The sequence below is a fragment of the Sciurus carolinensis genome, chromosome 2 (genome assembly GCF_902686445.1).
Source record: "Sciurus carolinensis chromosome 2, mSciCar1.2, whole genome shotgun sequence".
Taxonomy (NCBI): Eukaryota; Metazoa; Chordata; class Mammalia; order Rodentia; family Sciuridae; genus Sciurus; species Sciurus carolinensis.
The window spans coordinates 116,954,031-117,090,797 of NC_062214.1; the positions used below are offsets into that span (position 1 = coordinate 116,954,031).

General features: G+C 34.3%; 1 protein-coding gene across 1 annotated transcript; it reads left to right on the forward strand.

Annotated features, from left to right (window-relative positions):
* Positions 1–5,093: 5,093 nt before the first annotated feature.
* On the forward strand, positions 5,094–110,992 carry Aqr (aquarius intron-binding spliceosomal factor). Its single transcript, XM_047539593.1, has 35 exons — positions 5,094–5,325; positions 10,068–10,124; positions 12,846–12,886; positions 17,705–17,740; positions 23,419–23,539; positions 26,171–26,311; positions 28,206–28,274; positions 29,618–29,718; positions 34,318–34,394; positions 38,525–38,589; positions 39,564–39,680; positions 41,806–41,919; positions 43,454–43,557; positions 47,880–47,982; positions 50,753–50,873; positions 53,240–53,381; positions 58,455–58,633; positions 62,045–62,212; positions 63,730–63,899; positions 67,367–67,608; positions 70,680–70,823; positions 71,621–71,690; positions 72,480–72,590; positions 74,597–74,706; positions 77,460–77,595; positions 79,234–79,443; positions 81,122–81,259; positions 83,426–83,497; positions 84,553–84,740; positions 85,377–85,548; positions 88,233–88,403; positions 94,432–94,517; positions 98,950–99,124; positions 101,006–101,119; positions 103,866–110,992. Exons 1-35 carry the CDS (start codon positions 5,251–5,253, stop codon positions 104,172–104,174), a joined length of 4,449 nt encoding a protein of 1,482 aa, XP_047395549.1. The 5' UTR covers positions 5,094–5,250; the 3' UTR covers positions 104,175–110,992.
* The last annotated feature ends 25,775 nt before the right edge of the window (positions 110,993–136,767 follow it).

A 136,767-nucleotide genomic window follows, 5' to 3' on the forward strand; every position in this document is an offset into this window, starting at 1 on the left:
ATTAGTTCATATTTTCCAATAATAAAAGTTCAAGAGTTACTTCCTTAATATGTCTGAAATTACGGATTTTGGCTTAGGCTATTTATGTAATTTTATTTGATGGAAATGTTTTACTTCTTTCCCAACCTAATAGGGAGAGTTCTGAGTGTTGTGCTTGTATGACTATATGAGACTTTATTTGCCTAAGTGATGCAACTATACTTTTTTTTGACCCATGCCTTTTTAAGCTGTTTCATATTGAAAGTTGGAAAATTGTAAAGATTTTGTCAAAGATATACTGTAGTGCTATTTGAAGTACCTGTAACAAAATACTTATTTACCTTTATTATCAGTACAAGCTTATGGAAACTTTATAGGAATGAAAATAAAGTACGTGTCTATGTTAAGAAGAATAAACAGTTGTTTAATGATGGTTTGCTGCATGCTAGAACTATAAGTGTTGTTGAATCAATTACTTTGGTTTTGGGAGGGGTTGGAGTGGCTATAAATATCTTTTAAAGAGAACTAGAATTTTAGTTTGGGTGATTCCAGGCTGTAGCATGTTTAATTACTGGAGGAGTTTGATTAGCTAGGTTAGAATTACTGTCTTGTTTTGTACTGCAATAGGGCCTATAATTTTAAGATAAAAATGTATGTATTCATGGGAGGTAAATGGTGGTTAAAATCTTGAAAAACCTTAGAATATTTTAAAAATAAAGTTTCAAGTTACACAATTTGTACCTTTTTTTTTTTTTAAACTCATTGGAACAAGGCACTGATTGCCAAAAAAATTTTGTGGATCCACTCCAATCAAACCTTCTATTCTGAACATATATGGAAATTTTATCACTTACTTCCTTATTAACTTATTCCTTGGATAGATCCTTATTAGCTACAAAAGATTCCGTTGACTCCATTGCATGTTCTATAGTATACCTTCCTATCCATTTACCCATCCTTCTCTCTGGCTGCCTTCTCCCAATTTGTACTAATGAAATACAGAATTAGTTTCTCCCATGTTACGACGATGACTACTACTTCTACTACTAGTACTTATGGTTATTGCCTCTGGTTTATCAAGTATTAATTTAGACAGAAAGTCACTCTTCAAAGAAGAAACAACAGGTTTTATTCTTTTTTTCTTTCGTTCCATAAGCATGGGAGAAAACAAGTGTTTAAAACTCACTTGCAGAAAACATAAATTTCAACATACATGTTATATAAAACAACCAGTTAAAATTATAGATATTTTTAGGACATAGCAATGTTCTTTGAAGTGTGACTATCTTACAAAAATCCTTTGTTAGAAATAACATTTGCAGAGACTGTTTTGTGATGCGGAATGGTATCTGTTTTTTAGAAGCTTCAGGGAAGGAAATAACAGTTAATCCCTATCTTGCAGTTTCTCTTGCCAGTTTGAAGAGTAGAATATCAGGGTTAAGTGCTAGAATTCTATTACCACTAAAAAAAAAAAAAAAAAAAAAAAAAAAATGAGAGCACATAATGGCAAAGAAATGACAGAGTGGTATTAACTGGAACATAAAAATATTTTGCATCTACAAAAGCTGGCTTCTATTGATCCTTTGAAGTTGGAATAAATACTACTTCCTCTGGGAGCCTTTCTGATTTACCTGGGCACTCCACTCCCTGTGTGTCCACTACTATTTGTCATAATTCTTGTATTAGCTTTTTGTTACTGTAACAAAATATGTGATACATTCAGCTTTAAAAAAGGGAAGGTTTATTTGGCACAGTTTTGTAGACAGTCCATGGTCAACTGACCTCTTATTTTGGGACCTTTGGTGGAGCAAGTTATTCACCCCAAGCTGACTTAGAAGTGAAAAGCAAGAGACTCATGTCCCATAATCCCCTAAAAGGGCACAAACCAATTACCTAAAACATCCCAGTAGGCCCCATTTCTTAATGGTTTCCACCAACTTCCAATAGCCCCAAGCTAAGGATTAAGCCTTTAACACATGGACCTTAGGGAACATTCCATATCCAAACTATAGCAACGCTGTTGTCAGTGTTTTCTCCCATTACACATCAGTTCTAAACTTCAGTGTGTATTGGCCTTATTAAAAGCATAGTACAAAATGACAGGGTGTAGCCATGGAGGGAGGGGGAAAGGCTGACCTGTGGAGTTCACCTTGGGAATCTAGTGGCAGAAGTGGAAGAGGGGACCAGGAGGGCACAGAGCTCTTTGTGGTTTGTCTCTTGGGGCAGGAAACATTTTGGACACAGAGTCCCAGCCATGGTCCCTGGGAGGTGCTGGAGGAATCAGGAGCATGAAGCCAGCTCTGGAGGAAGTGGTGCTTGACATGCCTGATGGACCAAGAGGCATATTGTCTTTAAATCTGTAACTTAGATCTTTCACTTTCAGAGGATGAGTTTGCCTTCTCTTGTGCTGAGATAAAAGCCAATCCAACATATATTCTAAACTTCACTCACAGATCTCTTTATCTTTACTCTTATCTTTCTCATCATTTGTTCCTGAATAATGTTCATCCATCTTTCTTCCTTGCACCCTTTTAGGAACTTCATTAACAGGCCCTTCTTTTTTTCCTCTTGTCTACTTTTTCCCACTCCATTGGCTCCCTTCCCTCCACTTAAAAATGTTCTACCATGTATTCCGTGCTCAGTTATGTTTTGGGCTGCAAGTGATGAAACACCTGATACAAACTGCTTTAGTAGTAAGGACCTTTATTGGTTCACATGACTTGAAGTTCACTGATGAGGTCAGCATTAGAGCTGTTGAATATGTTGAATTGATTTCTGCTTCCTTCCATATGCCCTGCCTTTCACAATGATAGGCTATTTTCCTTTGTTGTCTTGGTTTTAGGACGCTTTGTTTAAAATCAATGGCTTATACTTTATGAGAGGTAGAATGGGGTAAGGAGTGAAAGATCCCAGAAGCCTACAGAAACCTCACCCCTCTCTTCGATCAGAATTGCTACAGAAACACATTTCTGAGTAAACCACTGACAAGGAGATAGGATTACCATTCACATAAATCACTAGAAAGCTACGTATGATCTGGAGCTTATTGGTTTGATATCCTCTTAGCCACAGAATCATGAGTAAATTATGAATTCAGTAAATAGTCAAACTGGAAAATAAACTGTTAATCACTACCTTGATCTCTTCCTCAGACTGCCTCTCTATATAATGGAATGATCTTTCTTTAAAAATCTACTCTTATCTTCATGTGTTTTATGCTTCCATGTTTCTTTCAACTACTTAGGATGAATTACTATTTATTCTTTTCCCACTGTTTTCCTCATTTAGTTTTCTCTTTTCATTTTTACTGCCAGAACCAAATTTACTCACCATTCTTTAGCCTTAGATTTGCAATAGTTTCCCAGTTTGTATTCCTATACCCAGGGTACCTACTTCAACCTATCTGATATGCCACTGAAAATTCTCCCAAAAGTAATTTCTAATAATGGTTCCCATTATGTTCAGCAATAAAGACAGTTTCCTTTCCCTAGACTTGAAAGCTTTGAACACCTCAAGTCTATTGCTCACTCTAACATTCCCCCAACAGACTTTATATTGTAACTATAATGCAGTATATAAATACAATCCTTGCAGCTTCTGCTTATCAAAACATTACTTATGTGTCAATATTCATCATTAAAGCACCAAACAATTTTGTTTTACTGTCTTGTAGACACTACATTTGGAAATAAAATGTAATTATTATGTATTCAAAATCTGTTATGCAAATTTTATAACTCTATATAGGAACTTTATACAATGGGATGTAGAGGAAAAAAGGACTTACATTGATGCATTTAATCTCCAGACCAACAGACATTTTGTTTCTTCTTTCACACTGTTCACTTTTGAACAGGTCATATATATTACAAAATTCAAAATTAACAAAAGGGTATACAGTATAAAATAAGCCATTCTTACTCCTGTTCCCCACTTCTCCCAGTGTCTCCTCCTTGGAGGCAATCATGTTACCAGTGTCCTGCTTGTATTTATCCAGAAGAATTTACTAGAGATAAATATTTATATATAAGTTTCTGAGTGATAAGATATGCAAACAGGAATAAGAAAAGTGATCCAATTAAAAAATCTGAACACGTGCTTTCTTAAAGAAGATATATGAATAGTAAATAAGCCCATGAAAACATGTACAACAGTACTACTCATTAGGGAAATGCAGATTAAACCTGTAATGAGATACACCACATACCTATTAAAATGGATAAAATTTTTAAAACTGACCATATTAACTGTGAGGATGAGAAGAAACTGAAATTTCACATGCTCCTGGTGTACAACTATTTTGGAAAGCTGGAAGAGTCTTAATAAGTTAAACATACACCTACCATATGTTTAACCATTTCACTCCTACATACTTAAGAGGAAATACATGTCTCTATTAAAAGTTATACATACATACTCATAGAAGCATTAACAAATTAATCAACTGTGGTATGTCTGAAAAATGAAATATTATTCAGTAATAAAAAAGAATGACATGCAAAAACTGGATGAATTCCAAAATCATTTTGTTGAGTGAAAGAAAAAAAAAAGGCACATACTTGAATATTTAATTTATATAAAATTTTGTAAAAAGCAAACTAGTAATAGAGAATCAGTGGTTGCCTGAGGATGGATGGTGGGTAGGAGTGGTAAATGGGTGAATTGCAAAAGTTCGTGAGGAAACGTTTTAGGGAGTTGTATATGCATATTATCACGATTTTAGTGATGGCTTCATGGATGTATAAGTATGTCAAAACACATCAAATTTCACACTATAAATGCAGTTTGTTGTATGTTAATCCATATCTACATAAAATAAGAAAGAAAAATCCTCCGAATCCCAGCGCGTTTTTTACATTACAGGTTTCTTTAGGGCTGAAAGAAACCCAAATCCCGATTCCTCGACCCCTACCTCTCATTAACCACAACGAACCCTTACCCAACACCATCATCACCACTGGCCTCTCCCAGTGGTGACGCTGGGATGGTTTTTCTCTGCCAGCCTTTAGGGGGCGTATTCCGGGGAGGTTGAAACCGTTGGCTCTCTAGCTCAGATTCAACGCTGGTATTAATTTCCGGTATCATTTTGTTCCGCTTCCGGAGGGGTGCACGGACGGCTGTACGGGTTCCGTGTGGGACTGTGAGGGCTGAGGATTTCCGGGTCAGCGGGTTCTTCATCGGGAGGCCAGGGCTAGCAGCTTCTTCTAAGAAGTGCACTGGGTTTACCCCACGGCCCTTTGGTTTTTGCTGGAGTGGAAGGAGAGTGTGGCGATGGCGGCCCCTGCACAGCCGAAGAAAATCGTAGCCCCTACGGTGTCCCAGATCAACGCAGAGTTCGTGACCCAGGTGAGCCCGGGCTAATCTGGGGTTTGGGAGGGGATAAGAACGTGCGAGGCCCCTAGGTCTGGGGGTGGGATTTTCTTCTGGATTGGGAGCACCTGAAGGCATTCATTGGCCTGTCCATTCAAGTCTTTCTGCTTGGTGCTAGGAATGCCATGGTGAAAGAGGCCACCCTGCCTCAAAGGGTTCACTGTCCAGGAACGAGAGAGACAAAGCTTCTATGTAGATTTATCTGGTTTTGGTGTTTGTCGCTGGACCAGTGGATTCAGAGAGGAAGGAACACTTCAGTCTGAAATTGGCAAGAAAGTTTTGTAGCATAGGATTGGACTAACATGAAGGAGGCTTTTTCTTGGTCGTGAGCAGAATGACAATAATCTGCTAAGACACCTCCAAGTGGCTCCATCTATGAAGAGAATAATCCAGTCGTTTGAAAGCCTTCATTTAGAACCTACTTACTTGGTTCATTGTTAGCCCTACTTGGCTTTGAATAGGAAAACACAACATTCCTAATCCTTATTAGTTACTTGGGAATTAGGTAAGAGTGTAAGTGGCTCAGTGCAGAAGTTATTAAACCCACCTTCTTCCTTCTCTGCTCCCTGTCTCACTAGATTTTCCATGGCAGAAGCCTGGAAGTCATTTGAGTCCTCACTTTTATTTAAGCTCCACACATCTAAATTCTAAATATCTTTTAAACCTTTATTTTCTACACCTCTGTCACCCTAAACCAAACCACCATTGTTTTTTGCCTGAACCAGATCACCCTAGTCTGTTACCTTGCCTTTCCTCTTGTTTCCCTCCAGCTCATTCTTCGTGTTGCTATCAGAGTGATTTTACATAGGTGCAAATGTGATCATATCAGCCTTCTTAAAATCCTTGCCTTTAGAATAATTACTGTAATCTTTGAAAGCGTTGCATAATCTGATCTGTGCTTATGTGTTCACTTTACTCTTTGTGCCTTAGCCATTTTGAGCTGCAGTTATTTGAATGTGCCATCATATCTTTCACTTCCTGGCTTTTTGATATTATTTTCTTTGTTTAAAATCCTTACTTTATCCCATATTCCTTTATTTATTCTCAGCTTTCTGCACTACTTTAGAGAGGCTTTTCCTGATGTCTTAAACTACATCAGAGCCCCCATTCCCCCATATACCTATTTTTTTTTTTTTTTTTGCAGTGAAAGTAATTTATTAGTTTCCTGCTCTCACGAATTTCACATTATAGAGGGAAGAGCCAAACAATGAACAGTATAGTTTCAGACATTGGTAAGGGCTCTGAAAAAAATGAGGCGGGGTGTTGTGACAGTGCCTGGTGTGGGATGCATAAAAGGCAGTTAGAAAAGTCTTCAAAGGTAACATTTGAGTTAACACCTGAATGCAAAAGAAGAAGCCAGTTGTAGGAATAGCAAGGAAATGGTCCAGGGAATAGCAAATGCAAATACCTTAAAGTGTGATTGTAAAGGAGGTTAGAGTGACTGGAACATAATTGAGAAGGAGAATGGTACCAGAGAGGACAGAGTGATATGTGGAGACCAGATTATACCAAGTTTTGGAGACTGAGGAAGAAGTTTGTATTTTATTTTAAATGTTGTAGATTTTAATTGCAATCTGATAAATAACATTTTTAAAAGATCACTTTGGTTAAAGTGTGGAAATTGGGTGAGTTCAAGGGAGCAAAATTAGTAATAGGGATACCGATGAGTAGTCTAGATAAATAGAGTCCTTGCTATTTAAGATTGAAGTAGACCAGTTATATTCTGAAGCTAAAGGCAGTAGGACCTGATAACAGATTGTGGATCAGGGAAGATAAATTAAGAAGAGTTTGAACAACTAGGTGAATGGTTTGGACATTTACTGAGATGGGGATGCCTGGGAAAGAGGTTTAGTGGGGGAATATCCTGAGTTCTGTTTTGGCCACATTAAGTGTGAGATGCCTACTAGACATATAGTTGGAAGTATTGAAAGGGCAGTTGCACACGTGAGATGAGAGCATTTTGGCAAGATTGGTTGGTATCAGTATAACTTTGAGAGTTATTGATCTAACATGATACTTAAAACTATAGTCCTGACTGAGAAGGCCTAGAGAACATCATTTGTAAATATACAACATTTATGGTATCCTACATTAGATTATGAAGACTAAGTCTAGGGACCAGTTCTGTTTTATTCCTATGTACTCCCAGTACCTTGCATTTACCTAGGCATGCATTGCATGATGAGTATTTGTTGGATGAATGAATCAGTGATTTAATGAACAAATGGACTATGGCATTAAGATGTAGTGGAGAGAATGAAGATTCTTGGTAATAGTGGGTGATGTTGACAAAAGTTAATGACTGATATTTGCCAGATACTCACTCTTTGGGTGCTTCTGGGCTTCAAAGAATGGTGCTCCTTGTCTTCAGGAAGTTCACAGTCTTTGGATGGAGACTTTAAGAAATTTTAAAGAACTTGTCCTAGTTTGATGTGATAAATGCCAGATTAGAGATGTGAGGGAAGTGCTTTGAGAATAGAATTTAAAATAATTGCATTTTCCTAAGGAAAGAATTTCCAGAGATAATTTTTCTCATTGAGGAAGTGCATTTGAGATGGACTTTGAAATTTAGATAGGAAGGTGTACAAATTGGTTTTCAAGATAGAGAGGACATCTTGGGCCTCAGTTTTTTCTCTTTTCCTTCTAGTCCCTCTTTTGCTTCTCCCTCATCTCCCTCCTCCCATTCTCCTCTTCCTCTTTCTCTTCCCCTTCCCCCACTTCCTTCTCTTCCTCCACTTTTCCTTCCTCCTTCTCTTCTAATTTCTGAGCATCTGACACATCTAGCCAGAGAAGGCGCTTTTAATTATTTATTGAATAAGTGATATTGAGAGGTTAAAATTTAATTCAGAGATCTGAGTTTTGTAACCTCACATTTGTTATACTACTGTATTTTTTCCTTTTTGACTTGCAGTAAGGTTTATTTTGAACAATCTATACTGTCATAGCTATATCAAGTTGATAATGGTAAGTTTTTATTTTACCCTGAGACTGGAGAGTATCGGGTTTGGCAAGATGTATCTGAAAGTGGTAGTATCTGAGAGATCACAGATTAGACACTAAGGAAAAGGAAAAATTCAGAGAAAAGAGACAGGGCAAATGCTTAATAAATGTTTGCTGGATTATTAATCAAGTTTATATGTGTAGTAAACAGTTTCAGTCAGAAGATAGGATTTAAAACATATGTAAATTCCTGAACCCATTAAAACAAATTAGACTCAGTTTTTTTAAGGGTTATGATATAAAGAGAAGATGGTTGAGGTTATATGGTGCCCATTAGGAAATGACATCTGAAAAACTGGGGATCAGGGCATCACAGAAGTGTTGGGTTGGAGTATGTTTGATACTTTGGGTAAGTGGCATTTAAGTGGGCAGTTGCCGTTATGTTTTTAGAGACTTTTCCTCAGAACCAGTGTCTCAACTGTGTGAGGGGCTCTGTAAGTATATTGACCATTAGGTGCTGAGCTATAGAATTGAACATGTAGGTTCCATTCGTTAAATGTTCCAGTTAAATGTGGAAGAAAATCATGCAGTCAGTGATCACAGTACACAAAAATGAGACTATAATGAAGTTATTTACAAAATGAAGAGAAGGAAGAAGGAGTTATCAGGTAGAGTTCAGGAAAGCCTCAAAGAGGTGGTAACATGTAAGGTTTTACTTCATATGTTCATCCATCTTTTCATCCAGCATTTATCCATCAAACATTATTTGGGTGCCTCCAATGTGCCACACACTGCAAAGTCATCTTTTTATAAATAGGTTGAGTCTTTTTTATTATTATTATTTTTTTTGTGTGGTGCTGGGGATTGAACCCAGGGCCTTGTGCTTGCAAGGCAAGCACTCTGCCAACTGAGCTATATCCCCAGCCTGGTTGAGTCTTTATGCTTGCTAGAGTTTTCTGTTTTTTAAGAAATTGTAATTTAGTTTTTTAAAAAACAATAAGAATATGTTGCTTCTTCAGTTATACTACTCAAGTAAGTATCTGAAGAGATTATATATATTAATTTAAATTTCCAAGTGAAGCTCACTGCTGAAATATGACATACCAACTCCTGTATTCTCTGTAACAACTAGATTATAAATTAGTTTTTTTTTCTTTTAAGATTTTCTTGAGCTGGGGTTGTAGCTCAGTGGTACAGTGCTTGCCTAGCATGTGTGAGGCACTGGGTTTGATCCTCAGTACCACATAAAAGTTAAAAATAAAGGTATTATGTCCATATACAATAAAAAATATTTTAAGAAAAGATTTTCTTTATGTCTGCGTGGATGTGTAGTGATCATTTAAAGGTTTATTATTGGGCTGGGGAGATAGATCAGTCGGTAGCGTGCTTGCATTGCAAGCACAAGTCCCTGAGTTCTATCCCCAGCACCGCAAAAAAAATAAATAAATAAAAATAAAGGTTTATTATTAAACTCTGGTTTTTAACCTGGCAATACAGTTTTCTTAGTTCCAAATGAAGAGAGGTATAGGTTTGTTTTGATTTTTTTTTAAATCACACAATGGCAAGTTGCAGTGCACAGCATTCCTGGCATTTCATGGATTGGAGTGGAGGATGCAACTAGCCTGTATATCTGTATAGTCCCTTTAGAGTTTAGAGTTGTCTGCCCCTGAATACTAGTACTACTTTTAGAAACAGTTTTTCCTTAAATTATTTTTGTCTTTCAGCTCCACAGTGGTATGAATCTGTGACTTACTGTTTATAATGTTTTCTTTTTACAGTTAGCATGTAAATACTGGGCTCCTCACATCAAGAAAAAATCACCTTTTGACATAAAGGTAAGAATTTTTGGTTTGCAGTATACTTTTTTGAGTAGATATGCTTTTTGTCTCTTTTTTAAAAATGGTTAAGTCAATAAAAACATTCCATAATTTTTTAAAAGGTAACTATACAGTTTTTTATTATCAAACTAATAATTACTCATATTAGAAAATTTGGAAAATAAAAATGTTACGCGGGAGGAGGCTAGAGAAGAATAGAGGTAAATAGAGGTACTTTGGACTAGACAGAAAGGCGTGAAGGGAATGGAAGGGGTGTGGAGGTAGGAATAATGATAGTAGAATGAATTGGACACTTACCTTGTGCATATATGATTACAAGACCTGTGTAACTCTACATCATGTACAACCAGAAGAATGAAAGTTATACTCCGTTTATGTATGATATGTCAAAATGCATTCTACTGTCATGTATATCTAATTAGAACAAATAAAAAAATTTTTTTAAATGTTACACATAAGAAAATAAAAGTCAGTACCCATCGATATAGTCCTTATTATTTTGTTTTTCTTAAAGCTTTTTAAAAAATTATTTGTACATTATTTGTTTAAACATTTTCCTGTTTATAGATTCTTAGGCAATTTTAAATTATTATAAATGAACATGTAATGAATATTTTTGTAAATATACAGGAGTTTTTGTATAAGTTTTTTGGTAATTCATTTAGGATACAGTCTATTGTTTTTTCTTTTTATTGTTAGGTTGATAAACAGATAAAGGTCTGTAATAATGGTAGAAGGAGTGGGAGTTGTTTAGTGAGAAAGATTAGATGATTAAACTGGGGAATGATGTTGCTATATTGCTAAATTATATTGTTATTTTGTGCGCATGTACAAATGTGTAACAACAGATCACACCATTATGTACAACTATAATGCACCAATAAAAAATGTGGAAAAAATAGAAAAGGTGATTAAGAGCCCATAATATTCAGTAAGGGAATGGACTTAACAGTTTAATTGAAGCAATTTAGAATAAATGAAAGGAAAAATTCTAATTGTGGGGTTAATTCTTGTTAAAATAGATTATTTAAAGTGTTCTTTCTATGAAGTAATTGTTGATATATTGCATATCATTAAACAAGTACTGAAGACTCAAACTTTAAGTTCTGCTTTTATAAATTGAAGTATGATCCTTTAGGAACCCTTGGTAATACTGCACCTCTTAACTTAAAAATGTATTATATTATTTGAACTTAAATATTTCATTGATAAATATATTTTTGTTATTCTGATAATCCTTTTCATCAGAAGAATATCCATAAACATGGCATATGGTAATTACTTTTGGCAGGGTACTGGGGATTGAACTCAACTACTGAGCCACTCCCCAGCCCTATTTTGTATTTTATTTAGAGACAGGGTCTCACTGAGTAACAGTGCCTCGCTTTTGCTGACACTGGCTTTGAACTCTCCATCTTCCTGCCTCAGCCTCCTGAGCCACTAGGATTACAGGCATGGGCCTCTGGGTCTAGCATGTTAATTACTTTTAATTATCAGCAGGGTTGCTTTATCTTCCTTTGTGTTGTCTGTGTATTTTTTCATTTGTATTTGTTGGGGCCAGGAGTCTTGGAGTAATTTTTCATAAATAACAAAAATATCTTGATGGGACTACTAGATTGAGTTTAACCTAATTAGATTAAGCTTTTTAGTGATTGAACTCATATCCAGATTATTTTAGTTTATACTAGATACTTCCAGATAAAGCTGTGTACTCTTATTCAGAAGAACTTCATTACAAGTTGATATTTAAAGTGATCTGTGCCCTTTGTTTTATTATTATGTTTGAAGTTTGATAAAGGCAATAATGGAGAATACATCTAGATTAAACAAGGCTTGCTCGATTCATAACCTCCATCTCTCTATCACCTTCACACATTTATTTGACAAATACACTCTGTACTGTTAAGACATTGTAATGTGTGTGTTTACTGCTAGCACAACTATTACTTATGGTCCTCCTGATATCTATTATCATGTTCATCATGTGTCAGAATTTGTATTAATTGTTTACATGTTCTGTCTTATTTACAACATGTTCTGTCTTATTTACAACAACCCTGTGGAATAGTTTGTATTTTTGTATTCATTTTATAGATAAGGAAACTGACATTAGAGAGGTCAGACACTTGTTGTAGGGTCATAGCCATCATCAGTGAAGGTGGATGGTTTAAAGCAGGCTTACTATACCACAGTGTGAATTCTGTCCTTCATAACTCAAATTAATGGAAATTCTGGGGCTTTATCATATTCATTTGGAAAGTAGGATATAATGATTAATGTGTTTCTTTTATGTCTTCATACTTTAAACTTACTGTCTGGCTTTTGAAAACTGTATTAGAATTCTTTGATGGAATCTGATAGCATTTATATACTTCTAATTAGTTTTTTAAAATATGATCATGTGAGTCTTAATTTTCTCTGGAAATATTATAAGCATATCAATTTAATGACTATTTTGGGACTGTTTTATGTAGATATATTTTATTATTTACCTTTTCAACTACTTTGCTTTCTGTTATTTTATATTTTGAGAACTATAATGATTATTAAAAACACTCGTAAGTGTAAAAATACTCAAAAGTGTTTAATAGCAGTAATATATGATAACTTTCCTAAACCACCTTATTTTGTATAATTTCAGTAATTGAAAACTATCAATTTAGGGTCTGAAAAAAAGTTGTTTGAGATATTAAAACATTTTTATATTTTTGGTAATAGGTTATTGAAGAAATATATGAGAAGGAGATTGTCAAGTCAAGGTAGGAAGTAGTTTAATTTTGTACATTGGGATTATGACTGGACCAAATTGGATCTTGTGTGAGCTTCTGTGATCAGAACTTTGAATTTTTTTTTTCCTTCATTGCAGTGGTCATTGGGAGATGGTGGGCAGAAAAACTGAAGGGAATGAAGTCATAAATGATTTCTTTGCTTTTTTTTTTTTTGGGTGCTGGGGATTGAACCCAGGGCCTTATGCTTGCAAGGCAAGCACTCTACTAACTGAGCTATTTCCCCAGCCCGATTTCTTTGCCTTTTAATTTTTGAGTCAAAATTGCATGGATTAAATCCCATAGTTTATTTGGTTTTTGAAGAAATGTGAAAGAGTAAACATAGAGATTCTACTTCACTAATGCTAATTTCATATCATGTCTGAAAAATTTTCTAAAAAACATTCTTAAAATTATAAAATTAAGGGCTGGGGTTGTGGCAGTGTGGAGTGCTTACCTGGCACATGTGGGGCACTGGGTTTGATCCTTAGCACCACATAAAAATAAATAAATAAAATAAAAGCATTGTGTCCATCTACAACTAAAAGGTTTTTTTAAAAAATCATAAAATTAAAACAAATTCAAAATAATAATACGTGTATGTAACATACAAAAGTGTAGTTTTAAAAATTAAAGACTCATTTAAAATTATTTTGAGACAAAATAAAAAAGGACATAACTTTTAGTAAATCTTTCATGCTCCTTAGCCCATAATTTATGTGAGTGTATGTGTGTGTGTGTGTGTGTGTGTATGTATATATATATATATATATATATATATATATATATATATATATATATATATAAAACCTGTGTATATATCTGTTTTGGTTCTCTGCCTCACCCAACACTAAAGGGTTTATACATGTCATTGTCCATCATTCATTTTTCTTTTAAATTTAGTAACATATCTTACCATATATTCACCTGTATGGATATAGGCCCAGTATTTTAACAGGATGATTGTCTAAATGTTATAATATGAAATAGAAACATTAATGTTATGAATGTTACAGATTTTTCATGTGTTTGAATCTTAAGAGTCAAATTTTGCTAAATATTTTGAAGGCAAACTTAGGGCAATGTCAAAATAGGAAGCTAGTTGTTTTGTTTTAATTTTCAATTTGTGAGCCTATAGAAGTAGGAGGGTACAAAGGCCATGTTAAAGATTTTGTTCTTTATTTGAAAAGCAATAGGAAACCAGTGAAGAGCTTTAAATTATAATAGTGATATTTGAAAAAGAGAATTTGGTTTTGGAGTGAGCAAGGGGCAGGAAATTACTTGAATATTGTAGTAGTCATGTTTAAGATGATGATGGCTTGGACTCGCATGGAAAGAAAGTTGAGAAATCATCAGAGAAAGATAGAATTGAAGAAACTTGATAGATGCAGTGGGTGAAGAAAATGGAGAAATCAAGGATGACTCCTAAGTTTTTTGCGTAAGTCATTGGATGATTAGTGGTGCCATTACTGACTTTTGCCATTGTTACTGGGATGGGATTGGGTGTAGAACATTAGTTCAATTTTGGTTATCTTGAACTCTATTTTCTAGCCATGCAGATGGGAATTAGAATAGATAGTTGGGAATCTAGGTGTAGCGCTCAGTTTAGACTGATTTGAGCCTACTTTGTTTCAGCCATCATTATCAGCTATGATTTAAAATGTAGCTAGGGCATAGTGACTGGGACTGCCCTACTTTAGATAAAATGATCAGACAAATCCTCATTAAAGACCTGAAATTTGAGCAGATATTTGATAAAGGACTTGATCTGAGAATGGGTGTGGATAAAATTGCCTGAGGAGATTTTTAGTTGGTAGGTAGATTCTTGGAGTGATATTTTATATGTGTGTGTGTGTGTGTGTGTGTGTGTGTGTGTGCACACTTTTTTTCCATTTTAATAATATACCTTTCACTGCCCTGGATAGTAATTTTTTTCCCATTTAAATTCTTGCTATTAGTATTTCTTCCTGAAAGAATTTTTGTAATAACATAACTAAAAACTGCCAGTGATTTTTTTTTTTTTTTTTAAGCCACATCAGCTACATTATTTTTAACTGTTACTGGTGGAACTTGCAGAGATTTACAGTGGCACTTTAATAGCCATTTTCACATCTTGTATACATTTTTGAATACTAAGAGCAAACACATAAATCAGAGTATGTGTTTAAAATGTAAATGACCAGTGTTTTAGATTAGTGTTTGAGGAAATTATTTTGCTGAGCTATGTGGCACCTTCCATATTGGGGAAATGACTTGACGTAATATTTATTAACCTGTTAGTAGGCTATCATAACAGGCCGGGTGTATAGCCCTAAGGTTATCTTGATATATAATTAAACTTCTCATGATATACATTTTTTTGCACTCAATCCCATTTTCCCCAGAATGCATTTGAAAAATAAATCAATTAGATCTTAATATTTTTATGATGTAATAAAAGAAAAAAATCACTTCTAAAATCTCAAAATTAGATAATTCTTAAAAAGTCTTTTTGCCCAGTCATGTAATTAATGTGTGTATGTTACATAATTGACTCATTTTTTGCTGTTCTTGGCCTTGTCAGATTTGGCAAACTTATGTATCCGAGTCTGTAAACTATTCAAAATTCTAATTGTTGTTAAGTGCCAACTTTGTATTAGCTTCTTTCTAAGCACCTTGCATGTAGTAGCTTATCATCTTCACAACAACCCTGTAACACTGTTATCATCCTCATGTTGGGGATGAGGAAATAAGTACAAGGAGTTTTAATAATTTGCCCAACTGCTGGCAAAGGACTATACTAACTGCAGATTCTCTGACTTTTATGCAGTACTCTGTTCTTAAGTAGGACAGAGTCCATTGCTTTCTAGAAATCTCTTGCATACTGTGGTATGATTATTAATCCTATTGTGAATTCATCTAATTGGTTTTTATGCTTTAAAAAATTACCTGTAGAGCAATTTATTCTTTTTTTGGGCGGGGGGATGGTATTTACTGGGGATTGAACTCAGAGGCACTCAACCACTGAGCCACAACCCCATCTCTATTTTGTGTTTTTTAGAGACAGGGTCTCAGTGAGTTGCTTAGCGCCTCGCTTTTGCTGAGGTTGGCTTTGAACTCTGGATCCTCCTGCCTCAGCCTCCCCAGGTGCTGGGATGACATTGTGTGCCACCGTGCCTGGCTGCAAGTTACTTTTGCTAATGCTTACATTAATTTTTTTTTTTTAAGTTGTAGATGGTCACAGTACATTTATTTTATTTATTTTTATGTGGTGCTGAGGATCGAACCCAGTGCCTCACACGTGCCAGTTGAATACTCTACCACTGAGCCACAACCCCAGCCCCTATAATAATATTTATTTGAAACGTATAAACCCTTTTATTATGAAATTTAGCAACAGGAAAACAATGTAACAAATGTTGTCAGTGATTCAGAAGCCCCCTGCTTGTTCCTTTACTTTAACATTGTAATGAAAAAAAGAAAAATATAGTTTGGCTTCTTTTTGAACTTTAAGTAGAATCACAGTATATACACTTTTGTGACTGGCATCTTTTGTTCACAGTTATTTATTTTTTAATCATCTATTTAACAAATTTAGAAGTAGATAGTTCAGAAGTTCATAATGTCAGGACCCTTGTCACTGTGTTCAGAAAATTCTTTTGGCTTTCCCTTTGTGATTACCAGGAGGCTGCAGCCATCCAAACCCTATGTTTTACATGACCGTATCCCAGGACAGGAAGCAGGAGCAGTTATGGCAGCAAAGGAATTTTCCTTTGCATGTCCTCTCTTTTTCTTATTAGATTTAATCATTGAGTTACTGATACTGTTAATGCTGTATATAAATTGTCCGGCTTTGGAAGAATTTAATGAAATGTTTGTTAAGTTTGTGGCACAGTGTTGGGTACATTGTATGCTTGCTCTCAGTGAATATTGGTAACTTATACAACTAAAACTTTTCATACTTCTCTTTGAAGTTCTTCTGAAATGATGTCTAGTGCTTTGCATGTACATTTTAGTTAGGCTGGAGATTTAGTGTGTGTCACTCAAGGTGTTGCATCCACTCTGCAGCCTAGGTAGCTCTAGAAGCCAGTACCTTAATAGTGTTCTATCTTTGTACTTTTGCATATAGTAAAAATCTTCATTTCATTCTCAGCAAAGTTCTGTGACACTATTTGCTCAGTGAAACTATTTAAGAGCTCAGAAATCAGTGGAATAGGATTTTGACATGATAATGGTCTCCTGGGATATTAAATTTATAATTCATATACATGTAATTTTCAAGTTGGAAACTATTATCTAGTGGCAGTGTTCTGTTCTGGCTACTTACTTCTACTGTTATAAGATGATAAAACTAAATTAGTGTCATTCGAACCTGCCTTTGGAGAGATACCCCATGACTTGTAGTATCATCTATTCATATAAAACAAAAGTATTTCTATTATAAAAAGGAAGCAAAATGATCTGGTAATTCCTACAAAATATTTGCTTATATTTTAGGTTCACTGTCAAGACTAAGAACTCTGTGAGACATCTGACTTTGAAATTTGTAACATAAATATGCCCATGAAATAAAAGCATGATGGTTAATGCTTAAGAAGTTGTTCAGACCTGGGGGTGTAGCTCAGTTATAGAGCACTTAACCAAATGTTTGAGGCCCCTGTACAGGTTGTACTGGTTAGCCTTTGACAGTTGTGATTTGATGTTACTTAATTTTAAAACAAAAGATTCCAAAATGCATTTACATTGAGAACTCTTCAGTATTTTGTTTTCTATTTGAATATTTGATATACCTGTTTATTAAATATTAAATATTATTTGTGTTTATGTTTTTAGATTTGCCATCCGAAAGATAATGCTATTGGAATTTAGGTGAGTTAAAAGGAATTATTTGATAAGTTAAAGGTGACAATGCGATTTAAGTTTTAGCTACTTTTAAAATATATTTCTGTGAGCAGTTAAGAAAATATTTCTATCCTCTGACAATGTAACTCAGTGGTATAGCACATACTTAGCATGCACAAGGACCTGGGTTCAGTCCCCAGCACCAAAATAATAAACAAGAACAATAAATAAAGTAAGTAATTCTAAGCTGGGTGCTGTGGCACACGCCTGTAATCTCAGCAGCTCGGGAGGCTGAGACAGGAGGATCATGAATTCAAAGTCAGCCTCAGCAAAAACAAGGCACTAAGCAACTCAGTGAGACCATGTCTCTAAATAAAAATACAAAATAGGACTGTGGATGTGGCTCAGTCGTCTAGTGACCCTGAGTTCAATCCCAGATACCATCCTCTCCCAAAAAAAAAAAAAGAAAGAAAGAAAGACAGAAAATAATTCTAAATTTGTGAGGATTCATATTTTTGTGATTGCTTTATTTTGCGCATATATATATATGTATGTATATATATTCTATTTTCCAAAGATGCCCCATTATCAGAATAACTTGTATTTTGCATTGTTTCTCACTACTTAAGGTAACAAATGCTGAGCATTTTCTGTCTTGCTAGGTTTGTAGTGATCATTTTGAATAAATTTGGTATATTCTATAGCCATTTTTTCTTCCTGCCAACCTAATGTGTTGTTACCATTGAAACATTATTTCAGCCTATTCACTGATAACAAATATTTCAGACAAGAGAGAATGTACAACTTTAAATTGTGAAGATAGATTAGATCATGTTATAATTAGGTTGGGCCAGTATGCTGAAAACAAAAGCCAGGATTGTTGTTGATAATAGTAATATTTACCATTTATTGAATTCTTGCCTGTGCTAGGCTTAGTGTTAAACATTTTTATTTATAGATGACTCAGTAGCAATCCTATAAAGGATATATTATCCTTTCCATTTACTGGAAGAAGCTGGAATCAGAGAACTGAAGTAATTTGTTCAAGATATTACAATTAAGTAATTGGGAGCTGATATGTCAATGTTTGATATCAAGACTCATGGTTTTTCCACTTCTCACTGCCTGTTGAGATCTGCTTTGAATCAGAGGTCAAAGCCTCTGTATTTATAATATTTATTCTCTGTGTGCAGTAATTCAGTCCTCATAAAAATGACATAAAGTGGGTGGTCTTACCATTCTCACAGAAGGAAATTGAAGTTTGTAGTTGGGAATTAAAGTAAGTAACTGTAAGAACTTATATTATAATATGATCTCATTACATCTTCACAAAAATCCCATTTTGATCATCCTGTTTTGTAGAGGAGAAAATTGAAGCTAGAAATTAGACCTACCTAGTCCTTAGATAAACATGCCCTTTCCACCGTGTCACATCAGCTTTCAAGAATGCTGTGTTAACCAGCTTTTTATTACTGTAACAAAATAGCTGAGATAATAAAAAAGGTTTCTTTTGATTCATTGTTTCAGAGGGTTCAGACTATGATTGCTTGACCCTGTGTCTTTAGACCTGTGGTGTCATAATAAATTATGGCAGGAACACATGGTGGAACAGATCTGTTCACCTTAGGCAGCTGAAAAGCAAAGGGAGAGGAAGGGGCTAGGGCCCCAATATCCCCTTCAAGGGCATGGCTCCAATGACCTAACTTTCTCCCACTAAACCTTGCCTCCTAGGGGTTTAACGATCTCCCCATAGCACCACAGGCTGAGTTCCAAGCCTTCAAAACATGGTCCCTTGGAAGATATTCAAGATCCAGACTATAGCAAATCAAGAGGATAATGTTATACAATTAAAATTAATCAGACATCTAGAGTAAAGACATCAGGAGGATGTACAGGATTTTTAGAAAAATTCTTTTTAGGGGCTGGGGAGATAGCTCAGTCAGTAGAATGCTTGCCTTGTAAGCAGAAGGCCCTGGGTTCGATCCCCAACACCCAAAAAAAAAAAAAAAAAAAAAGAAAAGAAAAGAAAAATTCTTTTTACATATACATGACACTCACATATACATGACAGTAGAGTGTATTTTGACATATTATACATCCATGGAGTATAACTTATTCTGATTAGGATCCCATTCTTGTGATTGTACCTGATATAGAGTTTCATTAGCGGTGAATTCATATATGAATATAGGAAATTTATGTCTGAATTATTCTTCCCTTTTTCCTATTCCCAGCCTCCCTCCCTTTCTGTCATTTCCCTTTGTCTAAGCCACTGGCAGGATGTGTTTTGGATAACAAAACACTGAATTCATCAATGACAGTGGAAGATTTTTAATAACTGAAAAAGTGGGTTGTTGTCTTTTAGGAAATTTTGTGTATACCTTCAATGTAAGAATGTCATTTTCTCTAACCAGCTTCCAGACATAACCATTCTAAAGTTTGTGTATACTTTATAGAATAATTTAGGGAGACTGAGGCTGTAGTTCAGTGGCAGAGTGCTTGCCTAGCGTGAGTGAGGCACTGGGTTCAGTCCTTGGCACCACATAAAAATAAATAAATAAAATAATTATTAAAAAAAAGAGAAAAAAGTAATTTAGGGGCTCTTGCTAGAGAAGAAAGTGAGACAAAGTTAGCTGGGTATTGGAAAGTGAACTGAGAAAGAAAGGTTTCTGTTGATGAAATTTGTTGGAAGGAGGTACTGTTATATATGATATAAATTGCATTTGATGTAACTGCTAAAATACTATCAGGGAATAACTGAACAAATCCTTGAGTTTAGAGGAAGAGATGTTGTTCAAAATCAAGGCCTTGTCTATATTACATGAGGCCAATCATTGACTATTGCCTTTGTTTCTTTGTATGAAAAATGTAAAGAATCGGTTTTGAGTTTGTCATACTCAGAACAAGACATTACTCTTGGAAACAGTGACTAGGTAGTAAAATCTGTGGGGCATCTAGCAGAAATAAATATGAAGATACTTTGAAAGGATAGGTAGTCCAACCATTTTGTAAAATATTCCTACAGATAAACCCCTGATAAAGGTGAGTTCACAGTCCCAGTTACAAAAATTAAGCTAACCAAGAGTGAATAAGAAAGAACAGTTAAATCCTTCTCCTAAATAACTTTTTATAATTAAATACTTGATACACACTGTCAAATCTTTTTTTTTTTGTACCGAGAATTGAACCCAGAGGCACTTTACCACCACAGGGCTATGTCCCCACTCCTTTTTATATACATTTTTAAGAGATAGGGTCTCACTAAATTGTTTAGGGCCTCATTAAGTTGCTGAGGCTGACTTTGAACTCACAATTCTCCTGCCTCAGCCTCCCAAGCTGCTAGGATTACAGGAGTGCACCACCATGCCCAGCCACAATGTTGAATTTTTATGTTTAAAATTAGTATGGGTATAAAAGGAGAAACAAAATATATGATCAAGAAAGAAGACACTAAAAATGTACAGACTTTGGGATAATGGAAATAAAAATCATTGATCCTTAAAATTTAGTGAGCAAATTAAATATCAAATTAGATATAGTTAAAAAGGAAATTAGTAAACTGCAAGAGAGATCTGAGAAATTAACTAGAAAATAACAAAGAAAAGATGAAAAATAACAAAGAGATATAGAGGCTAGAATGAAGTCTAATGAGAGTTTCAGAAAGGATTTAGAGAGGTGGGAAAGTGGTAGTTTAGAAGAGATGATCTTCAAAAATTTTTTAGAGTTGTTGAAATACAAGTCTTTTAAATTCTAGAAATACAGCAAATCATAAACAGCCACTGCAGAACAACAAAGATAGAATGAAGATCTTAAAATTTGCTGGAGGGAAAAGATATATTAAAGAAGAGAACAAATAGTTGATTATAGACTTCTCAATTATAGTAATAGAGAATATAATGGAATGGGATGTTCCATTATCATATGTAGGGGGATAAATAGAATTCTGTTCCCAGCTAAATTATGAATCAGTGTCAAAGAAAGATAGGTTAATACACTATTGATGACAGAAATGCTAAAGGACATAATTCAGGATAAAGAAATTTAAACTTGTAAGAAAAGAATGCATTGAAGATTCACCCATTTATGACATAGCACTCTAGTCTCTTGTATTCTTTTGACCATTATTTTGGTTAAAAGCTTACATAATTACTAAGGTTGTTGCAAATTAACCAAGAAGGATTGCTAAAGGTCCATGGACATACCATTATAAATAGACTCTTGAAGCATAAAAAGAAGTAAAAAACTTATAGTACTGTAACAGAATCTAAAATGATTGTCAATGTGTGCTTGTATGTGTTTGAAAATTTATGCATATATAATGATTTAAAGCTGGAACCAAAGTCCTGCTTTTTGCCAGGTATGGTGGTACATGCCTATAATCTCGATACTTGGGAGACTAAGGAACACAAGTTTGCAGTACTTGGGCAACTTAGGGAGACCCTGTTTCAGAATTTAAAAAATAAAATAAAGGGCTGGGTCAACAGCAAATGGCTAAAGAAAATGTGGTAGATATACACAATGGAGTTTTACTCAGCCATAAAGAAGAATGAAATTGTGACATTTGCTGATAAATAGATGGAATTGGAGAATAATATCATGCTGAGTAAAATAAGCCAAATCCAGAAAGTCAAAGATTGAATATTTTATCTCAGCAGAAGCTGGTGCAAAATAGGATAAAAAGTGGGGTGCAGTGAAATCCCATGAAAATGAAAGGGAGATCAGCAAAGTAAAAGAAGGAGATTGAGGGGGAGGGAGGAGGGACGGGAAAAAAGGGAACTGTAGAATGAAATGGACCAAATTATGCAGTGTACATATATGAATATACCACAGTGAATGCTACTTTTATGTATACCTAGAAAGCACCAATTTAAAAAAAAAAAAAAACAATAAACAAATAGAAGGAGGACCAATAGAGTAGAGACTGGGAAATGGGGAAGGGAGAAAGGGAAATTAGAAGTATTCAGGATTGAAGCAGAGCAAGTTATTTTCCATGCATGTATGAATATGTCAAAATGAACTCCATTAATATGTATAATTATAGTGCACTAATAAAAACATTTAAAAATAAAATAAAGGACTGAGAATGTAACTCATTGGTAGAATGCTTACCTAGCAGGCATGAGGCCTTGGATTCTGTCCCCAGTACCACACACAATGTATACTGTCCTGCCTTTTTTTTGTTAGTGCTTGACAGTATTTTACAGCCAGTAGAATAATTGATGTTAATAACTACTTTGAATGGTAAGAAATGACTAGATTATGTTTTGGAAATCAGAAGTACCTCAAATTGTTTAGGAATATTTCCACAAGTCTTAAAACAAGAATTCTGGTATCTGGAGGGGGAAATGCTAATTACATTGGAAAAGTGACTTATGTAGAATAATGTAAATTAAAAATTACCAAGCCTCCTTGTGATTCAGCCTCTTTCTTAGTTTTTGAAAGACATTTTTTCCTGATAGGAATTAGTGCTAATGTCTCAGATACATTTATTTGTGAAAGTGCCCTTCATATTAGTTTGTTTTAGAGCTGATATATATTTGACATTATTGTTCATCTTATAGAGATAATTATGTATGTTGATAACCTTTGATATCTTATTACTTGAAAGTGTAGGACTATGTAAATAATTGTTTTTCCAGGTGAGTGATATAATACAGTGACTGGTGGTACTAATGAAATATTCAGTGTCTTTTTACTTTTTACAGCCAGTATCTTGAAAATTATCTCTGGATGAATTATTCTCCAGAGGTATCTAGCAAGGCCTATTTAATGTCCATCTGCTGTATGGTGAATGAGAAATTCAGAGAAAATGTTCCTGCATGGGAGGTAACAGATTTAAATTACTTCATAGCTTTTATACTTTATCTACTTAAGCCATTATAAAGTAGCAGAACTTTTTTTTTTTTTTTTTGTGGTGCTGGGGATTGAACCCAGGGCCTTGTGCTTGTGAGGCAAGCACTCTACCAACTGATCTATCTCCCCAGCCCAGAACTTTTTAAAGACAATAAATGTGATTTTAGAGCAGAACTTTACCCAATAATAAAGTACTATTAAGAGAGTGGACATGTGAAAGATAATATCAGTTTTTAAATTATGACACTCCTAATTTACTGTGAACACTACTAATTTACACTTCTAATTAGTTATAAGTAATTACAAATTACTTCTAATTTGTAATTGAAAAAATTGTAAATATGGAGTTATTTTTCTGCTTTGCCTAGAACTAAAGAATAACATGAATTATAGAGACATAAGAAGCTGGAATAAAGAAAGTTATATTAATAAGTACAATTAGACAATGTTCAAAAGTCAAGACAGAGGTTTATATTGTAGTTTCAGTTTTTTCTGTCCTCAATTTGGGATCTGTTTTTCCTTTTTGAGATTTCTAATGAAGTTATGTTTTCTTTTGATGTTGACTCGATAGAAACTTGGTCAGTTAGAGGTCCAAGGTTTTCTTTGCCCACCATAAAATGGCCAACTTATCAATAGTCTCTTTCCTTCCAATCATACTTTTTTAAATGAAGGAAGGGAATGGATATTTGTCATCTACTTTGAGGAGGTAGTCTCCAGAAAGAGAAGGTGTTTAAAATGACATTTAGAGTCTTTTTTTTTTTTTTTTTTTTTTTGCAGTGCTGGGGATTGAACTCAGGGCATTGTGCTTGCGAGGCAAGCACTCTACCAACTGACCTATCTCCCCAGCCCACGTTTAGAGTCTTTAAGATAAAACCACCATGGACATGTCTCTCAAGTATTCATTAAGTGACTGCCATCTCAGGACACATTACAGCTTAGAGTAAACTATGATTTTATTGTCCTATTGAGAGACCCAATGGATTTCATGAAGTTGTTTCAAGCTATTATAGAAAGGGAGAAGGAAATTTTTTTGAGCCAGATAGTTATAAAGATGTTATGAAGACCATTTTGGTGATTAGGGTTTAAAATAGAAAAATGACAACACAGGAGCTCACCCCACCTGCCATCCATAGACTCCCAGTAGAAATCTAAAACCTTGGATGGTATGTATCCTTTATTTTTTCCTATAAAAATACACTGGACTAAAGTTGCCAACATCACTATTCTTTGACTTTGGACCATTGTTAAGTAAAATAATGGTTACTTGAACATAAGCACTGCCATACCATTAGAGTCAATGTGCTTAATAACTAAGAGGGCTGTGACTAATGGGTGGGTAATGTATATAGCATAGATGAATACACTAAACAAAGGGTTGATTCACACCCCAGGCTGGATAGAGCAAGATTTTGTCACACTATTCACAGTGGTGTACAGTTTAAACTTAGGGATTTTTTTTTTTTAGTTTCTGGAGTTTTCCATTTAATATTTTCAGACCGCTGTTAACCACCAGTAACTAGAACCTAGAAAGTGAATTTATGGATAAGGGGAATCATGGTACAGATTCAGAGGATATATAGTATTTAGAAAGTAGAATCGATCTGATTTGATAAGTAAAGTGGCATTAGGAAAGGGGGTTATTGTCAATAATCTGTCAAACTTGGGCAACTGAATATAATTGATGATAGTATCATTCCCAAGATAGGAGTAGAGGGTTGAGGAATACTTTGGAGGGTACAAAACTGTTCAGTTGAGTTTAGGGCATTGAGTTTGAATTGTCTTTGTATTATCTAGATGAATATTGTAATAACTAGATGAAATTTCCTGGTAGAGGAATCTAAGAATATAGAGCTAAGGAGAGAAATCTGTACTGAAGATGTATACTTAGAATCATTAGTATACCATAAAGTAATATGAGGTGGAAAAGAAGAATAGGAACACAACTGTTTAAGTAACAAAGGAAGAGAAACCTTCAGTACAGTGAAAAGGAGTTGAGGTTTGATAGGATTCAGTGGACTTGGCAGCCGTGATAGTGTCATGGGAGTGATATTGATGGAAGCTTGGTTTAGAGAAGTTAGTAGAAACTAGTATTGGAGCACACATTTGGAGCACTTGACTATCATAGTAAGTAGGAGGGGAAGTAGATCAAAGAGGTTTGAATATATTTACATGTTAAGAAAGGAAAGCACCTTATAAAGCAGGATAAGCTGTCGCTGAGATTAATTACAGTATGAAAACTATTTTTTCCTAAACATGTAGTTTCCTTTGTTCAAATCAAAGGAATTAAAAATGCTTTAGATTCTTAATAAGAAAACAAAGCTTAAGCTCAATACAAGTATAGTTTGCAGAAGAAAAACAAAAGAAATTAAAGCCATTATTTTATTAGCTAACTATTTCTGCAAGTTTCTTCTGTTAGAAACCTGTATTTTGAATTGCTATCTTTAATTGTAAATAAGCATGTAATGCCTCGTTACCCATGTACAAATAATCTTTTTGTTAATTATTTGACTTTGTTAATAGATTTCTAAAGCTACTGATGTTGCTTTAAGGAAGAAAAATGCATGAACAAGCTAGTTCAAAATGTATTCTTATTTTTCTTTTCAGACTTTTAAGAAGAAACCAGATCACTTCCCATTCTTTTTTAAGCGCATCTTGAAAGCGGCATTAGCTGAAAATGATGGTGAATTTTCACTCCATGAACAGACAGTTCTATTGCTTTTTCTTGATCATTGCTTCAATAGTTTGGTAATTTTACTTTATATTTTGGGGCAACTTTCAAGTTTTCTTGTTTTTTTAGGTTGAGTTTAGGTGTGATTACCTCTGTGGCCATCTTTTCATACAAAGAGGTGGGGAATAAAAAGAATGCTAAAAGCTTGATTTTAATCACATCTCGATAAAATAACTTTATAAAATTTGTTCACTTTTTAGTGGTTTTATACTTGATCCTAGCTTTATTCTACCTAGACTCTAAGAAAAATGATAATGAGAACTGAAAATTCAAAGAGAACACAAAAATGAGAAGCAGCAGAGTCTGACTAATATGAACTATGATTAATGAAACCTGTGCCACATGCTGCATGCTAAAATGTAGTTTCAGTATTTTTGGTCTTGCTTCAGACTGGCTAATAAGCAAGAGGGTTCTTTTTTTTTTTTTTTTTTTGGTACTGGGAATTGAACTCATGGGCACTTGACTACTGAGCCACTTTCCCAGTCCTATTTTGTATTTTATTTAGAGACAGGGTCTCACTGAGTTGCTTAGTGTCTCACTTTTGCTTTGAACTTTGGATCCTCCTGCCTCAGCCTCCCAAGCGTGTGCCACCTTGCCCTGCAAGAGGGTTATATTTTGAGTTGATTATTTAAGGACAATAGTGGATGATCTTTGGAAATGCGTTGTGTGTGATAACTTTTCATCCTTTGTAAGATTATCTTGTAAAAAATAGAATATTTCGTTTGATCTTCCCTTCTGTGGTTATCTGAAGGTATATCCATATTTATTTAAAAATAAATTTTTTTATTGATAATGCACTTAGAGCCTTGCAGGAGAATGCATGGAATTTTTTCTTATCCTGAAGACTGGATGTTGATTGATGAATTTTTATTGCTTGTTTCTATGCTATGTATTGCCTCACTCGGATCTTGTAATGCCATAAAGAAAAGATTTATGGTGCTCCCAATAGATACCAATTTTACCTCTTTAACATTAATTAAATTAAACAGCAAAAATAAATACAAATAGACATAATTTCTTATGAGAAATTGAATAAAAACAAGGTTTAGATACCAGTAGTTTGGTGCTAATTTTAAGTAACTTAAAACCCAATTTTATGTTGAAAATGTTTTCTTTTCAGTATGCTGTCAACTTTATTTGAAGCAATTACATTTGCTCTGTAAAGTAACTGAATCCTGAGTAAGCTAATAATGAATCCTGGCTCCTAAAGGAAAAGTAAGGTTAGGTTCCTGCAAGTCTCTGGTTGCAACATTTTGTCAAACTATAAATGCATAATCTTATTTTATGTGTGTTTCTGTTTAAAGACATCTTATTTAATACATATTTTTGATTCAGTAACCTTGAACTCAACTTCCTGAGTGAGTTATTCATGAATGAGCTTATCTAACAAATGTATTTTCTCTGTGAGGGACAGAAAAAAATACTTTATTGTACCAGTGAACATTAGAAGCACTTCATGTTTGTTCTTGGAGGTTCATTTTAAACTATGAAATCACCAACAAAAAGCTTAATAATTCCAAAAAAGTAGCACTGAATAGATCACGAAAAGGATACTTGTTTCTAGTGTGAGAACTGCAATTCAAATAGGGTCAGCTCAGCCTTAGCTAGGAATGTACATATCAGGCAACTCAAAATTTTTGAGGCTCTGTGCTATTGATTTTGGGTTTACAAATCTTGTGAATAGGTGAATTTGCAGATATGAGATCAGTTAATAACTAACACTAACTTTTGTTTATTTAAAGTATTGAACTTTAAACTTTATTTTAATATTTTTATTAAAATATCACCAACTTTTCAGTATTGGTGCCATGTTTTCCCCTTAGGACTTAAAAAGTCGTAAAATTACCTGTATAAAAACTTAGTTGAAAATGCTAGAATGTTTATAGACTTTTTGCTTCATACCTTTAATAGGAAGTAGACTTGATACGGAGTCAAGTACAGCAGCTTATCTCACTCCCAATGTGGATGGGCTTACAGCCTGTAAGTATCTAATTTCAGAATATTAAGCATGTATATGTTATAAGTGAAGATGTGATAGACTGTAGCTTTAATATGGTTATAAAAGTGTTAGCTAAAAATTCCTTTTTCTCCTTAGAAGTTATCATGCATTAACTTATCATATATGTAGTTTTTATAGTTTTAAAGTTTTAATGTGCATCCTAATACATGTTTCACCTAATTTCAATATTACAAGGTAAGTTTAGTATCAATAGAGTTTATAGAGAAAGAAATTATTCCTTTCTCTTTTGAGCTTGTAGAGAAAGGCTTAATTTTAACAATGTATGGTTATTGTTCCTATTGTAGTTCTTTGGATAAGACTATATGTAAACTTGAATTTTTATTGTTTCCTTGCTTAGAATGTACATACAGCTACAGAAGAAGGTCTGAATCATGTTTAATATTAATGACTTTCATTTTTTTTACCTAATCTTTATTGGATAATATGTGCATATATCAAATTTACATATCTCAGGGAATAAGTTTAAACTGTCAAATTTCAAGGTAACCCTTTATTTATTTATTTATTTATTTATTTATTTATTTATTTATTTATTTATTTTTGGTACTGGGGATCGAACTCAGGGCCTTTACCAGCTGAGCTATCTCCCCAGCCCCTATGTATTTTTTTCAATATTGGGGCACTCAACCACTGAGCCACATACCGAACCCTGTTTTATATTTTATTTAGAGACAGGGTCTCACTGAGTTCCTTAGTGCCTCACTTTTGCTGAGGGTGGCTGGTTCCTCCTGCCTTAGCCTCCCAAGCTGGTGGGATTACAGGCATGCATCACTACACCCAGCTAACCCTTTATTCTTAATTGTATTTCCTACACATAGTTATTTCTGTACATGCTCAGATATGAATACTCATTCACTATAGCAGTTAATGGAATAAAAATATAAGGCACATATGAATAGTTTGAACTTAAGAAGTACCATAATAGAGAATTTACTGATGGCATTTCTGTTACTTTTGATAGTTGCTTTATGTTCATTATTTGAGAGTCATTTTTCAGATGTCTGTGATTATGCTCACAGTTGTTAATGTTGATATTTTTCAGACTGAATTTGAGAAATAAAGAAATTTTATCTTTGAGCTTAAAATCTTGACTAGAAAAGGCAGTTTCTTTTTTTTTTTCAACAAGTATTAGAATTGAATTTTAGAAATTAATCATTTCTTAGTTTTCAAGGTTTGTTTTGTTGTTTTTAGATTTTATCACATTACCCTCTATCATGTATTAGGAAACCAGTTAATAGATTATTTAGTCTTTATCCTTTTAAATATTGAAGTTACTGGTAATGTAACGGCACCTCTTTTTCAGGCGCGATTGGAATTAGAATTAAAAAAGACACCTAAGCTAAGAAAATTTTGGAATTTGATTAAAAAGAATGATGAAAAGATGGATCCAGAAGCAAGAGAACAGTATGTTAACAAAGCTTAATCCCATATTAGCTTATTGTGCTGGATTACAGTTCTTAGACAATGTTATCTTTGGCTTCATTTGATGTATTGCTGTGTCCAAATAAGTTTTTAATAAGTGCTTTTATTAAGACTATTGTAGGAATGTTTTTTACAGAGGTCTTAAAAAGAAGCCACAACATCATCAAAGCCACAACATACTTTTCTTCTTTCCTTTTCTCTGTACCAGTGTACCACTTTTCTTCTTTCTTCCTGTTGTCCCTCATCTGTCCCTCAAGAATGGTTCTGTTTTCTCCAGTCTTCAGACTATTAATCAGTTCAACTTTTTCTTACTCCTTTATTCTTAACAATGAGTTTTCTATACCCCACCATCATTCATTCATTTATTCAACAAATATTGAGTGTATTATTTTGACAGGGATTATATTTGGCATTGGAGATACAACAAAGAACAAAGTAAAAAATAATTTCTATTTTTATGGTGCTTATATTCTAGTTGGAAAAGAGAGCAATGAACAGATGAATTATACAGTATGTTTGATGGTGATCCATACCTAGGAAAAAATAAATCAAGTATAGGGATTAAAGTATCTGTTGACAGTGACTCTTATAGCATCCGTATCCAAAATTTTCTGATCTAAATTTTATTACAAATTGATTTTTTCCTTCATTTTTGATCAGTATATTTTTATTATATGCTATTTAGATGTTGGCATGATCATTTTTTTTAATGGTCAGTTATTTCTACCAAGTTTAATTTTTTTTATCAAATTTTACTGTGTACAATTTCAGCCATCAGCTTTACTTTATGGGTTGTTTCTAATAGTGTTTATTGGCAGTTGGATGAAAGTCTGTGGTAATTAATATTTATTTCATGAAATAAAGAGCTGTGAAGACACAGGGAAGGACCTCTGTGCTCTCAGGTTTGTTTCTGTCTTTGAAACTACCTGGTTTCTGCTCTTGCCTTATTTGCTCCAGAACTGTTCTAGCTGTAGTATTTTTTCTTTCTTCATCTTCATTCACTCTTCTACTGTCTTCTTTTTCTCTTCCTCTTATGCAAACACACACACACACTCTCAAGGTTTACTTTCTTTGGGCCTATGATAGCTTCTTTTACCTCTGCCTTATAGGAGAGTAGCTTATACTTGCCTTTCCTTCAAACCTTGTAACTCTGACTTGAATTTTGGTTTCTACTTTCCACTCCAACCTAAAATTGTTCTTTTTGACCTTACCAGTCACCTCTGTCATTTGACATTTTAGGGGGGTTTGTTTGTTTTGTCATTTCCCTTGACCCCTTATTCTGTCAATAGTGCTACATTTCTTATATATCTCTCCTTCCTTAAGTTCTATAACTTCTCTTTTTCTTCGTTGGATTTTTTTCTTTCTTCCCTGGTTCTGTGAACAAAGTATCGACACATCCCAAGGCCTTTCCCAAAGCCCCAGGGGTTTATGAGAAAACTGAGGTTTGGAAAAAAATAAGTAACTTGCCCCTAAAAATACAAATTGATGTATCTGGAAGAATTCTAATATGGACCTACTTCCTTCTTCCTAGACATTTTTTTTCCCTTTGACCACTTTATAAGTAAGAAAATATAATTTTGTGAGAAAACTTATATCTCTTATGTGATGATAATCCCCCAAAAGATTTTATTGATAGAGTGCTATAATCAAACTTGAATTCTGGAACATTCTCTCTGGAATTAGTAGATTTTAGGTGAGTGAGCAAGATTTAAGGCAAGGATGGAAAGTATTTGTAATAATTGGACAAAAGAGTCAGAATTTGACTAATTGTGAATTGGAGGCAAATCAAATGGAGAAAGCGGAGTTATTTAATGGGTGTTGGTAAGCTGTTGAGTGTGAAGTTTTTTTTCTGTATGTTTTTATTACATTTAAAAAATTTTTTATTCTTTTTAGTTATATATGACAGTGTATTTTGACATACACATGGACTATAACTTCCCTTTTTTGTGGTTGTACATGATTTGGAGTTAAACTGGTCATTTATTCACATATGAACATACGAAAGTTATGTCTGATTCATTCTACTATCTTTACCATTCCCATCTCTCCTCCCTTCCCCCCACTCCACCCCATCCAATCCAGTGAACCTCCCCTTCTCTCTCCCCCCCCTCCTATTTTGAGTTGAGTGTGAAATTGACAGTAAGTAAGTGGTCTTCTGTTTAGATGAGTGGGTGAAAATGAGATAACTTGCCAGGATGGGGAATGTGAGAGGGAGAGTAGGTCTGGCACTGAAGAAGATGGTTCCAGTTTTGCCATTACAAATGGAGATTTCTAGCAGGAGATCAAGGTTATAAGAAATGCAGTAAGTGCCACTTTCGTAGGTACATGTGTAGATAGTTATTGAGGTCATGAGTATGAGATTATTTAGTGAGGTGCATAAACTCACAAGCAGAAGGTCCTAGACAAAAGAAAGTGAAACCTGGAGTCATGCTGGTGATACTGAAGAAATTGAAAAGCTGCAAGTCAGAGAGATGAGTTTGGGAGTAAGGGATATTGCAGAGAAGGATATTAGGGTCAGAGTAGGAACATCCCTGTTTTATTTTCAGCTCCACTCTTATCACTTTCATCATAGTTTTTTAGCCAGCATTTTATCATCTTGGTTGTGTTGAACAACTGATTTTTTTTTTTTTTTTTTTTTTTTTTTTTTTTGCCAAATTTGACTCTTGTTTGTCTGTCTTAAGAAGCCCTCTTTCCGTTACCTTGTGATTTAATCTTAAATCCCTCTGGTCCTGATTTCTTTTCTGTCCTTTCACTATATTTCTTCCATTATACCTCTAAATGGATGATTGTCATGAACTCAGATTTTGCTTAGCTAAATAGGAATAATCATTGTTTTTTCCTCTTAAACTCACCTTTCTGCCCAGTTCCTCTCAATTATACCAGCCAGTTGAGCTTGGAAAACTCGAGACCTTTGACTGCCTCTTTATAACCAGTCAGGGAGTGCTAGTAGATTCCCACTTTGTCTTTCCTCTCCTTTCTTGTATTCACACTACTATCATAATTCAGGCCCTATGCCTCTTTAATGAACCACTACAATAAATTCCTGTTTGGTCTTTCTTCCAGCTTTCCTATAACAATATAGTTTAAGTATTCTTTTTCATAGAAACTGTGTTTATTTTGCCCTACTTCTGCTCAGTATTCAGTGATTTCCTTGTTCCCATAGGATAAACACTAAACTCATTACAATGGCTTTAAAAAAACCTCCATTTTCTCTGACCCCCCCTACCCTGACCTGCCCCAGTTATTGAACCATTCTGACCAGTCTAGTCATTTTTTTCTTCATCATTCCTCCCCTGGGTCCCTTTCTCCTCTACCTACTTGATTGAATATTAGCCATCTAAACACTCTTCCCTACCACCTGCTTCAGACCACGGTGCTTTCGCCTTTGTACTTGTAGAACACATAACACTAGCTGTATGTGTGATGTGTGGAATATGTGCAGTTGAGAGTGTAGGTTCTAAAACCATACTTTATAAATAGATTCTGCTCTTCGTGGCTGTGTGACTTTGGGCAAGTTCTTTCCATCTTTGAACTTTAGTGTGAAATGTGAGCAATAGTACCTATTTCATAGGATTATTGTCATTTTTAAATGAGATTTCTTGCATTAATTATTTAGTCTAGCCCATGTCTTGGCAGAGTAAGTGCTCAGTTAATGTCAGGCAATTTTTTAATAATTGCGTGCTGGCTTGTGTTAGTCATTATCTTTATATATGATTTATCACTTCAAGTAGATTTTAATCATTTCCATCCTTTGTGTTTCTAGCAGAACTAGCATAATCATTTGTAGCTATCCAGTATCTGATAAATGTTGAGTAATTAAATTAATAATGAATGGCAAGTTTTTCTTTTTTTAGTACTTTATAATACACAATAGTGGGATGCATTGTGATATATTTGTATATGCCCATAAAAGAATTTGGTCAAGAAAATTATTTTTTAAACTAACATTTAATCTTTAGCTATTGAAATACTTTATTGTAGTTAGTACTTTAAACATATTAAAGTATAAAATTGTTTACCTCGACTTAACTACATTAAACGCTATATTTTTTTTTTTTTCTTTTTTTCCTTCTATTTTGGAACTGTAGATTACACCCAGGGATACTTCATCACTGAGCTACATCCCCCGTTCTATTTTTTTTCTTTTGAGACACAGTCTTACTAAGTTTCTGAGGTTTTCCTGAGCTAAAGCCATCCTCAAACTTGTGGTCCTCTTGCTTCAGCATCCCTAGTTTGCTGGGATTACAGGCATGTGCCACCATACCCAGCTAAATACTAGATTTTAAATTTTAATGGCAAAGTACAAAGAAATTTTGAAATCTTCTTTGCAATTCTGATCCTTAAATTACAAGTAAAAACTTTGACAGTAAGAAAGAAGGGGTTTTCTTAGATATTTATTAGACCAGGAATGAGGCTCTTCCTGTAGCACTGTATTTCCGAAGACGACACTTTGTTCAAATTATGGTCCCAGTGTCAGTGTGAAATGAAACATTTCAACAATATTTGAATATGCTTATTCATCCTTCAAAATTTACTTTGAAATAACTTTCTGAAAAATAATTTGGTCATGTTTAATTTTAGGGCCTATCAAGAAAGAAGATTTCTTTCACAGCTTATCCAGAAGTTTATCTCTGTTCTGAAATCAGTCCCACTTTCCGGTAACCGTCTTCTTTTTTTCAGATTATTTGTAAATTTACTATATAGATTTCACTATGGAATTTACTTGTCTGTAGTCTAAAAACTGCTCTTAGAATGATTTCAAATTGTAGCAATAAAGTATGTGTCCTTTCCTTTTCCAGTATATTGCAAGTCTGAACATTGACAGCCTTGAAGGTTATTTTAAAGGCACCAGTGTGGGGGTTTTCCATATCCCTTGTGGATGAGGGGAAGAGTTTCTGTCAGAGGACAATGGTGCTGGTGATCAGTTAATCACTAATTAACTTATCTAATCAGTAAACACAAGAGCCAATACTCCTTTCCAATGGAAGGGGGATGTAACGGATTGGGCCATACCGGATCAAGCCTCCAACAAGATGGAGAACCCCACCTTCACCTTTATTTATAGTAACATAGGTAAAGAGGCCTAGAATGGGAGGGACTTTTTCTGTGAGGAACAGGATGGGGTGGAGTTAGGGAAGCCATTTGCTTAGAGAATTAGCATATCCTCAGACGGTGAACCACTCTGTATAGGGCCCCTTACTCTTGGCTATCTGTAATAGTCTTCCATGACTGCCAGTTCCTGGGAGTCAGACCTCTGTATCCCATGGCTCAGCCATGAATGGCTCCCCACACACCAGCATGGTTATTGAAATGTCATTTAGTTAGCAAACATTTTTAGATTTGCTTACTAGATTTAGGTCCTGTACAAGGCGCTTGAATACAATAGTGAACAAGACAGAGACTTGTTTACTTATTGTTTGTAATACAGTACTGAATAGTGTTTTTCAAGTGATATTAAATACTGTTTAGAAGAAAAGAGAAGAATAACTTTTGAGATATAACCTATAAGATGAAATGGGTCTGGGGCTGGGGATATAGCTCAGTTGGTAGAGTGTGTACCTCGCAAGCATAAGGCCCTGGGTTCAATCCCTAGTACTGCCAAAAAAAAAAAAAAAAAGATGAAATGGGTCAAGTCCATCATGACTTGTTCATTGAAGAGAATAATATAATTATACCCTATATAGATTGTACTGTGTTAATATACTATTAGTGTACTATATACACATGATTATACTATACACACATGTGTGTGCATATGTTTTATATACCTGTGTACCAAGATCTTGATACTTTATATACTTGTATACTTGATACTTTATATACCTAAGATCTTGACAAGCATTTAATGAGTACAGATTTTTACTTAATAAAGGTATATATGCTGTGTAAAATGTTACCATTTAATATTTCATTTCATAAGTGAAATATCTTTAAGAACAGCTTTATAGTTTTATCATGTTTATATTTTTTCAGAGATTATAGTCTTGTTTAAAATGCCACAGAATTACTTATTAATGCTGACTTTCCAGGTAATATTAAACAACTGAATATCTTAACTAAAATTCAGTCAGGAATAGACACCAATGCCATAAATTACCTGTTCCCCATTTGTAGTATAATATTATTAGCAAACAATATAAATTGTCATGTGCTTATAATCTAAGTTGTTTAATATTAGTACATTTAAATCTTTTGTTAAGTGCCTTAAACCTCAAATGAAGATGAAGATTGGAATTTCTTGGCACAAATAGTAACAATATGCTTTGAACTACTAATGTCTGTAATAATCAGGGTCTTAAAAATTTCTCTGATTATGGATTGTTAATCTAGGGTCATCTAGGCTTAAAAAGCAATTAACAACTTTTCTTAGATGATTATACTCTTTCTTTTTTTGGTACTGGGATTTGAACCAAAAGCTAGTTTATCACTGAGCTACAGCCTCCAACTTGTGATCCTCCTGCCTCAGTCTCCCAAGTTGCTGCAATTCCAGGCATGCACCAACACACCTAACCTTCTTAGATTAATATTAAGCTTTAATTAAAAATTGTTGCTGGCACGCCTATAATCCCAGCAACCTGGGAGGCTAAGGCAGAAGGGTCGCAAGTTTGAACCCAGCCTCAGCAACTTAGTGAGGTCCTGAGCAACTCAGTGAGATCCTGTCTCTAATAAAATATTAAAAAAAGGGCTGGGGACGTGGCTCAGTGGTTAAGGACCCCTGGGTTCAATTCCTGGTACAAAAAAAAAAAAGTTAACTTGCTGACAAAGGAATCAATAAGATGCTGAAAATAATGTGCCAGTTCAAAGAAGCATGTATGAAGATGGATGAAAGAGTTATAAAACAGAAAACTTGTTTTTAAAAGAATGAGGATTGTAATTTCATTTATAGAATCATAAAAACAAAACACCCATATCAGTTGTTGAAAGCAATATGTATAGGATGCTCCAAGATGTCAAGACTGCTCTCAGAGGAAGGAAAAAAAAAAAAACTGCAAAATACTTGACACAAATGATAAAGATGTATTTGTGTCTGAAATTGGAACAACAATTTGTTTTTACACTGGGTACCTCTGACCATTAGAGCATAGTACTTAATGGCACCAAGCTTTGTTTTCTAATTTTAACCAGGCCATTGCCAGCCATTTTTTTTCAAAGATACAGAATACAGAATTTGCTCACTTTTTAAGTTTTGGAAGAAATATCTTCCTTTGACAATTATAAGAATGAAAGATAGCAACAGAGGGCTAGTTTTAATTAATTTAATTTGAAAATTGCTCCTTTAATTCTTTTGAGGGGGATGTTACCAGGGATTAAATCCAGGGGTGTTTAACCTCTGAGCCATATCCCCAGGCCTTTTTTATATTTATTTAGAAACAGGGTCTCGATGAGTTGCTTAGGGCCTTGCTAAATTGCTGGCTGACTTTGAACTCATAATTCTCCTGCCTCAGCTTCCTGAGCCACTGGGATTACAGGCCTGTGCCACTGAGCCTAGTTTCTTTTAATTCTTTGAACTGTATGACTTATACTAAGGTCAGAAAACTTGGCTCCCAGTTCTGCGTCTTCATCAGGTGGGGTCCTCAGTTTCCCACTTGGAAAATGAATATGTAGAATAGATGTCTCCTGCCCCACCCCACATTTTTTTTTTAATTGGTGCATTATTGTTGTACATAACAGAATAGCTATTTTTTAAGGTCTTTTCCAGATATCAAATTCTGCCTTAGGGTTTGGATAATGGGCTTATTTTATTTATTTATTTATTTATTTTTGGTGGTGCTGGGGATTGAACCCAGAGTGTTGTGCATACTATGCAAGCACTCTACCAGCTGAGCTATATCCCCAACTCCCTATGGGCATATTTTAACTAAAAGTTGTAGAGAAAATTCTAGTTAACATTTCTGTGTATGAGTCACAAAAGTATTTATATTTCTTCACATAAAGTCTTCCATTTTCCTTTCCACTATAAATAAATAAAACAAATGAAGTTTTTGAAGTGGTTATAGGATGTCTTTTACAGACATGCCACTTGAGCTGTCACTGCTGGAAGTCCTTTGTGCAACATAGGGACCTGAAAGTTATCTGTATTTACATTGAAACCAACTTAGCAGGATGGTTTTAACTGATAAATGGTAGGTCCTTACCTAGCATTAAAAAAATCTTACATGGTCTGAAAGTTTTTTTCACAAGATTGAAATTACTTTAAAACAAAATGAATGATTTTAAAAATGGTGCATTAAGTAGCATAAAATAAAATTGTGATTTTAAAATATTTAATTGTTTTGTGTCATTGGCATTTTAATGTCAAAAGTAATAAATGTACAGTGGGAAAAGATAACATACATTACTCTATACTAATTGTCTATGTATTTTAAAGATGTGTGCATATATATTCATGTGTATACACGTTGTATATATACGTATACGTATGTACTTACATATATGAAAAAGCTTTTAAAAGTTTAGTGTGTGATTATACTAAGGAAAGTAGAGCAAATTTAGATATAAAACTACCTTTTGGTTTTTATATAACCCCAAGTTTTTCAAAATCTAATCACTAAGTGTAGGTTTTTAAAAGTTGGCACTTCAGAAATATCTTTTTGCACACCTGACACATAGTTATATTTGTAGAGCTAAAAATCAGCTTGCCTTTTAAAAAATACACAAAATTCTTATTCAGAATCATAGTTAAATTATTGTGAGATAACTGATTTGTTTATATTATTAAGTAACTGCTAGTTTTAAGAAGCAGCACACAGCCTAGTAAAATTCTAACATGTGTTTCTCTTATATCTAGAACCTGTCACTATGGACAAAGTTCATTACTGTGAAAGATTCATTGAACTTATGATAGATCTAGAGGTAAGAAATATATAGTGACTTGTTAGGTATGCATTAAGAGTCTAAGCTTAAGTATATGACTACATGTGATACATTTCTTTATCACCTCTAATTGGCCTTATTTGAACCTTATGTCAAGGTGTCACATACTCACAATTTATTATCTTTTGAGGTTTGGAACTGACTGTCCCATTTGGCATTGTCATCTATTTATTGTCAACTTTTTAAATCAAGATTTTTAAAGGATAAGCTCCCGTAATACTATGTGCAGAATGTTAATAGAAATTTTAGATAAAGATAGAAAGTTGATATATTTCAAATTAAGTCCATTTTCTTTCTCTTTTTAATATGGGAAATTGAAAGAATATCTCTTTGTGCTTTATTTTGAAATGATTATTAAGATATTAGAATAGCAGTCATTCCATAAGTCTTCATTTGTGTTCTAGTTGTGTTAGTAACAAATTTATGTCCTTTCAGTATGTAGGATCTCAGCTTCATCTGTTAAATGCATAAGTTTGATTAGATAGTGATTTTTAAACTGTCACAGTCCTAGAGTTTCTCATTATTACCTTTCTGACTATTGTAGGGGGAGGTGGGGAGTTTTTCTTTAAAAGCAGCTCCATTTTTAAACATACACAATTTATACTGGATTTTAAACTTAATTGCAAATTCACACTGAAATTTCATGTAGGATTTTGTTGGAAAACTATTAGTTGAGATGATTTGTGGAAATTCTTCCTGTGTTACATATTATTTTTAATTTTATCTTTAAAGTTCTGTTATCATCATTGTTATTAAAACTAAAAACATTGCCACTGAATTTATTGACAGCATGGACCAGTCCCCTTGCTTTGTGTACAGTATGTGTTTGTGGATGCTAGAGGGTACTTTGTGGTATGTACTTCTGAGTTAGATACAGTAGACTTCACCTTCACCGTTACGCTGTCTGCTGAGAATACATGCAAAATTATTGCTGTGATGTTTATTTTTCCTAGGCCCTGCTTCCTACTAGGCGCTGGTTTAATACCATCCTAGATGACTCTCATCTTTTGGTTCACTGTTACCTTTCCAATCTTGTTCATAGGGAAGAGGATGGCCATCTTTTTTCTCAGGTGAGCACTGATATATCTAAACACACTTAACCATTTTAATTTCTGAGTTGATCTTTTCTTTGCCATGCAACTGGAAGTACCAGCACATGAAAAAGGAAATTCTTCTAAATATTAAATTGAGTGATGTAAAATTCTAATTAATCATTTTAAAGTCAAGTCTTAATATATGAAATTAATGCATTATTGTGTAGGTGACCTTTAGTAAGTATATATTACAACTATGTTAATTATGTATGATTTTATTATTGGACTAAATTGTGTTTTGTGGGTTGTAGTTCCATATATTCACATATTTTGATTTTTTGTGAATAACCATTGTGGAATATAGTCAATGATGAACATTAGTTTCAATTAAATTACCCAATACCATGGCTCTGTCTTTCCATATTATGGTGGTGGTAGGCAGTTGATAGCATGGAAATGTATGTGCACTTTTCCTGCTGCTTTGGGTAGGATTGTAAACTCACTTTAAGGAAGGTAAAAATATTAATATTTCACATTTTCTGTAATGTCATATAGAAAACATAACAAACTTGTAATTATTGTCTTTCAGTGATATAATTGGAGATAGTTTTTGTGTGTATTACGTATTATTTTATCTCAAGTCTGTAAGCATTTCTTTTTCTCATTGTCTTTATAAATTTCTGACCAGTGATTTGCCATATGTCTTAAAATCTTAGTATCTGATCTGCCATGAATTTGAAGTAAAAATAGTTCAGATTTGGGGTGAATGCAATCAGTGAACTCTTTTATGCTGCTGCCACATAGGAAAAGCAGACTTTTTAAATTTATTTTTTTCTTTTTATTGGTGCTTTTTAGTTATAAATAATAATAGAATTCATTTTGACACAATTATTAAATTATGGAATATAATTTATTCTAATTCAGTCCCTTTCCCTTTCCTCCCCTTGTTCCCTTCCCTCTACTCTACTGATCTTTCTGTTATTTACATAAATATATTTTTTCTGCTATTTATATATATATATATATTTTTTTTTAATTTGTGTTTATAGATATACATGATGGTGAGATTCAGTGTGGCTTATTCATATATGTACATAGGAAAATTAGGTCAGATTTATTCCACTGTTCTTTCCTTATCCCATCCCTCCTCCCTCCCCTTCCAATTCTCTTTGTCTAGTCCACTGATATTTCTTCTATTTTTTTTTTTTTTTTAGCCCTCCCCCAACCTTATTTTGGATTTGCTTCCACACATCAGAGAAAACATTCAAACTTTGTTTGGGACTGGCTTATTTCACTTAGCATGATAGTCTACAGTTCCATCCATTTACCAACAAATGCCATAATATCCTTTCTCTTTATGCCCGTTTAGTACTCCATTGTGTGTATATACCACATTTTCTTTATACATTAATCTGTTGAAAGGCACCTGGGTTGGTTCTATAGCTTGGCTATTATGAATTGTGCTGCTATAAACATTGATTGTGGCTGCATCAATGTAGTATGCTGATTCTAAATCTTTTGGATATATACCAAGGAGAGGAATACATGGGTCATATGGTGGCTCCATTCCTAGTCTTTTGAGGAATCTCCATCTCAAAGCAGGGACTCTTTAACTGCAGGAATCCAGCTAAACAAAGACTTAATGGCCATGGAGACTGATGAGAGGAATGAACAACTTTGCTTTTCCCACCTTACAGTTTTTCCCTAACTGAAGCAGCACATAGAAGAGATCTTCACTTACAAATCCAAAACCCTCATTCAGAAAATCCATTTAAGTGGCATAAATTAAAGACCTCAGGACTTCTCTCTAATGGTACAGTTTCATAATTTTTCAGTGATATTGATAGCTTTTTTCTTTTTTCATTAAAATATGAGACTTTCTTAGATCACCTCCTTAATATCTTTTGAGGGTTACAGTTTAAATTCTCTGTAGAAGTAGACCATGTATAAGTAATAGACTTAGCAATTTATTCAGAAGACATACTCTTTTTACATAAACTAAATGTGTTTGGATATATTATGAAATATTTGTTGTGATCTTTACATTCCAAAAATTTTCAGCAGCTCTAAGGAAGTATATTGACTTGTTTATTTTATTAAATGGTGTTATATTTTCTTGGTCTTATTTCCATGGTTGATTAGTTTAAATGTGTCCTTTCAGCTTTTGGACATGCTTAAGTTCTATACTGGTTTTGAAATTAATGACCAGACTGGAAATGCTCTGACAGAGAATGAGATGACCACAATTCATTATGATAGAATTACTTCTCTACAGGTAATTGAAATGTATTATAACCTTTTCTTTTGCTCTAAAAGGTTGAATCATACTATAATCTAGTTTTTGTATAGATGCAGATAGAAAAAAATATTAATTTTTTATTTTTAACTTTTTTAAGCTAATTCTGATAAATTAATGAAAAAATGATTTTCATAGTGTATCTAAGTCCTATAAATCAATATGCTGTTATTCTGTACTCAGAAATATTAATTACTAGATCAGTTTGGTACATTTAAATATTGACCTTGCTGCCACTTTCATTTTATGAGCAAGTGTTGCATCATATGGTAAAGTAAATATAAGCATTTTACACATTTTTAAAATAACACATGTAATAGGACTGAAATTTACCAATATAGTTGATATATGCCAAAAGAAGTACCTTTGTTTTCTGTTACTGATCTTACTTTGCTTTTGAGCTCCATTTTCTTTGATGACTGAAGGACGCTTTTGTCAACTAAGTTGTTTTGTTTTCAAGAGTCTTTTGGGGTAAAGACTCAGTCAAACTGAAGTTCAAACTCTCTTTGGTAATGAGTTCTACTCTCTTGCCCTAAGCCACATCTGGGTGTGCATGGAGGCTTTAAGGTTCATTGTTTTGGAAGAAGAATGAACTCAGATGTCTTATCCTTCTTTTCTTAGAACATAAGTGTTTTTGTTTTTTGCCTCTGCCCTTGAAGTAATCACAGTTGGTGTGGATGTGGTTTCTCCTGTTGGCGCAGACAAAAGCATGATGACTGGTCTCAAGGAACTTGTCTGTTTCCACTGCTGATGGAGGCTCCCATTTTGTTCTTTATGTTGTTAATGTTCTGAGAACTGATTCTCACTCATTTCCTGGTTTAGGCCATTCACTCTCAACTTGCTTACAGTCATTTTGTAGTTGTCTTTAATAATCTCATGCAAACTCACTCATAAGTTGGTGACCTGTGTGTGTCTTTCATCATGGAGAACATAGAAACATCTGCGTCTCTTCTGTAACACAGGGGCATCAAGGAAAATTAAGGTTGTTGTCTTAGACACTTACCATCATAGTTCTGCTATTTCTATTTTCTTATAGCTTTTCCCATATTGGTTGGGAATGTTAGCCTACCAGGTCTCTTCTTCTTAGAGTTCCAAACAAAAACAGGGCATAAGCATATTGTTTTTTGGCTCTCTCCTCAGGTTATTTCTTTAGTGGAAATTTTCCCTTGGGATTTTATTTTAGTCTTGTTAGGCCAATTCTTGATAATAAAATGTTTGGTTTTTTAAATCCCCTTCTGTTAATAGCCTTCATGGCTATTTTTATTTATATTCAAAATCAGTTTTAGAAATAAAAATCTGAACACTGGTTTTTTTTTTTTTTTGCTTTTATTTTTATCCTGTTGTATTGCACACTTCTGGCTGAATAAGGCAGAAGTCACATAGGAGATGCATATAAGGAAGGGTAGTGCATTATACTTTTAGAAAATATTTCCACTACACAGTATGTAAATTGTAGATGGTTTTATTAATATGTAGATATTAATTATTGATAGTTTTTGCTGTTCTTTTTCAGAGAGCTGCTTTTGCACATTTCCCTGAACTCTATGATTTTGCCCTCTCAAATGTAGCAGAAGTAGATACTCGGGAATCCTTGGTCAAGTTTTTTGGCCCTCTTAGGTAAGCAACACAAAAGAAAAAACTATATACTCTCTTAGTATCATGCTCCTTAAATTTTACTTTTCTCTGTGCTTTTATTCATTTTTGCACTACTTTAGGTAATACTGCGTGTTCCTTCACTCTTCATTGACATCTAAGCTTGTGTTACTCTCTAGCAGTTTGATATCTTTGAGTCACTTAAATGCAGTTCTCCATTTTGCGTTCTCTCTCTCTCTCTCTCTCTCTCTGTCTTTTTTGGGGTGAAAGATATTTTTCATAACTTATGTCATTTTCTAGATCTTAAATTTGTCCTAGAGTAGGAGTTTAAACTGGCCAATCCCATCAGTCATGTAAGAGACATCAGTAATGGTTCATCATATGTGATATTAGCTTTATGACTTAGAAACATTTCTGCATGGTTAAAATTTATAAAATTAGGAATATTGCCTGGCATTTAGTTATGTGCTAATATACTTTATTTGAAAATAGCAATAGTAATCACATATATTCATTTGCTATATAAGAGGCACTCTACTAAGTATGTAAATAATTGTCAAAACTTCATATTAGTAATAGGTACCATTTTTTAAAAAAGATAACTAAGAGATATAATAAGTAATTTGCTTAGGGTTATATAGCAAATAAGTGTCAGAGATAAGATCTGAACCAGTTTAATTCCTGAACCCTAAGTTATAACACTGTGTCGCATTATCCCTGTTGGTCTTAACTCTTGGAAGAAATTATTAGTTCATTCGCTGTTTGAATTGAAACAAACTAAGGTTGGTTTGGTTATTCATTTTCAAATGAATTATAATTATATAATCTTTTTTAATTTTTTTATTTTTTACAGACTGCATTTTGATTCATTGTACACAAATGGGGTATATGTCATTTCATTTCTATAGTTGTACATGATGTAGATTAACACCATTCATGTAATCATACATGTACATAGGGTAATGATGTCTGTCTCATTGTACCATTTTTCTTATACCCCCCTCATTTTTTTCTACATAGATCTTTTTCATTCTTTTAAGTAACTGCATTGAGTTCCATTAAATGGTACTATCATACTGTTTTTTAATCACTCTCTTATTGATGGATCTTTAACTTTAAATTTTTGGGCTGTTACCAACAATTTTACATTGAGCATCTGTGTTAGTCAGATTTCCATTGCTGTAATAAATATCTGAGATAAATGAACTTAAAAAGAAGGAAAGTGTATTTTGGTTTATAATTTAGAGGTACCAGTCCATGGTGTATTGGCCCTGTTACTTTTGGGCCTGTGTGAAGGCAATACATCATAGCAGGAGTACATGGCAGAAATAACTCACTCATAGTAGGTGGGCAGAGGAGAAGGAGGAAGGGACTAGGGTCTCAAATTCTCCTTCAAGAGCATGTCTCCAGTGACCTAACTTCCTTCCAGTAGGTCTCCCAGTAATGCCAAAGCTGGAGACTAATCCTTCAACACATGTGCTTTGAGAGAGATTCAATATTCAAACTGTAGCAGCATTCCTTTGTTCTTCTATGTAAAAAATTTTTAATGCTGCCTCAAAGGTTATATGTTTAAAATTTGTTCATTCAGAAATGATGAACAGTTTACACTTAACACCAGCAGTGCATGAGACTTCTCCCTACCAACCCTAAGTAAATGAGTCCTTACTTTTTGCCTATCCAAGAGCAGAAAAATCTTCATTGTTTTACTTTGCTTCTTTTTTTTTTTTTTCATTATATTGGGGAAATTGAGTATCTTTAATTTTCTTAGCCATTTGCATTTCTTCTGTAACTTTCCTGTTATTTTTTACTATTTTCTATTTGATTGCTAATTTTCTTGTTGATTTTATTTTTAAGAAACCTTTATATATTCTGGATGTTAATCCATTATCTAGTTTGTATTTCATGAATTTTTTTCTCAAACTAGTTTAACTTTGTATTTTTTTATTATTACAGATGTTTTAATTTTTTAGTTCTTGAGCTTTATTAGTTCTGCTTCATGCTAAAATGCCTGCAGGTTGTGATTTAATATAATGATCTCAAATGAAAGTGACATTTTAAATTAAATTGCAAGAATATCCATATCAATTTATAAATATGTCATTAAATTGATTTAAAAGTTCAGTATCGCATATCTTTATAAATGTTTGAATAATTTCATAATTTTTTATATTATTGCACCCACTCTGTTTTTTGGGTTTGTTTTGCAGACATTTTAATTTTTTAGTTAATCATATCTGTCAATCATTTTATTAGTAATTGTGCTTTATTGTCTTATATCTTTAGGTCATTTTTATAGATTACTTTTACTTTTATTTTATCTGCATGATACATTTGGGAAAATTATTTTGTCCAATAACTCAATAAAATATGAACTATGGTCCATTATATATTAAATGTATATTGTTAATGATAAATATATTCTCTAAAATGAAAAGAACACCTGATGGGAAGAGTGGCATTGATTTATATTTATGTGAATCTCTAATGTCTGGCTGATTGAAGATGGTTGGGTTTGCACATGAACTTCCATGTCTTACTCATAAAGAAAAGATTCAGATGTCAATCCTTCCCAAATTAATCTGTAGATATAATTTAATTCCAAATGAAATCCTAGCACAATATTTTGTAGAAATTGACAAACTTATACTAAAGTAATATGGAAAGACAAAGGAACTAGAAGAGACAAAACCATTTAGTGTTGGATGAGTTTTACTACCTGCTTCCACTATTTAGTATAAATAGTAATTAAGACATTATAGTATCAAAAATGGGGTTGATTTATGAATTGGTAATCAGAAATAGACCATATGGTTAGTTGATTTTTATAGTGTACTTAATTAGTACTAAATTTGTTTACTAGTATGAAGAAAGGACAGTTTTCCAAGTGATGCTAGAACAGTTAGACCTCCATATATAAAGTATGAAGCTTGAACCATAACTTTGCATCATATACACAAATAACAGACTTAAATATCAAAACTAAAACAAAATATCTTTGTCATTGTGGTTTGTACCAAGATTTCTACAAAGCACAATGGAAAAAATTGATGAATTGACCTTTATTGATTTTTTTTTTTAAAAGTCAGCTCTTTGAAAGATATTGTTATGAGAATCAAAAGTCAAACCACATATCGACTAAGAAACACAAACCTGATGAAGGACTGGAATTCAAAAGTCTCAGAATTCCATAATAGAAAATAACTAATTAAATGGCAAGAGATATAAGTAGACACAGTATCAAAGCAGATAGATGTTAGTAAGTGCATGAAAAGGTGCTAGGGAAATGCAACATTGAATCATAATATACTACATATGTATTAGAATTATTTAAAAGAAAAAAAAAATGGACAATTTTGCCAGGTGTGTGGAGCAACTGGAATTTCCAGACATTGCTGGTGGGAAATAAAAATGAGTGCCACTTTAGAAAATACCAACACTTTCTTTTAAAGTTAAACATGTGTTTACTATTTGACCCACCATTCCTTGTTTAAAGATATACCCAGGAAAAGTTAAAATTTTATCTTTATGCGAAAATGTGTAGTAGCTATACTTGTGATTGTCAAAAACTAGAATGCATAAATATCCTTCAGTTGGTAAATGAATAAACATACTGTAATATATCCATGTAATAGAACACTACTCAGCAATGTGAAGCAACTGACTATAGATTCACACCACACTGTGGGTGAGTTTCATCCACCAATATCAGAAGACAGCCAGTGTCCAAGGTTACCAAATGTGTGGTTCGATCTTCTGGAAAAGACAAAATCATAGAGACTGGAAATACATTAGCAGTTGCTAGAGATTGGAATGAAGGTTTGATGCAAAGTGGCATGGGAGAAATTTGGGAGTTGATGAAACTATTTAGTGGAAAGCTGTCAAGTTCACAGTAGAATTTGGAATGGATATTCAGGAATCCAAATTTAATAACAGTTTTAATTTTTTACTATTGAATCAGGGACATTCTTCAATAAAACTGGCTTTTTAAAGAACACTGTGTGCAAGTGAGGCATTCTGTGATTACTTTCGGCACAGGTTGGTGCCACTGTCTAAATCTTTGCCAGTAGTTTTACCCACCAGTGCCCTTGTACTGTCGATGAATATATGAATACAGTGGGGGGAAAATGTCTTGCTTTTAAAATCATGCTGTCCTTGTAATTCCCTTGGAAGGATTTTAGGTACCATGAGGTTTGTAGGAAATACTTGGAAAACCCTGAATTAGAAGTATAATTTTCACTGCTATATTTTGATATTGGCTGCCTATATCATAAGATTATATTTATTTTTTAAACTCTCTGTAGAAGTAGTTTCAAAAGCAAAATAAAGTTATGTTCTTCATTCTGCAGTTCAAACACTCTCCACCAGGTGGCATCATACCTCTGCTTGTTGCCAACCCTTCCTAAAAATGAAGATACAACTTTTGATAAAAAATTTCTTCTAGAATTGCTGGTAAATATTAATATTCTCTGAATTTTTCATGTTGTTTTCTCTGCCTTCTTGAATTATTCAAAAAGATGTTTGTTATGTATTTCTACTGTACTAAAAGATTATACACAAATCATATACACAAATGAACTCAAAATGAATCACAGACTTAAATATCAAAATTAAAACAGGGAAAAAAGTCTTTGTGATTATGGTTCATACCAAGATTTCTGCAGATGCTAATGTATAAAGGAAAAACATGAATTGACCTTTATCAAAATTAAAAAAAATATCTGTTCTTTGAAAGACATTGTTAAGAGAATGAAAAGGCAAGCTGTATTCTGGGAGAAAAATATGAGAATATGGACTGGTATCCCGAAGTCTCAGAATTCTAGAGTAAGAAAATAACTAAATAAATGGAAAGAGATTTCCATTTATTGTAGACACAGTATCAAAGCAGATAAATGTTAGTAAGTCTATGGACAGATGCTTAGTATCTTGTCATTAGGGAAATGCAAATTTAAATTATAACAACATATAACAACTATTCTTGGAATTATCATTTGCTTTTTGTCAGATTTGCTTTTTCATTTCTTGGATTTCTTCTCTTAGGTCTTACATCCCTTGAAACTACTTTCTGACAAGAACTCATTACATTATTAAGCATTTATGAGCAGCTTGTGTGTCAGGCACTGAATTTACACATTGGAGATACATAATTGACACCATTCCTTTCTTTAAGGAGGTTCAATTAAATACACATAATACATGTATATGAATAAACATTCATATTTGATTAAGTGATCATTTAAATATAGTTCCTTGAATATTAGGTTTTACATTTATCACTAGGAAATCTTGGGTATGTTAGAAATAGAAGAACTTATCACTAAGTAGTTGAAGAATTCTTAGGGATTTCTCAGTCATTTTTGGAAATAGACTTTAACTTCCAGACTACTTTGTGCTTATTGTGTGTGGAGCATTTTTTGTAGTTCCATAGAAATCATAGTTTTCTATTATTTATAAATAAAACATAATACAGAGGTATTTGAAATTAAAAAGTCAAAACGTTAATCTCCTTGAACTCATTCTATTCCCCAGAGATAAAGTGTTAACACTTTCCTCTATATCCTTCCAGATTTTTTTAAAAATATGACTTTAATTTATCAGTTATATAATTCATGGAGTACATTCTCTAATAAAATAGAATTATTCTAGATTAGCTTCTTATGTATTTCAGACATTTTCGTGCCTAAACTAACATACTGTGTTGATGTGCGTGTGTACTTTTTTTATACATACGGGACCATATTAAGTATACTGTTTTATGATTTATTTTCCCAGCTAATATCTTTACTCCAAGATGTAAAACATAATCCCTCACTGTAGGTAAGATGATGATGTACTAGTTTTGCAGAGACAATAAACTCTGTAGCAGGTGTTTAAAGCCTAGTGACATGTTTTAAGTGTTGACTGGGGAGAAGTCCTTGGGAAGCATTTTAAATTAATTTAAATATGGAAAAAATGCTTTTTTATTGATAAATTTACTTGCATGAAGAGCATGTCTTAGACTACTATCTTTGCCTTTCTTCCTTCAAATCACTTTCATTGTCTTTGACCAAATGTGTGCTTTCTGAAAATTCTTTGTGCTATTTCCTGACAATATAAAATCTATTGTGAGTCAGATTTTGGTGTTAATAATAATAAAAAGAAAATGTGTATTTTTTATTAGGAATCTTAATAAAGTATGTTTGAGTATAAATTTGATACTATGCTTTTTTGGGTCTTTTAACTAAAATCTTACCCTTAAAATTTAAATAGGTATTCTAAAAGAAAATAATTTTCGATTTATAATGATATAACATAGCTTTTGTTTCCTTCCTTTCCTAAAGGAGGACTTCAAGCTTTGGTTTCTTCTACTATCCAAATTACCTTTAAAAAGTTGCTTAGCTGCTATCACAGTATCTTTTTTCCTAAAATAATGTCACTTGTACTGAAGAGAGTATGACATTTTCAAGTGTTATTATTTTAGCATTGTTGATTAGGTAACAAACTTATATTTGTATGTGAGATGGATTTCTTTAATATTTTTTATACCTTTATTTTATTTATTTATTTTTATTGGTGCTGAGAATCGAACCCAGTACCCCATACATGCCAGGCAAGCACTCTACCACTGAGCTACAACCATATTGCTGTATTAATAAGGGTACATCGAGGTCATCATTGGAGGGGAAATAGAGACAATCCATTTTTCATTTTACAAGGCGGAAGACTGAGACTAGAATGTATAGTTAGTATAAGAATGAAAAATGGGTTTTAGGGCTTCTACTTTTCTCTTATATTGGTTAATGATAAGTACTCAGTTTTTAAACTCTTGGTATATACCAAGGATTTCCACAATTTTACAATATTCTGTCTAGTTTACATGAGAAACCAGAAAGGTGAGTAGCACTTTTTCTGTTTTACTAAAAAGGAAACTTAAGATTAGGTAGGTTGGAATAACTTGTTCAGGTTTTCATTGTTCGAACATAGAGAGGCTGAGATTTGAACTCTGGTCCATCTGATTGCAAAGCCCATCAGATTCCAAAGCCCATCACTGTTGATTCCTCTTTCATCTTTGTTTTAATGGAGAAAATGGGGGAAAGAAAAAACATTTTGTTAAAAGTGCTTCAGTAACCTAAAAGGCATAAAATTTCTCATTCCATACTTTATGGTGAATTTGTCCATAAATTATTTTGAGTGAACAAAGATGATTCTCACTTTCTATATGAACCTGTTTCATTTCTCTTAGGTATCTCGACATGAACGTCGGATTTCTCAGATTCAGCAATTGAATCAGATGCCTTTGTATCCAACTGAAAAAATCATATGGGATGAAAATATTGTCCCAACTGAGTACTATTCTGGGGAAGGTATGGTAAAGAAATATAGGATTCACTTGTAACATGAAACTTAATTCAGATTCATCATATGTAATTGAAAATGTATTCCAGTTTATTTCATAGTTAGGATAATTTTCTGGTACCCTGAAGCTCAACTTTAGAGGCTATAAAATATTTAGTATTTTGAATGCTTAGCACTTATATTTTTTTAATAGTTTTTAACTTTTTTTTTCTTTTTTTTAATAGTTTTTAACTTTTTTTTCTTTTTTTTTAGCACTAATATTTTTATTAAATTTAACTATACCTTATTGTATATATAATACTATATAGAAAGTTATGACTGTAAAACTCTTAAGATAATCCTGAAAGGATAACTTTCATTTTGTCACTATCATAGGCTGTTTCATCAAACTTTTTTTAGAGGGTCTTTTGAATTCTTTGTAGAGCAAAGTGATGACCACCAAAAAGACATTATCATTAGTTGATAACTAAACCCTTAATTTTGATCCAAAGTGATATTACATAGTTTGTTCACCTACCTTTCACTACATTTGGTTCTATGTACCTTTTGCTCATCCCCTAAGAATGAGACTTTGCTACAACTGTGTATATACAGAAGTACATTCTGTTTTTTTGCGGTGCTGGGGATCGAACCCAGGGCTTTGTGCTTGACCGGCACTCTACCAACTGAGCTATCTCCCCAGCCCCATTCTGTCATATTTTGAAGACGTATTTCAAAAGAAATATCAAGAAGTCTTGAACAATGGCATCATTATTAGAAAAAAATGTGACATTAAAAAAAAAATTTGACATGTATTGTTGGTGCATTTATTTAAAAGAAAAATTACTTCAGAGTTGTATCCTGAATGCATAACTTTAGCAAAACCAGTGTACTAAAATTGTGCTAAGGTTCAGAATAGGCAGTCAGGATTCCTATTTTTTATAGCTCGGAAGGTTGATGTGTTGTTTTTGTGTCTAAGGATGCATTCTTGGGTGATAAACTACAGAAACTCAAGCTAGTGATGGTTATAAAAGTTGGGAAATGGTTATAACCATTTTAGGTGGAATTAAGAAAATGTAACTAGGAATAGGCATATGGGAGAGTCCTGGATAGCTAACAAGGTGATTTCAAGGTTTCATTTTTTTAAATGTCCTTTATACTTTTTGGGATATCTCCCTATATCCTTTCTTCCCCCTCTCTGTTGAAGAATCTGGGTTGTTTGATTTGCAGTTTCCCACAGCCTAGACTTTTCAAAATGAATAGTGTTGTTATGCAGTATGTTCGTCTACTCTTCATTTTGCTAACAAATTTTGCAAAGGCTTGGTCAGTCTTAAGCTTTTCTTTGGCAAGATTCTTAGTGGTGGTCTATTCTTTCATCAGGAGGATTGTCTTTTTTTGAGTTAGTATCCATTGATACTTAACATCTTGATTTCTTAATTCAAGTGAGGGTTGGTCGTAAGATGGTAACATTTTAATTCTTTTTTTTTTTTTAAATAAAATGTGCTATGAAAAGAGATGCTTCCCCTCATCTCTGGCCTGAAAGAAATTGAATTGGATTGCAAGTCAGAGTTTACTAATATAAATGATGTGAAAATTTTTATGCAGCATTGTTTCTTGTCTTTGTTTTATCTTTGATATTCTGCATAAGGATCATAAACTGTGATTTGCCAATAAAATGTGCTTTGGATTCTTTGTTTTTTGGGGTTTTTTAAATTTTTTACTTAATAATGTCATGAAATACTTTGTCACTTATTATCTAAGAGAGATAGTGTTAAGTGAGGATAATGGAAAGAATATTTATCATTAACATAAAGAAGAGCAAGTCTGGAATAACAAGGCAAATTTAGAGCACAGTAGTGATCATTAGAGATCTATTTATGCAATGAAATATACTAATCCAGTTTTCATGTTAAATTTTGTCGGGTCTAAGGGTATACTCACTTCAAGATTTGGCAAATGTGAATTAGATGATAAAAGAGGACTTTATAAAGTATTTGAGACTACTAGTATTAGATATCTTTAAATATTTTAAAGAAGCTTTGTTTATGAGTCTGATATGCAGATTACACGTATTAATAAAATTCTTCCTTCACCCCAGGTTGGTTTTTGTTTTTTTGTTTTTTGTTTGTTTGTTTTTTGATACCAGGGATTGAACTCTCAGGGCACCTAACTACTGAGCCACATCCCCAGCTCTCATTCCCAGTTCTTAATAGACAACTTTTGTTAACCTGGTTTCAGTTTCTATGTGAAAATGAAGATGTTATCACTGATTAATGAAAAAATGATTTCATTTTTTATTAAATTCTTATCATATTTGTGGTACTATTTTAAAAAAAAATACATAGAGCAGATGACTGATTAATAGGGTAATTCAGATATGGATGTTCTTTTTTAGGTTGTCTTGCTCTTCCCAAGTTGAATTTACAGTTTTTGACTCTTCATGACTATCTCCTAAGGAATTTTAATCTCTTCCGCTTAGAATCAACATATGAAATTAGACAGGATATTGAGGATAGTGTCAGCAGAATGAAACCATGGTAAGTAAATTGGTTCCACTTTATAATAGAGAGATATATACAGTAACTGATATACTTCTGTCAAAAATTTCATAAATGTGTTTAAAAAATAATTACATGACATGAAACCTTCCAAAATAGGAGATGTTTGCTCTTTAAGAAATTATGTGTGAGTTAAAATCTATCAGAAGTGCTAAAATACGAAGTATGTACTTGAGTACTTGGAGATGGAGCTGGGAGCCTGGGGATAAAGTAGGAGGAGTTGTCTTACTTTGAGAAGAAAGAGAAAGATGTAGAGGAAAGTGGGTTAGACATTGGTAAAAGGGTAAAGAGATGGGTATGGGTTGACTAGCAGTCCTGTACCACAGAAGGATAAATGATTCAGGTCCTGGATGAAACTTGTGATAAAGGGTTACTCCTCTATCATTTACTCATCTTACTGTTGTCATTGTCAGTGTCTCCATGAGAACTGGCCAGGGATGGGAGGTGTTGCTGAACATTACATGGAGTCGTACACTGTTAAGTCTTCTCTGGCTCTTAAGCTGTAGGTGAACTTGAAGGGGCTAAATCATCAGGATTTACTTTAAGAACCTGTTGAGTAGGTGTAGTTTTTGAGGAACACTTCTGTTTAAACTTGGCTTTCCACCTGCTGGCTCATGTCTAGAATTCTTTAGTGAAGTCCGTAACTGTAGTTATGGTAGAGAGCTCTACATTATGAGATTTACGAAAGTTCATTTTGGTTTATTAGATGTTGACTGTGTAAAAGCTCTCCAATGACTATGACATTCAAAGTATGAAATAGATGTGACATAAGCTATGCAAAACAACCAATTGAAAATAAGTAAATTTCTTTGAAATGAATTTTCATTACATTATGGTCATATTCCATACACATACATAATTGTCCTACATTTTATATAAAAAAAAACTTGAAACATTTCTTGAAAGTGAACTAATTCAGGTATCTTCCAGACTTCTCCTTACTAATTGCAGAGAGCTACCATGGACACTGTGATTATGATCTATTTTTTTCACTTCCATATTTTATTTTATACATAGTTCTATTTTTTAATTAATTATTATGTGAAAAGTTATTCTGGGTGAGACTATAAAACACAAGACAAAGTATTTTTGACTTAATAATCAGTTGAGTCAGTAAGCAGGCTAGCACTGTTAAATTTGTATACCCACTGGCTGATCATCCCTGCCTACAGCTTAGCTGAAATTATTGCCCATTGTTTGGACCCTGCGGGAGTGCTTGATCAGAAAACTTCCTTATAATTTATCATTACCTTGAATTTATATGTATGGATTCAGGCCCTAATTTTGACCATTTTGCCAAATACAGACTTATTAACTAGCAGTTCAATAAATAGAATGCACTTATATTTTATTTAAAAGCTAAATACAACCAAAATACTTAGGACCTATCAATAGAGGAATTTTTAAAGATGATACCATTTTAAGATATGAGGGGGGGAAAAGTCACTTGTGTAGTTTTTTCATTCATATTTATAATATTAAATTTTTCTAAGTTTGCATTCTTAATGCCTATCTGTGAAAATAGTTAAAAATCACAAGATCATAAAAGCAACCAGTGTTGTTTCTGTATAGCATGTATCCTGAAGGTGAAAAAGTAGCAGAGGCATTTTTACTTATTACATTATGATTATATTTTCAGGCTGCTGAAATCATTGGGCATTGATAAGAGAGGAGGGGCACAAATTTGTACTTTTCAATGCTTTGTGTTTCATACATTTTCTAAGAAAAAGGAATAAGGCGAGTAGATTAGTGGTTAGCGGGGGTGGGAACAGGGATTGATTGCAGTTGGACAAGAAGGATCTTTTTTTAAGGATAATAGAAATGTTCTAAGATTGTGTTGATAGATGTACATCTCTGTTAATTTACTAAAAATCCTTAAATTGTACATTTATGATGAATGGATTCTATAATATATAAATTATACTGGAATAAAACTATAAAAATGGAGGAAGTGGTAGTTATTTTACAAGGGACTGTCCCACTGCTAAGTCATTGGATTGCAGAGCCTTTATTATTAATTAGTTTGTCTTTTTTTTTTTTTTTTTTTTCCCTGTACCATGGATTGAACTTAGGGGCCCTCAATCACTGATCCACATCCCCAGCCCTATTTTGTATTTTATTTAGAACCAGGGTCTCATTGAGTTGCTTAGTGCCTCTTTGTTGCTGAGGCTGGTCTGGAACTCGCAATCCTGTCTCAGCCTCCTGAGCCACTGGGATTACAAGTGTGCTGCCACTGTGCCTAGCTAGTTTCTTTTTGATGTTATGAAGTTCTGTATTTTTTTGTTATGACACGAAGCCTTTACATTGTATGTAGTTTGTTTTTGTTAGCTTGTAATGTTTGGCAGTACTTTCTAGAAGGGGAGTGCTGCTACAGTTTTTGTGTTACAGATTTCCCTAATACACTATTTAATGTAAAAACTAAAGTGCAAGTTAGACTAACATAAGAAAGAATGGGTATTTGGACATTAGTGGTTCTAGTAATTGAAATTGACTTATTTTTTTTTCCTTCAACCCGTGGCAGCGTCTTTTAAATTATTTAAATGTTATGCTCTGAAGGAGGTGTTCGTATATATGTAACCATTTGTTTCCTTGTTTTTAGTTTTTTAAATTATAGTTGCATATTTGAAGTATCTTATAGAAATGTTTGAAGTACGGAAAATAGAAATATTAGCAGTTGAGACTATTTGATGAAGAAGGCAAAAGAATAAGAGTATAAAGTAAAACTAAGTAAAGCTGTCCTGCAGAAATGAAGGTGAGATGCTGGTGGTATTCATCACCTGCCTTATGAGATATGTTCAGGGGAATTCTTCAAGCTGAAACAAAAGGATACAAATTAGTAACATGAAAAGACCCTTATAACAAGTGATTTTAATCAAGGAAAATAAACCTGGAGGCATTATAGTTCTTGATTTCAAATATGATACAGAACTACTATAATCAAAACAGTGTGGTACACACATAAAAACAGACACAGACCAATAGACAAGGAGAAAGACCAGGAATAAGTCCATACATATACAGAGAAAGCCCAGGAATAAATCCATACATATACAACTTATCTTTCACATGTGTGTCAAAAATATACAAGGAAAGGATAGTCTTTTCATAAATGGTATTAGAAAAATAAAAGGAAATTGAATCCCTGTCTTGTACCATACTCAAAAGTGAACTCAAAGTAGATCAAAGATGTAAACATAAGACTTGAATTCATAGAACCCCTAGAAGAAAACACAGAGGAAATGTTCCATGACATTGGTCTTAGCAGTGATTTTTTTTTTTTCTTTTTGATATAACAGAAATGCAGGCAACAAAAGCAAAAATAAAAATACACGAAGCTAACAAAGTCCTGCCCAACAAAGGAAACAAGAATATAAAAAGATAACCCCGCTGGAATGGGAAAAAATATTTGTAAACCATATATAAAATAATGGGTTAATATTCAAAATATATAAGGAACTCATACAACTCAATACCAAAAAAAAAAAAGTCAGACAAAAAAATAATAATACCCAAAACAATTGAAAAAGAAGGCAAAGAATCTGAATAGACATTTTTCCAAAGAAGGTATTCGGATGACAGGTGACCAAAAGGTATATGAAAATGTGTTTAGCATTATTATTGTTGAGGGAATGCAAATCAAAACCACAATGAGATTATCACCTCATACCTGTTATGATGACTGTTATAAAGAAGTCAAAACATAAGTGTTGACAAAGATGTGGAAAAAAGGAAAGCCCTTCATACTATTGGTGGGAATGTCAGTCAGTATAGCCATTACGGAAAACCATATGGAGATGCCTAAAAAATTAAAAATAGAACTGTATGATCCAGCAATCCTACTCTGCATATATATTTTAAGGAAATAAAATCACTGTACCAAAGAGATACCTGCACGTCCATGTTCATTGCAGCATTATTCACAATAGCCAAGATATGGAAACAACCTGTGTCCATCAATGGATGAATAAAGAAAATGTGAAAATACGGTGTGTATGCATGTATACACTGTAGAATATTGTTCAGCTTTATTTAAGAAAGAAAATCCTACCAGTTTTTATAACATGGATGAACTTGAAATACATTATACTAAATGAGTAAGCCACATTCAGAAAGACAAATACTGATGATTTTACTTATATATGAAATCTAAAAAAGTTGAAGTCAAGAGTTGAAAGGTGACTAGGGGATCAGGGGTGAGGGAAATGTGAAGATAGTAGTCAAGGGTTACAGACTTTTAGCTATAAGATCCGTAAGTTCTAGCCAGGTGTGATGGTGCACGTGTGTAATCCCAGTGGCTCAGGAGGCTGAGGTAGAGGCAGGAGGATCTTGGGTTCAAAGCCAACCTCAGCATCTTAGTGAGGCCCTAAACAACTTAGCAAGATCCTGTCTCAAAATAATTTTAAAAGGGCTGAGGATGTGGTTCAGTGGTTAAGTGCCCCTGGGTTCAATCCCCAATACAAAAAAAAAAGAGTTTTAAGTTCTAGAGACTTGATATACAACATAGTTACTATAGTTAATAATGAATGTATTATATACTTGAGACTTGCTAGACAAATAGAACGTAAGTATTCTCATAGTACCAAACAAAAGTAACTGTGGTGATGGATATGTTAATTTAGCTTGACTTTGGTATTCATTTTACATTGTATATGTATATCAAAACATACATATTCCTTAAATGTATATACATTTTATTGTCAGTTATAGCTTATAAAGCAGAAATAAAACTGTGCTGAATTATGTTTTTTTTTAATAAAATAATTCCACTCCAGAAGACTTTAATATGGATAGTGTTATTTTTTTTTTTTTAGAGATGAGGGAATATTCCTCCACTTCCTTTTCTTTTCCAGGCCATATTTACTTACCTTATACTATCACATATACTTTCTGTATATTGGGACTTAGATTTTTTTTTTAATAAGTTTAAAAATAAGGGTTGCTGATGTTAGTTTCTAAATACTAGCTAAACATGTTTCTTAGTAGTTTTACTTGTCTGAAAGTTGGGGGAAAGTTATTTTTGTTTGAGTAATCACCTACTTCTTTGGTTTTCAGGCAATCTGAGTATGGTGGTGTAGTGTTTGGTGGTTGGGCACGAATGGCCCAGCCCATTGTGGCTTTCACTGTAGTTGAGGTTGCCAAACCCAACATAGGTGAAAACTGGCCAACCCGAGTTCGTGCAGATGTCACCATCAATTTGAATGTCAGAGATCACATCAAAGACGAATGGGAAGGTAATTTTGTATTTCAAATGTTGAAGTTACCTTTGACCTTTTTAATTTGTAGATTTTTCATTTAAGAATATTAACAAAGTACTTTACTAAATGTTTTCCTTTTTTAAATTAAGTTTTTCTTAAACTTTTATCCCTGAAATTTGATTTAAAGGATATCAGTTGTCCTTCTAATTATTATTAGTAAAAATACTAAGGATCATTCAAGAATATGTAAGTATCCCAAATATTTTAATAAAAAGAATAAGATCACATATATATCCGTGTTTTGAAAATTAGTTTGCAAAGCCGAGAGGACAGCATTTTAAGTCATAAAGTAAGATAATATGAATTTATAGGAATAATTCAAAAAGTACAAAAGCATTAGTGTTCATTTGAAAGGGAGAAAACCCACATATAGTTTGCACACATGTTCAGTGTAAGTAAAGAAAGTTGATATTTTCAAAAGATAAAAGCAGCCAAAGTGAAAAATATAGGGATGTGTATACTTTGTGAAGAATAAAGATTTAAAAAGGAGTTTGGAGGAAGGAGACATAGTGAAATAACTCAGAAAGATATAATATTTATTTTCACCAAAGTGAAGAAGGCAGATAAATTAGTGAGATCAAATTTGTTCAAAGATATATGACAGTTACAGAGAAATGAAACCAGTGATTTTTTTCTGTTTTTTACTAGGCAGGTTTTAGGGATGAGCGTTTTGTGTCACAATTTTTTTCAGAGGCAGACATGTTCAAAGTCTCCAAGTCAAAGAGTTAAAACATCACTAACACCTGTGTCAGAAGTGGATCATGAGCTGATTCTTAATTGACACTTTTATGTTTTCCCCCCAGCTGTCTGTGAGAGCTCTTACTTGTTGCCATGTCGTAAGAAATAGTAGCCAGTATTTTTAATCTGCTACCTTCTTTGCATGCCAGAACGAAAGGGATACTCCCTTAATGGATCAGTTTTCAGAAATTATTGCCTCCTACATAGCTATAAACATATGGAACATATGATATATTTATCAAGGAATTCAGCAATGAGGCTGGCCAAATGTTTAACAAATGGCTAATCTAGTGGGTATAGTTTGTGACATTGTTTTTGTGACTCCTATATCCTTCAAAAGAGTTCCAGTCTGTTGCAGTACACATCTAGAATGACTTGCACCTTTATTATTGCTGAATCTTGAGAAAGACATTAAATTGGTGTAGAAGTTCTTGTACTTATTACCCCTTGAAATTTAAGGAGGTATTAAACACTTCTACACAGTGGGTAACATACTGAAATAACTTGTTGTGTATCCCTGTAAATAGTAATAGTTGGGAATTTTAAAAGTTTCTTCATAGGCATTTATAGATGACAGATGACCCATGTGCATTACAGTGTTAGGGGGAAGAAAGGGTGTTCTACTTGAAAACTCCTGTTCCCCGCCCCCTCTTACAGTTGCTATTTAGAAGGCCTAAAATAGATTTTTCTTGATTTTTCTTCCTCCTTCCCTCCCTCCTTCCCTTCCTTCCATCCTTCCTCTCTTTCTATTTCAGTCTTTCTTTTAAACATGGGCCACTGGTAGAATGATAAATAGTGGGTATATGTTGATGGCTAAGCCAAGAGTATTTAAGGATTAGTGATTCATATTATGAAATATTGTGGAAAGAGAGTGCTTTGTTTAATAGACCAGGGTCCAGACTTGGCTCTTATATTGATCACATAAGGGGTAATCAAATAGGAAATTGGGGCAAAAAATGAGAGAGAGGCTCTTTAAATATTAATGAGTGTTGTCTTATAAAAATAGAGAATAGTTTGAAATTTTCCAACTAGAATTTATGAAACGGACATCTTGTGCCTTCAAGAAAATTTGAAGCTCAGGTCCTTATCCTTTCCTATACTTACATTTAAAATTAAGGAAGCAGAATTAATGAAACTGAATGCTGGGTTCTGCTTCAGAAAGCACAGCCAGGAGAGGGTGGATACAAATGATTGGAAAGAGACAAGTAATCGAGCTCATTACAATGTAGGTTTTAAGATAGGTAGATCTAATATTCATCGTAGATCACAGTAGAATAATCTGCTTTTGAAAGGAACAGATACTTATACCTCAGTAATGCTAAAAATTGTCATCTCCATTGGGAGAGACTTGTCAAAGTCATTCCTTTGGCTCTTAGACTTAGAGGTTTCAATGAATTGTGCAGATTAAAGGTCATGGAAGCAGTATAACAAAGTAGAATAGTTCCCTTAATTGTCTTTGCCTATCCTACTTCTTTGCATAGAATGTCAGAATTAAGTATTTCTAGCTTTATCCACACTTGAACATGCTACAGAGGAAAGTAATCCATACTGGTTTCAAATACTATTAGCCATACATTCATTTTGGTCATTTGATTTAGTTGTATATCTTCTTACTAGTATTATGAGGAAGCAGACTATTTAAATTTACATTTATATTATATAGAAGATCAGAAATGCAATGATTAAAAAATGGATCAGAAAAGCAATGAAGATTAAGTGGCATAACATTACACATGTTATGAGGTATAGTCCCTGTCTTCTAGTATCTGTACTTTTAATAGATCCAGGAAGTCTTTTTTTTTTTTTTTTTTTTTTTTTTTTTTTTTTTTTTTGGTACTGAGGATTGAAACCAGGGGCACTTTACCACCACTATATCCTCTGTTTGTGTACAAACAGGGTCTCATTAAGTTGCTGAGGCTAACTTCAAACTTGAGATCCTCCTGCCTCAGCCTCCTGAGTCACTGGGATTATGGGCATATGCCACCTTGCCTGACTGGGAAATCATTTGAGTCCATTATTTGATCTGATGACTGAGAAACTTTGTACTTTGGCACAATCTCCTATTTCTTGACATTTCACTTACAAAATGTTCACTATTTGCATCTAAAACTATATATATTCAACCGTGTTTCTCATGGTGTTATCTATAAACAACAGTTTTGTGCCTTTGATGAATTATTCTTGAGTTGACCTGTTTTAATGTAGTACAGTTAGGCTATGGTTGGAATGACACTGATAGGTGGCTTAAATTGATGTTAGAAACCTGCTAAATATGATATAGATGAATTATATGCCACCCACATTTTTGGTTACTTATTAAGAATGTTAAAAATAAGAATGATGACGAGCATCCAATTTTGGAGCTGTAGTATGACTTAAAAGGCTTATTCAAAAATGGATTCATGATGTGAAAGTTTCTAATTTTAATATAGAAGGTTTCAACATAATTATTACTATGAGATATTAAGTATTAAAGGTTATAGGAAAACCCATAATTGTATACAATGCAAGTATCATTGGTCACCCTTAGTATTTAAATTTTTTTTTTTTAATAATCTCTGTTCCTTATAAAAGGTTGAGAATTTGCCAAAAGAAAACTAAAAACAATGAAGTTCTAAAAAATGAATATGTCTTTTTATGTTTTACTAGGTCTTCGTAAACATGATGTATGTTTTCTAATTACTGTGCGTCCCACAAAACCTTATGGCACAAAGTTTGACCGGAGGAGACCTTTTATTGAGCAGGTTGGCCTGGTTTATGTCAGAGGTTGTGAAATCCAGGGCATGCTGGATGATAAAGGGCGTGTCATTGAGGATGGTATGGTGATCTATCTCTTTGAAATTGTTTGTATAGAATAAGTTTCTTTGCCTTTTTTCTTTTGTTTCTTAAGTAAAATTTTTAGTTGTGTACATACTAACTCAACATGAGATTTTATATATAAAGTATATATAAGGTACCTACTTCACAGTTTTAGAACAGGTAATGATTCAAAACTTCTGTGTTAGCTGTATTAAAATATTACATTGTACCCCATAAATATGCACAATTTTGTGTCAAATACTTTTGTAAAAGCTTCTGTATTAGATATTGGAAAGGACAGGATCTTTTGAAATCACATTACTCAAAATGATAATTTTACAATACTTTACAATATTGCTTTGAAAAATTCCTAAGCACTTCTTATAATTGTTCAAGGTTTTTGGATTCAGTGATACATTTATCTAATTATTTTCTTCTTAAGTTTTACTATGTTGATTCATTATAGTAATGGTTCTCAACTGGAAACAATACTGCATTACATTTGGAAATGTGTGGTGGTACATAGATTGTCAAATGACTAGGGTAAGGGTGGTTAATGTCAGTCTGTTGGCATTTTGTGGATGAGATCCAGGGATGCTAAACATTTAAAGAATTATAGTATAAACAGAGTAACCCTGCCTGAGATGACAAGCATTATTACCATATAAGAACTGCTTTACTTGGTTAGTCAGCTCTTGTATGCTTATCGCTAATTGTTCATTTGAAATTCTTTCTTCTGTTGTCCTAGTAGGAATTTATAAAAAGTACCTGCTACATTATAAGTATATCGAAAGTCTAATGCTTATTTTACAGCATGGTTGCTGAAGTTCCCTTAAAACTTAAATCAGTTTCTGCCACCTGTGATTTTGAGATCAAACCATTGCTAAACTGCTGATGGTTAGGCTGTTCATCTCTAGAGTAGAAGGAAATGGAGACTGGGTAGAATAAACTTAAGACTACAAAGTTGGAGGTCTACGACCCCAAAAGAGGAGAGAAGGCAAAGGGACAATAAGCAGCATCTGGACTTTCAGCCAGTATCCCATTTTTCTGTGTATATGAAATTTCCTTTCTTGCTGGTAATAGTAGGCAGAATACAGAAGGTTGAGAAGAGTGATAAGCTTCTGTCGAATTAGAAGTAGAGAAACTGTGCCTTAAATCTTAAAATATAAAGTTTATTCTGAAAATATTTATGGAGTACTTACTGTATGTAAGGCCCTGGTAGGAGCTGTGAGTGACTGATAAGTTCTTTGATTTCTAAGAGCTCCAATATTAGTCAAGGATATATACAAATAGTTGCAGTTCACATCATTGCATCATAAATATTATGCGACTTGAAAGGAATCATAACATTCTAGAGAAAGGAGAAAATGATTTAACTTCTTTGAATATGAAGTATATGAGTAGAGAGCATTTCAGTGAGAAAAATGGTTGGAGTTAAGTCTGGATGGTTTATTTTTTTCTAGATAAGAAATACTATTAACTTACTTTGATATTCGAAAAGTATTTCATTTAACAGACTTTTAAAAAATGTTTAGGACCTGAACCCAGACCCAATCTTAGAGGAGAATCAAGAACATTTAGAGTATTTTTGGATCCAAACCAGTATCAACAGGATATGACCAATACTATACAAAATGGAGCAGAAGATGTATATGAAACTTTCAATATAATAATGAGGAGAAAACCAAAGGAAAATAACTTTAAGGTATTATTTTGGCTGTATAACTAAAAGTACTTATGTCGTAATTTAAATAACCCTAAGACATTAATGCAAAAATGTTGGATATAAAGATTTTTTAAGCAAATAATCATTGCTTTAATTTCATTCTAAATAATACTCTTAAATTCTTAATATATTAATTAAATATAAAAATTTAAGTAAATTCATTTGCTGTATCTGTTTTGTCTTTTGAGAGATAAAAATCTTAAAATATGAATGGAAGTTTTTTTCAAAAGGTTACCCTCTTTTCTTGTTTTGTTTTGTTTTGTTTTGCGGTGCTGGGGATTGAACCCAGGGCCTTATGTTTGCAAGGCAAGCACTCTACCCACCCAGCAATATCCCCAGCCCCGGTCACCCTCTTTTCAAGCTTTTTTTTAATATTAGGTACTCAGTGTATACACCAGGATGAGGTGAAGAAAACCATTTACTAGAACTTCTTTTTTAAATCTGAATTACTCTGATATATCTATGCTTTATCCATTATTGGCAAGGGGAGATTTGGGAACTTAATGTTTTACTTTTATCATTTTGTGGGGAGAAGAGTTTAGTAAAGGAAGATTAAAAAAAAATTGTCTGAAACTATATTATGAACCTTAAACATTGAGCATATCTAGTGTCTGATAATATCTAGATTTTGTGGAAAGTGCTTTTCTTTCCTCTCTGCCTCAAAATGCAGTTTTTCTTATGTATTCCTATTACTTTATTACCTCTATTTACCCATTGTTATGAAAACAAACCAGAAACCTATCAAATAAAGGAACTTTTTCTCCATCTCTCCCTGTTGTTGAAGACAAGAACAGTGGAGGTATCCTTGATTTCTTTTTGTCTCACTGCACATGCAATCCATCAATAATTTGACTAGCTCAATATCTCCACTCATGCCATGTCTAGACACCTTCAACTCTCACCTCCCTGCACCATTCTTGTGTTCTTCTCCCATTCCACTGTTCTCCATATAGCAGCTGAATAATCCTTTAAAAATGCAGATTATACTTTGGTACCCCTGTTTAACATTCTTCAGTTTTTCCCATCATTTAGGAAATTCTTACCATAATCCAGAAGGCCCTGCCATTATATATCCTCTGGCTTCCTCTCTCATTTTATCTTGACCCTGATTCACTAAATTAAAGCCACACTGACCTTTTCTGGTATTCTTTAATAATCCAAGACTGCACATGAACAACTGAGTTAAATGCCACCTGATAAGAGAAGCCTTCCTTGGCAACCTTACTTGAAGTAGGTAAGATTACCTACTTATCCCTTCTCAACATTCTCTATCCTGTTAGCTCTATTTTTTCCTCAAACCCCTTGATATACCTAATAATTATATATTTACTTATCTGACTTGCCCATTAGTTGTCAAGTCTGTATGAGCACAGTCTTTGTTTTTGTCTGTCAACATAATCTCAACACTAGAGCTGTGCCTGGTATATAGTATGTGCTTAATAAATATTTATTCAGTGAATGTAGGATGGAGAAATCTGCTTTCAAATTTTCTAAATACATAGGACAGTTTCAGATTTAGTCAGTTTTCAGTAAATGAATCTTAATCACTTCACTATACACAACAAAAAAATCCTTTCCTGTATTTATTTATTTGGTGCCTAGTGTATGTACTTGGCAAAGTTATATGAGGCTTATAAAAATGAATGACACAACTCATACCTTTAGAGAGCTTAACTACTAATAAGGGAAGTTAGAAATATAAACGAATAACTACCTTGAAAGATTAGGAGGTGTCAAAAAACATAAAAAGGGGTACATGTAGAAAGTATCAGGGAGTTCAGAGGAGCCATTCAGGTTCTGATCCAAGAAAGGGGGATTTATTAATTTGCCTGTTTGGGGAAAGGAAGAATACTCTTTTGGTATCTTGAGTGTTTTCTTGTTTACCTGAGCAGCATCCCTCATTTCCTTGTCTCTTTTCCAGTTTCTACAGCCTCTTCTAATTTGGATATTTCACTTCCTGCCTAGATAGTTGGATGTTTCTCTTCCCTGGTCTCCTCATAAGCACCTGTATTTCATACCTTCCCTCCTACTGTATGACACTTATCATTTTACTCTGCTTCTCCGAACATTTCTGTGACTTTCCGTTAATGATGAAATAAATTAGAGTGCTTCAGAAATTCTTTACTTAAGAGAAAGTGCCACTTTCCTCCTTGAAACCTTTCCTAATGTTAAAAGTCTCCCATGAATCCATCTCTAACCTGTGAAGTGTTCTTATTGTATTTTGTAATATTCTTTACTATTGGCCACATTCTGCTGCTTTGTATCATAGTTAAGGACATATTTTATCTCCCTGTTAGAATTAAAATTTCCCTGGAGGGTAGAGCTTTCGTCTTATTCATCAGTGTTATATGAACAAACTCATTAATCCGTCTATATATCCATACACCCATCCCATGTTCAAACTGTTCTAGGTCTCTGCTACTCTGAAAATTGTATTTTGGTGGGTGATTAAACAAATGACAAGAGTATATGAACCAAGAGAATTTCAGAAGTGATAAAGGCATGTATATAAAACCAGGCACAAAGATTAACATATTCTATCCTGTAATTTTTTTAAAGTTGGATTTTGTAGCATTTATGATTCAAAGCATTGTTGATTTGGTTATTTTATTCTTTGAAATGAATTACCTTATCTCCTAATTTCTATATGTAGGATAGTTTACTTTGTCCAAGTGATTTTTGTAAGAATCTGCCTCGGCCTTTAGTAATTTCTTTTGATAGTATATATATATATATTAGCTATTACAAGAACCTTTTGTTGTAGTCCTGATTCTTTATTCTGAAATTTTATTTGACATTTTCTTCATTTTTATTATTTCTGTTCCCTTTTTTTTAATTATTTCTCACCATGCTGATTTTAGTATTTCTAAATTGTGATCTGTTTCATGATGAAGGCATACATTAATGTGCTCTGGTTGGTTTTTTTTTTTTTTTTTTTTTTTTTTTTATGGTGCTGGGAATTGAACTCAGGACCTTATCCATGTGAGGCAAACACTCTGCCAGCTGAAATGTATCCCCATCCCCTTGTGTGTGATTTTAACATAGAACTATGGAATATAAGAGGGAAAGACTCCAGGAGTGTCTAAGGAAACATTTTCTTTGGTTTGTTCTGTAATGTTTTCATGTTATTTGGTTGATGTGAGTCTGATTTTTATTTTACTCAATAGGAGTCAAGTGGTAAACTCATTTATGTCTTTAATGCCTAAATGAACTCAACAGATAAACTGTTCTTGCTAAGCTTGATCTTTTGTTTAAATCAGGGTATGGTATCAGCTGAAAATATAGCTGTTGATTCAGTCTAGCCAAGCACCTGTCAGCAGAAAATAGCTTCTTGCCCTGAAACACTTGGGAATTCTGGATTAATGCAGCCAGCTCTGCATTCCAGTGAAGTGCAAATGTTTGAAATGTCTTATTGACACAATCCTTTTCTGTTCTTTTACTGACAGGCTGTGCTGGAGACTATTCGAAACCTGATGAATACTGACTGTGTGGTACCTGACTGGCTGCATGATATCATTTTAGGTTACGGGGACCCAAGTAGTGCTCATTATTCAAAAATGCCCAATCAGATTGCTACCCTTGATTTCAATGATACATTTCTGTCCATTGAACATTTAAAAGCCAGCTTTCCTGGTCATAATGTTAAAGTAACTGTGGATGACCCAACTCTACAGATACCCCCTTTCAGGTAAAGTCAGACTTGCATATACTCCTTTCAAGCATTCCATGGTCTGCCAGTGATAGGGCATCAGCACTGATGGCTAACATGAGTTTTAAGTTATTATATCAGGATTTTGTTTTGGCAGTCTCTACATATAATTCCTGGGATACATTTATTACATTTTACTCTATTTCTGACTCTTAGGGCAGAAACTGTTTTAAAACCACAATAAAAGTAGCTTCATGTCTTATTAAAAAATCAGCAAATGTATGTTGTCTGGAGAGAGTGTTTGATGAAATGTGTCTTTTCATCCTACATACAGTCTGAAATATTTTCTGATTAATACACATAGCCATGTGATGTTGAACTTTATTTAGACTTTAGGAAAAACGCTTTTTTTTTTTTTCTTTTATCCTTGCTTGTTTTATTTTATTTTATTTTATTTTTTGGGCACCAGGGATTGAACTCAAGGGGCATTCAGCCACTGAGCCACATCCCCAGCCCTATTTTGTATTTTATTTAGAGGCAGGATTTAACTGTGTTGCTTAGTGCCTTGCTTTTTGCTGAGGCTGACTTTGAACTCTCGATCCTCCTGACTCAGACTCCTAAGCTTCTGGGATTATAGGTGTGTTCCACCATGTCTGGCTCACAGATTCTTAATACAGGTTGAGTATCCTTTATTTAAATGCTTGGGATCAGAAGTGTTTTAGATGTCAGAGTTTTTCAAATTTTGGAATATTTGCATAGACTTTACTGGGTGAGCATTCTTAATCTGAAAATCTAAAATCTGAAACATTTTTTCCATTATGTTTTATTGGTACATTATAATTATAGATAATGGTGGGATTTGTTTTATGTATTCATACCTGCGTACAATATAATAATAGAATTTGACCAGTATCATTCTCCACTATTTGTCCTTTCTCTTTTCTTCTCTCTCCTCTTGATCTGTTTTCTCTACTCTACTGACCTCCTTTGGTTTTCATGAGACCCTTGCCTCCAATTTTCTTTTCCTTTTTCCTCTCTAGCTTTCACATATGAGAAATAAAAAATAGGACCCTCAACCTGAATTTGACTTATTTCACTGAACATAATGGTCTCAAGTTCCATCCATTTTTCAGCAAAAGACATAATTCCATTTTTCTTTATGACAATAAAACTCCATTGTGTATATACATTTTCTTTATCTATTCATCCATTGATGGATACCTAGGCTGGTTCTGTAGTTTGGTTATTTTGAACTGTGCTGCATGGGTATACGTTATCACTCAGGTATTTTGACTTTGATTCTTTAGGATAAATACCAAGGAGTGGTATAGTTGGGTCATATGATGGTTGCATTCCTAGTCTTTTTGAGGAACCTCTAAAGTGATTTCCATAGTGACTGTACTTACTTACTCCAACCAGCTATATAAAGTATTTCTTTTTCTTCACATCCTCTCCAGTATTTATTATTATTTGTATTCTTGATGACTGCCATTCTAACTAGAATGAAATGAAATCTCAGTGTATTTTTTCTTTGCTTTTCCCAGTTGTTAAAGTTGTTGAACATTTTGCATGTATTGGTAACCATTCGAATTTTTTTTGACAAGTGTCTGTTTAATTCATTTGCCCATTTATTAATTAGGTTATTAGGTTTTTCTGAGTTCTTTATATATTCTGACTATCAATCCTCTGTCAGAAGAGTAACTAGTAAAGACAAAATCTTGAGTGTCATCTCAGTGCTCAAAAAGTTTCATATTTGGGAGCATTTTGGATTTTGCATTTTCACATTAGAGATACTCAACCTATATTCAAATATAGTTAATGTTAAATTAGCTTTGGTTTTAAAATTTGAATAGAAAAATAGAATGAAATGCCTGAAGCATTTGGTTGCCGTTCCCTTGATTCTTCTTATGGGTTAGAGGCAGAAGACTCAGATAGCTGTGGGTGGTATCCCTGGGCTTACTTTCTGAACTGAACTTTATAACACACAGCTTTCAGTTGATTCTTAAATATAAATATAATAAACATTTAAAAACCTAGTTATTGAAATCTCAGCATTATTTTTTAATCTGTTTACTCTCATAATTTGTGACACATAGAGTAGCTTCTCCCATAAGTATAGTTTTTTCAAATGTTATTCCTGACTACTACAACTCTAGGCCTTCAGTAGCTGTATCTTTTCTACCTCTCTCTCTTCACTTTTAACTATTAAATGCCTTACTACTAGAGCTACTCACTCCCTAAGAAAGCTGATTGCTCCTTTTACTTACCAAATAAGGCTGACCGTCTTAGCCTCCTAGTAGTTCGTAGCCGTTTCTGGAACTGTCTATCCTTTAAGGTTTTGAAGAAAGATTTTTAAAATTGCATGTAGGTGATTCATTCTTCAGTTTAATTTTAGGAAGTTCATCATACTTCCCTCATGTATCTATGGAGAGTCACTTTCACACCCAGGCTAAGAACCTCTGCCTAAAAAGTTTGATGTTCCTGAAGTGTCATAACAAGACTCATGCAACCTATCAGCCCTTTACTTTTCTCTGTTGCACCCTACTTTCCAGCAAATTTGGGCTGCTTGTACTTGACCCCTACTGTTACTTCTTTCTTCCAGTAGTATCTTCCCTTTTTCCATCTTCAGATATCTAAATTATTTGAGACTCAGCTGCTCTTAATATCTTTTCTGATTCAATGAAGGACACAAATAAAGCACTTTACAATGCACATGGCATAAATATTTTCTATTTCTTTGATTCTCATTAATTGAATGACTTTTTCCTAATCTGAAGACTTTTTTAAAAAAATATTTTTAGTTGTAGATGGACACAATATTCTTATTTATTTTTTAATGTGGTGCTGAGAATCGAACCCAGTGCCTCACATGTGATACGCAAGAGCTCTACCACTGAGCCACAAACCCAACCCAAGACTTTTTTTAACACCACATTTTAATGCTTGTGAATTTGCTTTTGTTTAGAGTTTATGCGCAAATAGTAAGCTCCCTTAGGCCAAAAATATTTCTTACTCATTTGATTATTCTCCATATAAGTCATGCACAAGATAGGTACTTAATAAATCCTTTTTAATTGCAAAATTGAACAAAGGTTTTTTTCGTCTTGTAGGATAACTTTTCCAGTAAGAAGTGGAAAGGGAAAGAAAAGGAAAGATGCAGATGAAGATGAAGACACTGAAGAGGCAAAAACCTTAATTGTTGAGCCTCATGTTATTCCTAACAGGGGACCTTATCCTTATAACCAACCCAAACGGTAATTTTACTACCTATTCTAAGTGTTATAAATTTGCTGTTGCAGATGGGTTACTGTTTTTATTTTAACTTAATTTTATTTATTTATTTGTTTATTCATTCATTCATTCAGTTTTTGCAGTACTGGGGATTGAGCCCAGAGGTGTTCTACCACTATGCTACATTCCAAGCCCTTTTTATTTTTTACTTTGAGACAGGATCTCACTAAATTTGCTAAGGCTGACCTCAAACTTGGAATCCTCCTGCCTCAGCCTCCTGCATTGCAAGGATCACAGGCAGGCACCACTGTACCTGGCTTTCTTATGCTTTTAAAACCTTAGGATACTTTTGTTTCTGGACTCTCTTTGCTTTTATTGTGTTAGCCAACTGAATAGCTTAGACATTTTAGGCTAATCTGTAATAATATTTCAGAAAGGAACCTGTTCAGGTACTCTGAGAAATAAATATTACCACAGAGGGTTACTTTAATTTGAGCTGAGTTCTTATTTCGTGACCCTGTGTTACATATAGCAGTAGCCCTCGTGCAAGTTGTACCATAACTAAAAAAGTGGCATTATATTTGGGAACTGCAGATGTTGCAGGCCAAAACAGGTCTAGAACGGGCTAAGTGTATTGAAAAATAATTGGTCTTTCCGTAAGATTTATTCTTTTACTTGGAGGTATGGAGTATATAAATGTAAAGAGATTGAAAGAACAAGGGCAAATATAAAACAGACTTCTGGTCATTGTTGTCCAAATTTATACTAAATATCATTTATCTAATTCTAACTAGTTTTTTTTTGACACTTCTGTTTACAGTAATACAATTCAGTTCACTCATACACAGATTGAGGCCATTCGAGCTGGAATGCAGCCTGGGCTTACTATGGTGAGAGAATTACTGTTACATATGTTGTTATGTGAATTTAGACCAGGAATAAGCACACAATTTTTAATGTATTCTTTGTGTGGTTTCAAGTGTTTTGCTTTCTCTTTTTTAATTTATTAAGATTTGTCTTCTAGCCTAGGATATGGTCTGTCTTGGTGACTATTCCATATGTACTTGAAAAGAACGTATAGTCTGTTGTTTTGGGGGTGGTATGAACTATAAATGTTAGTTAGATCGCTTTGGTTGATGTTTTTTAGTTCTTCTCTATCCTTGCTGATTTTTTTGTCTATTGAAATAGTAATTAATGTTGATTACTGAGAGAAGAAGAGTATTGACATCTTTGACTATAATCGTGAATCTGTTTCTCCTTCCATTTCTGTTAATTTTTGCCTAATGTATTTTGAAGTTTTGTAGATGAGTACATACCTCAAGGCTGTTATGTCATCTTGGTGAATTGACCCTTGTATTATTATGTAACGTCTCTATCACTGGCAATTATCTTTGCTCTGAAGTCCATTTTGTCTGGTGATAATATGGTCGCTGCATCTTTCTTTTGATTGATATTTATGTGATATTTCTTTTTGATCACTTCTAAACCACTTATTTTTTGTTTTCAAGTTTACTCTTCAACTCTGTACTATTATACTGTTGTCTTCCAACAAATTTTTAATTTGTTATTTAATCTTTCAGTTCTAGAATTTCCATTTTCTAGTAATGTGGTAATGTGCTAACTTAGTGTTTGATGTGTTCATCTTTTTTTTTTTTTTTTTTCTTTTTTTTTCTTTTTAGGTTGTGGGCCCGCCTGGTACAGGAAAAACAGATGTAGCAGTACAAATCATATCCAACATCTACCACAATTTCCCAGAGCAGAGGACTCTAATTGTTACTCATTCGAATCAGGTAAATATGTGCATGTGTGTGGTGCGTGTATTTGCATGCATGCATGCACGTGCACACTAGCACTTTGAGATTAGAGGTATTGGCTAACCCTTACAAGTAGCATTTTTTTTCACTTAGTAGAATAAGTATTACTAAAAGATTAAGGTCTAAAATATATTAATGCTAAATTAAATTTAAAATCTTTGTGAAGTGTACTTGCTAATATCCTTACTACATTGAAACACTATGTGCTATTAGTCCTTCTGAAGCTGGCAGAAAAAGGTAAGAACAAATTATTAATTCTGGAGCCAAATATAACAGGCAGTTCTGAGAATATCCTAAAATATGCTGAAATTTACATGGTCCTCTACTCCTTCAAAAGTACTTATTTTCTCAGAGTGTATATTAACAATGGTGACTTTGTTTGGCCCATCTTCAGAAGCTTTGTTCTACAAAGAAGTACAGAGTTTGGGAATGTCAGTTTGTTCATTAAATCTACAATTTGACTTATTTATTTTTAGTAATGCTATCCAGTTCATTCACCCATGTTTTTATAAGTAGTACTTTCAAAGTTTATGAATAATGGTGACTTGTTGTACAAAATAGTGAATTTATGCAGGGAACTTGTCTTGGGAAATTGATTTGGACTACATCTTGATAAAGGAAACAAAAATTATGGAACTTTTTTCTACTACTTAGTAAATTTTACTCTGTAAAAATTATACCTATTTCTGAAGTCTTAGAATGAACAAAGACTTAAGTCAAGTTTTTAGCGTAGTTTTTTTTACTATTTTGCCCTACCTTGATAGTACTTTCTACAGTGTCCTTTACTTGTGATTGACTTATATAGCACAGTCATAGAGAAGGTTATTTGCAAAAGGAACCAAAGAATTCATTGTTTGCTAAGAGCCTTTTCCTTGAATTAACTGTTTTATTTGTTTGGTCTCCATTTGCATGTATAATTCAAGTAGTTTCTTCAATATCTTTCTAATTCACAATGGAATATAGTTTTTCTGAGATTGTAAATTTTTTTGCTTTCTAAATCTATGTGATTCCTGCCTATGGGTAGCAAGTAATGCCAGGTAGTTTGATGGTTTGTATGGTCCTGAGTTTTGAATAGTTGAGTATCAAAAGTTGGGGTAGTGGGAAATTTTTCTAAAAAATTATTAATCTCTTCAGTTTCTGAACTCTGCTAGAAGTTTGATAGTAAAGGGTATCTATTTACATTATGTAACTTGGATGATTATGAGACTACATGTTGATGAGTAGGGTTAGATTCGTGATAAAGGAGGAGAAATGTTTGAATAGGGCTAATTTTTAAATGCTGTCCATTGGTGTATCTGTTCTGTGAAACTTTTGCCTTTCTGCAAAACTTTATAACTACAGGGGTTTAGATAATGGATACTAGGTTTGAAGAACCCATAAATATGAATATTTCATAGGTAGAAAGAAGTAACTTCTAAATGGCTTTCATCAGAATAGTTTATGTTAAATGAGCACTCTGCTTATTGTATAGAGAAATTAAGACTTTCAGCTTAAGATTTGAATGATACATTTTACCTTTTTCTGGTCCTCTTGGTGTAGTCTACCTATACACATTGTCTTCTCACTGTCCTTTTCCAACTGTGAAAAATTTTGATTCTCTGCAGCCTTGTAATTACTGTGAGTGAAATGAAACTCAGTGTGGTGAATTATTTTAGGAATTGTTACATCTTGGAGGAAATAGCACCTGAACCAGTGCCTTTCTCTTTTCAGAAATTAGACACTCAGATTTCATGGGTGGGTAGTTTTTATGGTTTCCAGTTATTCATTTGGCCAAATGTAAATATATGGCAATATCAGAAATCAATAAAAGTATTCTTTTGTTTAAATTTTAAATGGCCTAGTATAAGACCTGTTTCCTTCTATTTAGATTGAGATTCTTATTGAGCAGTACTCTGTCCTTCTAAATGTTAGTTTCTGTTATTTTCAAAGATATCTACTGAGTCTTCGAAACTTACCATTAACCTTTTTGCTTTATTCTCCAGGCCCTGAACCAGTTGTTTGAGAAAATCATGGCATTAGACATTGATGAGCGCCACCTGCTGCGTCTTGGTCATGGAGAAGAAGAGCTGGAAACAGAGAAAGATTTCAGTAGGTAAGCAAAAGGTAGTGAATTTTGAAACATTGTACCAAAGAATATTTAACTTTTTTCTTCTTTTGTTAAAGATACACCAATAGAAAAGAACTATGAATGATCAAGTGTAATTCTCAAATTTTTAGTATAACCCACTTAGATATATGTTGTTTATACCATGTTTTCAAGTATACAGTCATTTCTGTGAAGAGAATTATCACGTTCTTCATTACAAAATTGCGAATTGCTGTTTGTTTTCTGTTTCTTGAAGTAATTTTTTTTGCAGGGTACCGGGAATTGAACTCAGGGGCACTTGACCACTGAACCAAATTCCCAGCCCTGTTTGTATTTTATTTAGAGACAAGGTCTCACTTTCGCTGAGGCTGGCTTCAAACCAGAGATCCTCCTGCCTTAGCCTCCCAAGCCGCTGGGATTACAGGCATGCACCACTGCACCCAGCTTATTGAAGTAATTTTTAATGTGGCCAGTTTAAAACTGTTAACTTTAGATGATTCCTTTTTCACATATTATCTTGACATTTAATGTACATTTTTTAGCTACTAATTAAGAGGTTGATTTATTTAGGGAAATGTAAATTAAATTAATAGTTTAATAATAGTGTAAGTTTTAGAGCTTATTGCTAGTTCAGCTGTACTTTATGATTAATATTCCTTATTGTAAGTTGGCTAAAATTTTACAGATTAAATTTCTATTGCCATTAATATTTTATGTTTATCTTCAAAGTTACTTTATATTTCATTTCATTTATATTTAAATTTATTTTTAAAGCACAGTTTCAGATGATAAGCATAATTAACAGCTGAACATATTGAATATTTGGTTATTGATCATACACATTTAAAAGAGTACTAAATTAATGCATCATGTCTCTTCTGAGTTCTTGTAGTACAGAGATCACCAAATATTTAGCTTATAAAAAGTCAGTGTGTTACACAGAACAACACATCATAAATTATTGACTCTACCAGTGATACTTCCCTAAAGTTTTCCCATAGTATTTTCTCATGTTAAAGCTAACTTAAGAAAGTGGATTAGACTCTAAGATCCGTAATTCAGAGTTCAGTGAACATAAAGGTGCTGATGAAATGCTTAATAATACAGTGACACTGACACACACTCACACAGGGATATTATTCAGCCTGAAGAAAAGCAATTCTGCTGTTTGTGACAAAATAAGTAAACCTGAAGAACTTTTTACTGAATAATAGAATTTGTTTTCCTAAAATAAGTCAAATACAGAAAAATAAATGTTGCATGATCTTACATGACTGGAATCCAAAAACGTCCCTCTCATAGGAACAAAGTAGAAGGGTGGTTACTAGGAAGTGGGGTAATTTGGGAGAGATTTGTTAAAGAGTACCAACATAAAAAAAAAAAAAAAATAATGCAGTGACAGTTATATTGCAGTAGAATTTATAGTTCTTAAAGGTATTATAGTAAAAATAATTTTTAAATAACTTCATGTGCTACTATATTTTAGGGGGAAATGTGTTTTTTGCTTTCTGATACACATGCTAAACTCTGTATATGTATGTGCTTATTCATTTGAGCATGTTCTTTCATTTCTCTTTGTCATAATTAGAAAGAAAAATAATATCACTTTTCCTGAAGAAAAAAATTTAAAACCTGGTAAAATAGTATAGGGGCAGTGACCAATCATAATTACACTCCCTAAAAAAACTTTTTATTAATCTTTTTTTTATAATCAGGCTATTTATTTGAAGTTTTGTATTTTTAAAAAACAATTTACAGTCTGTTTTTAAGTATTGTTTTATATTTACAGAATAATTGTACAGATAGTACATAGAGTTCCAGTATACTGCTTTTTTAAGTTTAATGTATGTCACAAGAATTGCAATTTTATTATAAGATCTAAGAACTCCTAATTTTTTTCTCATTATCAAAGTGTTCATTGTAGAAAAAAATTTAAACTATATGTAAGTGAACAGAAGAAGTTACCTCTCTCGATGTTTCTATCCTTCTAAGTGGAAAAATTCTTCAAATCATAGACCTTATTTTTTAATCTCTTTTCTACTCTTCATCATTTCTGGCTACCTCAAAGGTGAATTTCTGTATTATGGAGTATCTAGGAATATGACTTATTCCTGTACCTGTTCTTTAAACATGTTAATAGCAGTGATTAGACTGTTTTCAGTGTTGTAAGAGTTATAGGAGGCACTTCATTGTTATGGAGAGTATATATGGGACTTTGAGTTCAAAGCCTGGTTCCACTACTTTGTTTCCTAACTCTGTCTTTGGACAGGATACTTCCCAAGCATCTATTTTCTTATTAATTCAGCAAATATTTAGGAACCTGATAGGTTTGGGTACCAAGCTATATGTTAGGATATACTGATTACTTTTTAAAGCTTTTGTAAGTAATCTAATCTCCTTCCATGATAACGCAAAACAGTTCTATTCAAAGTCGTCAATCTGTAGACTGTTCTTGGTCCTAGCACCAGAATGCACTGTACTCCGTTCTTTGTGGAAATTTTATTTGGAGCAGTGGGGTGATAGCCAAACTAATTGATTTACCCCCACACAGACCCAAATCACACTGAACCTGGGTATACTTTAAGTAGCTTTTGGTGTAACATAATCCAAGAACTACCACATATAAATATAAATTGTTTTCTTCTGTTTTTCCTTTTTGTTTATAGTTCTATTAATTATTTTCTTTAATTTCGCTAGTAGTTTCCTTCAAAGTCTCTTCATTAAAGAGTTTTGCATTTTTACCTAATTTAAATTTTTAGGTATGGAAGAGTTAATTATGTCTTGGCTCGAAGAATAGAACTTTTAGAAGAAGTCAAACGACTGCAAAAGAGTCTAGGGGTTCCAGGAGATGCTTCATACACTTGTGAAACTGCAGGTTATTTCTTCTTATATCAGGTAAGATGTTAAAGGTTTTTAAATTATACCTAATTATAATGTGATCCCAGTTGAAAATTGGGATGGGCTCCCAAGATTCTTCTTAAAAGTATATTTTTTGTTGTTGTTGAGCAGATTAAAATATATGGTACTGCCAGAGCTATATTTATAAATGTTAAGTGTTTGTATTTTTTATTATCTTCAATTTTCTTTGCTAAATAACTTCGGCTGATGACTCATTCAGTGAAAGGCCAGTGTTGGCAAGCTTTAAATTTTTTTTCTTTCTTGCCTTTACAGAGTTTCCCCCCTCTTTCCTACCTCCCTTTTTCTCCTCTCTTATTACTGTAGAAATCTAACTACATTTTCTAGCCTCCCAGTGGTAACAAAGTACAGTTCTATAATTTTATTATCTCATTAATCAACTAATAAAGGAAAACATTTTTCTTTCAAATCTCCCAAAATAAATTATGTCTTAGAACGAAGTGCACACTGGGACTGTAAATTAAAATTTCTGTTGACTTCAGTTTAATGGCATGCTATTTCTTTTGTCAAGGTTAATATTTTTGAGTATGAAAAATTGTGAGAAATAGCCAATAAAATAAATAAAAATAAACTTTATTTGACTTGCTAATAATTCTAAATGGATTGATAATCAAATAATGAATATTCTATATGTAATTTATTCTCATTGTACTAATGCATTTTAAATAAAAATCATAATATTGAAATATGAAAGAATGAGTTCATGCTTATTCTGAGGAGATGGACAAACCAGTTGAGTGTATTCAAAATGAGCAGATTTCATGATTTCTTGTAAAGCAAGGAAAACATGCACTGTCTTGCAAAACAGTTTACTATTAGTCTTAGACTATTTAGAATTTTGAAGAATGGAGAAAAAAAATCATGCTTAAATGCTTATTTGACAGGGGAAAAAAATCATTTGTTTCTCAGTAAAACCTACTTTTAAAAGTAGGAGAAATAATCTCTAAATTTTGAAAAAGTGAACTTGAAGTTTCACAGTGTAGATCAACAGTTTTTTACATAAAGGAATCACATCAGGAAAGCATTTCACAAGGTCAGATTCCTAAGTCCTTCCCTAAAAGCATTCAGTAGGGATGGGAATTGTGTTTTTATTTAGCTCCTCAGATATTCTGCATAAGGACTACACTTTGAAACACACTGAAATTGTAACAAAAAAAGCTTTGGGAAAATTACAAAAATTGAAGTTAAGTAGAAACTAACTGGTTAGTTACATAGCTGACATCGTACAAGGGTGTAATTGAACTGTATCACGTAAGTCACAAGGTGTGCTTTCAAATGTATACTCAATCCAAAGTCAAATGTTCTAAAGAGATTTGGGAAAAAAATATAAAGGTTTAAGAGAAGAGTATACCTGCCCTCCCCTCTTCTCCTCTCCTCAAGTCCTGAAATGACTTTGAATTTCTCTCCAGTTTCTGCATTTTTTATTAAAGATCCTTTTTTCTCCTCAAGTTCTAAGGTTACTTTTTTTATTAGTTTTCTCTCAGTGACTTGGATGGGAAATAGTTATAAGACTGCATTTTTTTTCTTTATCTAGCAGATCTTATTTTTACTAGATTTAGTTTTATCATTTAAAACATATTAGCTGGCAAAATAAACCTTGAGTCCTTTTTCCTACAGGTAATGTCTCGTTGGGAAGAATATATCAGCAAAGTAAAAAATAAAGGCAGTACATTACCAGATGTTACGGAAATCTCCACTTTTTTCCCTTTCCATGAATATTTTGCAAATGCTCCTCAACCCATTTTTAAAGGCAGATCTTACGAAGAAGACATGGAAATTGCTGAAGGATGTTTCAGGCATATAAAGAAAATCTTTACTCAGCTTGAGGTAAGAATTCTCATGTGCTTTTAATTTTCCTTTAAAGATTTTTTATTTTGTTTAGTGTTTTTTGTTTAATGAAGTAATTGTGGAATGTTTAGATGTTACAAATCAGATTGTTACTTTTAAGTGAAATTATTAAAAACACATTTATAGTTTTAGTTCAAGAAATAAGCAAAAATTAAGATGAGTTATATCCTCATTATTCTGATTTTTCTGATGTGAAGGTCTTAGTTCTTAAGAAAAGAATGCTTCCATCAGGAAATTTAACAGCTCCCTTCTACCCATCTCCCCCCTCCCCAATTTGGTGCTGGAGATCAAACCCAGGGCCATACTAGGCAAGCAGTTGAGTTCTGAGCTATGCCCCCAGCCCCAGTGATAGTTCTTTGAGAATTTGAAACTACCACGTGGCCTTTCTTAGTTTCTCATACCTCTTGATCAGTAGGCAAAATGTGAAGTTTCATTGTTAGCCAGGATGATTGATCCTGATATTAAAATTAAATAAGAATCATCAGTACACAGAGGAGACAGAGAAGATACATCTGGAACCCTAGGTTCCCTGGGATGTCTCCCTGTAGCAAACATCATTGGAAAAATATAGCAATCATATAAAATATGATAATAAATAAAACTTTAAAACCTGTGAAGGAATGTAATATTGTATTTATGCTTCAATAAACATTAAGTCAAAGGGAAAATATACTCAATTCATAACAGTAGCTGCCTTACAAAGGAGTAAGTACCTTACTTACCTGTAAGTAAGTACAGGTAAGACTGGTACCTTACCTGTATCAGTGATGTTTAAATTATTAAAGAAACAAGGTAAAAATATTAAAAAGATTTGGTTCAGTAGGGTAATGTTCAGATTTAATAAACTTGATATGGGGCACTCTGCCTGGGCCTGTTTGTTCCTCACACCTTCTGTTGTCCATCCTCAACTTCCACTGTGGTTGAGATTCAGGCTGATCTTTGCAGTTTTCATGTCCCAGCTGCTTATGTCAGTTGACTTAAAGCTATGTTTAACCACATCTTGAGAGATGAGGCAGGAGTTTAGAAAAGGGAGAAGCCAAGGTATTTCTTCTTCAGTGACCTCTGCCTTGTGTTTCATCTCCTCCATGACTCCTGGATTGGCCCACTGGGGTTCCAACTTGTTTTGTGACCTGTGACCCTACTCACTTATCTCTGATAACACCAGTTTTACCTTTTATCCTCCCTAGTCTAGGAGTGGCAGAGACTTCCTGCTCTTCTCAGTTTCAGGGTTACTTTATTCCCATGTTGACTTTTCAGGTCATTTGTCATCTGTATAACCTATTCATTGCTTAAATTCCTTTCTTTATAAATATTTGAAATAGTTTGTTTTCTAGAGGAATCTTGAATAATACAGATACAATAGTTATTGATATTTTATTCAATTATCTTGTTTATATTCTGAATATTTAATCTTACACACGCATGCACACACATACACACACACACCAGTCCAATTGTAGCTTGATTATCAGCTATTATTTGAACTCAGTTGGCACCCAAATAATAATAATGAACAGGATTATGATTCATTAGGCTTAGTTTATTATATATTCATATTAATTTCTCACGAATCATCTGATTGACTGGATTGTATAGTTTTATGCATAAACTGTATTTGTTACCCTAAAGTAATCTTTCACTCATCCCCACCTTGTAGGAATTCAGAGCCTCTGAACTGCTCCGCAGTGGACTGGACAGATCTAAATACCTGTTAGTGAAGGAAGCCAAAATCATTGCTATGACCTGTACTCATGCTGCCTTAAAACGCCATGATTTGGTAAAGTTAGGTTTTAAGGTAAAGATTTACATTTTAGTTCCTTACTTCATCTCTATTAAATTGTTAGTTTTTTGTTTTTTTACTTTTTTTTTTTTTTCAATTACCTAGCTTTTTTCCTTGGATATTGGCTAACTCCTATGAAAGTTCTCATTTATAAGTTTCTTTAAAATGTCTCTTTAATGTGAATAATAATATCCCATGTTTATATGATTAGTGAACTTAAATCTAATTTTTCTAAGTTTGGTTATTAGTATTTTGTCTACTAATTAGCATAACCATGTGGTTGCTTAACCAGATTCTCAAACTTGTTAAGGTTCTTTTGGGGGGTTGGGGGTCAGTACTAGGTATTGAACACACAGGGACACTTAACCACTGAGCCATATCCCAGCCCTTTTTATATTTTATTTAGAGACAGAGCCTCACTAAGTTGCTGAGACTGGCTTTGAACTTGTGATCCACCTGCCTCAGCCTCCCAGGCCGCTGGGATTACAGGCATGTGCCACTGTGCCTGGCAAGGTTTTACTTTAAGTATCACTTGTTAAAAAAATCTCCAAACAGAACTAAAAACTATAAGTAACATGTCACAACGTTTGTTACTTGTAAGACATTTGTATGTTTACATTATTCAAATATTGAATATGCATCTAAAATGAGATGTTTTTATCACATGACAAAGACAAAAGGATGGCCTGATAGCCTGTTAACCTATGACTGAATTAAAGTAGGGTAATGATGGAGCCAAAAATTCGAATTTGCAGACTCTTTATGACTTTGATACTGATATTTACCTAAACTCCAATTTTAATACAAATCATTTAATTTTCCTGCAGTTGGTTTATGTGTTTAAAATAGGTTTGTATACTTGTTTGAATTCAAAGTTAGCCATTCATTTGTTTATGAAAGTAACAGGATTTTAAGATATATGATCAAATTGAAAGATAGTGCTAAATAAATTCAAGATGATAGAATTGTTATCTTGAAGGAGAGGTTCCTCAGGTGCAAGGTAGGACAAATACGATAATTTGTTAAAAAGTAGTGTGAACTTACCCCAGTGGTGTGAATTTACCCTTTTGCAAATTATTAGTGAGAAGTTTTCACCTGAATATTTTGTTCTTGAGACTGTCATATAAAACATACTTTGAATTTGATATTAAATTCTATTATTTAAATAACAAGGGGAATTATACTAGCGTTTTATTCTTTCATGCAGTTTTTCACACAAATTCCAAAAATATTGTTGCTTATCAAATTTTCATTAATCCTATTCTGTACTTAACATATCTAAAGGTGTTTAGCATGAGTGGTGAAAGATTTTTTTAAATATTTTTAATGCTGTACTTAGTTTTTCAAACCTAAGAGTTTATTAACCTATAGATCTACTTAACATAAGAGAGTTAGTCCTCTACTCCCTTGAGCAGGCCGTAAGACTTTTTTTTTTTCCTTCCCCCTGACACAGTGTGAAAGATTTGAAATCAGAAGGGGATGTGATCCTATGACTGTTTGCCAGTGGCTTAAGGGAAGCAAGACAGGAAGGGAAAGGACTAATGTGGTGGCCTGACTAGAGGGTTAGTTCTGGTAGAAATAGTGAAAAGTAAAATAGATTCTAGAGGGAGTTTTGAAGGTAAAATTGACACACTTTGGTGTTGGATGGAATGCCTAGGGTCAAGACAGAAATGGATTGTCAGGATGAGTGTAGGATTCATAAAGGGAAAAAAATTACTCCAAAATACTATCCAGGGTAAGAATATAGAAATGGGGCTGGGGATATAGCTCAGATGGTAGAGTGCTTGCAAACAAGGCCCTGGGTTCAATCCCCAGCACTGCAAAAAAAAAAAAAAAAAAAAAAAAAAAAAGGAAATTAAGAATATAGAAATGACCTCATATATACCAATAAATCAATTCTTGCTTATGTAGAATGTAAAGAAATAAAATGAAAAGAACTAAATAGATACTGCAATCCAGGATATGATGTACAAGATCTACTCAATGCAAACATAGTTAGGGGGAGGGAGGGTCTTTCCTTAGGTTAGAGATGTGAATTGCAGATGCAGGCATATAATGATAAATAAAGAATTTATATGTTATTTTTATCTGAAATTCTTATGTTTTTGACAGTTGTTATGATTGTAGTGGTAGTTGTTTGGCATTTGAAGTATTTTTCAACAAGTTTTTCTCTTTTTTTAGTATGACAACATTTTAATGGAAGAGGCTGCTCAAATTCTGGAGATAGAAACTTTTATACCTCTTCTCCTACAGGTAAGAAATTAAGATCAGAAACAAAAAGATTTAAGAAGTCTTGAGGAAAACATCTGAAAGCTGTACAGTTTAGAGGTGCTACTTTTCACAATTTTATGTTCTCTTTAAAAATTCATTTTGTTTGCCATTCTATTTTAAGTCTGCAAGTTTCCTTTAATCTATTTATAGACCATTTAGTAATTTGTTTTGCTTTTGGGAATACTATTCTAAAAATTCATAGTTTATATCTACAAAAAGTGGCTTTGGGAAGACAGGAATTTTATTTAAGAAATTACATTGTTATGCATTTTAAGAGGAAGATGTTATATTTTTCATTTCTTTTGTTAGAGTTATTCTGGAATGGTTTCTGATGTTCACTGAATACTTTGGTTTATTTTATGGCTGTTTTTGAGGTAAATGGTGATAAATTAAGAATTTTCTTTATGTACAATATTCTTCACTATTGAAGCATTAAAAACAATGTGGAATTCTCTGTGTAATTTAGAGTAGTTATATTTTTAATTGAGTTAGAAAAATTTTTATAAGCCAAACTATCTGGAACTTGGAATATGTTTTATTCAACACAGGCTATGTTTCAAGGAATAAGGAAGCATGTAAAGTAGGTAATTAGTAGTAGTGGAGGAAATTAGAGAAGATAGTTTTTACCGTCTCAAGTTCAGAACAGGCATAATTGTTAAACAAAGTGTTTACTTTGCCATTTCTCCATTTCTCTTTGGGTCTTCTCTCTCTCTCTCTCTTTTTTTTTTTCCCCTGTGACTTTACCAAATGTTAACCTAAGCCTTCAAGACTTCTTTAGATTGCCCTGTTGAAGTAGGCTAATTCCATGCTTACTTCTTCAAGTCTTTCTCCCTCCTTTGCCCAATGTCAGCCAAGAGCAGTGGTACCCATACCTGATTGGTACATTATACTACAAATTTGCCAGACTCCTCTATGGGATCTGGCGAAGGTCGAGAATTTAACTTAATGATGCCATTTGATGAAGAAAAGTCTTTTGCACAATAACTGACTAATGCATTAAGTGTAGTATTTTACCATTTTCTACCTTTCATTCCTAGAATCCTCAGGATGGATTTAGCCGACTGAAACGATGGATCATGATTGGTGATCATCACCAGTTACCTCCAGTCATTAAGAACATGGCCTTTCAGAAGTATTCAAACATGGAGCAGTCTCTCTTTACTCGCTTTGTCCGGGTTGGTGTTCCTACTGTGGACCTCGATGCTCAAGGGAGAGCCAGAGCAAGGTAAAGGCAACAGAGAGAAAAAACATTTCTCTGAAGAACATCAGCTCTATTATCCAAATATTTGTGAACATCTCTTATATAAGGTTTTACTTGTCATTTGCAAATCTGAAAGTACCTTTATTGCTCTCTGCATTAAAGGTGTGATTTGACCAAATAAGTTATTGTCTTCATTATATTGAGACTAACTTAAGCGGCTTATAATCTAAAAACTTCACTTGTTCCTACCTGTTTCTTCATGTCCCTAAAAGATAAAGAGTTAATATATTTTTGAAACCTAATGCAAAAGTATACCAGAGATTACAACAGTTCTCACTTCATGAAATACCATCCCCATCTTGTAGTTACTCCAATGTCCTCAATTTACAGATTCTTCCCTGATTTTTTAATTTATGGCATAACAATAGCAGTTACCTCAAAGAGTGCTACCATTTTGTAATGTTTTCAGTCTCTTGACCACTGGTTACTTGAAGTAAAGAGACTAAGGATGAAAAAAATTATTGCTAACATGGTGAGAAAAAAATGAGCAACATGAAAATTAAAGAAAGTAAAATCTCCTTAGAAACCTCCTATGTGTATTAAAAGGGATTCAGCATTGCTAATCTTTCCTGTTTTGCGGGGGGATTTGTCTTTGGAAAGCTTGTGCAACCTTTACAACTGGCGATACAAGAATCTAGGAAACTTACCCCATGTGCAGCTCTTGCCAGAGTTCAGCACAGCAAATGCTGGCTTACTATATGACTTCCAGCTCATTAATGTTGAAGATTTCCAAGGAGTTGGAGAATCAGAACCTAATCCTTACTTTTATCAGGTAAGAAAAAATGTGAAACTTTTAAGTTTATTTTGCATTTGCCTGGTTGAAATACTACCTAATTGAGTGATACTGAACCATTTGGCTAGCCATTGGAAATAAGGAAAGTTTAGAGCCCCACCTTACAACACAAAAGTCATCAATTTTCAGATGAATTAAAGGTACATCAAACGTACTAGAAAGTACTAGAAGTTAATATTAATGAATATACAATGTTGTAAGAAAGAGCTTCCTAAGCTTGTTAATAAAAGCAAAAGTCAGGGCTGGGGATATAACTCAATTGGTAGAGTGCTTGCCTCATAAGCACAAGGCCCTGGGTTCAAATCCCCAGCACCGCAAAAAAAAAAAAAAAAAAAAAAAAAAAGTCATAAAAGAAAAATATTGATTGATTCAAGAGAAAAATTAACATTCTCAAATAATGGGTTGAATTCTGCATATTTTGTATAATTCTTTCAATTTTAAAATTAATCCCCTAACAGAGAAATACAATAATAATAGGAATAATTCATTTCCCAAAAAAGTTAATAGATTTATAACAGTTAATCAGTCACTGGTTCAGACAATACTCAGTGTTGGAGTAGGTTTGGGGGAATTCTCATACAGTGCTAGTAGGAAAATAATTTGTAAACAGTGGATAATACGTATTTAAACAGTATTCTCACTTCTAGGAATTTATCCTAAAGAAATAATTGGGCAGCTTTGCAAAGATTTACATCCTAGAATGTTCATCACTGCAAAGTATTTTGGAAATGAAAAACAGTTCAAATATCTACCAGTAGGGATTAAATTATTACATATCCATTGAACTACTGAATAATAATGAAAAATAATAACATTATGTTTGTTTATTGACAGGAAAACGATTTATGCTGTATCAAATTAAAAGCATAAGTTGCTAAGCATATCTGTAGTGTCTCACTTGTTTATTGAAATGAAACAGCAAAATATCTATAGAAATAGATACAGATACCTATACAAAAAGATCTGACAGTGTATGCACCAAAAGATAACAAACTCTGTGGAGTTATTTTTAATTTTTCTTTTTTTTCTTCTAACAGCAAAATATCCAATTTATGTTGTTGTATAAATTAGATACCTTGAGTTATACATGAAAAAGTTGTACATACCATTGACTTAAATGTATATATCTCTGTATCTATATCTATATATAATATATGGCCATAACTCATGAAAATTCTATTATCTCTCCAAATATTTGCTTGTATTAAATTAGGTTACTCTATTTGTATACTTACAGCCTGGGAACACATGTGACCTTTAAGTGATAACTTTTAAAAATAGTAGAACCTAATTCAGATTGGTAATATGTTTCATAATTAGCCACCTGTGAAGATGATTAAGAATTCTGTCAGTATTCTTTTGATGTTTTCATTATGTAATGGTTTTGGAATTTCCCTTTTGAGTCAGTTTCACTACCTAAGCTACACTGTAGTATTGATCTGGAACATTATTATCCTGTTTGGTTCTCTGTTTTCTCATTAGTCTTAACTCCAGATGAGTTTTCTGTATTTTAGGAAATTAATGTATTTTTAAATGATGGTTTATATTTTACTGTTAAATATATTTCTGAACATTTGAAAACCTTATCCCCCTAAATAAGAACACTTTGCATTTAAACAATATATTTGAAACATTAGTGTCTAAAAGGGAGAGAATAGATGGACAGATTAATAAAAGTCACTAATTTAAAAAGATCTTATCTTGCCCAAGTCCTAAAATGTTTGTTAAAATATAATTCACATTGTTTTATTGTTAATACTTTATGTCTGACCTTTGAGCCAAATATCAAGTTGAGCAGTGTTTATTTTTCACATTAATAAAGAAATGGACTTTATTTGTTGAGAACTCACTTCATTTGTCTTGCCAAAGATACTCAAATCCTGAAAACTGAATTCCAGCCCAAACTTATATTATGGTCATTTCCATGATTCCCAGTTCGTTCCTTTATCTATATTAGAACTGATACTTCAATAAATGTATGTTGCTTCCAATATAGAAAATAGAAAGATTTACAGTCATGTGGCTGCTTTTCTTTCCCATCTTCCAAAGGACTAGAAAATTTAAACGACAGAGATAACTTGGTCTTTGTGTTATCAAGAACCAGAATATAAATGATATTTCTGAAGGTCTTCCAGTAATTTTCCTATTGCCTTTGTCTAAAATCCAGCTTCTTATCTTTGTTTCTTCATTTCATGTGTGTGCTCATTTTGCTTTCTTCTCTCATCTAGTACTTCGAATTTAGTGTCTCTTCTACTGGACTAAACTGTATGATTCCTCACTTTGAACTTAGACTAGATGTGCACTAGCTTCTTGGATAAGTTACTTTGTTCTTTGATATTACAATTTCTTTTTATAACTACAATTTCACTATACTGAAAAAATATTATTGATGTACAGTGTGATTGTTTTGGTCCTAGGACTATCAGGCCTTCACATTGGTGACTTTTGTGTTATGACTATGCTATGTATTATACATATGTTCCAAATATCAAAGTTTTTATCAGTATTAACCTAGAATAAGGTTATTCCTCAATTTTACCAAAATGTTCACTTGTCTAGGTTATTAGCTTCACTTTTTTTGAGGTGTATTAGATAAACCATTTTCTCTATAAAATCGAAACAAAAGGAAATAAATGCACAATCTAATTATGTTTGCATTACAGAATCTTGGAGAAGCAGAATATGTAGTAGCACTTTTTATGTATATGTGCTTACTTGGTTACCCTGCAGACAGGATCAGTATTCTAACAACTTACAATGGCCAAAAGCATCTTATTCGTGATATCATCAATAGACGATGTGGGAATAATCCATTGATTGGAAGACCAAATAAGGTAATTTTATGAATATAGTATGTTCTCTTATTCATCATTTTGGCAACATTGGAGTGGTTTATATTTTTATGAGTTACTCATACTACTCCACCTTGCCATTTTGCTGTCTCCTCTTAAGATATGTGAGAAAGTGAAATAATAGGAACTATAAATAATTCTTTGGCAACAGTTTTACTGGTTTGCTACGAACTTCCATCTCAACTACCAGTTTGAAAATTTTTGTTGGCATTCATCAGACGTATTTTTAAAACATTTAATTGGTAAAATGGTAGGTAACAATTTCATTATAATTTAGGTACTATTACAGAGATATGAACTGTAGCATTTTTTTTGTTTGTTTTGCACCGAGATAATTTGGATGCTTTTTAGTGTATACATAGGAGGCTAAAGGTCATCTTGAAGGATAAAGAAAGTTTGTATAGTATATAGTATATAGTATATAGTATATAGTATAGACCTAAGGATTTTGAAAAATTTTTTAAGTAATGAAAAATGATAAGTAATATCAAAAGTAAATATGCTTTAAACATTGATGTAGCTGCATCACTGTAGTATGCTGATTTTAAGTCCTCTGGGTATAAACCAAGGAGTGGGATAGCTGGGTCAAATGGTGGTTCCATTCCAAGTTTTCTAAGGAATTTCTATACTACTTTCCAGAGTAGTTGCACCAATTTGCAGTCCTACTAGCAAGGTATGAGTGTACCTTTTTCCCCACATCTTCGCCAACATTAATTGTTGTTTGTATTCTTGATAATAGCCATTCTGACTGGAATGAGATGAAATCTTAGAGTAGTTTTGATTTTCATTTCTCTAATTGCTAGAGACGTTGAACATTTTTTCATAAATTTATTGATCGATTGTGTATCTTCTGTGAAGTGTCAGTTCCTTTGCCCATTTATTGATTGGGTTATTATTGTTTGTTCGTTTTTTGGTGTTAAGTTTTTTTGTGTATATATCCTGGAGATTAGTGCTCTATTTGATATGTTTGTGGTAAAGATTTTCTCCCATTCTTTAGGCTCTCTCTTCACGTTATTGATTGTTTCCTTAGCTGAGAAGCCTTTTAGTTTTAATTCGTACCATTTATTGATTCTTGATTTTATTTCCTGTGCTTTAGGAGTCTTGTTAAGAAAGTCAGGTCCTAAGCTGATAGGATGAAGATTTGGGCCTACTTTTTCTTCTATTAGATGCAGGGTCTCTGGTCTAGCTCAGTTCACAATAGCTAAACTGTGGAACCAACCTAGATGCCATGCCCTTCAATAGATGAATGGATAAAGAAACCGTGGTATATATACACAATGGAATATTACTCAGCCTTAAAGGAGAATAAAATTATGGCATTTGCAGGTAAATGGATGGAGTTGGAGACTATCATGCTAAGAGAAATAAACCAGTCCCCAAAAAACAAAGGCCAAATGTTTTCTCTGATATGTGAATGCTGATCCATAATGGGGGGGTCGGGTAGCAAGGGAAGAATGGAGGAATTTTAGATTGGGCAGAGAGGAGTCGGGGGAGGGGAGGGAACATGAGGGTGGAAAAAATGGTGGTATGAGATGGACATCGTTACCCTAGGTACATGTATGAGCGATTGCATAAATGGCATGACTCTACATCATGTACAACCAGAGAAGTGAAAAGTTGTTCTCCATTCTTGTACAACAAATCAAAATGCATTCTGCTATCATGTATAACTAATTAGAACAAAAATTTTAAAAATATGTAAATTAAAGTAAAAAGCCTTTAAAAAAACTAAATATGCTTGACTTTATTAATGGGTTTAATAAATTAGAATAACAAAATATAATTATAGCATTACTGATTATTGTAACTGTAGTAAGAAACATGACTATGTAAAGGCTCTTTAACCTTTTCTTGGAAATCGACCAAAAATAACAGAAAAATGGAGGAAGAGGGGACAAATTCCATTTTTAATGAGAATAGACAGATCAGGTGGCTAAAATCTGGAAGAAAATATAGGTGGAAAAGAATTCTGAGAACCTATTATTCAAGTGCCAGCAAAAACATACTCTGAAGATGAGAAACATACTTTAAAGGATGAAGTCATACCCTTGCTTTTCAAATGCAGATGTTGGACTGGTTCAAAGAAACCTGCAGGTGATCTATATTTGCTGAATATAGACTCTACAGTAGCAGAGGAAAAGAAGGCCTTTTGTTGTGAAAATCACCTGTCCTTTAGAAAACCGCCCGTTGCTCACCCTTAGCTGATTTAAGAAACCCACTTATTCAGGGATGAATTTTGAAAAGAACTATCACAAGTGCTCAACTTATATAGGGAAAAAAATGAGTAAAAGAATATCAAAACCTAGATAAGATAGGCTGGACGCTGTGGTGCATGCCTGTATTGCAGCTACTTGAAGGGCTGAACCACTAGGCTCCTTTGAGGCTAGCCTGTGTAACAGTGAGACCTTGACTAGAAAAAAAAAATTTTTTTTAAAATACTTATTGAAGTAACCATTTTATAAAGAAAGGCTACAAAACAAAGAAATGCAAGAATTCAGGAAGAAATTAAATGTAAGGCAGAAGAAAATAAAATCATAGGAGTTAAAAACAAAATCAGTAGGAATAGAGAGGAATAAACACTACAGAGTACTGTGTAAGAAGAGAATTAAAAAGAGAAACTGATAACTTTGAAGTATAGAGTTTAGAAACAGAACTCAGAAGATGGGAAAATCTCCCGTGTTCTTGGATAGGCAAAATTAATAATCAAAATGACCATACTACCAGAAGAGTTATACAGATTTAATACAATTCCTACTAAAATCCCAATGACATTCTTCCTGGAACTAGAAAAAGTAATCATGAAATTCATTTGGAAAAATAAGAGACCCAGAATAGCCAAAGCAATCCTTAGCAAGAAGAGTGAAGCAGGAGGCATCACAATACCAGACCTTGAACTATACTACAGAGCAGTAGTAACAAAAGCAGCATGGTATTGCCATCAAAATAGACATATAGACCAATGGTACAAAATAGAAGACACAGAGACAAACCCACATAAATACAGTTATCTTATACTAGACAAAGGCTCCAAAAACATACATTGGAGAAAAGATTGCTTCTACAACAAGTGGTGCTGGGAAAACTGAAAATCCATATGCAGCAAAATGATATTAAACCCCTATCCCTCACCCTGCACAAAACTCAAAGTGGATCAAAGACCTAGGAATTAGACCAGAGACCAGCACTAAGTAGAAGAAAAAGTAGGCCCAAATCTTCATCATATTGGTGTAGGACCAGACTTCCTTAATAAGACTCCTAAAGCACAAGAAATAAAATCAAGAATCAATACATGGGATGGATTTAAACTTAAAACCTTTATCTCAGCAAAGGAAACAATGTGAAGAGAGAACCTACAAAGTGGGAGAAAATCTTTACTACACACACTTCAGATAGAGCACAAATCTCCAGAATTTATAAAGAACTCAAAAAACTTAACATCAAAAAAACAAATAATAATAACCCAATCAATAAATGGGCTAAGGAACTGAGTAAACACTTCATGGAAGAAGATATACAATTGATCATCAAATATATGCAAAAATGTTCAACATCTCTAGTAATAAGAGAAATGCAAATCAAAACTACCCTAAGATTTCATCTTACTCCAATTAGAATGACTTTTATCAAGAATACAAGCAACAACAGGTGTTGGTGAGGATGTGGGGAGAAAGGCACACTTATACATTGCTGGTGGGATTGCAAATTGGTGCAGCCACTCTGGAAAGCAGTATAGAGATTCCTCAGAAAACTTGGAATGGAACCACCATTTGACCCAGCTATCCCACTCCTCGGTTTATACCCAGAGGACTTAAATTCAGTATACTACAGTGACACAGCCACATCAATGTTTATAGCTGCTCAATTCACAATAGCTAAACTATGGACCAACCTAGATGTTTTTCAACAGATGAATGGATAAATAAAATGTGTGTGTGTATATATATATACACACACACACACATATATATGTGTATATATATATACACACATATATGTATGTGTGTGTGTATATATATATACACATATATGTATATGTATGTATGTATATGTGTGTATATATATATATGCACACATATATATACACCCACACACATAATGGAATATTACTCAGCCTTAAGAAGGAATGAAATTATAGCATAAATGCAGGTAAATGAATGGAGCTGGAACATATCATGCTAAACAAAATAAGAAATAAGAAAATGGAATAGGAGGGTTCTGGGTTTGGGCTGCAGGGTGGGCTCAGTGATGTTAGCAAGGACTGAAGTTCATTTCATCATTCTGCCCTACCAGTCTGTGTGTGAGCCTAGCTCACAGATAAGTTATCCACCTGGTTAGGATAGCAACAGAATTTCCAGGTGTAACACCACACATAACAACAGAGGACTTATATCTAGAATGTATACAAACTTCTATAAAAGTCCTTAAACAGCATAATACAAAAATGGGAAAATTAATTGAACAGGTACTTCATACAAGAAGACCTACAAATAGCCAGTAAGACCCCCAAAATGCTTACCATCATCAATTATCAAAGAAATGTAAATTAAAACAATAATATACTACTACACATCCAATGGAATAGGTAAATTTAAAAGATTGACAGATTACCAAGTGTTGACAAGGATGTGGAGCAACTTGGAACTCATGAACTGGAACATTGCTGGTGAATATGTATATTGGTGGTGGTGCAGTTTTGGAAAACAGTTTGACAGTTTCTTGTCAAGCTTAAGCATACACTTAACCATTTAGCCCAGTAATTTTACTCCTAGGTATTTATACCTAGGAGTAACCTAGGAGTAAATAGCTAGGAAACTATATGTCAACAAAAATATTTGCACTTGAATATTCAATGCAGCTCTGTTCAAAATAGCCACAAACTAGAAACAACCCAGATATCCATGAACAGGTGAATAGTCAAACAAATTGTGGTGTATTCATTCAACAGAAGAGAACTCAGAAGCAAACAAAACAGTGTGAACATCTGTGCAGAATGCATGGGGAAATCTCAACATTATGCTGAGTGAAAGAAACTAGACAGGAGCCTGTGCTTTTTGATTCCACTCTTAGGGTATTCTCAAACTTGAAAAAAATTATTTACAGTTCTTGTGCATGTGTAAATATGCAACAACAAATCTTAACATGATGTACAATGATAATGAACCAATAAATGTGGAAAAAAATGATACTTCATAGTGACAGAAAATAGATGAGTGATTGCCTAGAGCTGATAGGATGCAGATTTGACTACAGTTGGACTTTAGGTGATGGACATTTTATTGTGGTGTTAACATGGGAATTAATTAAACTAATCAAATTATATACTTAAAATGAGCACATTTTCTTGTATAAAGTACATCTTTGTGAAGTTAACTTAAAAAGAAGTGTCTTATTAATTTCTAAATGCAGAGAAACTATAAATTATAGTTTGTTAGAGAGCAAGCAGAGAATTTTTTTAATTGATAAAAAAGGGATTATGTCCTACTTGTTAAACCTTTCTGAACTTCCCTGATTGCAGATATGTTTTCAAACTGAACAAAAAGTACCATGAAGATTATTTATTGTTATTCTTGTTTGTTTATATAACAGGAATGCTATGGACAACTAGTATGAATGTATATTAAGTTTTAAGTTTAATCAACAAGTATACTGAGATATATTTCTGAGTATTAAACTGGGACACTACTGGTTAATAAGGTAGACATAGTGCCTGCTTTCATGAAACTTGGCAGTCTATAATAGGAGACTCTGAATTCTAAAAATAATTCAATTATTAGCAAAGATAAAGACAAGTGTCACTAAGTGTGAATAACACAAGAATATTGGGTAATATGGTTTCTGCAATCTGTTTAACTGTTCAGTAACTTGCTTTTACAATTCCAATCATGTGACTGTTTCTTTAGAGAGTGATGAAGAGTAACATGATTATTCCTAGTACATTGTTCAAATAATCTCTAGAGCCTTTTTATTGTGCTTTTGAAAATATACCATGTTTCCCATTGTTTCTTCCTAGGTAACAACTGTTGATAGATTTCAAGGTCAACAGAATGATTACATTCTTCTTTCTCTGGTACGAACCAGGGCAGTGGGCCATCTGAGGTGCGTAAGAAATTTTTTTTTTTTTTTTTTTTAAGTTGTAGGTGTAGGGCTGGGGAGATAGCTCAGCTGGTAGAGTGCTTGCCTTGCAAGCACAAGGCCCTGAGTTTGATCCCCGGTACTGCAAAAAAAAAATTCTAGGTGTACCCATTACCTTCATCTAATTTATTTTTATGTGGTGCTGAGGATCAAACCCAGTGCCTTGCACGTACAAGGCAAGTGCTCTACCACCGAGCTACAACCCAGCCCCCATAGGAAAATTTTTTAACAAATTATGTAACTTTACTGTTTCCATTTTGAATCTCAGTGGCAAAGTAGTTCTAATTTTTAAGTTTAAATTATATATAGTTATAATTCATTGTTATAACAACTTCTGGTGCTTTTTGTTGGAATGTAACATTATCAGATTCCCTGTGTAGTTAACCATTGCCATTGCTTACTGGATTTTTTACTCTTTAAATGTTTTAGTAATTAGCTTTTTTACTCTTCAGTTGCTTTGAAAGATAGGAATTTTATTCAAAAAACCTTAATAGAGCTATCCTATGTCTGTTAGAAACAGTACCAGAAATTAAATCAGAGATAGTCTCTTCAGATTAAATTTTTCATTGTGTGGGGTTCTGATTTTCCTCCATACACATATTCTTTCGGTCTTAGTGTTAGGAAATAAAAGAGCCATTTGTTCTCCTAGGATTAAGAATTGTCAAAACAAACAATAATCTATTTTTATCATTTATTATGATGTATTTATTTGTTAGAGATTTATGGAAATCATATCTTTATTACAAAGTAGCCATTTAGTGTTATATAAACCTTCATCTTATATGACTTCATATAGCAAAATTATATGGAGAGTTTGTTATATTATTTTATTTGGTAGATATAAAAGGAAAAACCCCCAAGCTCTTGTATGTTATCATTAAGTCAAGATCTATTTGGAGCTTAACCCAGTGATCAAATTCCATTAGCCTAATAACTTATGTAAGAGTAAGCAAAGATGTAACATTTTAAGAAATTGTTTCAAGATGATAACATTTTAAAATAGTTTATTTTTGCTTATTTATTGAAGTTTCAAGCATGTAGAGTCTTCGCTTTTCTAAAAAACCATTCCTTTTCCTCACTGATATTTATAACTAATTATAGTTAGCCATCATTATGGTTTGCACAATTAAAATACCTCAAAATTTTATTGTATGAATTTATGAATGCTGCTTCCTCTTTTCCCCTTCATTTTTTCTTACTTTGTAGTAGTTTGCCTCTTTCGATTCCAGTGACTTTAGTTCTCTGCTGTTCTTTGCTTCATTTTTCTGAAAAATTTTTAAAGGGTTTTGATGATGACACCCTTATTGTGCAAGTTAGCTTTCTGTTACTCTGACAAAATACCTGAGCAAAACAACTTAAGGAAGGAAAGATTTATTTTGGCTCACAGTTTCAGAAATTTTAGTCTGTAGCCACTTAGTTCTGTTGTTTCTGGGCCTGTGGTATGGCAAAGTATTATGGGCATAGAGACCATGGCAGAACAAAGCTGTTCAATTCATGGTGACCAAAAAGTAGGTAGAGAAAGAGTAAGAAAGGGGCTGGTGTCTCAGTGTACCCTTCAAAGGCATGCCCTCAAGTAGTGACCTACTTCTTCCAACTAATCCCCATCTCCTGAAGTTTTTATCACCTCCCAGTGCTATGTACCAAGCCTTCAACATATAAGCTTCAACACAGATCTAAATTATAACTCTTCCAAATGAAGAGATAAAACAGAACCTGTTTTCAGTATTGTCTTGCCTATAACTTTTCAAAGCAAAAATACCTTTATCCAAATAAATTAGTCTTTGTATTTGCCAGACTTTTCTTTTAAAAATCTAACTTCTTCATCAGGGGATCATCATGTTGATGGTGTGTTAGAGCATAGATGTGTCAATTTAACTATTCTTTACAATTCCCATTACCCAGGTACCTCAGTCTAAATATCTTACCTAGACTGTTAACGAACTCTACATAGAACTTTTTGGTTTCTATGTTTCAAAAACATCTTTTTGGTTTCTAGAGCTAATCCTTCATATCCTTCCTTTTGTAAGTAGGAAAATATATTTCAGGGGACCTAGAAAACCTACTTACTTCCTGCCGTGTTTTATCTTTTAATAATAGCTTTATTGTGACAGAATTCATGTATCATACAGATCACCTATTTCATTTGTTTTTGTTACTGGGTATTGATCACAGGAATGCTTTGCCACTGAGCTGCATTCCCAGTACTTTTCATTTTTTGAGACAGGGTCTTACCAACTTCCTAAAAGTTTCAGTAAGTTGCCCATTCAGCCTCTAACTTGCAGTCTTCATGGGATTATAGGTGTATACCACTATGCCTAACCAATTTACCTAGTTTAAGTGTACAATTTAATGGGTTTTTTTTAACTGCATAATTTTAGAATTATGTACCTATCTCCACAATCAATTTTAGAACACTTTCATTGCCTAAGAAACCCTGTAATTACTAGCATTCACTCCCCTTTCCTCCCCACAAACCCTTGACAAACCACTGTTTCTTTTTCTGTCTCTGTAGATTTGTGTTTTCTGAGTACTTAATATAAATGAAATCATACAATATGTTTTTTTGTGTGTGACTGACTTCTTTATCTTAGCACAATGTGTTCAAGGTTTATTGATTTTGTAGGATGTATCAGTACTTCATTTTTATTGATCCATTCATCAGTTGATGGGCAGTGGGTTGTTTCTACTTAGTGACTATTATCAATAGAGCTGCTCTGAACATCCTTATATAAGCTTTTATGTAAGATTTGTTTTCTTTTGGGTATAAATGTAGGAGTGGAATTATTTGACCATTTGTTATCTCTATAACCTTTTAAGTAACTGGCCATGTCTAGAGCCAGATTTGGACTTTATATCTTTGCCAGAGTATCCATTTTCAAACTTGGTTTGAACTAAAGTACTGCCATATTGTTCTATCTATACCTTTTTTCATCAGGATGAACTAATTGAGTGAATAGGAACCAGATTGTTAGCTTCAGTTCCAGAGACCTGTTTGAGGACTGTGTGGAACTGTTAGAAGCCAGAGTCATGGAACATTTCTGGTCCCTTTTCCTTCATTCATTGTTCTCTTGCCCAACTGATTTGTACAGCTTAGGTACTAATGGATATGCTTGTGACCTGTTAGGGGCAAAATAGTAAGGTCAGAACTTCCTGTTATTTCTTGTTAGGGGTTCTTACAGAGTGCTGGCTTTGTTGTTGAAGAGTGTTCTTGTGCGATCCTCTTCTGGGGACTAAGAAAGAAGGTGGTAGTCTCCATGACCCTGCTTTCAAGATAGAGCTCTGAAGAACCCAGCCCACTCATGCTTTTTGTCTTTGTGTTTTGCCTTTTAGTTTTTTATGTTCATAGTGTTTGATCATTCATTTATCAATTGCTTTCAGAACTGTCTGTTATTTGCCAGTGTGCTAGCTTCTCAAAATACATAAATACAGCTTTCATGATCTCTGCCCTTGTGGAGTTTAGAATCCATTAAAAATAACATAGGAAGATCCTACACTTGAATCTGCAGATTTCAACTCACCTCTCCACATGTACAGTGGGCATGACACAAAAACCTCTTCACTGCACTGCAACACTGAGGACTGGAGGGAACAGTTCTCTCAGAGTGACTGGTGCAGTGGCCACTGTAACAGCATTGGTTCTTTCTTTGTGTTTATAGACAGACAGGTTGTGAAGGAGAGAACTGAACATAAAATAGTGATTACCTTGAAAATAGTAGTTTAAGTCATTTCCTTCCTCCTCTACTCCTTTTTTCTCCGACAATGCTGTTGAAACCATAATTTCCTTTATAATATTTTTGTGAGAACTCATGCTAAGTAGTTCAGTATTGTATATCCATTTAGGGGTATTGGAAGTACTCACCTATAGCTCTACTTCTTGGGGTTCTCAGGAAATGCGGAGAAAATAAAAAACAATTATCTTTATTACTAAAATAATCATTATTATAAAACATTGTGGCAGGAGTTACTGAGGAAGTAAAATTAGATTGATGGAGCCTAAGAATTTGGTAGGCAAAAGAATTAGGAGAGCTGGTTTGTATTTACTTAATAGCAGTAGTACAATAAATTGGTGACTGACAACTGAACTGAACCATAATATTAATAGACTTACTTGGACCTTCTAAATCAGTACATTGGATTTTTTGTGATCTTTTCCCCTTTCCCCCAAAAGCCAACAAGAGGTTAGTAATAAAGTAGTAATTTTTTACTTGATTTACTAGTCATATAACATTTATTGACTATATAGTTTACTCAATGTATTAAGTTTTAAGAAGTTTTTATTTTTTTATTGCCATAGTTTAATAGAATTTAGTGGAGTCTGTAAACAAAGAAAAAAATAAGCTGCATAAATATGTTATTAATCATGAAGTGTGTTAATAATTTTGTTTGTTTCACAAAGGGATGTTCGTCGCTTAGTAGTGGCCATGTCAAGAGCCAGACTCGGACTTTATATCTTCGCCAGAGTATCCCTCTTCCAAAACTGTTTTGAACTAACTCCAGCTTTCAGCCAACTCACAGCCCGCCCACTTCATTTGCATATAATTCCAACAGAACCTTTCCCAACCACTAGAAAGGTAGGATTTCTTTCTCTTTGTTACATAGATTAGCATTCCCCATAATGGGAAACTGGAATTCTGTTACATATAATTACAGTAGCCAGTAATATTCAGTCACTAATTTAGAATATTCCTTTCACCAATGGATGGAATTAGATTTTCTACAAAACAATATCAGCTAACTTTCACTGAGTATTTTCCAGGTGTCAGGCTATTTGCTGTTTACCTGCATTATCTCATTTCATCTCATTTCCCCTGTTCAGTAAATTTTCTTATTAACCCCATTTTATATATGGGGAAACTGAAAGTAAGAGAGGCTAAGTAGTTACAGCCATGTATCTAGTAGGTGGAAGATCCAAGATTTGAAATTCCAGGTAGTCAGACTCCAGAGTCCATATGAATAATCATATTACTTTATATCCTATCTTCTATTTTGTGAGAAGAATTAGCTATTTACTTGATAACAGAGTAATGAATAGTTTAGTTCTTAAGAACTTATGTTCTAAAGAAAAGGGGGACAGGAAAACACAAACATTTAACAAAAACATAGACTCAGAAATGCTGCTCCCTTTTCCTACCAGCCTCCCTTTGAAGGTAAGCAGTCTTTTTAGTACATATTTTATTATAGTCTTTCTGCAGAAAGAAGCAGATACTTGTTTATTTTCTTATGTTATTGTCTCTTTTATGGAGGTTAATTAGCATGCTACAGACTTTCAGGTTTTGCTTTTTTTCATTTAATGAAATGTCCTGAAGGTTCATTAGATTTTAAGTAAAATTATTTTAAATGTTCATGGTACACTTCTTACCCCCACCTCTTACACAAAAAAGAAAAAAACAAATTCTGTGCATGTTTTATAATAGTAGTAAGTATTTCTCTTTAACTGCATTTTTATTTGCTTTTTATGAAATGCTGCTATGGAAGTATAGGAAGAAAAGGGACATGTTCATTGGGGTGATGTCACATAAAACCTTGAGTGCCTGACTCTGCATTCTGGACACAGTCCCATATCTCTGTGCTTCTCAGTTGTTTGTAGACCAAATTTAGACAATTGTTCATTTTAAGATAGAATCCTTTTTCTTTATATATATTTTTTTCCTAAATTGTTTTCTGAATTGGTCCCTATCACAGAAAAGGGTAAAACTTTATAAGCATTTTGTTAGTAGGAAAGTTGTTAATCTTTATTCCAGGTCCATTCAGGAAGGAATATAAATTTTGTATGGTCTTCATTTGCTTTACTGTTTTACACTGCTACAGCAATATTTCTCAGATTGTTATGAGGCACTACTTTATAAGAATCAACTCTTTCTGTCCCAGATACATTAAATCTAAATCCCAGGGAGTTAGAGCCCAGACATGTGCAATTTAACAGTCTCCCCAAGAGGATTCTGGTAGACGTTACAAAGTTTGAAAAAGGACATTTGAATATTTACCTCCATGACTAATAGTAATAAATGTTAACTTCTTCTATTTTAGAAAAACATAAATAGGAAGAATAATTTTGGTATTTTCTTTCTAAATTATTTTATGAACACCTTTGGAGCATATACAGTGTTAGGAAATGCTACTTTAGACCATGTTGATTTTTTTCTGTATTCAAATTATTTTCTTATTAATTCTTCTACATTAATTAATAAACTAAAACCCATATTTTATTGACCAGTTCAAAATTGTATTTAAAAACTACTTACTCTTAACTTTCCTAGTCTCTAGCTTTTTTAGATTGAAAAGGAATCATTTCGTATTGGAATCTACACTGCCATTTTATGTTCTCTTACTGTGCTTGAATCCTCTAAACGCAAATGGTGCTTACTCATAAGATTGAGAAACAGCTTTCTTTTGATAGCTTAGTTTCTAGGGTTTTTCACTAGATGCTTAACTTTCATTTTGTCTTCTTCTAGAATGGAGAAAGACCATCTCATGAAGTACAGATAATAAAAAATATGCCCCAGATGGCAAACTTTGTTTACAACATGTACATGCATTTGATACAGACCACACATCATTATCATCAGGTAAGTTTTCTTAAAATTGATTCTTATGTTCCTTGTTATAGAAAGAATCTTCTCTTGCTGAATGAATCTTTGAAGTACCTTATTTCTTGTGAGGAACCAACCAAAGTAGATTGTTGTTATTCATGTAGCATTCATGTTTTTAAAACACTTTATGTACATAACATTTGGCATACAATAAAGTATGTATTTAAAATGTACAATTCAAAATATTGTGACATATGTATATACCTATCAAGCCATCATCACAATCAAGATAATGAACATCCATTATCCTCCCAAAGTCTCTTGAGCCACTTTAATCCCTCATTATCCTTCATCAGTCCCCTTTACACCTTCTCTAGGCCACCAAGGATCTGCTTTCTGCCATTATAGATTAGTCTCCATTTTCTAGGCATTTATATAAATGGAATCAAACAATATATATATATATATATATATATATATATATATTTTTTTTTTTTTTTTTTTTTTACTACTGTTACTCAGCATAATTATTTTGTATTTCATTTGTATTCCTGTTGAATATATCAATAGTCCATTCCTTTGTGTGGGTTTACAGCAGTTTGCCCATTCACTTATTGATGAGCATTTGGGTTGTTTAGTTTGGACTTTTACAAATAAAGCTACTATAAGCATTCTTGTAGAAGTCCTTGCACTTTTTCTTAGGTAAATATCTAGAAGTGGAATTGCTGGATAATATGTTAAGTATATGTTTAACTTAAGACACCACCACCCTGTTTTTCAAAGTGAAAAACAGTACCACTTTACACTCTCCAGCTTTGAGAGTCACCTATACTTGATCAACATCCTCACCTATACTTTATGGAGTATGTCTTTTTTATTTTAGCAATTCTGATATGTAGGTATATAGTAATTTCAGTGTGTTTTTAAATGTTTTATTATCCTAATAAAAAGTGTCTTATGTAGTGATTTGCCATCTCTATGTCTTTGGGAATGTGTCTATTCAGATCTCTGGCTCATTTTTTTAGTAGGTTGTATGTTAAGTATGTTGAGATTGGAGAGGTGTTTATGTATTTTGGTGATAAGTCCTTAAGTAGATGGGTGTTTTACAATTATTTCCTCCTAGCCAGGTGCAGTGGCACATGCCTGACATACCAGACTCAGGAGGCTAAGGCAGGAGGATGGCAAGTTGGAGGCCACACCAGGCGACTTAGTGAGACCTTGTCTCAAAATAAAATATAAAAAGAGCTGGGAATGTAGCCCACTGGTAGAACGTCCCTGGGTTCAATCACCAGAACTACACACACACACACACACACACACACACACACACACACACAAATACACAAATACCCTTCTACTCTGTGATTTGTTTTTTTCTTTTTTTAAGTATCTTTGAAAGAACACTTCTAAATTTTGGTGTTCAGTGTATGGAATTTTTCTCCTATAATTCACATGTGTCCTGTTCTTCTAGCAGTTGTATAATTTTAGGTTTGATACAGGTATGATACGTTTCGAGCCCCTTTTTTGTTATGGTTTCAGGTAGTGATGAGTGTTATTCATTTGCGTGTGGGTATTTAGTTGTTTTAGCATCATTTCCTAAACAGACTATTCTTTTCTCTGTTGAATTGCATGTCATACTAGTACTCAGAAAAATCAGTTGACCATATGCGTGACTCTATTTCTGGGCTCTCCATTCTACTATATTGTTTTGTGTGTCTGTCCTTTTTGCCATTACATTACCTTAATTATGATAACTTTATAGTAAATTTTGAAATTAGTCAACATGAGTACTTAAGTTTTGTTCTTTTTCAAAACTATTTTGTAGTGTCTTTGCTTTTCAGATTTAAAGCCATCTGGTTGATTTCTTCAGGCTGTAGTTTTTACTTATTTATTAATTTTTGTGCTTGGAATTAAATCCAGGGCACTTAACTACTGCACCACATCTCCAGCTTTTTATCATTTTTAAATTTTGAGACAGGGTCTCGCTAAGTTGCTTAGGGCCTTGCTAAGTTGCTGGGCTGTCCTTGAACTTGTGATCCTCCTGCCTCAGCCTCCTGAGTCCCTGGGATTACAAGCGCGTACCACCACACCTGCATGCTGCAATTTTTAAATAGTATGTTTGAGGAGTAGAATTGTTTAGGGTCAATTGGAGAGATTAACATCTTAAAATCTTAGTCTTCCTTTCCATGAATATCATGTATATCTCTCTGTTTATATAGATCTTCTTTGAATGCTCTCACAGAGTTTGTAGTTTTCAGTATATAAACCTTACACATATTTTGTTAGTTTTTTGCTGTTTCATAATTTCCAACAAGGTAAACAGAGTCCATGAGGAGAGAAGCTATGCGTTAACTCCAGACTGCTGGGATGTGCAAAAGGCTGAGCATTTATAAATGCTCCAGTTTTCTAGTTGAATGAGACAGAAGTCTTGTGCCCTTCCTGCTCCTCCCCTACTCCTGTGGCCTTGTTTCAAGGCTACCCTCCACTGTACCTCTCTCAGAGTTCTTCATTGAAGTTGGTCCTTTCTTGAGTGGTGTGGCATTTAGTCCTTGAGGATTTAGTATAGCGCGTGACATCATATGCCTTGGTATTAGTAGAACCTCAGCCATTGTTATCACAGGTCTTAGTATCCATAATATAAAATGACCAGCAGTGTTTGGAGAACTCAACAGTTATCTAATTAGGAAGGTGATGTTATAGACCACAGTGGGGTTTCATTATTTTTTTGTTTGTTTGTTTTGTTTCTTCATTTCAACTTACTGGGGTTGTCTTTTTTTATTAGACTTTCTTACAACTACCACCTGCGATGGTGGAAGAAGGTGAAGAAGTTCAAAATCAAGAAACAGAATTGGAAGCAGAAGAAGAAGCCATGCTTATTCAAGCTGATGACATACCAAGTCCACCTGATGACAGCTGTAGTCAAGAGACCCTGGCACCTCAGTCTGACACCACCCCCAATCAGACTGAGACCACTGCCAGTCAGACAGGAGCTGATTCCAATCCAGAAGCACTCACTGCTTCATGTGAGGTTATTGCTTCTGAGGCTGTCACCCCTCAGGATGCCACATCTGCCCCAGCAGAGACCAACTAGTCAAACTAGCTTTTTTTAGAGAGGACATTTCAGTCGTAAAGTCGAAGCAAAGTTACTTTTGGTACCTTACATTTGCTTCAGCTATTTCAATGGCACTAATTAATGTTCAGTTCTTATTTTTGTTAACTGGTTGTCCAATGTATTTTTTTTTAAAAATTAAATGTATGTAAACAGTTTGGTTTCATTTACTTAAACAGAAGGGCAAATAACTGTTTCTTTTATATTTGATCACTGAGTGTATCTATAATGTATCTACCTTAATATGATTTCCTCTAGAGTGTATAAGACATACTTCACATTTTTAGCAAGCTCTAGAGAAAAGAACAAAATACACTGTAATTAACTATAAGTGCCCTTGAGCAAATGTCCCAATTAGGGAGGAAATGGTTTCTTCTGTCATGCATACTCAAGTTCCATCACCTTTGATTTACCTTTTGTTCTTTCTTTAAAGACATTCCATAAAGATTTCTGCAGTCTGTCAAAGAGATTTCCTTCCCCAGAATCTCAGAATGTATCAGAATCACCTATAGTGTTGTTTATTCTTAGGGTCCACCTCAGACCTGGTCATTCAGAATCTCAAGCTTAGATAGGCTGATAGTGTTTGGGTTGTTGGGAGAGTGGCATCAGATAAGGCTGGTGAGGCTGAAATAGGATTTGTCACTCAACTGAACAGGAAAACTCTGGGCAGGAAGCAGGACCCAGACTCTGGGCAGTAATTCAGCTATTGTGCAGGGTGGAAGCCTCCAGTGCAGAGTTCTGTTTTGTGCCATTTCATTTTCTTTGTGGATGTGCAGAGTTCAGTTTTGTGCTGTTTAGTTTTTGTGAATAACTATCCACAAGGACACCTTCAGGTCTACAGTGTACCTAGTTTGGAAGGGCAGAGGTATGAGTACTTTCCTATTTGAAGTTTATTAGAAATGTAGAGGTGTGGGCCCTACTCCAGATCCATTAAATCTAAATTTGTATTGCAACAAAGTCCTCAGCTGATTCATTTGTATTTTGTGGTTTGAGAAGCACTGTACTGAGATTGGTGTGTTTTCTGACTAGTGACCTCTGCCTATAAGGACTGTATGGGATGGTCAGAGCACAATAGAAGAGATGGATGTGTATTTGTAGGGGTAGGAGACATTGCCCACTTGTTCTCTTCTTCCCATCTTGATCATCCGCTAGGCTGACTGAGGAGAGGATTTTCCCAAAGCACATCTACCTATGGAATTAACCACATCCAAGAAACTTTTGAGGAAAGAATAAGAATTGTACCCCTGATCCTGGCAGTTTGAAGAGATGGTTAATTCATAAGGAAATTAAACCCACAAAATTCAGTCAATTGTATTTTTGAGTCACTAATGTTTGCTTAATTCTACCAGGCTGTGGTGGATATGATTCACACTTTCACCTTACAGTGTGTCTAACTGCATTAGAACACTGTGTAAATGTTAACTGAGGAGGGGGAAGTGAAAAGATATGAAAGGAGTAAAATGTGAAGGAAACTACTAGGAATCCCTGGTCTGTTTGTTATCAGAGTAAGGATCAAACCAGTCTGTTATGTAATTTCTCTGATATAAGAATTTGAAAGCAGGTGTTGTGGGCATCTGTATGAGGAATAGCACTCCCAGAATTATTTTCATTTGTGAATATATGGTATCAGGCTAAGCAAGATGGAAAGAAGCTTTGCCGTATTACAGTCTTTCCTGGAAAAGATTGATTTTTCTCTCTACCCTTTAGAGGATATGAATTATGATACCTGCAGCCAAAATAAGCAAACTGCTGGGCAGCTTTCTCAAACTGTTTTCCAAGTCTAACTTAGAAAATCTCTGTCTAACTGGATGATCATTCTTTTTTCTTTGCTGCTTGATTTTTCTACCACAATTTAAAAAGCAAACGTATGTGGAAGATGGATAAACCTTTTATCAAAGGAATTAAAAAATGGGTGAGGGCAGTGCAATTAAATTGTTCAATCACCAGAAAGGCCAGAGGGTTGCAGAGAATCATGGAATTTTTAAGGAATTTTAGAGATTCTTTTTAAAATAATGAGGAAACAGAATGGAGAGGCTGACAAATGGGGGCATAAGGTAAAATTAAGTCCATACTCCTAAAGCAGTATTTTATTTATATTTTAAATCAAGAGTGATGGCTTTACCAATTCAAGAGTTTTTTATTTAACCTGAGATTTTACAGACAGGTACTAGAGTCATCTACTCTTGCAGATTAGTGTTCCCACTGCTCTCCATCCTGTTTTTCATATTTGAATATGTCATGATTTGGGATTCTATTTTTAAAAGGAGACCAAAAAGATGCATGCTAAGAGAATGAGCATGAAATGAAGCAATTCAAGTATTGAGACTTTTTTCCCCACAAAATGCTGAGTTAAGAAAGTTAATTACCAGCAGCTGAGAATAAATAACTCCATTGATTTAGGCAAATGAATGAGAAGATCTAAACATTATCAGGACTCTTGAAGTTGGTGTGATGATAAAAGTTGAGATGTTTTGCTAGATACTAAAAAGAAACTGCGTAAGTGGATCATTTGTGCTTCTATTAAAAATGAAGCTTTTATGATCAGGAAATAGAATGATATTGTAAAGCAAACTTTGGACTCACCCTGACCTGGCTCAAATTTTACCTAATTTGTTTATCAGCCTTTGATTTGACCTTAGACAAGTTTTATAACTTTATAACTTCTGTAAGTCCCAGTTTTCTTTATAAAAACAGGGAAGAAATCTGTTTGGATTTGTTAGTTTGTTTTATAGAATAATGTTTATGAAAAGATTCAACTCCTAGCCACTCAGGAAATAACAGTCCCTGTCTTCTCATTTTTCTCCAAAACCTTGAGACAATGTAGTAAATTGTCACCTAATCCTTTAAGTTGAGCACCTACCTGTGTCCCTATCCAGAGAGCATAGAAGACAATGAAGGGGACATGGTAGCAATGGACCTTGAGGATCTATCAAAATCAGGTCTTCTGGTTAGAGACTTCTGAATCAGTCTATTATAACATTGAGGGTGGTCTCTGCTAAAATTAAAATTCTCACAGAACATTGTGACCAGAAGGATAGTCACTAGGTCCCATCATGCTTCTGATATGTGTCTTAACTGCATGGAACTAATCATGTCTATCAGTTGTGAATGTCTATCATGTATGAATCGTGTATTGCCCCAGCCTTAAATCATTTATGTTGTTGGATTTGCTTGACTTTGTGCCAGGAGTGTGCTATTTTCTTATTTTTCAGTCATTCAAATGGTATTTTCAGAGCTGTTTCTTCAATTAAGATAAGATACAATAGATTTTTTTTTAAAAACAATCCTTTTGTAGGAGCCAGAAGAGCTGCAAAAAATAAGCAGTGCCTTCTGTAAGAAAACACTTAGCCATTAGCCTTTGTAATTATTAGGCAATCGTGTTAATAGATGTTTATGAATGGTGGAACTGGAACTGTTCTAAGCCAAGGTGGTAAATGAAGATATGGGAGACGGTTTTTCCTTTACCCACTGGTACTCTTTAGTGCCCCAGAAAAGCTTTAATTAAATGGGATCTAGAAGCTTTTGATGCTCAGGTTTTTCTTTGTAGGAACGAACCCTAGCTCAACCCATTGGAGTGTGGCTCAGAATACAGCCTGGTTACTGCTGACATTATTCCAATCTTATTCTCTTGGCCTTCTCCCTTTAGGTTACACAAATTGCTGTGGCTGGTAAGCTTTTTCACTTACATACAAAGATTTCTGATCCCATTATCTTTCAGCATATTTCAGAAAATACTGCTTTTGAAAAATACTCTGAAAAAAGCAATTTCCTTGGTCAATTATTTTTGGGAAACAAAATGAATAATTGTGTTCTCCATTTGCAGAATCTCACTTAGCCAAGTAAAGGTTCTAAGAAGTCCTGCTGAAAAGAATCGTGTATAGCTTATGTATCACTTCTCAAACTTTAGAACATAGAATTTTTTTTTTTTAATTAAAACACCTTATGTAACTATTTCCTCAGAACATAGCTTAGGAACTGATATCTTTACAACTTGGACTCACCCTGAAAAAATAAACCCCAAATATTTTTTTTCTCTAAGTAACTAGAGGCTGAAGTGACATAGTTGAACAAAAACTAGAGGTGAGTGATTTGTATAAAATGTCATATTATAGTGTAATTTGTTGAGTGTCATGTGGCATTAATACCAACATCCTGAAATGGCAAGTTAATAAGTTTGATCAATGTAACATGACATTCCTTCATGTGAGCCTCCTAAGAAAAGGTCACTGAGCTTTCTCTGTTTTGAGACTCCAGAATTTCACACCAAGCTTTTCTTCTCATTTCCTATCATACAGTAAGAGTTTCTATTTCCAGTATGTCTTATGTTCTCCATTCTTTGTTTCTGGTTTTTTGTTTTTAAAGTTTAAATTCTGAGAAAGAAATGAATTATTTCACATAGTAGGAGTGAGCCAGAAATAATGGAAGAAAATCAAGGCAAATATAAAAATGAATACAATTTCCTTTCATCAGAGTGTTAAACACTGAGAACCCACATAGTTACCTTGCATCAGCAGGTTGAATTCTCTTTTGCTTGATATCCATAAATGACTGTCCCCACAATTCCCTTCCCCTCTGTGACTTCACATTGTATTTTCAATTTATACCTCATGTTGCAATTTAAGTTGAAGAACCTCAAAGATAACTCTCTGAGAAATGCCTGTTTTAATATAAAAAGTTCTTTTGACAAGCTGAGTTACTAACATTTTTTAAAAAGTTTATAGCTCTGAATGGGAATTGGTGAGTATAAAACAATATCTGCTTTAGTTCATTGGTTCATTTTGGCCATGTTTGTTTGGTTGACTTTTTCTTCTGGTTTCACAAACTGGACTGAAAGTGCCCTGTTAACTATAGTCTTGATACCCTTGACTTTGAGTAGCACCTTCCAGTGTGCTGGTTTCCTCTGACTGCCACAAAATAGCAGTAGAAGAGGAGTAGACCTACTTAGTTGGCATTTCATTTTGCTTTTTTGACTACTTTTCACTGGTAGTGTTTTGAATTTGGTATAACGAAATGTTGCAAGATGTCTTTGCATTTCTAATTCTTGTGTTTGCAGTCTGTTAAGTACCTACTATGTGCCAGGCACCTGAGCCAGAAGCAACCCATTGGTTTATAGATAACACCAAGGGTGAATTGCTAGGCTACCACAGTTGATTGAACTGGGACTAGAACCAGGCAGATTTGCTTACCATACTGTTCTTTGAACTTCCTTGAGACACACTGAAGTAGAAGAAGCAACACTTAGGCTTTCCCCATGAGTAAAATGAACCTACTAAGAATTCCTGTCAGGGTTAACATACCAGAGAAGAGGCTAGGTTACCAAAATAAGGATAGGAAATAAGAGGTCTGTAGAAAGAATGCTCCAATGACTTTTAGTAGAAAGCCAAATTAGTATTTGTTTTGGTTTAAAAAATGTATGATGCCTCATAATGGGAAAGGACTTTAGTAGGGATACTCTGTTCCTCCAAAACTCTATAGTTAATTATCCAGAAGCCATTTTGTATTTTAAACAATGAAAGAACAGGTTAAATAGCAATACTCTTAAAATATGTGATGTCTATTAAGGGGACAGATAGGTTTCATTAAAATCTGTACTTTACCATTAATACACCAACTGGTTCAGTCTTCCAGTTAACTCCTCCTATCACAAACCCAGCACTGGTATATTTGAGAATTGAAAAGAACATCCATGTGAGTTAAAAGTCCCCAAGGGTATAAGTTTATTTGTAAAACAATTCGAAGCAATATACTCCTACAAAATTACAGAAATAAGTTTTCCGAGACTGCCATTGCATATCTTGATCTAGTTGAACTCATTAAAAGAATGGGCTCATGTGAGCAAGCAGAGGATATGTCCTCTACTGAAATACAATCCTATCTTAGGGAAAAAGTCATGAATGTCAATTTTCATTGATACTTCAGTAATCTAATTGATCTTAACTTGCCATACTACTATTAATAGTGGGCATAGGAAGTGAAATTATTGGTTCTTATCTTGAACTAACAATTAGAGGGAGTACCATCTCTTCACCCAGCTATTCTGAAATGTCAGATGCAGGTCACATGAATACAAAGGTCCCTGACACCAAACACAGAGTTCTCAGAACAGATTGGAGGTGTCAGCTCTGAGGATTCCTAAACTAAAATGAAGGAGTCATTTTATTTATTTATCATTTTATTTAGCTATTTCCTAATAGGAGACATTTAAATCATTTTGGATATATTTTATTTATATTTCTGATATTTATATTTTATGCTGGCCAGCTACAAAGAATAACTTTATATTACTTTATAGTCTGAGTGTATTTCAAAGAAAATCCCTGCAAGTGGAATAACTGGGTCAAAGGTTATGAGTACTTATAATTTTAATATATGTTGCTTGTCCTTCACAAAAGTGTATCCATCTGCACTCCCACAGCAAAGTGTAAGACTGCTTGGTAGTTTGCTCAAAATAGCCATCCTGGTAATGTGTATTATAAAACTTTGGAACATCTTGCCATTATAAGTGAAGAATCATTTTAATGTCATTTTAAGTTGCATTTCTCTGATTAAAGCAAGGTTAATATTTTTATGTTTAAGTTTATTTGTATTTGCCTATCCTTTTATTTTTACCCTTTATGATAATCATTTTGGTTTAGATATATTTCTTGTGTACAATGTAGAATTGGATTTGCTTTGTGATTTATTTGAAAATCTTTTTTTAAAAAAATGCTTGAACCTGTAATACCAGCAGCTCAAGATGCTGAGGCAAGAGGATTGCAAGTTTGAGGCCAGCCTTAGCAACTTAGCAAGGACCTAAGCAACTTAGGGAGACTCTGTCTCAAAATTTAAAAAAAAAAAAAAAAAAAAAAATGACCGGGATGTGGCTCAGTGGTAAAGCACTCTGAGTTCAAACCCCAGTACCCCCAAAATTAATTTTTTTTTAATCTTGGGTTTAGATTCCTTATATTTAAAATAGATGTATTTATTTATGGTCCTATTGTTTTCTTTTAAATAGTTCTTTTAAAAGTTTTCATATTATATATTTGCATTGATATGTCTATATATGTGTGTGCGTTTGCTATTTAGGAAGGTTTGTATCTTTTGTTCTAGTAGTAATCCCTCCTGAGACAGGAGGATCATGAGTTCAAAGCCAGCCTCAGCAAAAGTGAGGCACTAAGCAACTCATTGAGAACCTGTCTCTAAATAAAATACAAAATAGAGCTGGGGGTGTGGCTTAATGGTTGAGTGCCCCTGAGTTCAATCCCCAGTACTCCCCTGCCCGCCCCCCAAAAAAATTATTGGCTTTGTTAGTCCTTGTGGAATTTTAGGATCATCTTCTTAATCACACACACACACACACACACACACACACACACACACACACAGACCCTGCTGGGATATTTATTGGACTACATTGAATCTATAGTAATTGGCATCTTTACTATCTAGGAATATGGTACCTCTAAGTAGTTCATTTGTTTTTGCTATTATAAATGATTCATTTAATTATATTTCTAATTGGTTGTTGTCAGCATACAGAAATACAACATTTTTATATGTTGAGTTGGTGTATAGTGCTTTTGTTAAATTTATGATTTCATATAGCTTGTAGATTATTTTAATTATTATAATGAAAGTTATTTTATCCTCTTTAATCTTTATACTTCTTCTGTCTTATGCCTTTCATTTACTTTTCAACCTTATTGATCTGTGAGCCTCTAGTGTTGAATCAAGATGATCAGAACAAGTACGTTTGTTTCTCCCCAATCTTGGAGACAAAGATTTCAATGTTTTATCATTGAGTGAAGCATCTGTTACAGTTTTTTGTTGAATATTTTTAGGCATTTGTCATTAATATCTATAAAAATGTCTTTATCAAATTTTAAGTTTCTTTCTATTCCTAGTTTACTAAGTGTTTTTAAGTCTGTACCCATCATGTGATAATCATGTGTTTCTCTTTTGCTATTAATCATGAATTACATTAATTCATTTTTCTATTCATTTTTTTCTCCTATTTAAAGCCTTAAAGTGCCATTCTTCCCATGTTTAGTAATTTTTATTCGAATACTGAACATTACAAATGCCATGTTGTTGAATATTTGGATTTTGTTTTCTTCCTTTAAAGAATGTTGAAGTTTGTTTTGGCAGGTAGTTACTTGTGGGTTTTTGTTGTTTTTGATGATTGTTTTTAAGTTTTTTATGCAGGCATAGAGTGCATTGACTGTAGGAATAGCTTAGCTCTATACCTAGGTTGTGACCCATCAGTGATCCCTATTGGATGCCCCAGGTCTTCAAGGAAGTGTCTCTATTGAGGGTAGTTTAAATGTAAATATTTCCTCTTCTTGTGTGAACTCTGAGAATGTGTAGCTTATCAGACTAGCAGGTATTCCCTGCTTGACGTCATGGAGTTTCATCCCATGCATCAACCAAGACTTGAGAGGGTGCCTCTTCAGATTTCCAAAGCTCTTCTGGTATAATACTCTCTTTTCAGTTACTTAGCCTCACAAATTCTGTCCAGGTTGCCCTCCTCAAGCTTCAATCCCTGAATTTTGGGGAAAAGGCTAGCCTTCACTTGAGTTCTTTACTATGCTGCTGATTGGAAATTGCTTTCAGGCAAAAAACCAGGACAGTTACAGGGCTCACCTTGCTTATTCCCTTTCACTCAATGACAAGACCTGTTTCCTGTTGTTCAGTGTCTAAAAATAGTTGCTTCATATATTTTGTCTAGTATTCTAGTTGATTATAGTGGGATGATGGATTACTACTTCATGAACAGCATTGGTTTTATATTTATTAAAGCAGATTTACATTCCTAATCTAAAAATAATGTTTGCTAATATTTTTAGGATTCTTGCATTTTTGTTTTGAGAGTGACCTATAACAATAATTATTAATTATAATTGAGTAATTTATAATTATAATGATTAATACATATTGTTATATTAATACTAAAGTCAATTATTAAATAATTGTTACTTCTGTTATTACTACTAAGTAATAATTATTATTTTATTGTCAGGTTGTCAAGATTAAGCTGACCTCAAATTTAATTCAGATGTATTTTCTCCTTTTCTTTTCACTAGAAAAGTATCTGTAAATTTGTTATTATCTTCTTTTTAAGTGCTCGAAACAATTCATATAAGACAAGATTCTTGGAAGATTTGAACTATATTCAATTTATGTAATAGTTTAGAACTATTCTGTTTCCTTTGTTGGTTTTAGTCAGTTACATTTTTCTAAGAACTTGTCCATTTCAGCTAAATTTTCAAATTTTATATTTCAAAAATTTATATTTGAAAAGTAACAGTATCTTTGTGCATAACTTTAGCTATTATTCACACATCCTATATCATATCTTCACAGCATTCAGTTCAAAATATTTCCTAATTTCCATTGCGATTTTATTTTAACCCACATTTTGTCATTTTCATTGAAATTTTGGAACTTTATAAAAGTAATAGTTACACAACATTGAGAATGCAATAAAGCCACTGAATTATTCACTTTAAAATGGTTGCTTTTATGTTATTGCTCACTCTTAAGGGGTTTATTATGTGTTACATGAATTTCATTTCAAACACCTCACCTTTTAAGGAGTACATTACTCAATTTCTAAGCATTTAGGCATTTTGTTATTAATTTCTAGCTTCCTTCCACTAAGGTTAGAGAACATACTGTATGTGATGCTAATCCCTTGAAATTTATCACAACTTCTATGGTATGTGTTCTAAGTACATGTGAAAAGATTGTGTGTTTTGTAGTATTCTGTTGTGTTTTTGTGTTAATCATTTTGTTCAAATCCCTTATATCATTTCTCGTTATTTTTTTTAATCCTTGTTTTGTCGGATACTAGAGATTTTTTTTTTTTTTTAAAGCACACTTATGATTATAGGTTTGTTTATTCTTTTAATTCTATCCAATTTTGGAAGGGCTGTGGTACCAGGGATTGAACTCAAGAGCACTCAACCACTGAGCCACATCCCCAGCCCTATTTTGTATTTTATTCAGAGACAGGGTCTCACTGAGTTGCTTAGCACCTCGCTGCTTCTGAGGCTGACTTTGAACTCAAGATCCTCCTGCCTCAGCCTCCCAAACCAGCTGGGATTACAGGTGTGCACCACTGCACCCAGTGTAATTCTATCAAATTTTGTGTATTTTGAGTCTGTTATATAAAAGCATAGAAACAGAATTATTCTACTTTCCTAATGGATGGGCTTTAATACTGCACCTCTTTTACTTGAGGTATGCTTCTTGCCATAAAATCTACTTATCTTATATCAATATAGCTACAGCAGCTTTCTTTTCCTCTTTTTAAACTCTCAATTTCTATATCCTTGTATTTAGGAATTTTCTATTATAAGCTACATATTATCGGACGTGGCATTTGGTTTTACCCTACTTATGCTAATAAGTTGCACATTTCTGGCAGAAAGCATAAGACTCTTGGGTGATAAGCAAAGCACAGTTAGCAGCATGAGCATTGGTGTGTGTGTTTGCGTCAGATCCTCTTGCTTCCCAAGTCCCACAGTGGTAACGCAGAGGGCCCAGATGGATGCCTGTGTGCTCAGTGGATTGTGAGAAACATTGGGGAATCCCCCACTTTCATAGCAAGCAGCAAACAAGCCTGCTCTTCATCCCACAGGGAGATAGTACCTCATCCTCAAGGTTTTTTACTGCAAACTCAACCCTCTAGAGAAAAGGCCTGAGTGAAAAGCAGCCATGTGTCGTTGGCACACCCCACAGAGCCTGAAGGGGTGCTCTGTAGTTGTGAGCTTGCCATTTCTCTTTGTCATTGTGTCAGGGATTTTTGCTTGTTGTATTTGGAAACTGTAATTGCATATGTACACATTCATAATTACGATTCCTTCCTGGTAGATGGACTTTTTATCTTTAGGAAACATCCATTCTTAACTCTAGCAACACTTCTTGCCTCAAAATCTGCCTTGTTGTACATTAATATAAGTACCCTAGTTTTATTTGATTAGATTTGTTATGGCATAGCTTATCTCATTCTCTTGCTCAGCATTCTGTGTCTATATACTAAGGTTTTTCTTTTGTAAGCAATGCCATGTAATTAGACCAACAATGCCTTTTAATTAGAGTAGATCACTTTAATTGTATATAATTGCTGATTATCTGACTGGTGTATCTTAACCATTTTGTTGCTCTGTTTTATATTCCTTTTTCTCATCTTTTTGCCTTTAGAGGTATAAAGTATTTTTTATTATTCTACTTTCCCTACTGTATTTTTTCATTAGTAATACATTCTTTTTCCAGTTGTGCTGAAGATTGCTACGGGCATTATGAACTTACTGCAGGCTATAAGAATTAAAAGCTCTTCCACTTCCCAGATGATGCCTGGGCCTTATAACACCAACTGAAATACTAAATAGCACCTTGTTATTGTTTTTATAAATTTTACTTCTATATAAATTTTTTAAATTTATTTTTAAAAATTTATTTATTTATTTATTTTTGTGGTGCTGGGGATTGAACCCAGGGCCTTGTGCTTGCAAGGCCAGCACTCTACCAACTGAGCTGTCTCCCCAGCCTCTATGTAAATTTTTGAAATTTTTCTACTAATTAAAGCATTGCTATTGTTTATAGCTTAATGATCATTTAGATTTACCCATCTATTTACCCCTTCCATTGCTCTTGACTCCTTCCTTCATTTTTTGTGCTTCTGTCTGGGGTAATTTTCTTTATGACTCTTTTTACTATTTCCTGTAGTGCAAGTGTACTGCTGACAAATTCTGTTTTTGTTTGTGTGGAGATGTCTTTCTTTCACTTTTGAGTCTCTGTGTGTAGAATTGTAGATTGTCAATTTCTTTGAGCATTTTTTAAAAAATGTTATTTTATTGTCTGTGCCTGTGTCTTTGGGAAAGTTATCTATCAGTCTTTTATTGTTCCTTTGAAAATAGTATTTCTTTTCTTTGGCTGCTTTTCAAAACTTTTATCTCTACCTTTGACTTTTATCAGTTTGCCTCAGCAGTGCCTTGGTACAGTCTGGATATTTTCTATTTACCTAACTTTCAGTACAATTATTCCCTCTCAGTTCTGCTCTATTTGCTGTTAAGTTCATCTATCAAGCTCTAATTCTGGTCGTAGTACTATTCATCTCCATAATTTTCATTCTATTATTTGTTTAGCAAATCCCAGCTCTGATGAAACTCACCATCTTCTCATCTTGAAACCCGTTAATCAAGTATTTTTGTGTGTCTAATGCTGGATCACCTGTCACTGTTTCTGTTTTCTGGTTTTTAATTTCAGTCCAGATTCTTGCTGTGTCTGGCACTTCTTTAATGAATGCCTGACATCGTATTTGAAATAATGCACAGGTTCTGAATGATGGGTTCTCCCTCCAGAGAGGATCAGCCTTCTCTAGCAAGCAGCCAAAGGCAGGCTGCCTCATTCTAGCTAGGCCTGTGCTGCCCTTGGGCTGCTTTGCTGTCTTAGAGAGTGTCACTCTAGCTCTGACCGCTCATTCCTAAAATGTAGTCTTATAGAGGTCCCAGTGTAAGGCGTGGGATATTTTTTGGAATTGTCCTTCTTGGCAAGTTCTGTACTCGGTTGTCTCCATAACATTATGAAACTACCCAAAATTCTGCTTTACCTTCTTACTCTCTGGTTTTTAAGCCTCTTCTTGTCTTCTACAACTTAATTAGCAAATAACTTGAAGAAACTGCTTCTCGTGTTGTACTCATGACTTTGCATCCCTTTTCTCTGGCATCTTGATACAAGTCTTAATTGCCTTGGCAGCTTCAAACTTAAACTTTAATCTTGCAAGGCCTATCAGATTCCCTAAAGTTTCTCATTTCTTGGGTGGTTTTCCTACACCAAGACTTTCTAACAGCCCTTACAGGTAAAGTATTGTGCGAAAAGTGGAGATCCTAACCAATCACCCCAAGAAGCTTCCCTTCTCTCAAGTTTCACTTATCTTGGTATCTTTCTGGTGATTTCCAGAAGATTTTTTTCTTAGTTACATTCTGCATGTTTGAGTTCATCTTGGTGAGCATGTGGGTCAGGCTAGTCTATCGTGGCTAAGCTGAACCACATTTGATGCTTTATTGTGCCTACTTTTGTAATGTCTCATTTCCGTTAGGGACCTGTAAGTCTCTGCAGAATGCCCTTAACAATCAATGTGGTTAAGCCCTGCCTTTTCTGGGTAACACTTGGTTCTTCTTTTCAAACCCTAGAACCTATCTGCAGAGACTTTCTCTGTTCTACAACCAGTCCTGAAAATAAGACCCCAGGTCTAGCCCTTGGTCTGCAGCTTCAGGTCACCCTTCTGCTGGTGGAGCTGAGCACTTGCATTGACAAACACAGTCCCAGGTTCTGATGAACCATGGAGCCAGAGCAGCAGCTCAGAAGTCAATTGGCACGGAAGACAGACTTCCAGATAAATATTAAGTATGTCCCCCACCCATTTGGTATTGACTATATGCAAAATGCTGTGTTTTTTTTTTTAACATGGTTTATCACATTTGATCTTTTCAGTTATTCCAAGATACAGGTATTCACAATCCCCCTTACTTGTCTAAAGTCACCAGATCAATAAGTGAGACAACTGTGATTTGAACTTGGACACAAAACTCCGATCTTCTCTAAACTGCTTTTTATATTTATAAAACCTGGTCTTAGGCCTGACTCAGAGTTGGGTTCTGTTGTCTGTGATGATATTAGCAGAGTTGTTTTATGCGTTGAGAATACCATGTGATTCTAACCCTTTCTAATCCTAACCCTACTCCTCTCTAGAGGATGGAGATGACAAATGCTGGTCAGTATTTTGCTCATCACACCTTTGGGTTCTACTTCAGGGATTTGCTTGCTCGTTGGTTTAGTCACCATGCTTATAAATTTATTTACATCATCTTATTTAAATTTTAAAAATTTACTTATGTATTCGGGGTCAGATATATCTCCTTTGGCACTCATTCCTAATTTGCACTGTAGCAGAGTTTAGGGTAAAATAGGGATATGTGCTCACGATCATTTTATTGTTTATTACAAGAATAGTAATCCTCTAGCACCAGAAGAAAAACCAAACAAACGCTATGTCATCTAGCAGGATGTAGAGTTATACTGCTTCCTCTTGTCAGCTCCGCTTATATAATTCAGAAGAACAGCACTCACCACTGTTAAACAGCCTCCACTGAGAGTGCCTGGGTGTGCAGCGCCCTGCCAAGTTTCTCATTAGTTATGGAGAAAAGCCATTTGTATTCTGAAATTGCATATCAGCCAGGCAATCACCACACAGAAATAGCCCCCATGAAAAGAAAGCAGAGCTATATTTGAAGACTTAATCATGTGTATTTATAGACCTGAGTTTAGTTCTATTTGGAAATTTTCACATTATACAGTAACTGTGATTACCAAGATCCTCAGAGGGTGAGGGGATGAGACGTCTGATCTACTTAAATCTTCAGAGTAATGGAAAGTTAGTCACAAAGAATTTTCCTGTTTACCCTAGGCTGAATGCCTTTTGAATTGCTTTAGTCAGCTCATAAGATCAGAAAGCCACCTCTGAGGAGGAAGTGTAGGGAAGTGTTTTCTCAACTGATGTGTCATTGATACATACAGATCCACCATTAAGATTCAGTGTGATGGCTTGGGACCCTTCCTCACATTAAAATGAAAATCACTCGGGTTGACTAACATGTTACCTGAACTTCTGTCTTAGGACCTAGTGCTCATAAGTTCATCAGGACATTTCCCAGGAGAAGATTTGAAGATAGAGGGTTGACAGAGCAGTTTAGCCAGTCAATCTGCCCTTTTTTGATGCCACACATTCCTGCTCATCCATGACTCGGTCCCTGGTAAACTCAGCACTTGCAGAGTGGCACATTGTTGTCTCCCTAGCACCTGCTTTAGCAATATTCACTGTCCTCATCTCCTACTGACCAGAGCTGCTGAGGGAAGGCCCCAGTGAGCATGCACTTGGAGGAGGTGAGGGAGGGAGCCATTTGGATACCTAGAGGAAGAGTGTTCCAGGCAGAGCCAGCAGCTGTGAAGGAACCCTGCCCAGGACTGGCCCAGGGTGTTCAAGATGAGTGAAAGGGACAGTAGAAGAAGAGGGAGATAGGACATTTGACATTTTCTACTGTTCAAATGTGAGCTGTTAGGATTGCTTTTGACTTCTTTTACTGCCTCTATGCTGTAGTCCATTCCTTCCCTGAGTGCTCTGAAACGGCTCAAAATTGTGACTTCCTCTTCATTTCCTCAATAACTGCACAGATTAACTCCTCTCAGCTGGTCTGCCTGCCTCAAAAGCATATCCCTCCCCAAATCTGTCCTTCACTTTCCCTTTCGTGTGGCATATCTGGCCATGTCATTCCCCTCTTGAACATGCTCAAAGGCTTCCCATTACACACGCCAGCACTGGTATCCAGGAGAGCTTTCTGCAAAAATGGAAATGTTCTTCAATCTGTGCTGCCCAAAGTCCACACACACACTTTAAATGTGGCTAGTGGAGACTGAGAGACTGAATTTTAAATTGTATTTAATTTTAGTTGATTTAAATCACTACGTGTAGCTAGTGACTATATATACAGCACAGCATTTCTATAATTTTTTATCTTTTAGGAAAGCCATATTTCCCTGTGTTTAATGAAGGCTTCATTTTCCTTTAAAAATTCTGTAATGTGCTCAGCGGTAGAGTGCTTGCCTAACATTTACAAGGGTTTGGGTTCAATCCCTAGCTCTGAAAACACTTTAATTACAATACTTTGCCTAGAATTCTAATGGTTTATGATTCCATGGAGCCCATCCATCTGTGTATTCCTAGTTAAGAACCTAGATAGAAAGTAAAGCCCATGCCTGTTTCTGGGGCTGCAAAACTTAGCACATCAAGACTGTCCTTGGTCTTGAACAAGGTTGGACAGGTTGATTGTTTTGAACTACAGGAAGTCGGGGAAATCAGTGATGATTAGGGATTGAGACCAGGGCTGTGTCATCACAGGACCATATTAAATATCAGGTGGCATAGGATCAGGCATTGTAGAGAGCGAGAACAGATTGGAAACGTACTGCCAAGTGGGGTAAAGCAGCATCCTACACACTGGAGCCTGTGAATGAAGTATGGTTGTACTAGCGCTGGGACACATGACTCAACTTATAGGGATGGAGCCAGATGAGAGTAGCCACATCTCATGCTTTGTGCTACACCACACTGAGCCAGCTTGCTAGTTCACCTGTTTCCTGAATACAGCATGTTTCCATATGGTTATTCATATGGCTTCTTTTGCTAAAAGCACTTTCTCACAGACCCATCAAACTTCCGATTCTTCAAGGTCCACCTCTTCTGCTCTAGGATAATTCCCTCACCTCCTTTCCTTATGAAATCACTCCCTCTTCAGCTGTGCCCTCCACTGACACCTCTCCCAGGCTCCCTGCCACCATGTTTTAGTATCAGGCCTAAATTACAGGATACTAAAGCAGCTCTCCCACTAGCTATCTGATTGACTTAAACCACTTGCTTTAGTTTCCTCCTCTGTATAACAAGGATAATGATACTGTATTGGTTCACTGGGCCAAATTCCTAAGATAACCAACTTAAAGAAAAGTTTATTTTGACTCAGTTTCACAGGTTTCAGTCCATGGTACTAGACCCCATCTCTTTGAACTCATGTTGGCATAGTACAACATGGAAGGGAGCGCATGGCAGAGGAGACCTGCTTACCTCATGGTGGCTGAGGAATAAAGAGGAAGGAGCTGTGGTTCCAGTATTCCTTTCCAGGACACAATCCCAGTGACCTAACCTTCTACTAGGCATCATCCCCTAAAGGCGTTACCACCTCCCAGTAGTGTCACAAACTGGCAACTAAGGTTTTAATACATGAGCCCTTGGGGGACACTTCAGATCCAGACTATAACATATACCTTCTTTGAAGGATTGCTGTAATGTACAAATATGGGAATTGACCAGTATGCTGCCAGACTCACAATGGAAACTCAATAAATAGTAGCCACCATTACCATGATCATCATCATCTGAATGGCATCATTGTCCTATAATTAGTTGCTTATGGATGCTTCTGTCTCCACATTAGGTTGAATTCCTAGAGTAGTTTTCCTATTTCAAGCAGGTTAGAAATCACCTTACAATGAAAAAAGCATATGACTTGGTTTGCTAATCAGAAAAGTTCCAGGAATCATTTATTTAGCCAAAAATGTTTAGGGAGCCCTTGCCATGTATTACACCCTTCCATCAAATAGAATAATAGAATAATAAATAGGTACTATTCTTTGACCTGTTCTGTGTGGTTTGAAATATGCTAAAAGATCTGACCAGAATGTTCCTTCTCAGTCCTGACATCTAAATCCTTTGCTTTTGATGCACGTTGGTTTAGCAGACCAGTGCTAGGGATCTTTGAGTGTAGGGCCTGCTCTAACACATGGAGGTGTTCCTCTGAAGTAGGATTCTGGGCCTAGGGACAAGAGAGGGTGGTGACTGGTATGTGCAGTTCTATGCCACCACGAAATAAGAGACCCAGGGGGTGGGGAGAGGGAACTTCTGAGACAATATGTGACACAGCATCCATGTTTGTCTATTACTGAGATACATGCAGAGGGTGAGCTGGCCCAGTCTGGCCTCTGAGGTGAGTGAAAGCCCTCACTTGGCTTCTGGAAATGTATTTTTAGTGGATGGTAGTGCACTGACAGATCCTCACATGTCACTGCTGGACAAGTTGCATCTGTCCTTTGGCACCACTGGCAGCAGCAACACTGATGCACAAAATGTATTATAGTAGCATTCACTCCCTAAACCTAAGGTGCGATTAAAATGTCGCTGCTTTTATTGGTAAAACACATAAAGGGTTCACTCACGTGAGTTCTGAAGAAAAAAAATCTAGTTCCTCCTTGATATTTTTAATTTTTAATTTTTTTTTTTTTTTTTTTTTTTTTTAGAAATGACTAGAGACTTGGCTTCCAAAAAGGATGAATGACTGCCTGGTGCTGACTCACTGCTCATCTGTGACTGTCTCCGGCCAAGAGGGGAGCTCAGGCAGCATCCACACAGGGGCCGCCTCCTATCCCTTTCTGCTTTGAGTCAACCTCTCAGGGTCCTAGGTCTTGAGCTTCACTGCCCTCCCAGATCAGTCCCACTCCCCTTGACCCCACTGGTCTATTTTCTCCTCCAAAACCTAAGACTCTCCAATCCTCAATGGGACATGGTACCATTTCTCCCCTCTCTTCCCCTTCCCACTCCAACTTGTTCCAATGAAATGTTTTCTTCCTCTTCATCTGTTATTATAGAGAAGGTACCCAGTGGCATTCTAGACTGAGAAATCATGAAGCATAAAGTCTAAATTCTAGCAGCCTTGACTTCACCAGACCTTTAAGGGCCATTCCAGTCCTGAGCTTCTGGTTAAATCCTTCCTGAAGCTTTGAATGAAGAACTTTGTCACTAAAACAACCAAAATTTGTCCTTGGAGAAAAAGGAGCACCCATATTGATAGAAACCTTCACATGTGGAGAGAGCTGTTAGAAAGCTCCTGAGCTATGGTTACCTGTTTGGTGTGGGGACCCAGGTTGTTTCCATCTGTATTTTTTTCTCAGGTCTAGGAAGCTGCCCCACTTAACTCAGCAGAGGCAATTTACCAATCACATGCCCACTTGTTCAGAGCATCTGAGAATGCCAGCTGTCCTGCAACTTTATACCTTGCCCAGGGTCAGCATCAATCATTACCTAGTGTCTTAGTCTATTTTCTAAGATGGGTAGTCTATAATGAAAACTAATTTATATCTTACAGTTTGGGGACTGGGAAGTCCAAGAATATAAGGGCTTCATGCTGGTGAGAACTTTAGAGTGTAAACAGCACAGGGCATCACATGGTAGGAAGGCTCATACAAGAGACATATACAAGTTAACTTTTATAGTAGACCCACCCTCAAGATAACCCATTAATCCAGATGGTTAATCCATTAACCCATCCATGATTGTATCAACCCATTCATGAGGACAGAAGCCTCTTGAGGACAGAACCTGATCACTTTTTAAAGTCAGACCTGATCTTACCTCTAACTAACTCACAATGGGGATTCAATTTTAATATGAGTTTTGGAGGGGACATTCAAATCATAGCATTTAGTAAGCCCCAAACTCTCACTTTTCTGAATGCAGTGATGGGCATTTCAAATCTTAAAGATGAGAAATTTTTACTTGGGTCTCTTAGCTTCCCCTGGGCATTTAATTTTTTTATTCATTCATTCATTTCCATATCTAGGGAGTCAAATAAATGCCATTTGTAGATTAGTATTGTAGACTACTGTAATCACCATCTTTTTAAGAAAGGATAAAACAATCTGGTTCTTCTCATAGCTTTTGATCACTTTGTAGTGCTTATAGGGTAATTCACAGTTTTGAAAGTAAATAAATAGAAGTTTTGTGTTATTGTTGACTGGAAGAAACTGCAAGGTGTTACACAGAAGCATCTTCAGACACAGCAAGAGACTTTTATTAAAAAAACAGATACTAAACCCTTTCTATGTCTTTTCCAAGGAAAATCGAATGAAGGCTATCTTCAGCTACAAAACAAGACAAGAGTCAGCACCCCTATTAGAGATGGGAAGTTGCAGAAGTGTTCAGGTTAACTCAGGGCTTGAAGGTAGTCTTTAAATAAATGCCTGCTGGGAGGGCGAAATTGAAACTATGGCACTCAAAGAAAAGGTCATGCCTGTGAAAGTAGAAATGAGAGTGACGGTTTATACCACAAAGGTGAGACCAGTGCTATTCCTTGTCCACACTGATGAAGGATGACCAATAGCCTCTTATTGAGCAGAACATAAAACTGATGCCAAAATTTTCTCTATTCCCTTTAAAGTACAGTAGAATGTGGGTTGCCATTATCATCAAGTTTGTTTCAAATAACCCTTTAAAGCATACTTCTGTGTGAATATCTGGGTAGTCCCTCACTGCTGTTTTCTAAATGTTGGTGTGCCCCCAATATTCACATGTTGAAACTTAATCCCCAGAAATAGTATTAAGAGGTGCGGCCTTTAGGAAGTGATTAGGTCATGAAGGTTGTGCCCTCATAAATGTGATTAATGACCTTTTAGAATAGGTTAAAATGTGAGCCCCTTCTGCCGTGTGCGGGTGCAGCAAGAGGCACCATATATAAAGCAGAGTAAGTCCTCACCAGATACTAAATCTAGTGTCACCTTGATTGGGAACTTCCCAGCCTCCAGAGCAGTGAGAAATAAATTTCTATTATTTCTAAATTACCCAGTTTAAGGCATTTCATTATAGTAGCCTGAATGAACTGAGACATACTCCATTGTTGATTCTGGTACACAGAGCAGACTAAGCACAGGAAATAAGGAAATAGCCATCTTCTGTTTCTTTCTTTCTTTTTTTAAATTGTTTGTTCTATTTGGTTGTACATGACAGCAGAATGCATTTTGACTCATTGTACACATATGGAGTACAACTTTTCATTTCTCTGGTTGTACATGATGTAGAGTCAGACCATTCATGTAATCCTATATGTACGTAGAGTAATGATGTCAGCCTCATTCCACCATCTTTCCCATCTGCATGCCCCTCCACTCCACTCAGTTCCCTCTGCACAATACAAAGTTCCTCCACTCTTCCCTTACACCTTCCCTCCTCTCCCACCCCATTATGTATCAGTATCCACTTATCAAAGAAAACATTTGACCTTTGGTTTTCTGGAATTGGCTCATCTCGTTTAGCATGATATTCTCCAACTCCATCCATTTACCTGTAAATGCCATAATTTTATTCTTCTTTATGACTGAATAATATTCCATTGTGTATATACACCACATTTTCTTTATCCATTCATCTATTGAAGAACATCTAGGTTGGTTCCACAATCTAACTATTGTGAATTGAGCTGCTATAAACATTGATGTGACTGTATCACTATAGTATGCTGATTTTAAGTCTTTTGGGTGTAAACCAAGGAGTGGGATATCTGGGTCAAATGGTTGTTCCATTCCAAGTTTTCTAAGGAATCTCTATAGTGCTTTCCAGAGTGGCTGCACCAATTTGCAATCCCACCTGCAATGTATGAGTGTACATTTTTCCCCACATCCTCACCAACACCTGTCGTTGCTTATATTCTTGATAATAGCCATTCTTTTTGGAGTGAGATGAAATCTTACTTTTGATTTCCAAATTTTCTCCAATTACTAGAGATGTTGAACATTTTTTCATATATTTGATAATTGTATATTTTCTTCTGTGAAGCGTCTGCTCAGTTCCTTTGCCCATTTAATGATTGGGTTATTATTATTTGGATTTTTTTTTTTTTGGTGTTAAGTTTTTTGAGTTCTTTACAAATTCTGGAGATTAGTGCTGTAAATGAGATGCAGGTGACAAAGATTTTCTCCCATTCTGTAGGCTCTTTTTTCACATTCTTGATTGTTTCCTTTGCTTTGAAGAAGCTTTGTAGTTTGATACAAACCCACTTATTGATTCTTGATTTTACTTCTTGCACTTCAGGAGTCTTGTTGAGGAATTCCATTTTGAGTTGAGTTTGGTGCAGGGTGAGAGATAGGGGTTTAATTTCATTTTGCTGCATATGGAGTTCCAGTTTTTCCAGTACCATTTGTTAAAGAGGCTATCTTTTCTCCATTGTATGTTTTTATGTGGTTTTGTCTCTGTGTCTTCTATTCTATTAGTCTACCTGCCTATTTTGGTGCCAGTGCCATGCCATTTTTGTTACTATTGCTCTGTAGTATAGCTTAAGGTCTGGTATTATGATACCTCCTGCTTCACTCTGCCTACTAAGGATTGCTTTTGCTATTCAGGGCTCTTTTTTTTTTTTTTCCAAATGAACTTCATGATTGCTTTCTTTATTTCTGTGAAGTACATCATTGGGATTTTAATTGGAATTGCATTGAATCTGCATAGTGCCTTTGGTAATATGGCCATTTTGACAATATTAATTCTCCCTATCCAAGAACATGGGAGATCTTTCCATCTTCTAAGTTTTTATTTAATTTCTTTCTTTAGTATTCTGTAGTTTTCATTGTAGAGGTCTTTCACCTCTTTTGTTAGATTGATTCCCAAGTATTTTTTTTAAGGTTATTGTGAATGTGGTAGTTTTCCTAATTTCTCTTTCAGAGGACTCATCACTTATGAACAGAAATGCATTAGATTTATGAGTGTCGATTTTATATTGTGCTACTTTTCTGAATTCATTTATTAGTTCTAAAAGTTTTCTGGTGTAATTTTTTGGATCATGTTGATGGCAAATAGTGATAGTTTGAGTTATTCTTTTCCTATTCATATCCCTTTAATTTCTTTTGTCTCTCTAATTGCTCTGGATAAAGTTTCAAGGACAATGTTGAATAGAAGTGATGAAAGATGGCATCCCTGTCTGGGTCCAGTTTTTAGAGGGAATGCTTTCAGTTTTTCTCCATTTAGAATGATGTTGGCCATGGGCTTAGCATAGATAGCCTTTACAATGTTGAGGTATGTTCCTACTATCACTATTTTTTCTAGTGTTTTGAACATGACGGGGTGCTATGTTTTGTCAAATCCTTTTTCTGCATCTATCAAAATGATCATATGATTCTTGTCTTCAGTCTATTGATGTGATGAATTACATTTATTGATTTATGGAGGTTGAACCAACCTTGCATCCCTGTGATGAATCCCACTTGATAATGAGGCACTATTTTTTTTTAATGTTTTTGCATGTGATTTGTCAAAATTTTGTTAAGAATTTTTGCATCTATGTTCATTAAGGATATTGGTCAGAAGTTTTCTTTCCATGATGTGTCTTTGACTGGTTTTGGTAATAGGGTAATACTAGCTTTATAGAATGAGTTTGGAACAGTTCCCTCCTTTTCTAGTTCATGGAATCGTTTGAGGACTATTGGTACTAGTTCTTCTTTGAAGGTATTGTAGAATTTGACTGAGAAGTCATCTGTTCTGGGGCTTTTCTTGGTTGGCAGACTTTTGATGGCATCTTCTATTTCATTCCTTGAAATTGAGTTGTTTAAATTGTGTTTGTCATCCTGATTCAGTTTGGGTGGAGTGTATGTCTCTGGAAATTTGTCAATATCTTTGAGATTTTCTGTTTTGTTAGAATATAGATTTTCAAAATAACTTCTAATTATGTTTTGTATTTCAATAGTGTCTGTTGTGATACTTTGTTTTTCATCATGATTCTTAGTAATTTGGGTTTTCTCTCTCATTCTTTTGTTAGTATGACTAAGGGTTTATCCATTTTATTTATTTTTTTCAAAGAACCAACTTTTTGTTTTATCAATTTTTTGAATTGTTTCTTTTGTTTCAATTTCATTGATTTCATCTCTGATTTTAATTATTTCCTGAGTTCTCCTATTTTTGGTGTTGATCTGTTCTTCTATTTCTAGGGCTTTGAGATGTAATGTTAGGTCATTTATTTGTTGACTTTTTATTCTTTTATTGAACAAGCTCAATGCAATTAACTTTCCTCTTAGTACTGCTTTCATAGTGTCCCAGAGATTTTGATATGTTGTATTCTTGTTCTTTTTTACCTCTAAGAATTTTTTTTATCTTCTCCCTTGTGTCTTCTGCTATCTATGCATCATTCATTTGCATATTATTTAGTCTTCAGGTGTTGGAGTAGTTTCTATTTTTTATTTTATCATTGATTTCTAATTTCATCTACTCTGATCTGATAGAATGCTAAGAGTGACTTTGTGGCATAACATATGGTCTATTTTAGAGAAGGATCCATGTGCTCTTAGAAAAAAATGTATTTGCTCATTCATGGATGGAATATTCTATACATTTCTGTTAAGTCTAAGTTATTGATTGTGTTATTGAGTTCTATGGTTTCTTTGTTCAGTTTTTGTTTGGAAGATATATTCAGTATTGTAAGAGGTGTGTTAAAGTCACCCAGTATTATTGTGTTGTAGTCTGTTTGATTCCTATAATTGAGAAGGGTTCATTTGATGTACATAGATGCTCCATTGTTTGGGGCATATATATTTATGTTTGTTATGTCTTCTTGATGTATGATTTCCTTAAGCAGTATCAAATGTCCTTCTTCATCCCTTCTGGACTTTGGCTTGAAGTCCCCTTTATCTGATATGAGAGTGGAAATCCCTGCTTTTTTACTATGAGGTGAGTCTCTTGAAGGCAGCATTCCTTCTAGTAGTGCAGATCTGAGGTATTATAGTTTCCACCCTATAGATTTATAGTGTCCCTGCAGGTTTCCAATACCTTGCTTTTAAGGGGGAGATCAACATTAACAGTACCCAATGCAAATAATATGCAGCCTTAAATCATGTAACCCCTATTAAGGCATTACAGTATTGCATAAATAAACAGAGATGGTGTGTTTGATTATTATCTACAGCATAAACAATAGGTTTGCAATAAGATCTACAATTACTAATGGTGGACAAAGAAGATGGGGAGGGGTGTAGGATGTGATGTTAATGAGGTAAGAAGTGAGAATATAGAGGTACCAGATCAGAAGAGTGAAAAAGGAATCAAAAGAAGTTGGTTGTTAGCAGGAGAAAAGGGAGAAAGAGACTCCAAGGAAACAGGTAAGAGGAAAATAGAGCAAGTAATAATTTTAAAAAAAGGAATCTACAATCAAATATACCAATGAAATATATCATTCAAACCTCCCAGTCCTCAGTAGCCTGATGCATGAAAAGTATGTGATTTCAAAGATAATAGGGATGTGAGAGTGGGAAATGAAAAAAGAAAATAGAAAAAAATGGGCGGGGGGGAGAGAAAAAAAGAGTCTTGAAGGAAAATTGAACAATTGTTTCTGTTGGAATTCAATATCTTCTGTTAGGCGGGGTTGTCTGGAGTTTGCTGGAAACTCCTCCCTCAGGATGGTGACAGTTATTAAGGTGGGAGGATTAGACTTGGAGGTGGGACTCCTAGAATATTGCCAAGGTATAGCAATTGCCAGTCCCTCTGGAAGACTGCACCCCAGGACTCTCCTTGTGGGATCTACTTGTGTGACACAGGAGCCTTAGCCCCTTCCCTCACTTGTGGACCCTACAATTCCTTGTCTATAATTTAGTCTCTAAATTGTATCTCTCCTACCCCTCACCTTTTGACTTCCCAATCAGGAACCTTCCTACCTGGAGGTCCTGAAGTCTGAGTGCCAGGACCTGTGCACCTGTCTTGGAAAACTGTTCTGTATTGGGCAAGTCAGGATCAGGCATTGAAAGCTGTGGTCAAATCATGTAACTGCAGGAACTGGGCTGGTTGGTGGTTAGGGGATGGTTGGGAGACTGGGGATTGAGGAGCCAGAGGGCCTTGTTGATTGCCAAACCAGTAGGACCAGGTGCTTGGTGGAATCGTGGACCAGGCTGATGTTGGGTCCCAATAAGTGCTCCCAAGTTGTCTCTGGGATCCCAGTGGGTGCCGGGCTGGTTGGTTGGACGTTTCGATCGAGATGCCCTCTCACCTTTTCCCACCTACCGACCCCTTGCAAGGCTCTCTCCTGCCTCTGCAGCAAGATGGTGGCTATTAGCACACCTAGCAGGGATACCTCAGATGCAACCAAGCCTGCAGGGCCCTTGGTGACGATCTTTCAGGTCTGGGCTGTTATCCCTGGATGTAAGCGGCCATGTCCCAAGTTGGTGGCAGCAGCAATGACTAACCTGTAGGTACCTTGATAATAAGCTTCTAGGCTCCAGCCCTGCTCCTTTCTTTATCACCTAAGAACTCTGCCTTAACAAGGCCTACTTCCACCTGTACATATTGTTTCCATGTAATCCCCCTGCACAGCAATGTTTTCCATTCTTTCGAAAAGACACAGAAGTTCATATGACTCTTGTGGCAGATTGGCTTCATAAGTGGCCTATGTTTTTCTCATTGGTAGTGTTTCCCATATTGAAACTCTGGGATAGTCCATTACTAAGTAGTTTTAAAAAGTGTGGTACTGATTTAATATTCAAAAATTAAACAATTATAGTCAGTTTCCCACATGAACAGGAAAGTAAGAAAACAAAAATGTGATTGTCTTAATAGATGAAGAAAGATACTAATGATTTTAATACCCTTTCATGGTAAAACTCTCAGAAAAAAGGTGAAACTGTGGTCAACTAGAGCTCTTGCACATTGCTGATGAGGTTGTAGGTTATTTCAATAACTTTGGAAAACATTTTGGTAGTTTCTTAAGTTGGACACATACCTACTTTATTCTATACTTAGGTAAGTAAGTATAGAAAGAAAGAAAAATGAAGACATAATGACTTGTGCAAGAATGAGTATAACACTGTCATTCAAATATCCAAACACTAGAAACAATCATTGGACAAACATTCCATTTATACAATGGAATATTATTCAGCAATAAATAGGAATGAATTATTGAAACACACAACTTCATGTTTGAATTTCTTTTTTTTTTTTAGATGTTGATAGACCTTTATTTTATTCATTTATTTATATGTGGTGCTGAGAATTGAATCCAGTGCCTCACACATGCCAGGAAAATGCTCTACCACTGAGCTACAACTTCAGCCCCAATGTTTGAATTTCTTAAAATTATGTTGAATGAAAGAAGCTATACACAAATAAATAACTGAATGCATACATATGATTCCACTTATATAAAATTCTGGAAGATGATGTTTGGTATGGGAATAATAATTGTGGGTGGATGTAGATATTGACTGGAAGGGGAATTGAGGAAACTTTCTGGGGCACTAAATGTGTCCTACGTCTTGACTGGGGATATTGATTTCATGGATATGTACATTTTTCAAAATTCATCAAGTTATGTACTTAAAATCTGTACATAACAGATTTATAATTCTAAAAGTTTACAGAATTTTAAGTTAGCATAAAAAGAGGTCACTACTATAGATATCTGATTTCTAGAATAAAAACTTCATCAGAAACACATTCTTATTTCTCAGGGTTTTCAAACTTCCCCGTTTCTAGCATCTGTGGATTACCTCATCTTACAGAGACTTGCAGAGAAAAAGAGTGCATACAGCTTTATTTGATCTGTCATTTCTAGCTGTTTGCCATGGGATAGTTTAAAATTACCCTGTTATTCTGTGCTGGCATCAGAAATCTTTACCTTCTCTAGGGATTTTGTCTGGGGTACATTTTGCTGTGTACTTGAAATAATATATAGATATAGATGTAAAAATCTATCTCTTCTTCGGTAACTTTGAGAATTCTGAGTTAAAACCTGTGCTTTCAAATCATTTTTCAAAGTCTGTTGGTGGAGAAATCGGGCTGTGTATGGAGGGTATCAAAAGGCAGTTAAGTACTTATCAGTTGCTTCTCGCTCAGTCCTATACCTGAATATTGCTAGATGAGCAACATGCTTCCCAATAAAGCATTGAAAAAGAAAGCAGAAAACATCGACATGGAAACCAACATATCCTTTGGGAGGCTGACAGATGGCTATGTCATCTTCCATTCTTGTTTCTTTTTTATCTTCTGTCTTGTATTTTTCACCTGTGCTTAGGAGCCATGTTGAACTTCCCTCAAAATGGTACATTTAACCTATTTATTGGGTTTTAGAAAGTGCTAAATAATTAAAATTAAATAAGTCAACACAAAAAAGTATCCAGTTTTAGTTGTGATATAATTTAAATGCTTCTAAACACAATGAAAACCAAAGTTAGGATCACTGTTGCTATTTACACTTAACTATCTTGTACACATGCAATGTTTAGAAGCTCTTCTTCTACATGGGGAATTTCCTGGCTCTTGTGATTTTAAACTTTCCATGATATCATTTCTCTGAAACTCTCATTTGTACTGAAATATTTAAACAGCGAAAATGTCACCAAACCATGAGAGGTGTGCCACATATGTGGGAAGGGTGCTTCTGCTGGTGGGCGTGTTAATCAGAAAGTGAGTCTGCAGTCTTTATTGTGCTAGAGGTTTTCCCACACAGATGATGGGGGAGATACATTGAAATATATATAGGAATACTCATGAGAAAAAAGAGTCATATATGCATACATATTTTATAAGAACATTATCTTTTTGTAGTTTCTAAGATATACCTTCTATTTTAACACAATTATATGATTATTTTATAGAACTTTATTTTTCCCCAAATATCTACTATTGAATCAATAGTGTAATTTTATAATTGGTAATCTCCTAATTACAGAAGTGCTGCATTCACATGTAGAGAATTGGAACTTCAGTGGGGAAGAGTGACATCCTGGTATACATTTTCTTAGGCACTCACATGTTCAGACCTCCAAAATGAGAACTTTTCACAAAATCAACATTTTCTGTTTGTCAGGTTATTTTCTGAGAAGTATTTCAAATATGCTGTCCAAATAACACAGACCTCTAATAAACTTGAGAAATATTTATTTTAATTCAAAAATATACTTTAAACACAGTTGAATTGTTTTGGTCAAAGTGTCAAAGAAGTGCTAATTGAACAAGATGGAACCATCTTTATAGTATTCTAAGATACATCAATTAAATGCCTCTAAGATAAACACTGAAGGGTAGAAATGAGGAAATTTATTTTGAAACTTGGGGAAACTTGGAGAATAAACTTTCCAACTTTTTTTTTTTTTTTTTTTTTTTTTTTTTTGCAGTGCTGGGGATTGAACCCAGGGCCTTGTGCTTATGAGGCAAGCACTCTACCAACTGAGCTATATCCCCAGCCCCGAATTTTTCATCTTTTGTTCAGTCTGTTTTATAGTAGAACACAGTGTCTTACACACAGTTGATACCCAAGTATATATTTAATCATTGCAAGTTTTTAGTGAACTGTATCTATCTGTCAAGAAAAAGAGAATAATTTCAATCTTTACATAAAAAAACAGTCTACAATGTTAATAATTTGCCTAGTACAGATATGATCTCAGAGGCCCTTTGTAAAATCTCTTTGTACTATTAACTATTACATTAAAGTGCAGACACAGCTGAAAATTCTAGAATGCATGCATGCTGAGAGATGCACTTGGAAGTCCTAAGCACTTGGTCCCTTATCTCAAGATTCATTTCTTCCCTTATGATTAAAAAGAGATGATTATTTAGTTTTTGAAATCATGAGCCACACATTGTTTTTTTGTTTGTTTGTTTGTTTGTTTTAAATTTTGAGACAGGGTCTCTAAGTTGCTTTGGGCCTCACTAAGCTGCTTTTTGCCTTGTTTAATAGCTGAGGCTAGTCTCAAACTTGTGATCCTCCTGCCTCAGTTTCCCAAGTTGCTGGGATTACAGGCATGCACCACCATGCCCAGCCCACACATTGATTTTTAATGAATTTTATAAACTAATTCAGCAAAGTAATAATACAAATAAATGTTCATTTAAAATATTTGAAGTCAAAAATATAACTGTAGTAGAATGTAGGTGGTGGCTTTTTCTTATTTTACTTGTTAGCACTAACTGTTCAACATATCTACCAAAATTAGCATATCAGAAATAAGACCATATGCTAAAATGACTTAACATCAGACCTCACTATTTTATACATAAATGTGGGAGATTTTTACCATATTGCTAATAGAAAAAAAAATGTGATGTCAGACTTTCAACAACAGGCCTACTGAGTATTAAAAAAAATCTATCTAGGCATCCTTCTAGTCCATGGTTTTCAAAAATGAATTCTCCAACTCAATTCAGTCCATTTTCAAAATTTTCTAATAAGGAGGTAACTACTAACTACCGCCCCCACCCCCGCCAACTTCCACATAATCTTTTTGGTTTCATGGTTTTGTTATATCCCTGAAAGATTGACAAAGCAAGTCAGAAATGCTTTATTCTCTATGTTGGAAAGTGTTAGATTCTAGCAGATAGTCCATAATCACAGTCATAATTTTTACTAGAATTATCTTTTTCCAATTTTGTAGTCTATACTATGAGAATATTTTTCTTTAACCGGGTATGGTAGCAGAAGCTCATTCTGCAGAAATAGCATGTGTCTCTCTTTTCTTTTATCCTTAGACAAATGTTCTCCATCCAACCATGGGCTCCCATATGTCTTAAATACCTTTGTGAAAATATAGTTCTATTCCCCTCAGACTACTTTCAACATGTCCTAATTATGAATTTTATTCCACCAAGTCTATGATAGCCAAGAGATCATTTTGAATTCATTTAAACTTATTATCTGCTAGTATATGGAAAGATCACCCCAATGAGAAAGAATAGGCTGTAGCAAAAGGGTCATCCACCATCACTGACATTTGGTGGAGACTCAAAGGCAGAGAATAGGAAATATTTATAGTGAAAAAAAAGAGAAGGCTTCAGGTATGCCTGATTGGAGGTTGTTGACATAAGAAAGCTGGAGTTATGTTAAATAAAAGTGGACTTTTTGTGTGTGTGCATGTGTGTGTGGTACTAGGGATTGAATTCAGGGGTGCTCTATCATGGAGCTACATCCCCAGCCATTTTTATTTTTTAATTTTCAGACAGTGTTTTGCTAAGCTACCTAGGCTGGACTCAAACTTGTGATCCTCCTGCCTCAGCCTCACAAGCAATGGTAATACAGACAAGCACTACTGTGCCTGGCTGAGAAACAGGCATCTTATCTCATTGGTTTGGGAAGCATATTTGACCTTCTCTAGTCAGTTCTGAGATAGACTTAATGGTTTTAAAAATAAATCTTGCCAGGCACAGTGGTGGTGCACACTTGTAATCCCAGCTACTTGGGAGGCTGGACCAGAAGGACTGCATGTTTGAGACCAGCCACAGCAACTGGGTATATGAAAAAAGATAGGGGCTCCCTATGTGCATATATGATTACACGACCTGAGTAACTCTACATCATGTACAACCGCAAGAGTGAAAGTTATACTCCATTTATGTATAATGTGTCAAAATGCATTCTACTGACATGTATAACTAATTAGAAAAAAAATTTTTAAAGGGAAAAAAGATGGGGAAGATTCTAAGCAAGGAGCCTTTGTGAAGGCTCTTGGTTGGGAGGGTTAGATGCATTTGAGGAATTAAAAGAAGGCCCTGACCGAAAGACAGAAAAAGAATGAGAACATGTCCTCAGGTGGTGTTTGTCTCTGTCCCTAAAATAGTACTTTGGTACTCAGGGTGCAAGTGAGAATCTCCTGGGAAGATTATTTTAAAAAAAAATTAATGCCCAGAAATTTAGATTTAATTGATCTAAGGTGGGAGCTGGGTTTGGTAAGTTAAAAAAAAAAAAAAAAAAAAAAAAAAAGGTTGAGATTCTAGAAAGATCTGCAAACTTTGTTTTTTGCACCCCTTCTCCAAAGGACTTGTTCTTGTTTCTTTTCCAATTAATTGACGTGCTCTTTATTTGTGGTCACTATGTAGTCTTACTTAAAGTGTTTTGTTGTGTTTGTTTGTTTGTTGGGAGTGTAAGCATTAGAGAGAAGTACTATGTCTCATATAATTGAATATTTCCCATAAAGCTTAGTTTTTACTGACTGAATAAAGAGCTAATGTAGAGTGGTCATTCTTTTATATGTTTATCCCCTTATCCCCTTTTACCAATCAGCTCCTGGTCTTTTCCTGCATCTTATTGCATTAACAGAGACCAAGGACCTTCCACTGTCTGCTCGCAGTGTCATTGGAGCCAATGCACACCTAAAAGACAAGGGCAAGGAGAGGAGGGGAGCAGTGGCTGTGGAGCAGAGGAAAGCAACCAGAGCACCTCAGGAGTCTGTCCACGTGGGAAGAAGAGAAAACCAAGGAGAGACATCTGTGGGTTGAGTGTTTTCACACTCCACATATGCTGCTTTATTTTGTGCTCACAAATGATGGGTATGATGGGTTCTATCACTCCAGTTTTTCCCAGGAGGAAACCAAGAGTAAAGAGTTTATATCACTTTCTTAAGTTTATATCACATTTTTATTCTGTGCTAGACACTGTATCAAACATGTTCTTTTTAAAACATTTTGTACCGGGGATTGAACCCAGGGGTGCTTAACCACTGAGCCACATCTCCAGCCCTTTTTTATATTTTACAGACAGAGTCTCATTGAATTGCTTAGGGCCTCGCTAAGTTGCTGAGGCTGGCTTTTAATTTGTGGTCCTCCTGCCTCAGCCTCCTGAGTCGCTGGGATTATAGGTGTGCACCACAGTACCTGGCGTATTAAATATTTTCTGTGAATTATTTTATCAAACCCTTACAACTGCATCAGTTACCAACAAATAGTTTTCAAGAGACAAAATAACCTACGTGAACACACATGCTGAGTAAGAGGTAAGTGAATTTGAACTCTGGAAGGACCTTCTCAAAGGACCCAAATTCTGGGCTCTTAGTGGTAGATAACAGACATACATGAGCAATGGGAACATGAGGTTAAGAAGAAAATTATATAAATTGACACCCACATGCTTTCTTTTATTTTTTTAAATATTTTTTTAATTGTCAATGAACCTTTATTTTATTTATTTATTTATATGCGGTACTGTGGATTGAACCTAGGCCTCACACATGCCAGGCAAGTGCTCTACCTACTGAGACACAACTCCAACCCACATGTTTTCTTTTAAAAAGCAATTTACCTGCATCCCTGCCTGGATTAAGTCAATAGGATATGTTACATTCCTCAGCAAACAACCATGCCTGAAATGCCAATAAGAACACCAGTTACCCTGAAGTGGTGAACTTTTGTGACCTTACACAGATCAGGTTCCAGAACTCAGGGAGATAATGATAATTCCCCTAACTATAAAATCTATAA

Excerpts from the sequence above, each read along its gene's own strand:
- Aqr (XM_047539593.1), top strand. The coding sequence starts at position 5,251 with ATGGCGGCCCCTGCACAGCCGAAGAAAATCGTAGCCCCTACGGTGTCC. Across the intron at positions 23,540-26,170 it reads AAAATGTTCCTGCATGGGAG|ACTTTTAAGAAGAAACCAGA; the intron begins GTAACAGATTTA and ends TTTTCTTTTCAG. Across the intron at positions 39,681-41,805 it reads ATGGCCATCTTTTTTCTCAG|CTTTTGGACATGCTTAAGTT; the intron begins GTGAGCACTGAT and ends GTGTCCTTTCAG.